The sequence below is a fragment of the Phoenix dactylifera genome, chromosome 17, assembly GCF_051530095.1.
Source record: "Phoenix dactylifera cultivar Ajwa chromosome 17, Ajwa_hap1_PhDact_Kaust_v1.1, whole genome shotgun sequence".
Lineage (NCBI taxonomy): Eukaryota > Viridiplantae > Streptophyta > Magnoliopsida > Arecales > Arecaceae > Phoenix > Phoenix dactylifera.
The window spans coordinates 11,069,909-11,197,008 of NC_143206.1; the positions used below are offsets into that span (position 1 = coordinate 11,069,909).

Genomic DNA, 127,100 nt, shown 5'->3' on the forward strand with positions numbered 1-127,100 from the left:
TTAAAAGATGCATTCTTTTTTAATTATTCTTATCTTTTGTTGAATTTCAGATTTTAATGATAAACGTGAATAAAACTGAAACTTTATGATATCAAGAATGTAGAGTGATCTAGAATTATTCAAAATTTATAGCAATCACTCTTTTTAATCTTTTAAGAACAAGTTATGCTTCCTCTTAATCTTTGAGAAAATGTACTGAAATATTAATCAAAAAATAATTCATTTGAAGCTCAAATTCTTTCAAAAGCATTTACATTTTCTTTCTTTTAAGAATCATTTGAGTGAGCTGAAATATTTCTAAACTTAAGATCATTCACTCTTTTAATAATATATATATACATATATATTTTGATAGAAGTCTTTAATAATGTAGGAGAGGAAAAAAAAAAACATATAGATGATCATTGAAGTATATATATTTATAGAACTCAATTTCTTAATCAAAGTTTTTCAGCAATGTATATATGAAGCACAATAAATCTTTTCAATATCAAAATAAAATCACATATTTAAAAATATTTGTTTGCAATCAAGATCATCGAAAGACACATCATTCAGACCAATATTAGTACACTTTGAAGATAAGAAATGATATGTTTCAGATGCGTATCGGGGCAAGCAATCAAGGCATCAGAATTAATTCTATTTTTCTTAGACCGTAGTTTTCATCTAGGAATCATATTGAGTTATTCCTCAAAATGATGCAATCATTGAAGCATATAATGAAAGTTACAAAAATGCAATGATAGAAGCATTTTTTTAAATTAAGTTTAAGCTTTTATACAAAATCAGATTCTGAATTTCATAAAAATTTTCAAGGAGGCTTTCAGGATTATAATTTGAGATATGCATCTTCTACATTGTAGCTCATCTTAAACTATTAAGATTGAAAACACATATTTCAAGAACATTAGAGCACATCCAGAATCTTTGTAATTCATATTGAATTTTGGTACAAATTGGAGGACATTATGTACTAATGTTAGACAAGATAAAAGATAAATCAGAATCAATTCATTTTGCCTAATTTGCAAATTCAAATTATTCTTTTCTTTTATTTTTCAAAATATATTCATTAAAACAAAATGATGTTGTTGTTGGTAATAACATGTTTCAATCAAATTTTATAGGCATGAAGCATTACAAGTTATATTTAGGAAAGATCTTTGTTATTTGAATATTGAAAACACATAATTCATAACATCATGTTACATGCAAAACATAATATGCATTAAGTCATAACATCATGTATTAAAACATTAAGAGCAAGCATGTCAAGGATCAAAATTTATTCTTTTTAAATAAACTCTCCCTATTTATATATAATTCTACACTGATTTTATCCTAAAGGTGTGTTTTCAAGTGATCGAAACTTCATTTGGCTTTTCACAAGCTTTTTATATACTTTCATTTATCTTGTCATTCATTTCCTCATTTTTGAATTTCTTCCTTTAACCACTTAGTGAACATTCTAATCTTCATTTCTTTTGGTCTTACTTTTCTATGCTCTATACTCTATTTGCTCCCTATCCGGTGGAGTTGGAAGGGGCACGAGGTACTACCACTAGCCTCCCTCTTGTGCCGTCCCTAATATGCCCTACACCGAATAGTTGGGTCAAATAGTGTCGGGTACTACCACTAGCCTCTCCATTGACACCATCCCTATGATGAGCAATATAGAAGGGTTAAAATGTTCACTTCAAACTTTTCTTGTAATTAATTACGGATTTTATCTCTTCCAAAGGAATGTTCATATTAGTCTTACAAATGTGCCAAATATATCATGCTTGTTTTGCTTTTCCTAAAGATTGGAGCATTTGCCTTTACTTAGATTTTACTTTCCTTGAATAATTGTTCATTTTCTTTTCTTTATCTCTCCCTCTTTTTGTTATTCTCAAGTAATTTACATGAAAGAGCAGAATAAAGAATTAATCTAATATGCTGCATATAAATGTATATTATGCAAACAGCATTTTCATTATGCCCAATGATTCATAGCTTATCACAGGTTATTTTGAATTAGAGATTTGAGGCATAAACTTGTGTATTTCATGGTTATGCATTATATAGGAAAAAGTAAACTTCAATTTAATCACACCATTAAACAATTATCACTAGCATGAGAATGAAGCATGATATTAAGATGATTAGCAATTAAAGGTTTAATCATGCTACCATATAATTTCAGACTATTAATTTTGCTCAACTAACTCACAAGAGAAGAGTTTAGATTACCAGTACATTTAGCATTCTTCAAGCCAAATACCTTTTAGATCCTTTACACCCTTAGCTGAAGAAAATCTTCCTCTTTTTTGTTTCCAAGGGAATGTTTATTGTATCTTTCATCGAGGTGTCCTTCAAGTTGAAATTTCTTGCTCACAAATCCTGTATCATTAGCAAAATCTTTTTCTTTTCTTGAAGGCAATTCATTAGGTTCTCTAGGATACAAAAACATTCATACAACATATCTCTTAACTAGATGACTCAACATGAGACATGACAATAATTGAATTTGAGTCACTTTACTCAAGAGATTGCCTAAATATAAGCAAGCACAAGTCACTTGAACTGAAGAGATAACTTTATTAAATAATATGGTTCAAGGACACCCATGTGAGGCAATAAGAAGATTTATCAAAGTCAAACCAATTTCTTATTTTCAAAGGCAATTTAGCTTAGATTCTATTTGCTTAAGATAATTATCAATAAGATATACCAGTTAAGTTTTAATCAAATTATCTTAAATAGTTGTTTCTATCAAAATTCAGATTGTTACATAGAATCAAAGTGATAAACTATATTCTCAATAAAAGATCTAGTTTATTTTTCTAGATGACATATATAGCAAACTTTGACCTTGCGAAAATTAATCTAAGTGAACCAATGACAAGAACTTTTGAGATTAAGTCCATACTAGTATGAGTTGATTTTATATGCCAAAAGTGGTTTCTTTAATCTTGGTATTCATAGTGCATATATTTAAAGGCATACCAAGTATACATTCTCATGTCTATGATCAATAAGATAATACCATTGATAAAAACTCTCAATCAAGCATATAGAGAATTCATAGAGTTATTCTTAATAAATTGATTAATCATTTAGCAACTTATCCAGCAGTAAGTAAGGCATACTATAAAATGAAGTGATTTGATTATATTTTTAAAAATATTACCTATATCACAAAATTGATTAATACCTCTAATTTATGTTTTAATTAGATACTAAGGCAAAGAGAATGATGAGATGCAAGGATTACTAATTTCATTATTCTTTTCATTTCAATTATTTTTCTAAAGTATATTTTAAGTTTCATTCTTTAATATATGTCTAGAGCACCCAATTTCTAAATTAGCATCTTTTGTTGGAGCCTTGAGTGCTAGACACACCTACAGAAAATATTCAGATTTTCAACTTAGGAACCCAAGCTCTTTTGGGTCTTTGTAGGTTAGCTATTATTGTTCCTTTTGGAACCCATATTTTCTTAATGGCTATTTTGTCCATAGGCTTGCAGAATTTAGGATTATAAGGAATGTATTTCTGCATACTCTAATTAAATTTAACAAACATTGATTTAATATAAGTGGATGATGGATTTTTAATTTTCTGTTTTTGTTCATTAGGTTCATCAGATAAATTAGAATCCGTTTTAGGATAGATAGTGGAGGATTTAACACATATATCATTAAGGAATTTTTGTGTGTACCAAGATTGATATCCTAATCCAGCCTTTTCAAATTCAGCTCTTTGATTATTTATCATTAAGTTCAGTTTTTCAGAGCTGATAGTAAATTTTTCAACTATAGGCTTAAATTTGTTAACTTCTTTAGTTAGCCTTTCATTGTCTTCTGAAAGTAATTTATTATTTTTCTGAGTTATATTATAGCTTTCAACAAGAGATAGATTTTTCTGATTTAGCTTTTTATTCTTTAAACTAAGCTTCTTATATTCTAAGTATAAATCAGAAAAAGCATCATGAAGTTCATCAAATGTAAAATCAGATTAAGCTTCAGTATGTACTTGATTTTTGAATGAGAAATCACTTTGTGTTCGAGTACATACCTCATCTTCATGTGCTCCAAAGCATAGATTTTCAGTTTCAGTTTGATGCTCTTCTTCTTCGGAACTAGTTTCAAATTCACTAGAAACGTTAGTGCATTCATTTAACTTCAAGCATATTCCATATTTTCTTAGCAGTTATGCAAAAAGATATGCTATTAAGTTCACTATCATCCAATGCACAATATAGAATATTCATGGCTTTTGCATTTTGCTGAGCCCTTTCTTTATCATGATTAGTGTTTGTGTGTAGCCCATTGACTATGATACTCCATAAATCGTAGTCATGTGCTTGAATGAAAATGCGCATGCGTGCTTTCCAATATGTGTAGTTTATACCATCAAATAGTGGAGGTCTATCAATTAATTGTCCCTCACTCATAGAATATCCCACTTGGGTTGTCATGATCTTTAACTCTTGATTGTGAGATCAATGAGCACTATTAGAGCACCTTGCTCTGATACCACTTGTTGCCCAAGGTGACAAGCCAAGAGGGGGGGGTGAATTGGTTTCTTCTAAATTTTGGTGCTTTAAACGTTTTCTTAATTAAGTGCGGTGGATGCTTCCTTAAACTATTTGAATGATTTAAACTAGTGCAAAGATAGAAGATGATGCAAGAATAAACGTAAGCACAAGCACAACACAAACACAACAATATATAGTGGTTCGGTGCTTTTCTTAGCACCTACGTCCACTCCCCAAGCGTCCCCTTGGGAATTCACTATAATCCCGCGGATTACAGTTGGATTGTTTTCCGGGCTCACAATCCAAAAATCTTTGTTGGTTTTACGGGCTCACCAACGAACCTATACACTTTGGTTTTCCGGGTTCACCAAAAACCTTTGTTGGTTTTGCGGGCTAACCAACGAACCTTTACAAAGTGTTTGACAAACAAAAAGAAAAGATTCAAACTCCTAAATGAGCATATGAAACAATATAAACTACAAAGAAGAGTTAGAAAGTATTTATCGCTTTGAAGTGGCTTTGCTCTTCTTTGTCAAGGATGCTTCACTCTTCAAGGGAGGATGGAGCTCTTGATGCCTCTTTGAAACTGCTCAATCCCTTTCTTTGATTGTTGAATGAAGCTCTTGATGAAGGAGATTAGGGCTTTTTTGTTTTCTTGTGTATTCTTTGATATCCCTTTCAAAAATTCTTCTCTCTGATGAATAGTGCCCCTTTAAATAGTTTTCAACCTTCCTTGGACAAGCCCCAATGGTCAGATTTGAAAAACTAGCCGTTACTCACCTTGGGAAGGACAAAAAGTACATCTGCAGAACTAGCCGTTACTGTTCAGCCCGTGTTTGGGTCGGCTCAACCTGTCCTTGGGTCGACCCAACTTTGCCTTGGATCGACTCAAACATTCCTTGGGTCGACCCTCTCAGAAACCACAGAAACCTCAATTTCAGCCTTCCTTCCCATGGGTCGACCCAACCATTCTTTGGGTCGACTCAAAGTTCACTTGGGTCGACTCAACTTCTTCTTGGGTCGACCCTCTCAGTAATTCCAGAGAACCATTTTCTGTCTGTCTTTCTGTCTTGCCTTTGGGTCGACCCTCTCAGGGTTTGGGTCGACTCAAGCTTGGGTCGACTCAACCACTGTGTGGGTCGACCCTCTCAGTAAATCCAGAGAGCATTCTTCTGTTGTGTTTTGAGGTTCTTTGGAGGTTGGGTCGACTCATGCTTACCTTGGGTCGACCCAACTCACTGTTCATTTGTGCCATTTTTGCAGGAGTGTGCCAGATGACTTCTTGATGTACCGGGGTCGACCCAATCAACCTGTGGGTCGACTCAAACCACACTTTGCTGCATTCTCAAGGTTAGATTCATCCAAATGAACAAGGCCATTTATCCATTTTCAATTAAACAAATATACTGAGAGTAATGAACTTATAAATGAAGTATCAATTTAACTTATAGCATGCTCTAGATAATTGCTTGTTAATCATCAAAATAACACTATCATCCTCAGGGGGGGGATCGTGATCCGCTTGCGGCGCCCGGGGCCTGAGCCGAGTAGAGGCCCCGAAGTCAGAGGCCCCGAGGTCCCTAGCTCGGACGAGCCGAGCTCTTCAAGGGTCCAGAGGGAAGAGTCGGCCGAGCCAGGGTCCCCACTCCTCGAGGGGAGCTCGGCCATCCACGATGCCGATGTCGCACGTGCTGTGTTCCGGCGTGCGATGCTTCCAGCGGACCGGGCCGAGTTCCGGAACTTGCTGCTGGAAGAAATTGTCGACGGTACCTACCGCAATACCGCTCGGGTAAGCTACTTTTCCAATTTTTCTTAGGCTACTGGCGAACATGTTATATGTTTTTCAACTCGTAATCGCTTTACTCTTTTTCTCTTACAGCACATCCACGAAGTCGACACCCTGGTATTCATTGCCCAAGGATGTCAAGAAGAGACTCGGCAGCTCAGCCGGCAATTAGAGCCGGCTAAGAAGAGAATTGCCGAGTTGGAGTCGGCGCTGGCCGAGGCCGAGGCGCGGAGGGAGGCGATGGAGGCCGGGCGACTAGCAATGGTCGAGGTGCTCGAGGAAGAAAGGGTTGCCCATTCCCTGGCCAAGTCAGCCCTGCGCGCTTCGGAGGCGCGCCTGGGGGAGGTTCAGTCCGAGGTCGCGGGCCTCAAGTACGAGAGCAGGGTCTTGCGCCTCAAGGTTGAGCAACTGGAGGCCTGGGAAAGGAGGGCGCTTGAGCGAGCCGAACATGCCGTGGACTCCTTCAAGAAATCGGAGGAGTTTCGCGACATGCTGGAGGAGGAAACCATTGATGGGTTCCTCCGGGGCTTCGAGAACTTCCGGAGGCAGATGGCCCGGTTCTGCCCCCAGCTCGATCTTTCAACGGTTCGTCCGAGGTTGAGGCTGGGCTATAACTCCGACTCCGACGATGTTCCCGCCACCCTGGTGTTCGAGGGGGATTCGGCCGAGCTAGATGCAGCCGAGCCGGCGGTGGCGGAGCCCCTCCCTCGTGAAATCAACGAGGGCGTTTCCATGGCGCCCGCCGAGGCCCCTGCCGCAGACCCCGAGCCCGTGTCCGCTGAAGACCCTCCAGTCATCGCCATAGATGACTCCGAGGGTGACGCCGACGCGACCGCCGCCCCTTAGGACTTAGATTTATTTCTTCTTTTTATTGTAATCGAGGTCGACCTTCAAATTTTTGAATGGTCGACCTCCCACTCTGTACTTAGCCTCTTGGCATTTCATTAATGAAAAAATTCTTTTTGCCTTCCTGCGTTTACCTTTCTCTTTATCTTCCTTTGTTGTAAACGAGGCCGGGACTTTAACTTATTGTTTTACCGACCTTCAACTTTGTATCCTAGCTTTCAAGCCGCTTAATAGAGGCATGTTTTTTGGCTATGTTTTGCTTTCCTGAGTTCTGATTATGCTAACTAGAGGGAGCTCCGAGCTTAGATTCTAGGAAACTTTTCTAAGTCCTGTAGCTCGGGCTTGAAGATCACGGAGGTCGCCGTGTTTGGCTTTTAGATTTTTGAGGCACCGGGCTTGGGCCTCAGACCTCCGAGCGGGGCCGTGTTAGACTTGCATAGGCCGCTATCTGGGGGTTTAGCCGAGCTTTCGAGCTCGGCTTTCGGACCGTAGGTCTATAAAAAGGTTAGTGCTGTCCTCCGAAGGGGAGCATGAGCCAATAATCAAATCGTCGCCAGGGCTTTTATAGTTATCGCCCTCGGACCCTGCCGAGGTTTCGGCGAGCGGGGTCGGAATCTGTAGAGAATACCTCGGCCTTCTTGAGCTCGATCAGTACGCCCGCGGTCGAGGTCATCTTCATAGGTCGACGTTGGAGTCTCTGTATATGGGGGCCGAATTGGGCCCTTATGCATGAGGGTTTACATGAGTTGTCGTGGAGGTTATTGGTGGACGGAGCATGCATGAGGTCGGTGGGAGATTAGTCTTAAATTGACTTGTAGGAGCAATCCGACTTCGGCCGGAATAAGGTCCCAATTTCAATCGGAATTTCGCTGGCAATACGTAGATAAATATAACAAGGCGAGCATCAAGTGGGATGTACCTTTTTGCATTTCCGAAATTGCGCACCTCGTAGCGGAGTGGGTTGCCTTATTTCCTCGCCGGCTTTCGAAGTCATTTTTTGACTTTTGGAGAGCTTGGGCTTCTTATGAACCCGATGGCGCCCGCCGAGGTTGAGGGGGTTTGGGGATGCTCCATCAATCTGCGACACTTCCCGGGGTTGAGGGAGTTTGAGACTCTACGGTCGACCCTCGGGGCATCCCGACCTTAGTCGAGGAATCGTGTGCCAGGTTGACGGGTCTGGGAACGCTTTATCGACCCGCAATGCTTCCCGAGGTCGAGGAAGTTTGGAACTCTACAGTCGAACCTCGGGGCATCCCGACCTCAGCCGAGGAATCTTGCGTCAGGTCGATGGGTCTGGGAACGCTCTATCGACCTGCGATGCTTCCCGAGGTCGAGGGAGTTTGGGACTCGACGGTCGAACCTCGGGGCATCCCGACCTTAGTCGAGGAATCGTGCGCCAGGTCGATGGGTCTGGGAACGCTCTATGGACCTGCGACGCTTTCCGAGGTCGAGGGAGTTTGGGACTCTACGGTCGAACCTCGAGGCATTCCGACCTTAGTCGAGGAATCGTGCGCCAGGTTGATGGGTCTGAGAACGCTCTATCGACCTGCGACGCTTCCCGAGGTCGAGGGAGTTTGGGACTCTACGGTCGAACCTCGGGGCATCCCGACCTTAGTCGAGAAATCGTGCGCCAGGTCGATGGGTCTGGGAACGCTCTATCGACCTGCGACGCTTCCCGAGGTCGAGGGAGTTTGGGACTCTACGGTCGAACCTCGGGGCATCCCGACCTTAGTCGAGGAATCTTGCGTCAAGTCGATGCTCTATCGTCCTGCGACACTTTCCGAGGTCGAGGAAGTTTGGGACTCTACGGTCGAGCCTCGAGGCATCCCGACCTTAGTCGAGGAATCTGAGGATCACAAACGACCCGACATTAGAAGAGATAATCATAATCATTGAAAATGGACGAATCATTATAAAGAGGAGACTGAGTCCATGTTCCTGATTGCCTAGGACCCCTAGGGGTTTCATTAATAATACATCTGTAGATTCTCAGAGTTCCAGCTTCGCGGAATTGGAGTCCCTTCGAGAGATTTCAACTTGTATGCTCCGGGTCGTTGTACTCGGGCGATTTGATATGGCCCTTCCCAGTTTGGGGCGAGCTTTTCCTGCTCCGTTGGCTGAGAAGCCTCAGCTCTCCTGAGGACGAGGTCCCCCACTTTGAAGAGCTTGGGCTTGACTCTGGAGTTGTAGTATTGGGCCGTTTTCTGTTGGTACCTTGCCATGCGGACCCGGGCGACCTCTCGTGTCTCTTCAACGAGATCCAGATTATTTCTGAGTCGGAAAGAGTTGGAGTCGGGGTCGTAGTGCTCCACCCTTGAAGAAGGAAGACCAATTTCCAGCGGGATGACAGTCTCTGTGCCATATGCTAGGTAGAAGGGGGTCTCTCTTGTGGGTAATCGGAACGTAGTCCGGTATGCCCAAAGGACGTTGTACAAGTTCTCGACCCACTGTCCTTTGGATCGATCAAGCTTAGCCTTGAGTCCCTGCAAAATGGTACGATTAGTTATCTCAGTTTCCCCGTTTGTCTGGGGATGGGCGACCGAGGTGAAGCGGTGGTCGATGCCGAGCTCGGAGCAAAATTCTCTGAAGTGGACGTTGTCGAACTGCCGGCCATTGTCAGATATAAGGATACGGGGGAGTCTGAATCTGCAGATTATGGACTTCCACACAAAGTCCCGCATCTTTTGCTCGGTAATTCGGGCTACAGGTTCAGCTTCAACCCATTTGGTGAAGTAGTCGATGGAGACGACCAAAAATTTTCTTTGACCGGTGGCCAGAGGAAAGGGCTCCAGAATGTCGATCCCCCACTCGGCAAACGGCCAGGGGGCGATGATTGAAGTTAGCAGGGCCGAAGGTCGGCGTTGGATGTTGGCGTTCCGTTGGCACCGGTCACACTTCCGAACAAAGTCCGTCGCATCCTTCTGGAGCGTGGGCCAGAAATATCCTTGCCGCAGGATTTTATGGGCTAGCGCCCGACCTCCCAGGTGATTTCTGCAAATTCCTTCATGGACCTCTCGGAGGGCATAGTCCGCCTCCGAGGGGCGGAGACATCTGAGGAGAGGAAAAGTGAATGATCGACGATAGAGCCTGTTTTCATATAGGACATACCGAGAAGCTTGGCGCCTGATCCGGCGAGCCTCTATCTCATCATGAGGGAGGGTTCCGTCCTGGAGACAGCGAACGAACCCGTCGATCCAGCTCGGCTCGAAGTCGATACACATGGTTGGTTCGGGTTCCTCCGTGCTGCGTGTCCGAAGATACTCGAGCGTTGTCTCCTTGAAAAGCTCGCTCATACGGGAGGTCGCCAGTTTAGACAATTGGTCCGCCCTGAGATTTTTCGCTCTGGGAATGTGCTGGATGCTGAAAGAGCCTAAGGCAGACGTGAGTTCCCGCACTTTTTGGAGATATTTCCACATCGATGGTTCTTTTGCTTCAAAGTCTCCCTGGACCTGGCTCACTATCAGCTGAGAGTCGCTGAAGGCCTTCAGATCTTCCACTTTCAGTTCCTTCGCCAATTTGAGCCCAGCAATGAGCGCCTCATATTCTGCCTCGTTGTTTGAGGCCGGGAACTCGAGGCGTAAGGCTTGCTCGGCCACCACTCCATCCGTGCTGGTGAGGATGAGTCCAGCTCCGCTACCCCCCGAAGTTGAGGACCCGTCCGAATATAGGGCCCATGGTAGCCTCGGGGTTCCCTCCATAGATGCAGACGGTAGCTCGGGGTCGTCTGGCAAAGTACATTCCACGAGAAAGTCGGCGAGTATTTGAGCTTTAATGGCCGGCCTGGGCCGATATTCGAGGTCGAACTTTCTGAGCTCGACCGCCCACTTGGCGATCCTCCCCGCACGATCTGATCTTTGCAATATTTACTTCATAGGCTGGTCGGTCAGTACGACTATTGTATGTGCTTGAAAATAAGGCCGGAGTCTCCGAACTGAGATGATAAGGGCAAAAATTGTCTTCTCAAGTTTAGAATATCGGGTCTCAGCATCCCTGAGAACCCGGCTGATGTAGTAGACCGGCTTTTGGAGCTTGTCCTCTTCCCGGACCAGGACTGAGCTTACTGCGACCGGAAAGACGGCCAGGTATAAGTAAGGAACTTCGTCCCGCTGAGGCTTGGTGAGTAGCGGGGGAGAGGCCAGAAGGCGCCTGAGCTCTTCAAAGGCCTGCTGGCATTCTTCTGACCATAGGAAGTCCTTTGGCCGCTTAAGGATCTTGAAGAATGGGAGGCAGCGCTCAGCCGATCGGGAGACAAATCTCCCCAAGGCGGCAACCCGTCCGGTAAGCCGCTGCACTTCTTTGACTGTCTTTGGAGGCGTCATCTCTTGCAGCGCTCGGATTTTCTCGAGGTTGGCTTCAACTCCGCGCTGGGTCACTATGAAACTCAGGAATTTGCCTGAGGTAACTCCGAACACGCACTTTGCTGGGTTGAGCTTCATTCGATACCTCCTGAGCTTGGAGAATGTTTCGTTGAGGTCAGCTACATGGTGCTCCGCGGCTCGGCTCTTTACCAGCATGTCATCCACATAGACTTCCATATTTCGCCGATCTGGTCCTCAAAAATTTGGCTGACCAGCCTCTGATATGTGGCTCCAGCATTCTTCAGACCGAAAGGCATCACCTTGTAGCAATAGGTGCCCTTGTTGGTGATGAAGGCCGTCTTTTCTCGTCTTCTGACGCCATTCGGATTTGATTGTATCCTGAGAAGGCGTCCATGAAGGTCAGCAATTGATGTCCTGAGGTAGAATCGACAAGCTGGTCAATGCTCGGAAGGGGAAAACTATCCTTCGGGCAGGCCTTGTTCAGGTCAGTGTAGTCCACGCACATGCGCCATTTCCCATTAGCCTTCTTCACGAGGACTATGTTGGCGAGCCAGTCTGGGTAGGAGACCTCCCGGATGAAGCCAGCTTCAAGGAGTTTATCCACTTCCTCGGCTGCAGCTCGTTGTCGTTCCAGGGCAGAACCCCTTTTTTTCTGCTTTACAGGTCTGCTGGTCGGCTTCACCTGGAGTCGATGGACTATGACCTCAGGGACAATTCCTGGTACGTCGGCGGGCGACCAGGCGAAGACATCAGCGTTGTCCCGCAGGAAGCTGATGAGGTGATTCCTCTCGCGGATGCCAAGGCCGGAGCCGACCTGCACAGTTAGCTCGGAAAAATTTTCTCGTAGAGAAACTTGAACGAGAAGCTCACCGGGCTCTACTTGCTTTTTCCAGAGGTCGTCCCTTGCGTCCAGGGTTTCTATGGGTAGCGAGGGGCCCGTTGCCTGAATCGGCGCCTCGGTTGGTTGCTTCACTTTGCGAGTCGCCATGTAGCATTGCTTGGCAACCAGCTGATCCCCGCGGACCTCGCCTACTCCTTAGGCGGTGGGAAATCGCATGAGTAGGTGGCGGGTTGAGACCACGGCTCGGAGGGCATTTAGCCCTGGCCGCCCAAGGATAGCATTGTGGGCTGAGGGTAAACGGACCACAAGAAAGTCCATCCTCACAGTGCTTTCCTGGGGAGCGAGGCCGACCGTAACAAGAAGACTGACCTCGCCCTCGACTGGGACCGAGTCTCCGGTAAACCCGACCAGTGGGGTATTAATTTTCCGGAGCTGTCCTTCTGGTAACCCCATTTTTTGGTAGGCATAGTAGTACAAAACGTTGGCTGAACTTCCATTGTCAACTAGGACACGTTTTACATCAAATTTGTTTACGATCATGGAGATGACCACAGCGTCATCGTGGGGGATCTCAACCCCTTCCAAGTCCTCGTCCGAGAACGAAATGACTTCAGCAGTACGCGGGCGCTTCGGAGAGATTCCTTCTCGGGCTGATCCTTCTACCGAGGCTTCTCCGATTACATTGATGGTGCCGGCGATAGGCCTGTTGTCATCCGGATTTTCGGACGGTGTGGCGTTTTTCGCTGGCCTCCTTTCCTCACGTCGGTTCCTTACGAACCGATTGAATACTCCGCGGCGAATAAGCGTCTCTATCTCGTCCCGGAGCTGAAAGCAATCCTCTGTGTCGTGCCGGCCGCGCTCCTCGCGGCGTTTCTTCTGCTTCCTTGAGGCAGGTTCAATCGCACCCCGCCTGGAGGCGATAGCCTCCTCGGCCTTAGCGTACTTCCGAGCTCGGGCCAGCATCTCGGTGAAGTCGGCCGGGAAGCTCTTCTCGATAGAGAAGAGGAATCGATAAGAGCCAGCCCCAGTCTTTAGAGCCGACATGGCTATTGACTGGTCCAGCTCGCGGACTTCCCACGTGGCGGCGGTAAAGCGGTCTAGATACTCCTTGAGGGATTCCCCCTCCTTCTGCTTGATATCCAGGAGGGAGTCCGACGTCCGTCGTTGGCGTCGGCTGGCAGCAAAATTGGTAGCAAACTGCCTGCCGAGTTGCCCGAAGGAAGATACCGTGCTCGGCTTTAGCCTAGAAAACCAAAGCCGAGCTGTCCCTCGAAAAGTCGCCGGAAAGGCCTTACAAAGTACGGCCTCCGAGGATCCTTGCAGGGCCATGAGAGCCCGGTAGCTCTCCAAATGGTCGAGGGGGTCGGTGACTCCGCTGTAGGGCTTCACTTGAGGCATCTTGAACCTCGCGGGGACCGGCTCATCCTCGATCTGGCGGGAGAAGGGGGACTTGATGGTAAAATCAAAATCCCCCTCTTGTCTTGCCTTCTTGCTGTGGAGCGCTTCGATCTGGCGCTCCAAGTGCTCGACTTTCCTGTCGAGCTCCCCAACCCGAGGAATCGTCACCGTGGTTTGCTCCGGCTCACGGTGGTCTGGGGCTGACTCGGCTTCAGAGGGTTGGGGTCTTTTGTTGAGACCTTCCCCCGGCAGCTCTCTCTAGGAGGAGGCCCGCCCTTCGTTGTTGGCCCTGGAGGAGCCATGAAAATTCTGGCCTTGGAGAATCGGGCCGTTGGGAGGAAACTCCGGCAAGATCTGGGCCTGCGGGGGGAGCGTTGGTAAGGCCTCCTCGCGCCGCAGGCCTTGGACGGCAGCGGCCAGGGCCTGTACTTGCTGCACCAGGGCATTGAATTGCTCCGGTTGGACCTGAGGAACCGGGTCAGCCGGAGTAGGCGAATTCTGGACGGAGTGTCCAAGACTCTGCGGGGGACGCCGAGAGATGTTGGAGACTCCCTTACTTCTCAACTTCATGATCGCGACTCGGGCCCTTCCTCTAGCGCCAACTGTTGCTGGAAATTGGACCCGGGGGCGGTCGTCGGTTGAGGAGGGAGAGCGGTCGGTGGACACAGGAGAGTGGCGGTCCGTCGGCGAGCGGCGTCCTCCATCGGGGTGCCTACAGAAAAGCCGGTGGCCGGGTTTTCCGGCATCGGCCCTCCGATGCTTAAGTCAGAGGGGGGAAAGTGTGTTTAAAGGAGAAAGGAGAGAAGTTTTTCAGAGTTTCCTGTGTTCAACCCCCCTTGAGAAACAAGGGTCCCCTTTTTATAGGGGGGTTGGATTATCTGTGATGTGATTGGGCGAGACCGTCGTACGGCTCGGCACGTTGCTTGGACTGGCACACGATCAGGTGAATCATTGCATTGATGTCGGAGGTGAGGCCGTCGTACGACTCGAGCTGGCGCGCGATCGGGTGAATCATTGCATTGATATCGGAGGTGAGGCCGGGGTCAGAGACTTATCACGGCTGACAGGACCCTGCTGAGCTAATTTGCCGTGGAGAGCTGAGGATCCGTAGATAATTGGAGCCATGCGCATTAATTGTGGAGTAAGCCGGAGATGCGCATTAATTGTTGAGTGAACCGTGGATTTGCGGAGATCATGCATAATAAATGCTGGGGCAGTGGCAGGATATGGCCCTCGGCCGGACCTCGAAAGGGTACGGCTGTGGTAGGTGGGCGACAAGGATGGACCTCCGAGGTCGGGAATCTCTAGGTCGGACGTTCTGAGGTCGGACGTTCCGAGGTCGGGCGCCGACCTTGGTCGTCCAAGGTCGGCAGACATGCAGTCTTCTAGCAGCGAGGTTATTATGTTCTGGGGGAAAACCGCATTCCCCCAACAAGAACAAATTAAAGAAAACAATCTCCTGATGATAGCTTGATAGAGGCAAACATTTTTGCTTTCTTTTCCCTTGTGTCATAAGCAGATCACTAGGAATCTTTTGAAGTCTGCCCGGAGCCAAATATGGGCTTTCTTCCGACTGATTTCAGTCTGCATCACTTTTGGGCACGACCGATAAGCATTAGGCAAGCAACTCTGTGCTATCATCTGCAAATATATACAAATGAAAGAAGTATGGTACACCATTAGTTGGCATAACCTTTGCCCGCCAAACAGCTTCAAGCTTTCTCTACATTGTATTTAGATGATTCCACAGAATATCAAAACTGAACCCTCTCAGAAGTAGCTCGATTGCATCAGCAAGAGCTGGAGGTGTGCCAATATCTTAGCAATCATTGGTTTCAGAGTTGGATCACCCTTTTGTGCAAGATCAATAAGCATATTCTGAGCAGTTTCGCCATATTGCTCTCTGTAAGTTGGAAGCCTAAATATCCTCTCTAGCATCCAAATTGCTTTTTCTTGAGATTTTAAACTACCCACTCCAAGAATTCTTATGAGAGCCTGAATTCCTCCTGCTTTATCTAGAGTGTTGCTTCCATTTTCCCATAGCTCGTCCTGCATAAGAGTTGCCAGAGCACTGAGAACTGCTTCATCAGCTTCACGCTCTTTGCCTTCCAGAATTTGTACCAAAGGTGATAGAGCACCTGCCTTCACTAGGCAGAATGTGTTTTTGACAATGCAATTACCTCTATGAACCTCACAGAGTGTTTCAGAGGAAGGAGGAATGCAGAACCATCTTGATGATTTAACCTTGCATAAAGCAAGTGAATTCTGTGATAGTTGAGCCAATGATGTTGCTGCTCTAGACTTGGCAATCACTGATCCACTTGAAAGTAGCTTCACAAGGCAAGGAATTACTCCATGGGCTGCTGACACTTTTTGGAGTTTCTTATCCCAAGGAACAGTAAACCGAATCATTACACCAGCAATGCTCTCGAGTAACCATCTCCTTGTAGGAGTTGAAGAGGCTGAGATGCTTACTCCGAGTAAAGAGATCAAAACAGGGAGTAATTTCAGCCTTGTTAGAATCTCTGTTGCCTTTTTGTCATTCACAGGTAGGCTACTTAGTATGCCAACAGCACCAGCCTTTTCACTATCTGATGCTGATGCGGAAATGATGTTTACTAAGATGTTGAGCTGGGTTTCTCCTAGCTGCTCGGTTAACTCTCCTGCAAAATCTTTAGAAAGATTGAAGAGCAGTTTCAGGGCAATGTTTCTGATTTCAACATTGCTCTCAGTCAGAAATGGTAAGAGAAGCTGCACTGCACCATTTTCTTTCATTTTAGCTCTGGCTCTTTTAGCTTTTGAATGGCTAGCTATGCTATTAAGAGCATGTAAAAGGTGAGACTGGATTGTTGGGCTGGATAAATTAAGAAGTGAGAGCATTTGCTGAGCCACATCTTTATTTGTAAGAATTAGTTCAGATTGAGCTAGGCTTGCAAGTATAGCTGAGGCAGGTTCTCGAAGAGTCATGAGGACAGATGTAACAGAGAACAGAAGTTGAAGCAGAGGTGCTACAATGCCAGAACTAATCAAGAGTGGAATATTTTCTGCCAAGCTAGAAAGGTTACGCAAGGCTCCCAGTGCAGACAACTTAGCTTCAAGATTCCCTGAAATGAACATTTTCACAAGTGGTTCAATTGAGCCCTCTTCCCCAAGCACAGCTTTCATTTGGTCTGTAAGTTCCATCCTTGAAATTGCTGTTGCCATGAGAATCTTGTGCATATCAGAACCTGCAGAGGAACATCAATTAGACTACGAAATGAGAGAGCAGATTATGTTATACTACAACAAAGAGAAAGAAAAAGGCATCAAATTCTAGGTCAAACCACAGAAATATTTCATGAGATCTATTAAACAGTATAGGGGATGCAAAGCCTCTTTATGCCCAAAATTACCACATGTGACATGCAAGACAAGTTGCTCACTATGTAGAAAGATGGCCTTCTGTACATTCTTAATATGCATATATCTAAAGAATTGCATAGATTAAGTCATGAAGCATGTAAGAATTTTCAATCAAGAACACCAACTATGTTATAGATATCCAAGTTCTTTGATTCCACATAAAGTTAAACTGTAGTGTTGGAAGTGTCTTCATAACAAAGCCATCTCTGTTAACTATAGGATGCTTTATGAGGAATTAAGGAGATGACTTTTTTCCCATGCATATTGGTTGTGAGGCAACACTAGAAAGAACCTATGTTGTATGAGGTCTTTTTTTTTGGTACATTTGTTGTATTACGCCTTTAAAATCCATAAAGACATTGTCAGAAACTCAGTCAATTTCTTCAAGCATCTGGGGAGAAATAAGAGTCCTGTTCGTTGTTCCTCGAATCAATCACAGCGAGGGTTAGGTGCGGGTGACTCATTCATGTGTTGTCAACTGTACATGGTGACTGTAAAACGATGGCAACATTTGTTGGTTTCTAAAGTGGTGATTGTACATCAACACATGGATGCAGGGTTACCTGAAAACAAGTTCGGTTAAACCTGCTTTCAAGAGATATCATGTTATTATTTGATAATCTTTGCATATCCCTGAGTTGAGGGATCCATGTGCCCTAGTATTAACCCCTAAATATTTAACTATTAGGCTGTGTAGACGTGTAGACCAAGCCATGAAATAACATTACAGTGTGATGTAGATGATTGTTACTATAGACATGGGATGCCTATCATGGAATGATTCATGACCAATTTTACACATTGAAGAGGCCACTTTTTCACAGATATATAAAAGGATAAGATTTGCAGATAGCAGTACACATCATAGTTGAAAACTTGCAGAAGGAAAGAGATGATAGCATCTTTGAAAGGTAGAATACATGAGCAATGGAGATAATTAACTTAGCAGTTGTTGGTAATAATGGATATTTCTCATGCAAAGATAGAGTAAAGACACCTGCAAAACAATTGGTTTAAAGAGACTGATGACAGAGCTCACCTTTTCTTTTCTGTTTTATTTTCTCTTGTTATGCTAGAACTAAGCAAAAAGGTGATTATGGCTCGGAGAGTATTTCCTGTGATTTTTTAGCCATTTTTTGGTTAAGAATTCTGAAATTCAATTGCTCCAAAATGCCAGCTTGATGTTTAGGCTGGTGACATAACCAGTTTGTGATTGTTAAGTGCAAAGGTCTATACATGATCTTACAGCATTAGGGTCTTTTGATATGTATGATGGGATGTCCCCTTCCCTTGGTTATAACCCTGATTTTTGGGTAGCAAATATAACTTGTCAATATACTCATGTTTCTTAAAAAAACAGTTTGGAGAATTACCTGGATAATATATACTATCTGGAACTTCATACCGACTAGGGGCTTGTTCGAAATAAATTCGGTCTCACTCCAATGAAAAAAGCCTTTAGAATGTAATCAAACCATCGGAAACAAAATAAAATTTGCAATCACTCACAAGGTAGTGCTTTCCAACAATATCCAAACATAAGGTCTAAGGTCCCATATGAGCAATAGCTAACCTTAATCTTATTGATACATCATGTACACTAATGAATAACAAATTCAAACATGAACACCTATTAGGGTATACAAGCAAAGCTGCCCGGTATAAGATAGAATCACAACCTATTGGTCTGAAAAAGAATTTCTCAACACATCTATGGTCAGTATGATAATCAAAATATCATAATATATTCAGATGGTAAACCAAGATATCATAGCCTCAAAGACAAAATCACTAATAACGTGAAGTTTTGATGCCAAAGTGAGGTGAAAGAATACAGATCACAATAGCCATCCTCGTACTAAAATCTCTAAGAGCATCTTGGGAGTACCTTCTTTTAAATAGCGTAGTAATGGCATGAAGTAACCAGCCTCAGCCATGAGAAGCACATTCTGCAAGTTGCTCGACAAAGCACACAACAACTTCCTAGCATCACATGAAGCAGAAGGATCATCTCCATTAAGCAATGCAACCAGCATCACGATACAACCCTGGATTCTACCAAGCCTTTGCCGAACTTTAACAACATCTGAAAGATCCAAAAGCAGTCCTACTGCTTGCCTGCTCTCATCGACATCCCTCGACAAAGACTTCACAACACTCGAAAGAGCCTCGATACCTGCCATCCTCTCCTGCAAAAACCAGTAACAACATAAACAGAGAAAGCCAAAAAGAAACAGAATTCAATAAAAATTCTGAAAGATCGCATTAGCTAAATCCCAACTATCCTAACAAGCCAATTAAATAACAAAAGCAGCAGAGATTTAGGACAATTTATCTGACTGTGGTGTAGTGCACATTAAATTGGTAAATGGGGAAAGAAGATGAATACTAGCAGATGAGGACACACTGCCATCCAAGATATCTTTTTTTTCATATGTGTTAATCTAGCTGAAACATAATTGAATGAAGAATAACAGCACAAGATCTTAAATTGATTCTAAAATTTTACCTTATTCTCATCACTGTGAAAGGCGAGGCTCCTCAGCAAGAGGATTATCTTCAACCTATTGTCACTCTTGGCCGAAGCCAACCGAATCAACAAAACTGGAATCAAACACACTCCTTCCTCTGTCACCAATCCATCGGTAATCAAAATCCCCAGCTCCAGAAGCACAACCCCAAGCTCATCCTCATCGCCGCTCTTTACCCGCACCACCAAATCTTCGACATCCACCACTTCGCGACCCTTCGACCCCCCAAATCGCACACCCATCATCTCCCTCTGCAGCCCCCCAATCTCCTCCTTCTTAACCTCATCCAAAGCATCCCCCCAGGCATCAAGAAAAAGGCCGAGGCATCTCCCGAGGTCCCGAGCGCAGCCCTCCATCAGCCGCACGGCCACCGGCGAGCCGGCGGAGCTCCGGACCAGTGCCCGGGCACGCCGGAGCTCGGTGCCGAGGGCCTCCACGGCCTTCCGGATCGCCGGCGTCGCCGAATCCTCGGTCTGTGGAAGGCCATGGAGAATTGGTGCCAACCGTTCGACAAAAGCGGCGAAGACGGGGAGGGCGGAGGTCAAGTTGAGAGTCTCGGCTTCGGGGTCCGTCGCGAGGCAGACCGTCTCTTCGACTGAGTCCAGAAGGTTGGAAAGGAGCTCAGCGGCGTCGGAATTGGGCTGCTGCATGGTTTTCTTGGGTTGGAATTTTACGAGGAAGGTTTGGAGGGGAGAGAAGAGAGATAACGATACAGAGGAGGAGCGAGTGGTGGGGTGGAGAGATGAGGAGAAGACGGAGTCAAGAAGGCATGCTTGCGCGAGGAGAGGAGGGAGAGAAGACTTCCGACTGCGACATGGAGCGTTGCATGATGACGACGTTATTGTCTTCTTTTCTTCCCTTCTCTCTCGCCTCTCTCTCTCTCTCTCTCTCTCTCTCTCTCTCTCTCACGCTTGTCTCTTTCTTTTGGGCGGGGGAAGGCTCGGCGGAGCGGCTCGGACTCATGAAAACGACGATGATACCGCGTGTCAACCGCAAACAAATCGGACTGCTTCAACGCGTCAAGATGGAAGGTTGGAGAGGACGAGAACGGAAGGCTCGAGGACCAGAGCAGGTCGTGTCATGGGGTTTGAGTCGGGCAGGACGGACTGTAAGCCTGATACGTTGCATTTATATTTTAGCATCATTACGTATGGATCTCAGTTGGTATTTGATCCGCTGCCAAATCAGCCACAATTCATAAAAAAGTTTAATTTGGCTAACATGTAGACAAGCTCGGCAACGTATCGATGAGTTTATATATCAGAAGCTTTTTATAGTTGGCTGCATTCTAACAAAAAAAACTCAACGACGTTCGAATAACAGACAGAATATCATCCGCATGCAAAGCATTCATATAGACCACGTCTGATGTTCAAGCTATACTCAAGTCAGTTATTTCTAGTCGACGTACATATCTTAATTTTTTGATGGCAGATAGGCTCCTTCAATAGGCATGCACAAAAAAGAGGGATAGAAGAGATAAAAAAAAAAACACACTGAAAGACAATCTTCTTCTATTTTTTGATTACCACACTGACTTAGGCATCAGAGAGTTTTCTGCCGAATACATTCCGACCAGAAGACTTCTTTGCTCTGTTCTGTTTTAGGTCGAAAAACTGTCATTCGACCAGAATTTCGGCTGCAGCAACCGAGTGCACCTTGCCTCCCCCAATTTCAACTAGAGAAACTGGCCACCGAGTGTCGTCGTGCTTGGGCCTAGTCCATTCTCAGCTGCAACAGTATTAATGGCATGTTGTTTTAGAAATAATGACGCATCAGCTACTCCATTTAAAACTCTTATAAGTTGGCTCATCAAGTATCTTGTGAAAAATTAAGAATGCAAGTGGAGTTGGGGTCATCAAAAGGAGACAAGATGAGGAAAGGGTCCATTATGATACTTAATTCAATCACCATGTCAATTTCAAGTTGCCTTCATAATTAATTAACACTTTCTAGAGAACATCTTTTATCCCTCCAATGCAGAATGCTGATTGATGTGGTGATGATGCTTGAATAGGTTGTAAAGCTGTGGCTGGGCAAATAAACGCATCCAAAGGCAATTTGTAGAGGTTGCTTTGTCCATTCTAAAGTCACAAGGCTCTCCATTCATACGGTCATGTCATAAAGCCTCTAATATCCCTCGTCTTGCATCAAGTACAACTTTTGAGCATCTAAGCAAGATGCAGACCTATGGTTTCTCCAACAAAAAGAGGGTGCCCTGCTGCAGGGCCAGATCCTTCTAATTTGAGCCAGAGCCTCGTTCTTGGCTAGGTTGGTATAGCAAATAAGGACTATTTAGGCTCGTTTCAGGTTGGATCTTAATTCTTCCAAATGTTTTTTCAGCCCTTAATATGGTCACTTCCAAGATGTTTCTAGATGGAAAAAAAAAAAAAAGCCTCTTTGCTATTGAGTTTTTTTGCACGAATTTCCTCCTAAATATCAAATTTTGCATAAATATTCTTTCAAAATTAATATTTGCATATATATTATCGTAAAATACTTATTTTACTATTTTATCCTTTTTTATTTTTGTTTTTGCATATGTACCAATGTCCGTTAAAAAAATTAACGATTTCAAATTAAAATGACTAAAAGACTCTTAATGGGTAGATATGCAAAAAAAAAAAAAAATATTTATAAGGCGATCGCGATAGGAGACAAAAAAGTAATTTCAAAATTTTATTTTATTTTTAATTAAAATAAATATAATTTTTATTAATGGTGTTAGAAAAATCGTTATATTAAAGGCATTTGTGAAAAAAATAGTATTTTATGGAGGTACAGAAATAAATATAAATTTTAAAAAAATATTTATATAAATTTAAAATTTTAAAAGAACATTCATATAAAACATTCTTTGCTATTTCTAGCACCAAAGGTATAAGCCATTGTTGTGGTTCAAATTTGGCCTGAGGGTGACCACGCCGGAAGAGTCGAGGGAGCCATCGGTGATGGGAGGAAGAAGATGGGGGCCATCTCCTGCACAGCGGCGGCGGAAAACCTGCACAAAATCTCACCTGTGTTTCCGGTGAGGGCCCTCCGACGATCAAGTTAGAGTGGGGTAAATTTGGTCCAGCCAAAAAGTCTCTTAGAAATTACCTGACCGGGTTATTTATAGTCCCGGTGGAAAGGCCCAAGTGGCAGAGGCACTGTTCGCCCTCATCATGAGATGGGGAATGGCTCTGAGCCGAATGGCGTGCAGCTAAGGTTGGTTGGTGGCATGTGGTGCTGTCCATTCTTGAGAACGGTAAGGTGTTGACAGTCACAGCAGGGTATGGCCGGAGTAGTCATGGTGTCGTCTTTTGACTGTCGAGGGCTAGCTATCGAAACGTGGTGCGGTGGTGTTGTAATGTACGGGCATATAGGAAGGCGTGAGCACGCACATTGGGGCGGTTGTTGGCGAGACCGAGCCCGTTGAGAGGTCGCATCATGCGTTTGGGGAGGTTGGCTAGACGAGTGTTGAGGATAGCTCGGCTTTCCAGGTTTCGAAGTGTGCTCGGTGGAGCGCCCCAAGCTCGAGGGTCAGGGCGTACTACTGAAGTAGGCACTCCGAGCTTGGTTGGGAGAGTCGGCGAATATCCAAGCCGATGGAGCTTTTGGCGGAGTCCGAGGCCGAGCTAATTCTGGGCCGAACCAAGGATTCAACCGATCGGGGTTGGCGTTTTTTGGGCCAAAACTGGGCGGCCTTTTAGCTGTAGGCTGGACGATCCATTTCGCCCCCCATCAGCCATTAACTAAAGTTGATGCTGGAGTACCATGTGAGCTAGAAAATCTGGATCTAGATCGATGGATTGCTTGTAAAAAATGCCCGAAAGAAAATTTCATAACTTCTAGCATTCTGCAAGCAGATTTGAGGAGCACATTTCAAAACTGCCTTTTTTTTTTTTTGCTTAAAAAAAAGGGGAAGGGGGAGGAAGGGATAAGTCCACCCCCGGATAGCAGCCTCCACCATGCCAGGAGAATGTTCGATACAGGCAGAAATGACCGTGTGTTGTGCACCTCGGCCGATTTTACTCATATCCTCCTCATCCGTGGGCCCGGCTAGGTGACCCCTCTAAGCTCTGATACGAATTCTCCGTGTGAGTACGTCACATCTGGTGCCACCGAGACTACCAGCGGACTAGTAATCCTTCCAAACCTCGCGTCCGAGTAGGAAGCAACCGGTCTTCATAATTTAATCGATGCCTGCGTGTTTCGAATTTGGAACTAATTGAAAGTAACGTTCCGTTCCACTGGGCTGCCACCCCAGTGACAAGACGAAGTTAGCCCAAGCAATGCACGAATATTAACGTCAGCCTGCTGGGTTCCAGCACGCTGGGTCCTTCTCTGAATTGTTCTATTAAATATTGGCTAGCTGCCAAGCATTTATATTTTAACTAATATAATATGCATTCGATGAACGATAATACTGAGGAAACAAAATTTTTTTGTCGTTCACAGTATCAATCATGTTGTGAAAAATTAAGAATGCAAGTGGAGTAGGGGTCATCAAAAGGAGACAAGATGAGGAAAGGGTCCATTATGATACTTAAATCAATCACTATGTCAATTTCAAGTTGCCTTCATAATTAATTAACACTTTCTAGAGAACAATTTTTATCCCTCCAATACAGAATGCTGCTTGATGTGGTGATGATGCTTGTATAGGTAGTAAAGCTGTGGCTGGGCAGATAACTGCATCCAAAGGCAATTTGTAGACGTTGCTTAGTCTATTCTAAAGTCACAAGGCTCTCCATTCATATGGTCATGTCATAAATGCCTCTAATATCCCTCTTCTTGCATCAAGTACAACTTTTGAGCATCCAAGCAAGATGCAAACCTATGGTTTCTCCAACAAAAAGAGGGTGCCCTGCTGCAGGGCCAGATCCTTCTAATTTGAGCCACAGTCTTGTTCTTGGCTAGGTTAGTACAACATAGAGCCATATAGGTATAAATTTAAAAAAAAGCCTTCTTTGTTATTGTGTGTTTTGGGTATGAATACCCTCCTCAATATCAAATTTTGCATGAATACCCTTTCCAAATTGATATTTATATATATATACTTATAAAACACTTATTTTATTATTCTACTCTTTTTTTCCTTATTTTTGCATATGTACTAATGCCCGTTAAAAAAATTAACGATTTCAAATTAAAATGACTAAAATATCCTCAATGGGTAGATATGCAAAAAGAAATATTTATAAGGCGATCGCGATAGAAAACAAAAAAGTAATTTCAAAATTCTATTTTATTTTTAATTAAAATAAATATGATTTTTATTAATGGTGTTAGAAAAATCATTATATTAAGAGCATTTGTGAAAAACAGTATTTTATGTGAGTACAAAAATAAATATAAATTTTAAGAGAATATCTACATAGATTTGAGTTTTTAGAAGAGTATTTATGTACAAAACTCTTTGCTATTTCTAGCACCAAAGGTATAAGTCATTAACTAAAGTTGATGCTGGGGTACCATGTGAGCTAGACAATCTAGACCTAGATCGATGGATTGCTTGTAAGCAATGCCTGAAAGAAAATTTCATAACTTTGAGCATTCTGCAAGCAGATTTGAGGAGCAGATTTGAGGAGCACGCTTCTCTTTGGTTAGCTCAAGCAATGCACGAATATTAACATCAGCCTGCTGGGTTCCAGCACGCTGGGTCCTTCTCTGAATTATTCTACCATCTATTTTCTACACCATTTGTATTAATATTGACTAGTTGCTAAGCACTTATATTTTAACTAATATAATATGCATTCGATGAACGATAATACCGAGGAAACAAAAGTTTTTTGTCGTTCAAAGTATCAATCAGTTGATGGGACAGGTGACTTGACTAGAGTTTCTTGGCCTTTCTTCTTGGGTACCTTCCACAATCGAGCCAAAGGAGATGGTTCACAAAGTAGCGCATAAGATGCCACAACACTATCATTTTGTCGGGACTCAAAATTTATTAAAAATATTTTATCTGAAAATTATTATATTTTTATTTTATATAAGTACTATAAAATAATAATTTATTAAAATAAAATCAGAAAATTAAAAAGAACTTTTAATGGCAGTACATATGATATGTACTGTCCTAAAAATATGATTCACCCCTACATATAGGTCTATAACGATATCATCCTCAAGATACAATAGTCTGGCTCGATCCGATCCTTCTCTAACAAGCACGATCGATGTGAAGACTTGACCCAATCGGCTCTTTCAGATGGCCCCCTCCCAAAAAAAGTAGAAAGTTGAAGGGTAGAAAAACTCTCTATATATAGAAGAAACTCTCGAAAGATAAAATACCAGCGAGAAAAAGAGAAATCAAATTATTTTTGAATTAATCTCAGATGAGTCTATTTATAGACTCTACCTGGAAGACCGAACAGACGCGATGGTTCTGAAGATATGTCATATTTCGGAAATACCTTATCTTTTTGAAAACCAATGTTTTCTTTAGAAGCGTTACAACTTTTATAAAAGAAGTGTCTCATAAAAAAATTTTCTAAAATATTTAAAATAACTAAACTTCAGAAAGATAGAAAAATTTATTTATTTTTAATTAAAACTCCAACAAAAATGACAACAATGTCTTTCCTACCATGTAAGTGCAAGTTATGCATAATATGCTGCTTATAATGGAAACACAAATATGGAAGTTCTAAATAAATAATCAACTACAGAGCAATACGTATGGAGAACAAGCCTCACAAGAGTGCATGATATGTAGTCATATTTACAGAAAGTCTGAGAAAAGAAGCTATGTTGATTGAATATTATATCCTCGAAGGGATCATTGGGATGGTGTTCTGAAGATAAGCAGCTGCTGCTCCCACTCTACTTCCCAGCTTGGCCAGGCAGCCTAAATCCTCGAGTGCCATCTCCACCCCACTAAGACAGCCCAACAGTTGCAGCTGCAGAGCTTAAACAAAGTTAGCCATATTGCACAAAATCTAGTCATCAAATCTCATTGATGAAACAAAAATCTTTTGTCCAACAAGTCCATCTCAGGATCAAAATTGATGAACGACTTCTTATTGCAATAAAGAATTATTAATGATGCTTAGAATTGAAGACCAACAATTCATACTTTTAACAGATCAAATCTGAAGTTAAAATGACATTTTTCATTTTTCAAGTCCAACAGTATCATTTGAGAAACTCAAGCTTCAGGTCTGATCAGTTCATGAGCAGCTTCCAATTCGACAGAACTTTCTGATATATTATATCAAACGCCAAAGGAGTTGCAAGACATGAGTTCAAAATGCCTTTTCCTTTGGTGGTATGCATATCTTCCTCAGAATTGTTCATTTGAGAAAATTCAAGCTCCTAACTTAAGCTTTAGATGACGGGATCAAGGAGAAAAGCTTCTGTTCAGGCAGAGAATTGATAAAGTTAAATTACTTCTTTAGGGTCAATTAGACTTGGTGGAAAGAATGCAATGTATCTGATTCAGTTACACTTCATCAATGCTTAGCAGGCTCAGGCCTTACCTGATTGATGAATTGAAGTCTTGCCTATTTATCGACCTAAGGAGCAACTGTATGACTTAACTTGCCTATCTGGATATGGCACTTTAGGTCTCATGATCAGTCATAAAAGAGAGAATGCTTAGCAAGGAAGTACAGCTGCACTAATATCAGCAAATGATATGGCAGATTACTTACAGCAAGATCCGCAACACGAAAAGATCACTCGAAAAATATGGGAATGAATAAATTCAAGTGTCATTTATAGGCATTCAAGCTATGATCTCTTCTGCAGCAGCAGAAGTGTTAGAAGTAATGATTCATGTGGAACATCAATGATCATGAATAATTTGTCTCAAGTTTTCCACCATATATGGGTGGGTCTGTTCCCACAAACCAACACTTGTATTTACAGTGAATCAGACACAACCATGACAACCTTTGGTTATGACAGCTATATACATGAACCAGCAATAATGTGGAGTTCCGAGTAGGAGTCATAGACATACATGAAAAAAGATCACTTGATTTCTGTGTTTTCAAACTCATATTGGAAAGCGAAAGGCATAGAAGCATTCTTCATGTTTAGCAGAAATTACTTTAGGATAGCTATGCATTTGTTAGCATATACTAATCCACAAGAAATCAATTTATGCCTTCTATCTCAACAAAAGAACAAAACTAAAGAATAACTCTAAATTGGATAGAGATGCTAACTTACAAAAGGAAATTGATATCTCAATCCATTTCAAATTCTACCTTCATAAAAAAACAATTGTATTTATTTATGGGTCCTCCAAATATTGGACTTGGAAGAATGAAGAAAGAAGATTAGGAGGTCCAATCTACTCCACAACCTTCTCCTTCCCCTATAAGTCATTGAACCCACCAGGCACACCCTAAAAATTGATATAAATCACTTTCACCTGATTTTTTTGGAAATAGACACTAAAATTGGCTATCTAAGATGGGCAAAAGTAAGTTACTTCGAAGCAAACCAAGAAGCACATGCAAGAAAGATTTCCACTGCTGAATTAGGAGACCACTAATTTTTCACAGATTTAGCATTCAAGGATGGGATTGAGATTGATAAGTTTGTGGGTTAGAATGGGGACTATTTCTTAAGACAGTACGACAAATTGGAACATCATGAAGCCAAAGACAACCCTTCTCAATTCTAGCACTAGCTTCAAATATTATCCTCTATTTAATCAAGAACCTTCTATCGATAATGATAGTTTGTAGGGGCCAAATTTAGATTGATTGCAACGGTATATTTCATCGGTAATTTTCTAGACATATCAAATTAGATCATTATTCTTATACAATCACAATATGTGGGTTTGACATATTTCAGATCATTTCCTTTGGAAGTTTTCTAGGCATTTTTAGTTCACAAGCTCCTTGCAAGAAAATATCTTGAGCCTAGACTTTGAACCAACCCAAGATATTCTTCCTTTGCTCTGTAGATTGGTGAAGGATTTTATGATATTCTAGAGATGATTTCATATGTTTGCTTTATAATTTAGACACAATTGTTCAAACCTCAAAGCAAAATTGTATCAAATGATACAATTCTATCACCAGGTGATAATGTGTTTGCTAATGCACTTTCCCAAGCTCCACTACCAGGACAAAGACACCGCATTGTTATAGATGGATTATGCACAGTTATGATAAAAAAAAAAAGATATTCCACTGAATAAGATGGAACAAAGGATATGATATCAATACAGCCTTGTAAGAAAGTGAAAGGTATCACAGGATTATCTAAATAAATATATTCAACAGCGTTTACAGTTTACTGGATGCTATTTTTAGGAATTCTACAATGCTAAGAATTTCATATAACTAAACACAACATGACAGCACAGTGCTCCTTGAGTACTCAAAAATGGTGTGCCCTAACAATGCGAGCCAAAGCTGTCAATATTGGACAACCTTTTGGTGTCTCTGATTAAAAGTTATTTTAGAACAGGATACATCATGTTGACTACAAGCATTAAGTAGTACCAAGTTAAAAATATCAGACATTTCTAGTGAAGGCAGAGCATTAAACAAGGCTGATAGTTCTCATTTCAGATGTCTGCCATTTCACTAATGAGTGCCACATCAAATATTGACTATTGGTGGAGAGGACAATGGCCCTTTTAATGCGGCATCGTACAATTTCATTCAGACAAAAGACAATCATCATTTAGTAGATTATATTGCAGACTTTCAAGGAGAAGATGTTCAGAAGCGTAGATCTGTATGAGAAACAAAAAAAAAAAAAAATCCTCTTTCAATTTTCTGTCTAGCACAGCATGAATGACTACTTAACAATGCCCATGGATGAGTCTTTTCAGAGCTTTCTGCAATTTTCTCAAACAGACAGGAGGGATGGTAGAGAATACCCAGGAAGGTTTTGTACACTAAAATTTGGAGCTCTGGGATTTCAGACATGAATACTGCAATGAGTGTGCACTTTTTAAATGGCTCCTATCTACAAAGGCCTAAGTTGACATTATAGGTTTTTAGAACTTACTCTTGTCTATCCAATTGTCAAGTTATGTATCATTTGTGAATTTCAGACCACCTTTGATGGAAACTCTAACAATTTACAAGGTAATATAAAGAAGGAAAGGTGACACTGATGAACCAAAAGATACTCTACAGAAATATGAAATGTCACATCAAATATGAAGGTGCGGACTGTGCAAAAAGTTTGAACTAAGGTACACTGTCTCAGTACCGGCCTCCATATCAGTGCCACCCTAGTACTGTATTAGTACACTCAGTACGAAAGCTCCTGCTATGTACCGGTATCGAACTGGTATAGTATAGTGCGCCCCATACGTCTGGTTTAATATGATATGGCGTACCTTGGTCTGAACATTGATTGATATTATCTTTAACATATGTAATAAACATGGAAAAAATTACCTATTGTGGGAATTAGAAAATGTCTCACTTGTTGTCTTGAAGATCTTCTTGACATCCTCGAAAAGAGTCTCTGTCAGTGCAAGCACAGCTAGGGACCTATAATCTTCATTGTTCCTGTTCATAGCCCGTATCACAGACTCTGGGATATTCACAGGCCCTAGAACAAAGAGATGGTTTCTCCTAGGACCATATGCATAAGCCATCTTTACTTGTATACTTGAGATGACAAAAGGCTAGTTATTCTTTAATGTTTGTGAAGCTCAACGAAGCTCTCCTACAAAAAACCACAAAATCAAGCTCGTTAGTAATGCTTCTTTCTGCTCAGAGTTATGATTATCATAATACTAAACGAAGAACATCTAAGGGTATAAAAGTGAGTCAGGCCTCAATTTAAGAGTTTAATAATCTAAAACTCTCCAAGAACCAAGTGATAAGAAAATCAAACTCAATTATTTTCATCTATGTGAAAAAACAATCATACAATCACTGTATAAGAGGGTGTCTAAAATTGCCACCCACATCATAATAGAGGAAGGAGATAGAAGGGCAAAAGGATGCTTGATCCCAAAGTCCCCTTAGAGATAATTAAGAATCGTTCCATTCTGCAACAATTGTAGCCATGATTAGATAGCATTATATGATTTTAATGTTTCAACAAGAATTACACCAGTGACCAAAAGGTTCAATATCACAAAATTAGTAGGTTAAAAACCATTTGGCATAACCACTTGATGAAGTAAGGCAAAATATTAACAAAATTCACATTAATTGGGGAGAAAAATATCAGGTCACTAGTAATAAACAAACATTATACTTTTGTAACTTATATCCTGTCCCATGTGTTGCCCAATGTGACAACTCAAGAGGAGAGGGTGAATTGGGTTTTCTAAATTCTTTCGATCTTAACTTTTCTTAATGGATGTGTGTGTGATTTAGTTAGTGTCAAATGCATATGTGAAATTGAAAACACAAACAAGGCAATACAAACACACAAGAAGTATAGTGGTTCGGTGCACCCCACAGCACCTACGTCTACTCCCCAAGTGTTCCATTGAGAATTCACTATAATTCCTCGAATTACAGTTGGATTGTTTTCCGAGCTCACAATCCAAAAACCTTTATAATTGGTTTTCCGGGTTCACCAAAACCTATGTTGGTTTTTCAGGATCACCAACAACCTATTCCGTTGATTTTACAGGCTCACCAACAAACCTTACAACAGGATTAAGAATACAAGAAACAAAGCTCCTAAATGAGCATATAAATCAAATATGCACAAAGGAGAAGAAAAGAAAAGATGTTATCTCTTTGAAGGCGCTTTTTTTTTCTTCGCTGAGATTGCTTCCCTCTTCAAGGGTTGGTGGAGCTCTTGATTTTTCTTTGAATGTGCTCAACCACCTTCTCTTTTGTTATTGGAATGAAGCAAAATTAATCAAACACTTTAAGGCTAGGGTTTTTCACTTGAATGCTCTTCTTAATTGCAAAAGATACTTTTCACTGATAAATAGTACCCGTTAAATACTTTCCCAACATCTAATAGTAACTTTCTAGCCGTTGGAATGGAGAAACTAGCCGTTTCTAGCCGTTTCTAGCCGTTGGAGACTCAAAATATACTTCTGCAGAACTAGCCATTATGCTGTCAGTCGTGCTGGTGTCGACTCAAGCAAATCGGGAGTCAACTCAAGTTACTGTTCCTCAGACTAGGGTCGACTCATGTATTCCTGGGGTCGGCTTCGGCTGCAGTGGGGTCGACTCATGTATTCCTGGGGTCGACCCTCTCAGAATTTTCAGAGAGTTGTCTTTCCGTCATTCTGGGCTGGGGTCGACTCAGCTTCTCTTGGGGTTGACTCGAGCTTCAGTGGGGTCGACTCGAGCTTCAGTGGGGTCGACCCTCTCAGGGATTTCAGATATCCAATTTTCTGATTCTTCGGGCAGGGGTTAACTCATGCCTTCCTGGGGTCGACTCAAGATTTAGTGGGGTTGACTCAAGGTCATCTGGGGTCGACCCTCTTAGGATTTCCAGAGAGTTGCTTTTCTGGCTCTTTTCACTACGGTCGGCTCATCATATCTTGGGGTCGACACAACCTGGGGTCGGCCTCGGCTCAAGGTTTTCTAGGGCCGACCCAAGGTCTGTGCCAACTTGTGTCATCTTGTGCCAGAGTGTGCCAAAAAGTGCCAGGGTCGACTCCATTACTTCTGGGGTCGACTCCAATTCTGTGCCAAGTGTTCCAAGGTTATGCCACATCATGCCAGGACGTGTCAAATGTATCAGGGTCGACTCCAAACTACTTGGGGTCGACTCTAATCCTGTTTTTCTGCACTTGAAGATTAGTTTAGCACAATGAAGTAATAAAAAGATATTCCCATAAAATTGATAAAGTATGGCACATTCAAGTTTCATTCTTTAATTAACAGAATTACAGAAATGCCCCTTATCAAGAGAAACTTCACTCTTAGTTTGATCAAACTGAAAATTAGATTTTCTTTCAAGTTCTTTTAGTAGAATTATCCTTGAATGAGTTTTTGAGGATCTTATTAAGCATTATAGATGAGTGTACCATGAGTGTATCAAGTTTGTTAGATGTATCGAAAGTGTATCACTTCTCTCTTACTTGATTAACTTTGTTAATTGCATTGGTACTTCCCTATGGCCTTCATGGTTTTGTAAACATCAAAATAACATTATGATTCTCACCATGTAACATAGAAAGAGCACCATAGCTTTGATGGATTGCAATAGTTAACTACATCAAGCTAATGAAAAATAGTATTTTTTAAAGAAAGCATTGTTATTCGTGGACAACTGAACAAAATTGGAGATATTCTAAAATGAAATTAGGGAGAAAACATGAAGCGAGATTAGAAGTAGAATACCATTCTCTCTCTCTTGCTCATTTAGCTTAGTGTTCTCCAAGGCAAATGGGAAACATGTGAGTGAGGGCAGCCGATGGTCCGCATCATATCCGATGTGGCAGATAAGAGGACACCGAATTGTGCGGCAGAGAGAGGATCGCACCAAACTACGCCTTATATGATGCGATTAATTTAATTTGACTTACTCTTAATTATATATAATATTCTGTGAGGGGATGAGGATGAGAAAACTGGGGAGAGAAAACTCTGGTGTGGACAAGTTGTCACACCTATGACTTTTTTTATTTTTTCTTGTCATATTAAATATGGGAAGAATGAAAATAGACCAGACTGACAATGACCTAACCGATCCGATAATAATCTGAATCGGACTGACTAGCAAGCTGATCAGGATCTGGATTGATCGACTTAAATAGTAGCACACCAACCCTAGCATCACGCAACTCCATCACCGAGCATGTGCTATCCATGTACTAGAAGGAAAGATGGACAGCTTCGATGAGGACTGTAAATCAATTGGATTGACCTGCTTATGATCTAGAACTAAGATGAAAGGGTCCAAGCATGCTTCACATCTAATTCATTTTGAATGAGACTTGGTTAGAAAATATGACACTTTTCAATATAGATTGAGTTTACATCACCAAGAGATCTGATCAGAACCCAAACCGCTTCGAAACTAAAGCATTGTATTGTGTTTGACACTTGTTGAGCTAAAGATACATTGTTTCTTTGGTAATAAATTTTCTATAGTTAGTCATGGATTATTTGTATCACTGGAAATGCTTGTTTGACATTGTTAATAAACTTTTGTGGAATGGATTGCCAATTATGTTCGCATGTTGTTTAATCAGTCCTTTCTTGTTTAATATATTCAATATTTAACTATGTAACCGATTTATACATGTTAATGATAGTTTGTATTTGGATTGTTCTTGATTTGATTTGATTTGGAAAATCTAATAAGATAAATCTGGAACAACCCAGTCCATATGGAACCAGACTGTTAGGCTTGCAACCGTAAATGATCTAAAGAAAGATATATATTTTGAGGAGACTCGAGATTAAGATGTTTCAAAATATATCTCAAATGATAATACACTATCACAATCAAGATATTTCAAAATTTAGATATACACTCTATGTTTGTCAAATAAAGAATGAAGAGAGAGCTAAGCCAAGATGGGCATATTTAAATAAGTATATTTCCAAAATTATCATTAAATGATTGATGTCTAGTTAATCAAATGTCCATGACTATTTTCTCTGGTAATATTTGGCAAGACTGATGGACTTAATTATTAAAGAGAAGGAAGTGTTCAGATAGGATAGTTAAAGATTCAGAGACCAGTAGTTTACATTATATAGTAGCAAGAATTTTCACATAAGGTCAATTCGGCCAGAATTTCTATTTAGACATCAAACCAAAGAACATTTTAATAAATATATATTCTAATGTGGACTATGAAAGGATTTTCCATGTTAAAATGGAAGATTCTAAAGAATAGCATAAGTCAATTGTTATAGTTTTGAATTTCTTATATGTTTTTACATGCAAGTAGAAGGCATATACAAAGGTAAAAAGAGAACTGGATAAAAAAAGGTGGTAAAATAAATGACATAGATCAAGATCAAAGAAGGAAATAAAAATCTACATGTTCTCTCTATGATTTTTCACATATGTTAGCAAGCAACATGTCGAGGAAAGAAATGAAGCTTGTTGGTTTTCATATCTTTGTTGGCCTTAAGGTCCATACTACTGTACTGAGGAGCTATGGTAGCAACTGTCATTCTTACTCTAGGATCAATGCCCAGATGTCTTGAGACTAATTCTTCTCATCATAACTGCCTCAACTCCTCTTCCTGTATTGAATCATTGCTCGTTGCATGGAGTAAGAATCATTGTTGAAAGGTTTAAAGTTGTATCTTCTAGTCTTTGTTTTTGTTTGAATAGATTTCTCTACATGCCTCCAAGATCTTGTTCAGATGGTCGTGCTAGGATATAACTGTCTAGAGATTTAGTAAAGTTGTTTCCTTACAAAAAAAGGGAACGTTTTATTGAGAAGTTTTTGTTCTTTAAATATTCTTTATGTTCTGGGTGGTTTGTTGAATGAAAAATGGAAACAAGCTTATACTTCTTCCACCTATCCTGTCCTTTATAATTGCTTGTATGGAAATTTGCTTAATAATGCTGCAGATACATCTCCTTTTTCGCTTTGAACTATATTAAGTTGCACAAAAATTAGTCATTTATGCTCTGTTTTATTTAAATTGTTATATTAGTGATCTCTTTTTTTCCATTTTTGTATCATTTGTTGCACTTCTATTTAGAAAATTCTTTTTTATATAAAGAGACGGGGGGGGGGGGGGGGGGGGGAATAGAAGATCCACCCAACAAAGATAGTAGGGAAAAGATACACAGATAGTTTTGAGTGTTTGATAGTATACTAGAAATAAGGGTTACAAACCAAACTCTCAAATGGAGCAAATATATGCAAGCCTCTTGATCATTACATTAACATAAGACTACAATACATCGAAGAACACGACGTGACACTCCTAATATGCGCTTGTAATGCTCTTATGGTTCATGGCTCTTCTGATAAGTCTCCACTCTTCATCAAAAGCAGGTTTCACATAACCAACAACAACAAAGTGCAGCCAGACTGCAGAGAGAGAGAGAGAGAGAGAGAATATTAAAAAGGATGTCACTAAAAATTGTGAAGACATATCCTATAAATTGATACTAAGGAGTTTCTTATATATTGCCGGTATGAAACAAGTAGCATACCAAAACATTATTCCCTGAAAAGATAGTTAAAACATTTTTGAGGTAGAATTAGAAGGAGACATGATGTGTAATGTAAGAAATGAGCAATATTATGGATATAAAACCCATCTATCCAACATGTAATTGCACAATTTGTTTCATGCTTATAGGACTTGGCAGCCAATAATGCTTTTACCAGAAGACCTTCTCTAGCTAGTCATCAAATTCGATGATACAACAAACTGCAGTCAAAATAGACAGCATGATGGTTTTATCTAAATGAAAATGTAGATTTAAGAGTGAGAAAATGACAACTTCCATCCTTTCCTTGAAAGATTAGGAGATATTCTGCAAAGCATGTAGGTATGGACCCAAGCAAATCAGCATATAAGCATTTCTTTTTAGGGAAAAGGAGGCTAAATCCATGTAATGTCTAAGCTAATTATGTTGAAGCAAATCTCTCTCTCTCTATACAACTACTACCATCCAACAGAAAAGCAAAATCAAAACCTTAATTTGCCAAATATACATGTCGCCTTACTGTTTAAATTTGTTTGTCTAGTCATTAGACATGGTGTATGTAGGCACTGAATCTAGTAATGTTATACATAGAAAGCTGACCTATCATATATAGATAATATTTGGTTCTCCTATGACCCTCTTTCCTTTAGGCCAACCTTGTTCTGTTCTAGGGATTGAATATCCTTACATAGGATGTTAGAAGTAACAAATCTTGCTTCGTTGGGTTTTTATCAACCTATGAAAATCTTCTATCTCAAAAAAAAAAAAAATCAGCAAAAGGAAAATCTCAACTTTAATTCTTTATTAGGTTTATACAGGAAAAAGTATTATATAAACTAACTATTAAGCTAATGAGCAAAGAGAGTAAAATTTCAGATCAACAACATGTTTTCTTTAATAAAAAAAAGAGCATTATAATTCATTAGGCTTCCACTATTTTAGGGTCCGAGAAGAGCGAGATTTTACCCGCGCATGCAGAGAAGCTATTTACATATTTCGAGTCACAATAGAGCAAACTTACCATTGCGCTATGACTCGCCAATATATTTTATACAGTAGCATCATAAAATTATTAAAATAACATATTGTTCTTCACATAGTCATGCGTTATAGTTAAGATTAAAATAATTTACATGTACAAAAATTCTCATGCTTTAAAAATTTTTTCCTCGAAAAATATAATATCGAGAGATTTCAGAGAAAATCTGTGTATAAGCTTAATTACCATCCTTCAATGAACCCTCTGTCGCCTCTCTTCTTGGTTCGGAGATTGCATGGCTTGTTCTTTGGTGCCCCCGAATCATTCGGGTACCCTTTCGCAGTCATAAAACAAAGCTCAAGATCAGTAGTAGAAGAAAAAGGTTTCTAAGTCTCCTTTCCTTGAACTTGAGTGTGTGTGTGTGCGCGCGCGCGCGCTACACACACACACACACACACAGAGAGAGAGAGAGAGAGAGAGAGAGACCTGGTGGAGGTTGGGTTCCTTTAGCTCCTGAGGAGTCCATTAAGGAAGTGGCAGAGAAGCAGCAGGCAGTTAAGTGGTTTTTTCTGCCTCAATTCTGGCGTGAGCTAAGTTTGTATGTATAGATATAAATGAACTTAACCTAATGCATACATATATACAACTAGGATTTCTCAAAGGGATAGTGTGAAAGGGAGTTATTCAGAGATGCTTCCTTCCTCCTGGTGTCAAAATCTATATACGTTGAATGGCCACCCACTCTGCAAGCCTAAAGCTTTCTTAGTGGTGAAGAAAGCTTCTTTCTTTAGTTGGTCGGCACCTGTTTTTCCTAAAGTCATATCTCAAGATCATGAATCCGATTCCTCTTAGACAATAAAAGGTGATAGATTAGATGCCTGCCTTCATTCTTTTACGAGTGAAAGAAGGGGGGTTTGCTAATATATTATACGTAACCCTTCTATAAGATTCCTTGATCTCATGTCTATGGGCTCTCAATTAATTTCTTCGAGAACTATCTACCTTTATGCTTCATGTACATGAGTGCGCAACGCAGTCCACTCTCTTGGAGTACATGCTGTCTGGATAGCAAAGAATAGTCTAGATTTATGCTTTTGGAGGAGCTAGTTTAATTATTTTGGCTGCAAGGTAAGAGGAGGGTCGAATAAAACCAGGGCTCTTTAATCCATTTAACGTCACAAAACCAGCCAAATTTACTTCAATGGCAAGACAAACGCATCAAAAAACTTCTAAACCCACCTTTTCCAATCTAAACTAAGCAGAGGGTGGGAATAGTTTATTCTAGAACAGAGAGGATTCAGAATAAGCAAACCCATTTAGCGTAGATTAACTTACTCTGCAACCAGAGTCTTTATGAATGCAAAATGAGATTAGTTAGAATGTCAGCTCAGCGTAATCATGCTGGTAGGGATGATGATCCTTCCAAAGTAGATTCCACACTCTCATAATACAAACAGTTCAGTTTGAGCTTACTCTCATGATGCAAAAGACTAAGTCTTGGTCTTCCCAAAGCATACTCTTAACTAGTGTGCTCAAATTGAAAATAGACTAGCCGTTATCCAGGTGCAACATGAAATACTATAGAATAAGAGTTCAATATAAGGATTTCCATGGATGTCTAAGCCATGTCATTATCTCTCATACCATTCTCTAAGCCCAAAGATTCAGAGAATCAGTGTCTGATCTCTCTCCTGAATTTTCAGGCAATGTAGACTGCTGCAGGGACAGCTGGTTGCGATTCGTGGAGATGCAGGATCCTGCCGCCTTAGTTGCTCGACGCCCGTTTGCCTGATCTGACACCTTTGAAGCATAGGATAACTGTCAGAGAATATACTTTAAAAATAAGGGTGGAGGTGAGCAGAATAATATCCGTCCAAATGTATTCTTATATCTCAAAATATCCGAGCATCCGGCTAATATCCGCATTCGTTTATATCCATTAACGAAATTTATGAATATGGATATAGATAGACAACTTATTCAGATGAGATTCTATTTATAATTCTATTTAATTTTATATAGCATTCGTGCATGAATTTTTAAGAACAATAAATAATCGCATTAACATGCTATTAACTTATTTTATCTTTCACTTAGTAATATTTTGGATTCCGTGGTCATAAAGTTCAATTATCTATATTTATATTCATATTTCTACCATTCAATTTCTATCCATCCCTATTTAAAATAAGCATGAATACAAATTTTTGCATCCGATTAACATCCATATTTATATCTATATTCATTAAACAAAAAATAATAAGAATATGGATTATATTGGTATCCGATCTAGTGTCAGCCCTATCCAGCAATGACACCGCTTAGTTTGAACTCATTCAATGAGATGGGAATGGTATAACCAGAATTCTAGAGTGCAATTTTCTAAACTAAAAGAAAAAAAAAACATAGAAGAAGAAATTCTAGAGCAGAAGCAGAAGAAATGAAAATAAGACAGATATTAATGCGCACTACTACAAGGAGAAATCAATCTGAAACAAAGGGATAACTAGTGAATTACCTACAAGAAGTCAGCACTCTTGGGCTCTTGTTACAAAATTCAATTACCAGTTGGAATAGGGGGGTAATTCACAACAACAAAGCCCCTACTTGGTCATGCTTGTGTAATTCTAGAGTAAACCAATGCAGATGATCTCAACACTAGCTATTTGCTCAAATGGATCCAATGTCCGGCAAGAATCGAATGCAGAATCCATGGTAGGTAGTCTCCTTTAAGAACTCATCTTTATATGTTTTGGGTAGTAAAAATGGCTGAGTACTTTGCATCGAGGGTCAGAATTGGACCAGGCCCGGTTGGGTTCCTATGCAGCCCAGGCCCAGGCCAAGGCCAAGCCCCGAAATTAATTTCAAAAGTCCAGCCTGAGCCTAAACCTGATATCGGCTCGAAGCCTGATTGGGCCACTTGGATGTAAGCCCAAGCTTGTTCTTTGGGCTCTAGCACAAAACGAGGGGGGGGAAGGGGGAGAAGGGAAAAGGAGGTTGTGAGTAGACTTGTTCAGAGATCGAACAGCCTGCTTGGTTCGCTCAAGTCCAAACCTTTTGGGTCCAAGGTTTTAGGACCAAGGAGCAGGACCAAGCCTTCAAAATAAGCTCGTTTATTAAAAGGGTTAGACTCGGGCTTGGGAATTAAAACCTGACTCGGCCAAAATTTTTAACCCTAGGTTTTACTTACTGAACAATGAAATTGCTGCTGGAAATATTTAGTTACCATATGTAGCGTTTTTAAAGTATTTTTAAAATATTTTAAATATTTTTTAAAATTAGAAAAAATGGGTCGGCCTTGCGCTGGAAAGTAAAGCCGAACCTCCGTTCTGCAGAACCTGTTGCAGACGCTAAAACCCTAGAAACCCCAAAATCAAAAGACTAGGGTTTCTCACTTCAGTTTGGGAAAAGAAGTCATATTCAAGGAGGGAGAACAAATTGGAATTTTTTTTTTCCCGCTTCTGATCATTAGGGATTTTGTTTCGCTTCTTCGCCTCAGATTTTGTTGGCATGAATTTGTCTTTGGCTTCATGTTTGTCAGGCATTAAACAGGACAACATTCGGACCCCCTCCATCACTCAGAAACAATAGATCGGGTGTCCTCGATCTCAACAAATGTCTGGGTTGGGTCAGGTTCAAGGCTAGGATAGACCAGGCCGTAACAACACGGCCCAACCCAAAATTGCTCATATCAGTCCAAGCCCATTTCCAGCCTAGGTTTCCCCACACCATCGGCCAAAAGCTCCTGGTACACTTAACCTTTATTTTATTTCAGCAAAATTAAGACCCTTGTCTTAACACTGAGAGTTCGCAGAGCGAGAAGAAAACTGCTCACTTTCTTTTCCTTTTTCTAACGGAAAGTAAGGCTGCTTCTTATAAGAATTTTATACGTCTTCAAGGCATAGGTTATGAGCCAAAAAGATAACAGCACATTTATATTGTTAACCAGACATTATTAGATAAATAGTTTAAATCAACCTGTGTTCAGTCTTCAACCGAATCTGGATTAGATACAAAATTTCTGCCTTCAAAGTGATCTTTTAGGCTTGCAATTTGCTACTTCAACATTATCGACTCTTTTTTCTTTTCTTTTTCTTTTTTTTTTTTTGCTGAAAAAATAGAGAAGGGGGAGGAAGGGACCAGCCCACCCCGCGTCACAGCCCCCACCCCGCCAGGAGAGTTATCGACTCTCTTTCCCCCCACCAAAAAAATAAAAACAAAAATCACCAAATTTTCCAAATCCAAACATTATCCCATTCACTGGAAAATGCAAAATTGCAATACGATGGCATACGTGCCCTTGGAAACCCAGCATAAGATTGTGTCCCCTAAAATACACGGCATGGTATCATATCTTTCCTGGACCAACTCAGCACCACACCTGAAATAAAAGAACATGATAGACCTCGAATCCAGCCAAGTGCAAGGCATGGTATCAGTCTCCTTAGCATCGCCTGTGATTCAAATGACTGACATCCACAATATAGAAAGAAAAATAAAACGCGAATGACAACTCTTCCAAGCTGGAATAAATGATGACAATACTTCATTTCTTGAGCGGAGGGAGCATATTAGTTCTACCGACAGATTGTATCATTCTCCAAAATGACATCCTTGGAGACCAAGGGCACCCAGCTATACAACTTTATCACAATATATGGTTGCAGCGCTAACATTGGCATGAACCAAAAATCAACTAAATTTTTAACTTATAGGATATGTTCAGTATATATTCCATTGTACATGTATGGATACAATTTTGTTGATGTGAAGCAACATTCTTGAATATTGACCAGCGACTAAAACATACATGCTGGTGTACGGATTACCGAACTCACCCCATCAAAGTTTTTGAAGAATCTTCCTCTTTACCTCTCCAAAGAAGCTGGCTTTAGTCAGAAGAATCCAAGCATGAATCTCTCTCACATGGTCACCATTTTGTGACAAGATTTTCTCCACAAGGAACAGCAGCTTCAGGCCGGTCGATAAGGTCATAAAATGGGATCGGCAAACCTTTATTTTCTCGAGAAAAAAATTTGAGTAAATTTAACTTCATGGTGGCAACCACCTGGTGAAAGCAGCTCCGCCTTCCCATAGACGGACCGTTGTAGTTCTGAAATATGACCCCGTCATGGGAGAAAACGGCCAGGATGTGCTCTACTGGGTTTTTCATTGCCAAATCGCCTGATCTCTACTGGGCCGCAACCAAGAATCCCTGCAGAATTGCTTGGTTCAGGTATCCGGTTCCCATTGCTCATGATGAGCTGTTGATAAGAGGCCTGAGTTTGGAGCTGGTTATCCATGTCTGTTCTTCTCCGACGTTTCCATGCTTCTGACTTTCCTGAGGTGTGATTCCTATGAAATGCTCCTGAAGGTTGGGATGGAAACTGGTAAGGTCTTGGCCTTTTACGCAAATCATTGTTCAACGGGGGGCACTGATTTGGATCACTGTCTCTGTCAGCGGCGCCTGAGGCAGAACTATTGAGATGGGGGGGTCCTACACCCATCACAGCTTGCTCCTCTTTAAGTTTTGAATAGATCTCAAATAGCTTTTCACCACTCAGATTGGAATAGGTGGAAACATAATTCCACAACCTCATTGTCATTCCTGTAAAGTATATGAACAAATTTTTCTATATGGCTTAAAATATTAAATAATGAAAGATAGCTTAGTAATTCCTAAATAGATGTGAGAGAGAGAGAGAGAGAGAGAGAGAGCTATCTGCTAATTGAATTCCACGTCATTACAAGGACACTGGAGCAGCCATCTAAAGAGCAAATGAACATAGTATGCAGAAAATCTACTAAAGCAGGTGGCATACGAATCACTGGGTAACAGCCAAGAATAACCATCTCGAAGAAAAATCATGCTGCCATCCTGGTTAAAGCATGAAGCAAGGCATATTTTTCTGCTTTCAATAAAAACACCAAAGAAGAAGAATCCTATGCTGCAATAGGTAAACCTCTACAGACTTCATAAGGAAACAACTTAGTACGCATTTTATGACATTGATATAACAATTTTACGAGATTGATAAGAAAAAAAACTTACGGGATTGCTTATATGATACTTCATGCTGTTGAACAATCTTGTCAATCTTTCTTCCAATAAGTTGGAGGTATTTTCTAATTCTAGCAAGAACCTGAAGATAAGTACATGAAAATAATGAATTAAAACAGCAAGATAGAAGATCTTATTCCAAAAAATGACAAAAGAAGCAAAAATTAAAAATAATAGGACCAACCTTTTCCTTTGGAAGATCTAAACTGGTAGTCTGCAACCTTTTTAGACGTTTCAATGTTTGTTCTTCCTCCTCCATGACATCTGCACACCATTCCATCCACTTTTCCTCCTTAAACTGCTGATACCTTTCTTGCTCAGACTCTGATATTTCACCTTCTTCTTTGACCTGGGGTTCTACTTTCTGGCATCTCTGAAGATGGTCTTTGTTTGCTCCAAGATTCAGTTTAGGCAACTTAGAGGTTGCATTTCTTGATCGATTATTTGATGTTCTTGATACATTTTCTAATTCAGTCTTGGCAATCTTACGAGATCCTTTAGAGCCCTTTCTGTTAGCACTAGCAAATTCCTAGAAAGAGAGGACATGTTTAGTGAAAGTATAACTGCAGAGGAATCAAATAACTCCAGATACAATCTATGAAAAATGGGCACAAATACATATCAGTATAAGATACATAAAGTTGACTCTGCAGAAGGTTTAAATTTATTAAAGAATGTACATGCAATGCTAACTGGACACATCATTGTCCCACAATAACAGCATATACATTTGATAGTCTCGTTTTCATATGTAGGCATAGGTATTTCTATCATGCATTTATGTTTAATGTATCAAACAAGAAGAGCTGATAGGTCTTCTGGACCACTAAAATAAAGAAAGATCAGTATCACAACAGCTCAACAACCGAGCATGGTAAGATTCATGTCCATGAATGAAATGGCCTAATATATTTTTACTAGTGCACTCATTTGTACACCTTAAGTTACAATCAGAGGTGCCTGAAACCACTGTGGCCATCACTGGCAGATATAGAATGGTGAAAGTGAGAGAATCTAAAATCCTCCAAATTTTCAATAACCTACCATTGGCTTTTAAAGGGTTTCATTAGAAATGTACAATTCATACAAATGTGAACATAAATAACCAATATTAGAGCTAGACTAAAGCAAACAGGTTATCAAGATCAAGTTCCTAGGTTGGACAATTCAAGAAAGCTTCCAATCCAGAATAGAACCAGAATTCCACTTATTTTTGATCTTTTAGTCACAACTATGAGCTTGGTTCTATAAATTATTTGCCAAGCATTCTGTTCTCAACTATTTCCAACTATGTCACCACTGGTTCCCCTCCTACATTCTTGAAGTATTCCTTTCTTGCTACAGGCCACTCAGATCTTCACCTATATATGCCCATACCATCTCAATCAATTCTCCACAATTTGTCCTTAATGTGCACAATGCCTACAACTCTAATAAAATGATTTCTTACTCCATGCTTCATAGCTTTACCGTCTATTCATCCCAATATTCTTATTTTCTACTATGTTCAACTTGTGTAGTCGGAACTTTATTATTGCCCACCAATCTAAGCCATACAACATTACAAACCTTATTGTCATTCTATAAATATCACCATTAAGTTAGCAAGATATGTGTCAAATAACCAGCTCTAATTCTATTACATGTCTTCTATTGTTTTGTATAATAGATTCGAAATATCAAGACTGGTCAATTTACAGTTTACAGCATGCCGTGATCATCAATCTAGACTGATATCTCAAGTTCTTTTCCTATATTCACTGTAATTGCAATCTGTATACTCTCTTTTAACATAATCCCTTATGAAACTAAAGAATGATCCAATGTTATAGATTGCAGCAATAACCAAAATGTTTTGGTTTTGGCCAAAGCCCAAGCAAAACTAAATATTGACAAAGCAATTTCAGTCATTTGGATTAATCAATCAAGGGCTGCTATCGGCAAATTCCCAGGTTCTAGATTATTTTACCTGCAACGGAAACTGACCAAGGGGTCAAATTTGATGGATAATTTATTTTCAGTAAAATTTCTGGGTCCATTTTTCTTTCTTCTAAATAACTATGCGTGATAAATATGGTTGCTACAATGCATTTTCTCAAAACTGAAATAGCACTTTTATATTGTTCTTAAGAATATATGTAAACATTTTGGTTTGGGGTTCCAAATTTTCAGGAGCAAATTATTTGATCATTTATATATCTTGTTTATATGATTTGAAAAAACAAATTGGAATGATCATCCTTTTCATGAAAATAGAATTGAATAATATGAGTTTCTTGCGTTTTATCATGTATAAAGCAAATATCATGTTGTGCTTCATATCCAAAATTGACAAACAAATCAACACATAAAATTGAAAACATCTTGAATGTTTATTCTAGAAAAAAAAATAATAAAAATATTATGATCTCTTAAATTTTACAAAGGGTACATGGACATTACATATTTACGCACCCAAGATTCTCACCTTCTAATATATTGTACCTTTCCATAAGTATAACTTAATTCTTTTTACTTCTGGGGGTTCCATGGAAGCAAGCCTCGGGAAACGGTAAGGTTGCTCCCGTATAACGGAGGAATCACATGTTAAAACATGGAAACTGACTCTTCACATGTAGGGGCAAGGATGCATAAATCTGTCCCTCCCCATACCCTGCAGTGTTGGGAGCCTCGTGTACAAGGACACCCCCTTTTTTTCATTTCTGGATGTTTTATCTAAAATTATTTTTTTGAATGTTCCAAGGCCCAAACAATACAAAAAATCATGTCCAAAAAGTACTCTCTGATTTTTTTTAAAAAATCTTTTTTTTCTTGGTGGATGGAAAAGCTATTGAAATGGAGCCAAAACAAATAAAATTGCCAAGTTTGAAACTTGTTCAGCATTGTTGAGCCATGACCGAAACCAAAATTTCAAACCATGAAATATTTAATTCTATACCTTCTTGGCAGTGACTTAAAATCCATGGTTTGGCAAATGACGGAATGTTGACATAACATATCATGGATACAAAAGTACAAGCATGACACAAATGGTGAAGTGGTGAAAGACATGTCTGGTGTTGCTTAATAAAGTACTTTTGCAACTTTTAAAGTAGAAAAAAGCATTTCCTGAAAAGGTTAGCTGTTTGGTAAGTTAAAGGTGGTTCTATGAGAAGTAGAAGTCAAAAAAAAGTGCTTTCTGGAGAAGCTAGAAAAACTAACTCCTTGGTTCTTCCTCCTTGAGCTTGTTCCTTATCCTATAAATATGGTAAGCAGATGCATAAAAGGTAGTTTTACAAAATGTAATTACCAATAAAAATTATATCAAAATTGATTTTTTTTTAAAGAAACTTGAATTGATTTCTTGAGAGTGCCTTTTTAAACGGTAGAAGCAATACCAACCAAAGTCTTGGACACTTATCTAACCCTGAAACTAGTACAAAGTCCATGAGACATGATATATGAATGATGAGTTTCCAAATGACCATTTCACTGTCATTTTAGACTCCAACTTTCAACCTACTTGGATATGTTCATAGCCATGTTACAAGCAATTATCAGCCATCCACAATAAATGCTTAGAATAGTTACTAACCACTGCTGACAGATGAATCATGGGCATAATGGTCCCATCCAAGAAAATTTGAGATTAAGCAAACAAAATGACTTGTAATGGATCTGTCTACGATTCTCTGCAGTTTATTGGTTCATATGTAATATTACAGGACAATAGCTATAAGGACTTGAAACAAGCTGGAAGAAATTCAAATATTCAATAGTTCATCAGTGTAAATGTAGTAAATTATGTCATAACAAATTAATCTTGGAGGTTTCAGAATTATAGATAGCTATCCAGCTTTAGATAGGCCATACAATCACATTAGCAAATACATACACCGCCTACAAGTAACATGCATGACATAACTGAAACATCATGATGTGGAGAAGAAAGTTGTGAAGAAACACCTCTACTAATGAAACTCAGTAACACAAGTAGTCAAGCAAACAACTAGCACAATTATCTAAAGATGCAAAAAGTGAAGAATAAACTGCACCGTTGCTAAAAATGCGGGTCATTTCCATACGAGAAAAATTATAGTCATGTTAGATTTAAGAATGGCATACCTTTCCTAGAAGAGCACCAGCACGATTATCTAAGTTAGGTGCACGAGGTAAGAAAGTTTCCCGTTCCCCAAGAGTTGCTGGAGCAATTTTCCTAGTAAGACCCAGCCTAGGATCTAATCTTATCTTTTCCCAATTTCCATATCCATGATAGTGTATTCCAAGAAGCAACCTTGCATCATCAACTGATGAAATTTTGAACAGAAACAATAATGTTCATCAGTATAAGTGAATAACAATCAGGATTTACCTGAATAACAAGCATTTAATTTGGAGTCAAGATTTGCCTGAATTCCAACCACAGCTTTTGGACCACTGTGGACTTTTATGCTGCATTATCAAACGAAATTGAGAAACTGGATCTTTGTAATGTGCAATGCGTTTTGCTAGAAGCTGAAGCGCTTCTACACGATCTAATACTTCATATGCCTTTACAGGTACACCAAAAAAATCCAATAGAGTTCCCTGCAGATAAGACCAGAATAGCAAACTAAATAAACTGGCAGTGCAACCAGCTGTCCATCTCATATATAAGAAAAAAATAATGCATCACATCATTGATACATCATGGGACAAACCTTAACATCCATATTTCCTCCTCTAACAGCTTCTTGACAACCATCAATCAACAACTCAAATAGCTCAATCTGGACCTCAGGAGGAATTGTTTCAATAATACCACCAACCTCAGCCACAATTAAGTCAATCTGGCTTGAGTTTCCAAACCTCTTGACCTAAAAAAAAGAATCTTAAAGATAAGGAAGATGAAAAAAAGAAAATATTTATATTCATAAAAATAAAGAAGACAGTAATTGTGAATTCTCTAATCACCAAAACAATTAGATGCTGCAAGAAACATTATTCGTTGGTGTTTCAATGCCAAATCAGATGAGAACTCTGGTGAAGAAGCTCCACTCAGGAGTTCTCTGAAGCATCAATGATAACCTTAAATTCTAGCTTGTTTTCCCCATGACTAAATCACAAAAAGTAAACTAATAAAAAAAAGCTGAACTTCTGACATAAATATACTACAAAAGCAGAAAGAGAAAAATCAGTTGAAAAAAATGCATCCAAGAACGTAGAAAAATGATTTGAGAGGATGATCAACCAAATAACATCTAGGATATGTAAGACCATACTCATACTGTACTTGGCATAAACACATATAGAAGATGGATATAATCAGATATTCAGGTCTTATAGTAATAGCAACAGGGTAAATTTCAAGGATAAATGAATCACAGAGAATCAAGGGACAACATATTTAGTATAATAAGGTAAATGAAGCATCCACGAGACTCGGTTGTCCAACCATCGACACTAACAGTGAGCATCCATCAATGTTAAGAAAGGAGGCGTGTCAAGCAACACATTTTGACTCTAGGTTTGACGCATTCAGCCAGAACTTCTCGACTTCTACTAACAATGTAATTATGTAAGAAATAGTTATGAAGATCATCAGATCTGGGACAACTGTAGAAAAGAAATATATAACATAAAGACATGATTGTTGCATCTAGACTCAATATCTGCATCAGAATTCCATAAGCATTAAAGTTTGCATATGTGCTTAGATTAAAGGATCTAACATTGTACAAACATTCATTATTGAATCTAAAGCAAAAACTTGCAACCAAGTGGCCAGCATTCAAAGTTACTACCACTTAATGTTCACCTAAAAGCATAGCATATTCTGTTTTTGAGAATACCTAGAACATAGTATATACAAACACATATTCAACACATAAGTTTGAAATTTTACTGCACAAAGAACCACTATTTGAAGGAAAAAAATCACTGAATATGAGGTTCATCCAGAGTCCTCCATTGTCAGAGAAGGAAAAAAAAGAGACTAAGGTGCATCTCTCAGAAGGCATAAGGTGAAAATCATACACATCAACCAAGCTTCTTTATGAAGTGTATGCTGCATGCTACACAAAGCCTTGCCCATGTTTCCAGCTATGACTCAAAGAAAAAGTCTTCAGTATGTTTTCTTAGATACCCATGCTCCTCTTACTCAACAGGCACCATGAAAACACGCTAACCTCGCATAATGCAGAAACTTTATAAACTTTGTGCAGAAGTGAAGCAGACATTAACCATGAAGCTGGATAAATTGGATTAAAAGAAAAAGATTAAAGAATCTCTCTCTCCCATACTCTGAGATGGGTTAGAACCATTAACAACAAAAACATTTTTCTCTCATCCAAGTTTAAAAAACCAACCTGTACTGGCTGTCGCGGGGCATACCATACCAACTGGCAATGGCATAGTACCAGAATGATACAGGGGCTTGGTGCGCTCTGGCACTAACACATGGAACAACTGATGTGCCAACTCCAGCAGTATTTCATGTGTTGATACAGGGGCATACCATACCAATCTGCCCTGTATTATTATGCTATCAGTACAGGATCGGTACCAATATTTTAAAGATTGCTCTCATCTATCATCAACATAGACTGCACATAGATTCCAAGACTCTCCCTCTCTCTCAAGTCATACTTGTCAGGTTCTTTTTCGTTCCTTAATGTAACCCCCTCCCTACTCTTATGAGTTATCACAAATGTGCAACCCTCTGCAAGAGACCTCCATTATTCCCTGATCTACTTTCTAGTCCCATCTATCAAATCACATCTGAAACATGCCCAACAGCTTGTTATAACTTGAACTATTGACAAAGAGATAAAGAAGATAACAGGACAAGTTGCACTCATCTCAGACACAAGGATGTAGCACGAGTTAATGTCTGATTAGTGTTTTAAAAGGCAGCTGTGTATGCAGATGGCTAAGTGACCTTTGTATGGAAATGCATATGTGAGTGAATAGGTTGCAGGTACCTTTAAATATTTTAAAAAGATAAATACATAAATAATAATAGAAAAAATAATATTAGCAGCAATAAAAACTAGCAATAACTACTTGCAACACAGTACCTGATACCTAACAGCAATAATTATAACATTCTCAACAAATGAACATGATCAATAATACTTGAATCTGACCTCGCCATAACCCAAATCCAGCCACCAACTGAACCTGTGCCACACCTACACGGCCGGATAATGCTAAGCGGGCACTCTATTCAGCCCATATAAAACCTGGCCAAATAGAGTAACCACATATAGAAAGTGGTGTGGTCGAGGGACCACACCCACATATATGGCTGCATCCACCGCTGTTCTTGGATGCTAATCATTACTAACATGAATTCACAGAAAAAAAATGATTTCCTAGTAAAACAGCATATAGAATAAACCATGTGAACAAATTCATGCCAACAACAAATGAATGGAAACAAGATATTGGTTATGGGTGGTTTATGACAAGAACATCGGAAAAGGAGCTCAGTTGTCCAAAAGTACTAAAATGTAATTCCATAACTAGACATTTATAAGTTTTCTCCCCTGCATGTATCATCCAAAATCTGGCATTGTGTATTTGTCTCTCTAAATGTACAAATTGCATACATGCATCTGGAATGAAATTCATATATCTATGTCTCTCAAAGTTCACCTGTCATATCTGAACATCACAACATCATTACTAAGACCTAAACATTGAACCTACCAATTAATTTATACCCATCAAAAAAATCTCAAACATCCTGCTGCGCCACACAGGAATACATGCAAACTAGTAGCTCAGTTGAGGGGTTATTTGGCACTTTATCCTTTCCCAAATTTTGTTAAATAAGCAGCAATGAACAAGATTTGATAGTAGGGCAGTGTGACATGCACAAAAGAAAAAAAAGGTATGCATGTCAATTTCTAACTTTAGAGGGGCAAATATGCAATAAGCCCGATATTCAAGACCTACTACCAGCATCTCTCCTGGTCTAGTCCCGGTTGTGTATAGTACCAGTATGCTCCCATTCCGACACTTAGTACAGATCAGCATCCCAAAACCCTTTTCATTTTTTTTATTTTTTTTTATTGTTTTTTCATGAATTTTAAGATCTTTTTAGCCTCTTAAGTGGGCTTTTTTGAGCTTCTTCAATAAATAGAGTATCGAGGCAACCTTTCTTGCAGGTCTTTTTTGTAATTTTATTATTTTTAATGAACTTTTAATTTTTTTGTAAGTAATAGCGAAAACATGCAATAAAACAAAATTATTTTTATAATATTTCAACAATTAATTCATTTCAAAAATAACATAATTTATAAAATTAAAATACACATTCAAGAAATCTATGATATTGGAGGTTGATCCGTGCCTGCAACATCCATAAATTTCATGCTGAACAAAATTTTGGCATAATTTTCTATTATTTTCTCAATTTTTGGCCAAATAAATGGCATAAAAAGGAAGTGTAATGACCTTACTAGATACCATGACCTAATGTAGAGAAGGCTAGATATATGACCTCCTCCCCTTTCTCTCTCCCTTCCTCTCCTTTCTCTCTCTCCCCCCTTTTGACCTTTTCCTTCTCTAAGCTCTCCCCAGTGACTAGTCCACAAAAGAAGAAGCCAACAAAGGCTCTATTCTCTACGCATAGGGCTAGGATGTCCGAACATGAACCATGTTATTCGACTAGCAAACCAGCAGATCCCATCCGATACCAACCAGGACGTCCCGACTCTTTAGCAAACAAGTGCCTCTGTGTTCTCCCATATAATGTATTCTAATGTGAAATGGTATGGTATTAGCGGAATACCCCCATATTTTTAGACAAGAATCCTTGAATAAGCCTAATATTGGTAAGTGGGCATCATTAAAGTGTGAAGTGGGGGAAGCGAGTGTTGGGAGGGAAGGAGGGAGCGCACAAAAAAGGACCAATATCAAGACAAAAAAGGATCACCAAGCAGATGAGACGATCGAGCAAAGCTCATAGGCCAGCAGAATCAAGAAGGGACATGAGGATTGTGGAGTGGTGGAAGATAAGGGGGTTGGGGACAGTGAATGATGGATAGATGCAAAAAGTCCAATATCTTAACGTTTATGTTAATATACATACATGTAAAGACATGGACATTATGAGTTACGATATGCGTATGCAATCCACATTATCGTGTATAGAACATGCACATCAAAATTGCCGCATATATTCAAAGTGGCATTAATTGAACTGATCTAACAAGTTCATAACTGAGTATAATAGATGTCTGGAGAAAAATTAAGGATTTCTAAAAGAAAACGCAACACGTTACCGCTCGAACAAAATGCGAAGCATCTTTCTTTGATAGATTTCCAAAAGACCACTCTCTTACTTGAGCAGCTGCTCCCTCAATCATCGGCAAAGAACAGACTGAAGCATCAGCAGCTTTGCTCGAACGCTTCTGAGCTTTTTCTCGAGGCTCTAAGGCCCTCTTTTTTCGCTTCATACTTTTCTCAGCTTGGTTATTTTCAGCATAACTCTTGGTACTTCTTGCAGCACGTGGTGCTAATGCTTCCTGCAACATGCACAAGATGAAAATGATATGAATAAGTTAAATTCCTCCTGGAACACAAAGAATAGCAGAAACAGTTCAACAAAGATCGCCGCATGATCGATTTACCAATTAAAAAATTTAAGGTCAAACACTACATATCAGTTAAGGCAAAAGTTCATACATCAGCTTGTTCCACAGCTTCTGGTTGTATCAACCGACTCCAAAATGTCCCATCATCTTCAGCATTGCAGAAATTGGCAACCTGTAAAGCAATAAAAGAAGGCGAAAGTAGCATATAAGTACAATGATAGTGTGATGTTCCATAATAGGCCTGACAAAGAAATCAGATACTCTGGTTATTCAAATTAACTTCTTGCCTTGAAAGCACTTAGCAATTCATTTCCTGGCTCCCCATCAGCCACCTTAGATTCAACTTTCTCAGCTCTCTCCAGAATTTCATCGATGTCCATACTTTCAAGTCGTTTTTTGCTCTCTTCATCATTCTTATCTTCCTTAAACAATTCCTCTGCTCCAAACCTCAATATTGCAGAAAGTTCATTCTGCAGCAAGAGAAGTGCATGGATGAAAATTTTGAGTAATTGACTCTTGTGTGTATGAGAGATATATCCGTCTCTTAAATGGACAGGCATGATTTTTATTAACCTTGTCAAACATAGAACTTCCTTTCTTTGTTTCTTTCTTCTCAAGCCTGCCCTCTGCATTCAGCTTCTGAATAACCAGGTGATCTAAAACCTGTAACGAAAAATAGTCAATTAAGAAGCTTACATGCACATTTAATTTTGTACAAACTTGATACTAAAAAAACGGTAAGAAGACAGTATTACCATCTTTTTCTTAGCACGCTCCAAGATATCCTCCTCCACACTTTTGCTAGTAACAAATCGGTAGATGTTGACAACTTCTTGTTGTCCTATCCGATGTGCTCTACTCATTGCCTATAAGCAATAAAATAACCATCAATTAAAAGGGTTACAGAATGTCACCATGCTGCATATATATCTCAAGCACGTCATACAAATTGTAGTTAATTGACTGGCAAAAAAATCTACCTATGTGAAATAAATGAAAATTTTAATAACAAGGAACAAAATATTCAACTAAAAAAAAAGTGACACTATCACACTTCAAACCTGCAAGTCATTTTGAGGATTCCAGTCTGAGTCAAATATTATAACAGTATCTGCAGTAGCAAGATTAATGCCCAGCCCACCAGCACGTGTTGAAAGAAGGAAACAGAAATCATCACTCCCAGGTGCATTGAAATGTTCCATGGCCTGCTGGCGCAGATCAGCCCTTGTACTACCATCAAGCCTCTGAAATTGGAATCCTCTAAGTGATAAATACTCCGCAAGTATGTCCAACATCCTAACCATCTGCATGTCAGGCAGGACAAAAAAACATAATACATCTTTTTTTTGTATTTTTACTCTTCAACAAAAAGAAATACAGTTACTGTAATTAAAATAGATAGAAATTATAGTTGACTCCAAGAAAATGCACTCAGTCTAAATAGTGGCCATTTGGCTATGCTAGGAAAAGTGTCACCTAAATTAGCAAAGAACACACTTAGGCATATTTTCCAATTTGTTTTCATAAGGTCAGTGCTATGACATAATGTTGTGATAACTTTGTAAGTTCATTTGTCATACTTCTATAAACCCACAAAATGCTCCAACTACCTTAAAAGGTTCTGCCAACCTCTTTCTCCAGATTCTAGACTTGGCACCATTAAGAGCATTGTTTTGTATTGATCTCTCTGCATGTCGAAACTTGCCATGACTGAAGGATGAAGATCAAACTATACAACTTCATCTCTCTTTCCTCAAGACTCTCAACATCAACAATAATATCTAACACATTTTACTCCCAAAAAAAATTAGTATTAAAAATCGCAGTACATCTTTGAAGCATCCATTGAATGCCAGAACTAACACCAGAGTTACTAATGAAATTACATGTCATTTATTTTATTGCCACATATTTAATAATGGGCAATATTTACAATTATGCAAAACTCTGCACAATACCCAATTCAATCCTCAGACAATGCCGAACCACCAGGGCATCACTAATTCAGTGTCCAAAGTCCAAACGATAATGAACATGAACTCTTCTAAAAAAACTGCTTGTCATTAGACATTTGCAAAAGATAACCAAAGCGATGAGATAAAACAAGGGTGCAATTATTGCACAATTTTTTGCGATTAAACTTTTTGTAAGTAGTGATTGTCATCAGAATCCAAGCAGCCAATAGTAATTATAGGCTGCTGTGGATTCCTTGAGTAGATAATAATTAGTAAAATCAGCATTCAAGCACAAAGGTCACAGAAAATACTCACCACCAGTTCATATGTAATGCAAATTTGACTCAACAGGCAAATTAGAACAAAAAAGAAGCATCACAATTCCTCAAGTTGTAGCACATTTACAAACAAATTGCAAAGCTTAGAGCTCTTGTTTGCAAAGTACAGACAACAAACCAACCTGAGAGAATATTAAAACACGGTGATTTGTCTCCCGCAGCCTAACAAGTAGTTTGTCAAGGATTACTAACTTCCCACTGCTCAAAACTATGCGTTCAACTTTATTTCTATCACTAGTGCTGTTATCTCCACCATATCCATGATCAGCACTTTCAAACAAGAAAGGATGATTGCAGCATTTCTTCAACTCAACAACAATATTCAAGAGTGAAACCTGCATGATTTTTGAAAAATAAAAGTATCAATTCAACATTTTAATTATTACAACATTTAATACAAGTGACATGTCACAGTTATACATGGCACATGGATACAAATATATGTATGTGGGATAATATCTTTATATGCCTACTGAGAGGTGTGGAATGAAAGAAATACTTTATTCATTTATATGCACTTTTCATTGGTTTTTGCTCTATTACCGAGAAAGTTGTCCATGGCTATCAGTGCCAAACATGTGCCTGCACCCAATAAAGAAACTTCTATTTGCGGGGCTCTCGTAATCTTGATTTTAAAGCAAAAGATAATTGAATTCTAGCAAACAATAATCAAAGTACCTGATTCTCTTTTATATGTTTAGCAATCAAAAACCCACTGGTTCAGTTATAAAAAGTTTAAGAAACATAAAACATGCTAAGGAAACAATAGGACTAAGTCATAAAACATACAAGACCTTAACAGATGATGCAACCATTGTGTTGACAAGACATACTTGAAACCATGGTCTGCCGTACCGGTCCATAACGGCCGGTACGGGCCGGTACGGGCCGGTACGTACCAATCCGGCCTGGGACCGGTACCGGATCAGCATGGAATCCGGTACCGGTAGTTTATTGTTGAAGAACCGGTACGGAACCGGTACGTGACCGGTACGGGACTGATTCGTACCGGTCTGGGCCGCCACCGGTACGCCGACCGGTACCAGTATGGCAGACCTTGCTTGAAACTGTAACCTTAATCATGAAAGGTATCACTTAATATATATGTGTATGATTCATCTTAGGACACTTATCTGTCAATAGATCTTAGCACTCATACAAACCAAGAAAACATGAAGTACACTTGTTACCATAATAATCAATTCGGGATTCAAAATTATTTAAGGAGAATTTGAGCATATGATGGATTAAAAGGTGAACAAACAATTAAACAGGTGGAAAAGTCAAAAAAAGGCTAAAAACTAATCTGAAGTATTCATGAAAAACCATGTCTTGTTTGTAAGAGCACGAGGAATTCATAGATATGTGGCATTTTTGTTAGTAAAAACTTGAAAAACTATTTGATAGAAATATTTCAGAATATTTAAATAACTTTATAGTAAGTGATTTTTTACTACAAATATGGCATATTAAAATAACAATAGCATTCACAAAACAACCTCTCGGCATGTAGGGGTATTGGATACAAGCAAAAGTTATTTATTGGTTGTTGAGAAAATATCCATCCTGCTTCTAAGTTGAAGAAAATAATCAATCATATAATACAACAGAAATTTGGCTTCAGTACTATGTATAGAAGTAAACATATCAAGATATGAAAGTATAAGTACACACCTGATTCCCGCGAACCCCTTTATTCAAATTGTGGAAATTGCGCTCCAAAATCCACTTGTAATACCTGTAGAAATGTGAATACCAACATAAATTTACACAGCGATGAAAACCAAAAAAATCCAACCAATGAATCATAATATGATGAAAGGACTTACTGTTTCTGAAGAGGAGACATTTCTACCCTAAGAATGCGCTCGATTTTTGGAGGCAAAGACTTCTCAACATCCTTTATGACTCTTCGGAGAATGTGTGGCCTCAATTCCTTATGAAGATTAGCAAGCTAAAAACACAACCAAGTGAGACTTTGGCATGTGGAGAGAATATTGGTCCATTCAACAAATATAAAGGAAATGAGGAATGCAAGCCAAATAATCAAATGATGTACCTCAATTTCATCGAAAGAATTTAGATTCTTGTATTTCTCAACAAAATCATCCTTGTTATTAAACTTTACAGGATCAAGGAAATGTAGAAGGGCCCTGTCACCAATAAGAACAAAGACAAACCAAATTAACAATTTTGAGATGCGAATGTGATCATGAAAAATAATGCTCTGACCAACAAAAAGACATACTGCATCACAAGAAGAACAAACTAATATTATATGACAGTCAATTCTAAGAAAATAATCAAGCAATAATTCCTCCGATCATCATTACCATGTACTCAAAATGTCAGAAATATAATCTCTGTTTCTTTGTCAAATCCATAGAAGTTTTTCTATCAGGTGACTATCAAAGCATTTATAAATTCTATTTGCAATGAACCTTGACAAACATGCCATGGAATTTTTGAGCAAGGTTTTCTGCAGTTTTGCACAAAATGTCCCTATTTTTGGCATTTGTGGTTCTTACACTCCAGGTAAACAGTACATGATGGAACATCTTGGTCTTTCATGCCTTCTATAGGATATTTCTTTTGCAACTACAAAGTTTGAGTGTTCATTATGGGTGAAAAAGTTTAAATGATCTGCCTCCAACCAAACTCAAGAATTTTTAACTCACATAGCAGGCCATAACCAAGGTTAAAGAATATACTAAAATTGGTTCTCAACTTAAGATTAGCCCTCGATGAAGTCATGTCACTTTCCTATTCTAGGCAACTTTTTGATGGATGCAAAAAAATGCCAAGGATAAATACAGGAAGAGACATTCATCTTGAGGTCCAAATCATAAGACAGAGCCAGCAGCAACACTCAAGACAAATCAGCAAAATGGTTCATTTGAAACAAAGCATTACATGGTGTGCATCAACATCATCATACATGACATTGTTACAAATCAACATCAAAAATTGTTTTCATAGAAAATATCTCGCACAACAAAATCAAGATGTTGAATCTTCATATTGGTGCAGCTAAATTAAAGCATCCTAGTGCACCGCCCACCACTATAGGGTTTTGGGAGAGTCGGATATGCATAGCCTTACCAAAAAGTTATTTCCATTTTTCGAACCTATGACACCCAGATCATAATGGAGCAACCTTACCATTGCGCCAAGGCCAAACTAGTATATAATTATGGTTACATTTATTTGCAATTACAGATACTAACATCAGGTACCATAGTATGATGTGAAATATATTGGTCATTCTTTTATTACTGTGCACATATAGTATAAATATGGCTACATATACTTGAACCTCTACTGCACCTTGAATCTTCAATCAACAGTTTGCATGTAATAAAAAATGATGCAATGAGAATTTTCAAGGACTTTTACCAAAGTAGCTTTCTCCAACGATTGAAGTTCCACCCTTGCTGCTACTGTATCTTAACAATAATTTGGAACTATATATTCATTCAGGGTCCTCAGGTTGTTGATCAAAATTTATAAATATATGGAGCAAGAGGAGCAAGATGTCCACCAAGCTCTTCAAGCCAAAACTTGGAGGTCTTATGATGGGAATTTAAAGAAACTCTATGAAAAAGGGCACGTAACTCACAATTAACCTACAATCTGAATGCATCAACACTCAATGCAAAAAAGAAAAATATAGATCAGGCAATAGTGGATCTAGAAAACATCTATGAAATATCAACAACCGATAGTAACATAAAGGATATGGGATTTGAACACTAACATGAAAGACAACTACATAATGATGCCTCAAATTTTTACATCTACCATCACTCTTTGCAAGCACGGTTCGCCTCAGTTCGAGTCATACCGAGCTGTACCGATGGCGGACCAACGCAGTTCCACCCCTCCACTCGAGATATCGACGAAGGCACGCGGGGCGGGGGGAATGGGAGAGAGGAAACAAGAGGGAAGCGCATCGCTGACAGAGGGCTGGGGAGGGGTGGAGGAAGGGCTCCTCCCTCCGGTTTCCTTATTTTGTTCGAAATATGAATCTCGGCACCTTTTTTATTTTGAAAAAATTAATTGAAGTCGGCAACCCCCTTGCCGACTTCACTTAATTTTTTCAAAATAAAAAAGAGCCCTCTCTGGGACCTCTGTTTCAAATGAATAGGGGAACCGGAAGGAGGAGCCCTTCCTCCACCCTCCCTTCGCGGCCCTCTGCTGGCCTTCTCAGGCCATCCGCCTCCATCTCCCTTCCTCCCTCCCCTCTCTCTTTTCCTCTCTCCCATTCTCGCTCTCCCCTGCCCCCTCTACTGTGATGGTATGGGCCCGAGATGGAATGACAAGGGACCATACCAAACCGTGCTGTCGGGCAACCGATAAAGCGATCCTAGATTGTAGGTCTAGCAAAATATTTTTCCAACTTCTCTCCACCCAAATAGATACTTGAAGCATAAAAAAGAAGGCTCTCTACTAGATGTGTGTGCACAAATTTCTAGGTGAGTGCAATATCTATCATCTGCAATGCCCTAATGAAAAACCATCCAGTCCATACGCATGTATAGTGCCAAGACCAACAAAGAGCGGCCCATGGTATGTTTTACCGGTCGGTATCTGTACGCCTGGCGTACCGCGTACCATACCATACCGACACTCGGTACGTCTATACTAGCGCGGCACTGGTACGGGGTTCGGTATCAGTACGGTGAACCTCAGCGGCCCAAGCACAAAATCATAAATGGGATAAGGGTAAGGCAAATAACTATTGGCAACTTGTACATACATTCATACATGCACATAGAGAAAAAAAAACTTATTCCAAAGTATGGATTTTTTTCACATAGGAAAATGACTCAAAAATTGGTCAAATGGTAACTAAAAGTTTTTTTAACATTTTTAAAAATTTACTAGTGTGCAAAAAGATCAAAGATGTACTGGAGGTCCAAAATATATTGTCTTTGTTGTCTAGTTAGCACAATGGAAGTTGCAATAAAAAAATAACAGAAATTATTTCAATCTTACATAAGTACAGAACAAATTTCAGAAACTATTATACAAATAGAAACTTGCATTCAAAAACTTTTTTAGATTCTTGTAATAGATATATACTTTTTCCTTTCAATGCAGGATTACACATGCAAAAAATGTTGTCACTCATATGGAAATTTTCACAGACCTCCTGTATATTTATGCTGTATTATGAAAACACTTCAATTTTGCCAACCCTCAAAATGACCCAATAATTTTGCTGGTTATTTTATAGTGTGTGTGTATATATATATTCACACATTCATGTAGACATCCACTCATACGTCAAGAGATAGTATGAACAGTCAGGCTTATAGAAGTGGATAACTGAATGACACATACAGGGTTATTCGAGAGAGCAGAAAGGCTGGAGTCATTATGCAGTAATAGAATCTTGTTGGATCAAGCTATAGCTGAAATGGGTTGATAGAAATGTGTCGCAACAAAGAAGGGGAGAGAGAGATTCTTGATCCTTTGTTCTACATACTAGGAGTGAGGATTCAGTGGAGGTTGAAATGAAGCATCACTCAAAGTCTTTCAAACACTCCACATCAAGGAAACCCACTTGTTATCATTTGCATGGTATACAATACTACATTAGACAGATTTACACCCGACAACAAGGGCACGAGTAAGGCTGCAAATGGGTTGGGTCGACATGTGATCCGACCCGATTTTGACTCAATTATACCAAGCCCGACTCATATTTGGACCCAGTCTAAATTCAAGGTTGGGTCTTGGTCTTGTATTTTTCAACCCACTCTAACCTGACCTCTTGTATATCATCCAGGTTTAAACTAGGTCAACAAAAAATAAGACCGGCCTAACCCGTAACCAATCTGGCGGGACACAATCCTGAATCATATAGATCTCCTTCTCTTCCACTCTAAATATCTTTTCCAAATCATTGGATGAACTCTCATTTAAACTAATTCCTCTTTTTTCATCGAACAATTACATCTCCTCTTATCTATTTTCACTTAAATTACATTTAAACGTTCATATTTCATTGTATGGTTTGGTGGATTCTAATTTATAATGCTCTCAAGTATATCAATATATATTTTAAAAATCATTATTTGTAAATTTAAGAATGAACAATTACTTGGATGAAATTAAAAGCTTTTGATTGAAAATTCAAGTTTAAGTCGGGTCTTTTAGTTTTATTAAAAATTTTAGTGATTTTATATTTAACTATAAATTATTATATTTTTAACTACAAAAGAATAGCCAGATATTTGACTTGGACTACGAAACTGATCCAACCCAGTCTCAACCCGAACCTGATCTAGGTCATACTTGACCCCAACCCAAATGACCTGCTAGGTCTAAAAATCCTATTGATGGACTCAACCCGACCAACCCAACTTGAACAACTAATGGGTTAGCTCCAGGTCCAAATCATGACTAGAATACGAAATTAGGTCGGGTTGGGTTCAAATATGCCAAGGTCCAATCTGACCCGTTTGCAGCCCTAGGCATGAGAGACAGAGCTCAAGAAAACTGAAAGGGCTTATAATTCTTCATCCCCGCCACATCTTCCACAAGATTCCCATTCCACACCTTCACTAAAAGTACTTATAAAATTTTTGAACCAAAATAAAAATAGAAGAAACAAACAAATTCAAAATAGAGGTGAAACCTACCACATCATCCATCTACAACCATACCCCATCTGCCCTCCAGCCCTTGTTGGATCAACAACCTTCTTCTAGGTCAATACAGAGAGAGGAGGAGGAAATGGCCTTGATCAAGGCCATGTTTCTTCTCAACAACCATGGAATGGAGACCTAAATGAGAAGAGTAGTACGAGTCTGCTGCCAATATGAATTGGTGGAGGTAGAGGACAATCGAAGTACAGCCACCGTCATTCACTTTTCCACATTTTTCAATTACATGTACAAAGTAGGAAAAAAAGGACATGCTTGTCATTCTAAGAGAACTAGCCATGGTAAAAAATAAAAAAACAACTAGCATGTCATGGTGCGACAATGGAGAAATAGACCCACCAAACTAAAGGGGTGTTTGGTGGCCTGGAAAACTGAGAAGCTCTCATAATACCATCCAAAAAGTAGAGGAGTTCACAGAAAACGGAAATCAAAAAGAAAATCCTTAAAAATAAGGAGCATAGAGAATCAATAGATAAATAATGAGTGAATCCTGAATTATATGGACAGCATGGTAGAACATGAAAAGAACACAAAAATTGCCTCACATTAAAAAACCACTAGTCTCATCCTAGTAATAACAAACTAGAACAGTAAATTCCATTTGGCAACCATGTTTTGTAAGCAGTAAAAAAACCTTGAGAAAAGCATATATCATCATTGGCAACTAATCTATATCACAAATAAGAACTTCAAGAGAGGACAATCACCATAGCTCCTCAACACTGTTCTGCAGTGGGGTACCAGTGATAAGAAGCTTGTTTTTGGTGCTGAATTCCTGTGCCAAAATAAAACAAATACAATTTATATAAAAGCAACTCTGGAACTAGAGTTCTAACATCAAAGTAGCATGTAAAGCAAAATCAAGATAGTTCAGCAAGCATGAGGGATCTGTGACGCACCAAAAGAGTTGTATATAGTGATGCTTCACTATTCTTCAATCTATGAGCCTCATCAACCATAAGGTAGTTCCACCTAATCTTAGATAGCACAGCTTTATCCTTCAATATCACTTCATATGTAGTTAACAATGTATTGAATTTTATTTGTCTGCCACCCTTCTTGTTTGTGTAGAATTCATGCCGTTGACAGACCTGCTTTCAGAAAAGAATATAAATATGCAACAAGTCAAAGGTAATCCAATGATTAAAAGATAAGAGACAATGATGCCATGAGAATTTATAGAATGAAACTTTGAGAGAGAGATGGAATTTTGATGGTACAAAATCTACATGTCCCAATGCTCTTACAGAACATAGGTTGCAGTCTATCATTAATAAATTGACATAAAAAGCATATAAGAACAGCGTCGGCGGAACCAGTACCGGGCACTGTACGGTTGCCCAGCGGAACCAGTACCGGGCACTGTACTGGTTGCCCGGCGGAACAAGCTAGTACAGGCCCGCGCCGAGCCGTGCCAGGCCCGTACCGGCACAGTGGAAGAGACAGGGGAGAGGGTGAACGAGAGAGGAAAAGAGAGAGAGAGAGAAGGCGGAGAGAGGGAGGCGGAGATAGGGAGGGAGACCGGCGGAGGGTAGCGGAGGGCCGTCGAAGGCCATCAACGGGGCAACAGGCGAAGGTCGCGGCCATTCCCCTATTTCAAACTCGAAATAGGAGTCCAGCCGCTAAAAAATTTCAGAATTTTTAAGTGAAGTCGGCAACGACCGCAATAAAAATTGCCTTCTTAAAAATCACATTTTTTTTAGTGGTCGGACCCCTATTTCGAACAAAATAGGGAAACGACCACAACCTCCACCGACTGCCCCGGTGACGGCCTCCACCGGCCTCCTTCCCTCTCTCTCTCTCCCTCTCCCTCCCCCGCTCGCTCTCTCTTTGCCTCATTTTCCTTCTTGTCAACCTTCGACAACAGTTCCCATTTCCGGTGAGCTGCCAGGACGGCTTGGAACGGCTGGAACCGCCCAGTTCAAAATGGTTCCGTCGAACCTGTGAACCCTTCTTTTAACATGTAATAAAACTAAACATATCTTTTACATGTGACAATGTCACAGCTACGACATCCCCATGCACCCAAATGACCATGGGTTGCTTGCTCAGTGTAATGCCTTGGCCAACAGCAAACATCCAAGGGTTCAGGGAAAAGCCCAAAAAGCCAAAAGTTAGCCGCCAACTTACAAACAGCTTAGGCCAACATGCCAGGAATATATACACAGTAAGAGATGGTACTCTTATGTGGCTCATTAGATATTACCGCTGGTAAACAAGCATAACAAGCATGAATAAGATCTACTTATAGATGGTGCTCTTTTCTCCCATCAGAATTCCTTAGATATACATTTCATTGAATATTCACTGCACAAAAGTGCAAACAGAAATGCCCACAGATAAACATGCGCGTGTGCATACATACACAGAGAGAGAGAGAGGGGGGGGGGAGGGAGGGGGAGAGATAGAAAGTTGCAAAATATCCAAAAACTGCCAATGAACATGGTTTAAAGTACTTTTGCTTGTGAAAAAGAATAGCAAGTTCCCTTTCTCTGGTGCAGCAGTGCAAGAATAACAGTAGCATACAGTCAGATGTATTTGAAACCTCAATAAACAGTTAAAATTCTGAATCTCAGCCTATAGGCAAAACACCATTTGTTTAGTTACAGTAGCCAAGCACGACAAGACAAATAAATCACAGCTACACTTCACAATTGGAGTTGTAGCAATAGGTGTTCGTCATTGTTCCAAATCCATGCAACTTTATTTACTTGATATTCTTCAATACAAGCAACCAAAGAAGCCCTTCATAACACTCCTCCAGTAAATATCAATTACATTTATGTAAAATTTAATTTGTAAAATCTTCATCAAACCCTACATCCATTTGTAACCCAATTCGTTAACTACATTACAGTAAGCTCCTTTTTTCATTTAAAAGAAATAGTTGGCCAAGTAGGAGCAGGTACTAGATTTTGTGAAGTCTTTGTTGCCTTGCAGTGAAGGACAAAAAAATCGAGGCAGATTGAACGAAAATTAGGTTTACGGAGAAAAGAGGAGAATAGTTGAATTCTCCAAGGGCTTCCAAGTTTAGGATCCAATCTCAGGACCTTTAAACTGGGGATCACATGCAGCAGAGATGATTTTTAAAGGCTTTTTGGTGCTCATGCAAAGATTCTAGGACTTTCGATCCAGGGGTATTTACCCAAGGGAAGAGATTGAGGAGGGGGGGTGGGGGGGGGGGGTCAATTTTAGGTTTTTCATGTCTTGGGAGAAAGAGGGGTCTCTGCTAGGATTTACTTGTTCTTTTGGGAAAAATACATGTCAGGCATGGTCTGTCGTACCGGTCCGTACCAGCCGGTACGGGCCGGTATGTACCGGTCCGGCCTGGGACCAGTACCGGATCAGCATGGTATCCGGTACCGGATCAGCATGGAATCCGGTACCGATAACTTATCGTTAGAGAACCAGTATGGGACCTGGACGGGCCGATACAGAGCCGGTATGAGACCGATACGTACTGGTCCGGGCCACCACCGGTACGCCGACCGGTATCAGTACGATGGACCTTGATGTCAGGTTTAAAATAAGAAATCTTATCAAACTTGTTAACATTTGATTTGCAGAGAAAAGAAACCATGGACAGAAGAAAATAGAACATGAGAGGGAATCGGAGATTTGAAAAAGGAAAAAAAGAAGACTGGTAAAACACATACCATCAGATCAAAAACTTTAATCAATGAACAAAGAAATAAAAGAAATTACAAAGTATGGGTGACTTTATCCATAAGATCCTACAACCTGTCACTGTCTTTAAAGATACACACCGAGACAAAACAAAAGGCTATTATTAACCTTTAGAAGAGTACTTAGGCCTGATTTCAGCCTAATCGTGCTTCCATGGCCCAGGTGAGGACTAGAATTGCTATGCTGATCTTTGAGATGCCCTAAATCATTTTCTAAAACAAAAAATCATACTAGGTTTTCTTTTGCTTGATTCAGACTTCAATAGAAAATCACAACATACAATGAACATCAAAGTTTCTCCAAACCACATCCTGAAAATACAGATCGAGGTACTATATTATAATGTATACCTTGCCAGAAAGGTGCACGGTACATAGTCACACACCCAGTATTTTGTCTACCATTCTGTGTCAGCCCAAAAAGGTCCATGTTTGTGGACAGGGATGCAAATGGGTTGAGCTGGCCCATTGGCCCAGCAGGCCAGCCCAAAAAAGGGCCAGGACAGGCCATAGTTGTAGGCTTTTTGGCTCAGGCCAAATCAAGATTTTAATCCTGAACCAATTTTAGGATGGGTAAAGGCTCAACTTCGATGCATTCCAAGCCCAAACCATGTATTTACATATATTATACAAGCAAGGTCCGTCGTACCGGTACCGATCAGCGTACCGATGGCAGCCTGCACCGGTCTATACTGGTCCCGTACCGCTACGGCGGTCGTACCAGCCAATTTTCCAATGAAAAGCTCCCAATACCGGATCCCACACTAATCCGGTACCGGTCCCAGCCCGGACCTGTTCGTACCGGCCGGTACGGCATACCCTTCTATATATAATATACATATACAAAATAAAATATGTGCAGTATTTGTTATATCAAGTATTTGTTTGAATTTGAATTAGATCAAAAGTCAACTAACTCCTCTAAGAGAAAATCATATGGGTCAAGATAAATTGGTTCGGGTTTGGATCAGCATGTCTCCGACTAAAATTGAGGCAAGCAGGATTTGGGCCCAGTCCAATTCATCACCAGTGCCGGGTTGGGTTGACCTTGACCCAACCCATTTGCATCCCTAGGTGGATTACATACAACAGGCATGCCAATACAGCCCAGCACAGACCAATATGATAAGTTGTGATTCGCAAAATACAATATCATACATATTGTTCCAACCAAGGTCCGCCGTACCGGTACCGATCGGCATACCAGTGGTGGCCCGGACCGGTACGTACTGGTCCCGTACCGGTTCTCCAACAATAAATTACCGGTACCGGATTCCACGTTGATCCGGTACCGATCCCCGGCCGGACCGGTACGTACCAACCGTACGGATCGGTACGGCAGATCATGGTTCCAACCAATGACCACATACACAACGAGTAGTGTTTTAAGCCTTGCCTGAAATCCATCGAAGGTGAATGAGTAACTGACCATGTGACAATCCTCATCCGATTGGATAGTCTTCACATACTATACATACGTTTGTGCCTAAAGGAGCAAATCCTTAGTAATAGTTGGCTTTGCTTTGCCTCACATATTCCTAACCAACTTTGTTGAGACCTCGCCTCATCCTTTACAAACCTTAAGCTTGTAGCGCATCTAGAAGCAAACATTGACCCGAGCCTATTTGGTTGGTTTTGGGTCAAGGATATTTTTTAACTAGGGTTAGGTATGAGTCAAATTTTAACAATCCGAACTTTAAATGGCACAAATATGTGTCAAAGCTTTGACCTGACTTGGGTCATTGAGGGTATGGTCTATTTAGGTCACAACAATTTAAGTCGAGTCAAAATTTTGGATAAGAATTTTTTCAATGCTTGGTCTTTTTTTTTTGAGAATTAGTTGCAAGAATTATAAGAATTGGATTTGATAGGTTAGGCTAGGTCAATTAGGTAACACAAAAATTGATTAGATTACAGTCAAATGGGTGCCTCAAAACAACCCATAGGTGGGTATGGGTCAAGGGGTCAACCCGATCTCGGGTCAGGTCAGGCATGGGTCAAGGTTTGTACGTTGTCCTTACTTGACTCGACTCAAACCCGACCAAACTTGACCAATTGACCCACTTCCACCCCTGAATGCATCTATATTCCTCCTTTGTTCTTCACAAGGTTTCATTGTCAACCAATATGGATAATGTCGGTCAGATACGCACTACCATATCATTCCCAATACAGGAAATTTGGTGCAACATGACTGTGTTGGCACAACATGGCACGATATAGCATATGCCTCACCAACCATTAACTAGCATGCCTAGAGCAAGCAGCATTGAGGTCCTTGGTTCTACATACCATAAAACCAAGATCTACCGAACCATCCCTAACCAAACCGGCCAAGTACCAACATGGCTCCAGCCAAGGTCGGCGGAACCATCCCGAACCGGACAATTCCAAGCCGTACGGGTGCCTCACCGTATGGTTCCGACAACGGAAACGAGACCCATTGCCGAAGCTGGAGAGGAAGAAAAGAGAGCGAGCGGGGGAGGGAGAGGGAAGGGTGGTGGACACCGGCGGAGGGCCGGCAGAGGCTGCAGAGGGCCGATGAAGCCGTGGCAGGCAAGGCCGCGGCCAGTTCCCCTATTTCGAACGAAATAGAGGCCCCTGTGGCCTCCGTCGGCCCTCCGCGGCCTTTGCCGGCCCTCCACCACTCTCTGCTAGCCTCCCTCTCCTCTCTCTCTCTCTCCCACGGTACAATTGACTCTGTCGGTACAGGCCCAGCACGGCCTGTACGGACTCGTTCCGTCGAAGAACCGGTATAGTGCCCAGTATCAGTTCCTCCGATCTTAGTTCTAGCTGTTAAAAAATGGTTCAACTCTCCATCGCGCTAGCAAAACTCCCCCACCATCCTCCCCTGCTATTAAAATAGTTCTGACTCGCTTGAAAATTGATTCCCCGCCCTCCCCCGACCCCCACTCGCAAAAACCGCCTCGACTCCTTGGTCATGGAAGAATCACCACTCAATTCCAATAAGCTCCTCCCTCCCACCCTCTCTCTCTCTCTCTCTCGGGGTCGGGTAAGGTTAGGGTTTTACGCACCCTCCCCCTTCCTCCCTCCCTCTCTCTTCATCTCTCCTTTTCTCCCTCTCCCCTTCCACTCCCTATCCCCCTCCCACTCTGAGTCAACATGTGTTGGTGCACCCCGAAACAGCATAATACGGACCAGTACGATGCCAAACTAGTCGTTGGCCGATATGTCCTCTAGTACCGGTTCGGCAAAATAAAATCATGACCATCAAACTCGCACAAGTATTTGGTGTCAACCATAGATCCTCATTCCCAACTTTTTTATGTTAAGGCTATCTATAGTGTTATTGCAAGCTCTTCCAAATCCTTTCTCAACTCCTATCTATTATACAAAAAGTACACCATCCTCCAATATCCTTCAACACAAATCATCCTCAATAATGCATGCTCATGAAATCTAAAAAAGGTTATTCATGCTACCTCCTTTTATGTTATATACTTCACGCTTTTACCATAAAACCACCTCAACTCATTATGTAGAAATGAAACTATGTTGTAATCCAACATTTCAAACCATACAATTACTTGCACCTCGTAACCATACAATATCTTAATCTACTAAAAGTTGCTCTAAGTGGGAAAACACCACATACATAAGCATTAATTGCATGGATTGTATTCTAATTTCACTTAATTAATATTCTAGACATTTATCTTGGAAAATTTATCCATGGTTCAAATTAGCACTTACCCTTTTCTTGCTCTACACAAATAATAGCTCAAGGACAACCCTTAATTAAACCAACCACAATTAGGAATATAACAGCCACTTCGTAATTGTCTCATATGATTGTCATAATGAGGATTGAAGCTCCTGGAAAAATTACAAATTAGTTCTCAAATATCATTTTTTATTTATTAATCTCTTCCATTATTCTCCATTACAATGATGCACCATCTGATGCAATAATTCAAAATTACAAATTAGTGCTCGTATATCATTGTTTATTTACTAATCTCTTCTCCATTACCTTCTCTAACTATGATATATTATCTGATGCATTAATTCCAGATATTTGGCATAGCAGGTAAATCACTATAATCAACACAAGTAGCACCAAACCACATCTCCCACAATCTTCAGAATCTGACACTTCCTCAAATTTCAGATAATTCTAAGATTACTGTGTTATGTAAGACAATACAGTTTTTCTCCCTCCTTTAGTCAGTATTCTATCTAAATGTATGTTATCTAATCTAAACAATATAATTTTTCTCCCTACTTTAATTTTGATCATGGATTAGTTTTGCTTAAAGTAGATAAAAAAATGACGAATTGCTGACATAAAAAATTTGTTGAATTGATAACTTCTATTAAAGAGTAATATCAAGGTCGGCGGAACCATTTCGTATTGGGCGCGGACCGGGACGGTTCCGGTAACTAAAACGAGACCGGCGCCGGAGGGAGAGAAGACGAAGGAAAAAAGAGAAAAAGAGAGAGAGAGCGGGAAAGGGAGGGAGGGAGGGAGGGAGAAAGAGAGAGGAAGGTTGAGGCCGACAAGCGAAGGCCGGCTGGCGGAGGCCTGGGAGCCGCCGCGCGGAGGAGGGAGCCACGGAAGAGAGGCTCGCTCCAGTCCCCTGTTTCGAAATAGGGTACCGGAGGGAGCCCCTCTTCCGCGTAGAAAGCCCCTCTTCCGCGGCTCTCCGGCCTTCACCTCCTCGCGGCGGCTCCCCGACCCTCCGCTAGCTCTCCGACGACCTCCCTAGGCCTCCTCTTCTCATTCTCTCTCATTCTCCTTTTTCCCCGCCTCTTTTACTGTGTCAGTACAAACCCGATACGGCACGACGTGGGTCCGTACCGAATCGTCCCGCCAGGCAACTGGTATGGTGCCCAGTACCAATTCCACCAACCCTGACTAATATATCTCCAGCAAGGGTATAAAGTATAAACTAACAAACTAATCATCGGTTTCATTAGACTAAACAAGTTCAGGCAGAAGCATTTTACAGCTGAAATTATTATTTAATTTTATTTATTACAAAACTTCTACTCTTCCATGAATAACCTTATCTACTGTACATAGACCTTAAATAATAGTGAAACACAAATAGGACTTACCTCTCTGCTAGCACGATTTCCAACATATACAACAATATTCATTTCAGGAAGCCACTTTCTGAATTCTTTAGCCCAGTTTGATAATGTCGAAAGTGGTACAACAACAAGAAAAGGCCCATGAATTTGTTGAGCATTCTGCAATAAAAATGGACAGACTACATTGAAGACAACAATAAATAGGATTACAGAAGATAACATATTCGAAGGATAACAAACAACAAACCTGCAGAAAGCCTAACATCGAAACCGACTGAACAGTTTTCCCAAGACCCATTTCATCAGCTAAAATTACATTTGTATCATTCCTCCAGCTGTGCTACAAAATGGCCATGTCTAAGCACTCTAGAAAAATGCTAACTAATATAACATGGGAAGTAACTGGTATGAAAGAGAATATTCTAACAAAAAGAAGTGATAACAAACCTGTTAACCAGAAAATTCAAGCCCTCCAGTTGATAATCACGAAGTGTACCTCCTTTCAGCCATCCAGGTTGCTCATCAAGCTTTCGCAAACTAGCTGAAAATGACAAAAGGAATCCAAGTAATATCTCTTCATACAATTATATATAAAATGAGGTAGGAGCTGAGAAATAGCAAAAAAGGAAAAGAACATGCTACAAGAAAAACACAAAATTTATGTTAAAGTATTTCATCATAGACAACAAAAAAGAGGACATAATGACAGAGAGAATGAAAAACTGCAATGAACTTTATGTGATCCTATAAGGAATTAGATAGGACTTCTATAACCGGAAATTTCGTTGATGCAATGGAGATTCATGACTAAAGGACGATCCATTAAGACTATTTTTCGCTCAACAAAATAATGAAACAACTTGCAATGATAAGGAAGAACCTACAAATGAACACTGCTGATATGAAGAAGCAGTTATATAGAATATCAAAAGGTTATTTAGTGTGCAATGACAATTTGATGCATACTGAATGTAAATATTGCTGGCATTAGAAACACACTTCGGAAAAAGGAGCTAACAGAACAGTAATACAGAGAATCATAACTTAACCTATACTTGTTATAAATTTATTAACTAATAACATGCACGAATATATCCCTTAAACTATGCTGTTTATAAATGTTATAATGCCAGTTCATGGAACTACAGAAGGAAAACTGAAAAGGACTCGGGTATGGAAAGCATATGGTTGAGGAATAATAACTCCCCAAACAAACTATTTCTGCCATTTTAGTACCATTCTACAAAAAACAGGAGCAATAAAAATGAGCCAAGTAGGATAGAGCAAGCAAGAGAAAAACTAAAAACTATGTGGACCAAGGTCCGCCGTACCGGTCCGGATCGGCGTACCGGTGGCCGGCCGGACCGGTACGGTACCGGTCCGTACCGGTACCGGACCACTTTCTTTCCCATCAAAAAAAAAAAAAAAACTACAGCGAGGCGCTGTGGTTCCCCCCCCCCCCAAAAAAAACACCGTACCGGTGCGAACCGGCCGGTACCAAGCGGTACCGGCCGGTTCACAGAAGAAAACCGGAAATACCGGTTTTCATCTGTGTCCGGTACCGGTCAGGGACCGGACCGGTACGGCATTCCTTGATGTGGACATTGTAAACAATCAAGTCTTCACCAAAAAGTAATGAAAGCACCTTTGTTGTGGAGACCAGTTGAACGGTTAAGAATTACAAAATATACGACAAGCTTAGCCAATAAAGGTAGCAAAAGAGATTGCAAAGGAATTTAAAAATTCAAACTTTTTTAGAACTTGTCTATGGATGAACCATAGTTCACAGTACCAATTTTGGTACCCATGAAAATGCCATGCTTGTACAGTTTCAGTATGGGTCAATTTGTAGTAACCATACTCAAAACGCCCCCCATATCAAGTACCAGTTCGCCACTTGTATGATACAGTATGCTCAAAACAGGATGATATGATTCAGTATAACAACCATGATGGACAATGACAGTTACATAAAATCAAACAAATAAGAATATAAGAGTGTAGTGTTTGTTGGAAAGCAAATATGAAAAGGCACAAAGAAAGATGAAAGAAGCTAATCTTGTCAGGCAACTTGCCAGAAATTAGCTAAGGAACCTCTTTACAAAGGTTCCAAGATATATGTTGGACTCTGGTACAAAGGCCAATTTTAAGTCAGTGGCCTTCTCAATCTTCTCCTTGTTGTATCATAGAACAACAATCACCAGAACGACACACATGTGCACACACAAGAAAAGAAACATCAACTACAAGGTTATGTTGAAAAATCCTGTGACAAATGATAGACCATTCTTATGATGACCATGATACACTATCAAGCATGGTACACCATACCATACCGAACCGGGCGGTACGGGGTATACCGTACCATAACGGTTCAGTACTGATATACAATATAGGGGGCGTACCGACACTCGGTACGTTGAACCGGCCCTTGTACCAGACATATCAACACAAAGATAGGGTGGCACCGGTATAAGGACCGATACCAAGACGATGTACCTTGCTATCAAGTTTATATAGCTAAGATGATATAAACGACCTTTGGTAAATGAAAGATGCATAATTTCATAATTGTTAAAAAAATAAAAATTATATGCTTATCGCAGTCATACATATCATTAAGTTCCAATTTTGTAGATTTTCCTTTCTTGACGGTGGTTGCAGTAGCATGAAATCAAGAAATAGCACATGCAGTTACATTCCATGTTCAGCTTATATAGGACTAAGAACAAAACAAAATGAATATATGTAGATTAATCAAGACCTTTGCTCTTCTTCCGCTGGAAGTCAACCATCTTTCCTTGCACAGTCATGGCAGCCTCACGAGCCTGTTAAGAAATAGATTAGAAGTTACATATGCATAGCAATCACAATCCACAATGCACAGACACTAAATGAAAAAGGTGACATTTCTAAAACCTCAAATAACCATATGCTGATATGTTAGACTATATTAAAAAATCATAATAACTAAATATAAGACTGGAAATGGTCTTCAGCAAGCCGACTTCAGGACTTGCTTCAGGCCACATTTTTATAGATTCAGGTTACGCCAGACTCTAAAACACAAGGTCCAGATGGACTTTATGCTGGGTGTGAGCAGCCTTTTGCCCAGCCCAACCCTAGCCAGAAGCCCAACAAATAATATGATATAATAAAAAATAATTATATATTAGATATACTGGTATACTTATTAATCCTAGCCATCCACTAAATGGATCGCTAGGATTTAACCTTGACCACTTCTTTTCTCTCCCCAAAACATTACCATCACCATTGTCCCCCACCTTTGATCTCTATTATCCTGCTTCCAACTGCCTCCTACGCCCAGTCTCTAGCTCCATTATCTTTCCATGCCTGCTACCTTCCCTCCCACACCCTCAACAACCCTCATGACTGATAGCATCCTACCTACCATTCTCCTTCCTCCAAAAAAATGGAACAAGGTAGGGTTGCAGCATCCTTGGCTATGTAATAGAGTAGAAGTAGAGGAAATGCCCATATATAGTAGTACTTGACGAGGGATGCCTTCCCACAAGAATGTGACAAGATGCCAATGGCCTAACTCCTCCATCCCCCATATCATCCAAACCAAGAACCACAATTGTGCATCTTCACTAATAGAGGTCCATGGCTCCACCACTTAATCTCCCATATTCCTAAAAGAAGCCTTGAGTTTGAAAGGTTTGGACAATGGTTAGTGGTAGAGATTAAGAGGAGGAAGGGGTTGGTGAAAGAAGAGATGGGATGGCTGAGCTTCAGGCCTCTTCGGGCCTTGAGCTGGGCTCGAACTCGGGCTCAAGCTAGCCTTGGGCACAACCTTCTAAAAAATGATCAGGCTTAGTTTTGGCTAAAGGCTCAAATAATTACTTCTGGCTGTGCTCAGGCAATGGGTGGCCCAACTGAAGTCCAGACCATTTCCAGCCCCATCCATTTATGGCTCTATAACACAAAGCCCCAAGTCATGTCCTTGTTGTTCATTATCCATCTTTACTCAAGTTGCTAAAGAAAACTTATAGTTGAACTTCCTTTTATAGAGATGCATTCTATTTGTTTAACTGTCCAAAAATTTTCCAACCAGAAAACTACAAAATGTAGGTATATAATATAAAAAGTTTTTTTACAAACTCCCTAAGAATATCATTTAGCCATCACCTGTATATCTACTTTTAACTATTCATATCACAAGCATTTCCATATTCTTATTATTCTTGAGAAATTCATGTTCGGTCAGCAACTATTCAGTCAACAGTCCGACATAAGATATAATCCACTCATCCTTCAAGAATAACAACATTCATTTATCTAGTCTTAATCAAATCTTTACCCAAAAAAAATTAAAATTAAAATCCACTGCAAAAAGCCACCATTACCTAACACATAAATATCCACATGAACTTCAAGAACACAGATACAACTAGGTAAAGCACGATAGATGGATATATAATATATACACATTACAACTCCCAATAGTTTTAACCAAGCTCGAATAACATTCAGGAAACACTAGAAAAAACAATAACTGCAAAAGGACTTTTGCATATATGCACTTGCGATTCAAAATGGTCATCTCTATCTTAAAGTAACTAATGCCAAACACGAACTCCATAATTGACAGGTCAGAATTATCTGCAAGAAGACCTCCACTAAAGGCATATCAAAAGGAATTGTTTGCCAAGAAACTAATGGTACAAAATACATGAAGTGATGAATGTATAAATGTGGTCCTTGAACTAAATAGAAAAGGTCAAACCCAAAAAAATATTAGTACAAGAACATAGCAGGATGGCATTACATAAGAAATATTATAAAGGTACATAACACGAAAAGAGAAAATATATCAACAAAAAGAAAACATAAGAAAAAAAAACATTTACAAATCTAAATTAAATTTATATAGTAGCTCAACAAAGTCCTCCAGACATTCAAGGTTATACTCATCCACTAAATACTAATAATATTGTTCAATTGGAGAAGCCCATAACAACTGAAAATTTGAAAACTCAAACATTCAATATAGAAGAAAAGCAAAGGGGATATCTATGGGTTCTTTAGAGTTAGACTGACAAAATAGTTGATCAAGGATTGGATTCTATAAATAGAAATCGGAACCAAAAGTAAAATAGGTAACAAATGACTTTTACAGCCGCCGAGATTATATTTCTTACATAATGTGATAAATAAATTGTTTTTTTTTTTTGCCACAAACTGATACAAGGCGATATCCTCAGCTACCATTATAAGACGAGGCTGAATTGTTAAACCTGGGTACCTATTGTATAGACAGCCAGCAAATATATTCATGCCATGCATATACACAAAATATCCATGCCATAGCTTGGAAGCATGTCTCGACCTAAACTATCTAAAAGAAACCATATAATAGACAAACATTGTACAGGAGCAAACTCTAGTTCTACAATTTTCTATATAACTTTAATATGTTCATCCAATAAAATGTTAATACGATCATGATTTCCAGTTTCAACGCATGCAGTACACTCTGCTCGCGAGATGCATTAAACTTTGTATCCTTTTATGAACAGGAAAGTAGAAAGAAAGAGAAACTACATTTGGGACACACAGTTCACATTTAAGAACTATATTACCTTGTATTCATCAATTGCATCCTGAGCAAATGCAATATCAGTGTCCTTTTCCCTGCAACAAAATAGAGAAACTTCAGTTGATTATCGATAAATTACAACCTCAAAGAAGGATGATATGAACTTGAATGTACTATTATTGGTTAAAACTAAAGACTAGGCTTATCATCGACCAAATCTGCATCTAAAAAACATTGAGAGGTCTTTTCTCAACAGTGCACAACGTTAATTTACCAATTGATTGCATCGAATAACAATACCTCAACATATTAAACTCTCAGAAGATAAAGCAAGCACCCAATGCTTTTCTAAAAATTTCTAAAATTTTCTGCTGATGACTCAATTGAATATCCCAACAAGCAAGGTTTAAAATACTTGCATCGAGCCCTGTCCTAGTATTTTCTTGTAATGGTACAGGACAGTCCTGCATCCCAATACCATGCCTGGATGCATTTTTTCCTTTTTATATTTTTTCCTCTTTCTCTATTTTTGTCCAAATGCCCCATCCTCATGATTTGACGAATGAGAAAAGAGAGCATGGCCACCCCACCCCCACAGCTCTCTCTCTCTCTCTCTCTCTCTCTCTCTCTCTCTACCCCTCTCCCCAAAACCAGGCAATCCAGTCAGGTCGTGCCTTGGTACTAGCCAAACTGGCCTTCGTACCAGGACAGTCCTGCATCCCAATACCATGCCTGGATGCATTTTTTCCTTTTTATATTTTTTCCTCTTTCTCTATTTTTGTCCAAATGCCCCATCCTCATGATTTGACGAATGAGAAAAGAGAGCATGGCCACCCCACCCCCACAGCTCTCTCTCTCTCTCTCTCTCTCTCTCTCTCTACCCCTCTCCCCAAATCCAGGCAATCCAGTCAGGTCGTGCCTTGGTACTAGCCAAACTGGCCTTCGTACCAGCCAGTCCAAAGTTCAACCCGTTTCCACTGGCATGGGTCGGACATCCTGTCCCATGAAGGAACCAGGTGTCCCGCATCCATCCTAGATACTGATTTTTGGTTAAAATGGTATGATACTGGTGGTACTGACCCAACCCAATGGAACCTGATCCTTGCCAACAATGATTCTACGCTGCAATACAATCTCTTGAATCATTTTCCATGAAAGTTACACTGGTGGAACGGTGGTGAGCAGATAAATCTTTTACCTGTAGTCAATATTCAACAAAATATATAGTTAAATAAGCTATTCAGAATAGAATATCACACACTGCCTTCCGTAGATGTTAATATAGCAATTGCTTCCAACAACTTCAATGTAATACCACTCAGAATATAGCTTATCTGACACCTTGTTCCCAATTTTATGATAAGAAAAGTGTAATCAAATCCCACATTCATGATCTCATGATTGATGGTAGCTCATCAGAACATTACATTCTAAGCATCTGCCGTGAAACATTCTTTGTATGACCTCAATGAATTTCTTTCTTGGTGGGCAGAAGATAGTTGATAAGGTATAGAATGTTCGACCTCCATGGTTTTGTTCCTAATGACCATCAAATATTTGCACACTCCCCTTGAATCACATTAAACTCTGTGCACACTACAAGTTTACATGCTTTTAACTTAGATATTAAAGCACCTCTTTCTAGGCAGAGCTAGATTGTTGAATGAATACCATACATTTAGGATATGTATGGATGCAAGGGAATCTTTGGAAAAGGAAATGAAAAAGAAGAATTTTTCAAGGAAAAGCTTTTCAGAGATTAAGAAAGAAGGATATGTAGTTGTCAATTTTCCATCAAAACAAAAAAAATCAAAAACTAGATTTTCCAAGAAAAGCAAGTTTTCCAGGTTTTCTTTGCAATGGACAAGCCCTAAAAGCACACCCTTAGAGTAATGTGAAGAAATTTTGAGCATGCAGGACTTAAATAACCAGATCCAAAGCCATATTCCTCAGCTGTTGAACAACTTGTTCATTAGTTTCAATCTTACAACATTCTCTCATTAATATGAACTTACATCTAGGCACTGCAGAGAGGTCTCCAATAATGCAAATTCCTTTAAAACCATAAAGTTATCACTCCCTGCAGAACAAAGATACGTATTTCAGTACTTTGAGTTCTTTGATTCTTTTCCTTTTTACATTCAGCCAACTCATCAATTGTGCTAATGCTAATAATGTATTCACCGTTACAACAAGGGATACACTACACCTGTTAGTTTGTATGAGTTTTATGCCTCCAATCTGCTACTTGAAACAAAATGCAAATTTATTCCTTTGACATAACAGTAACTTCTTTACCATCTTATACCTCTAAAACTCTTCATGACTAAGTCTGCCTAGTGCCTACTCTCCTGCCCAATTCTCTATAATATTCATTTTTCAATTCATCATCAACATAATTTTTCCCTGCAAACAAATATTTCCAGATAGAAGCCAAATAGATTATAGATAGATCAAGTGGTGCATTAATATATTCAATTCAAAGCATTGCCCTGCAAGCACAAGGTCTGTCGAGTGACATTCAAAGAAGTTGATTGCAATTTCCCTATTAAAATACTGGCATGCGCTCACAGATGTTAGCATCTCTTGTTCATGGGTACTATAGAAGACATTTTTACCACTCCAGAGTACATGATAATTCAATCCACTTTTAGTCCCTCTAACTCCAAAATTTTCCATGTATTAACAATCAATAAATCATGCCATGGCATTCATAGAAGCTACCGCCAAGCTAACTTACTGATATCTTATTAGATAATATGTATCTTCCTCCATGCAAGTTCATTTCATGCCATGATCTATCCAACAAGACCAATATTCTTCCCCTACTTTGTCATGCAACTCACTAACCTTCTAAATCACAACTCCTTAATAAATAGCATATCCAATGTTTAAAAAGGCAGAAGTGTTCAGAGTCTTAAGTCTTAACAATACAAGGCTTAAACCTTCAGGAGTTTAGCAATCGGCATAAGCCTCATGGATTCTTCTGAGAGGCAGAGAAACATAAGTAATAATTTGATAACAAGAAAAGTAAATGTTGTGGGAATTCTGTTTGAACTTCATTGGAAATGTTGATATTTATCATGCATCCCATACATCAACTGAGCACAAATATCAATTGTTAATGTACAATAACATGACATTCCATACGTACACTAGAAACTTGAGTCCAGACAACTCATTATGAAAAAAAATGATAAAAATAGACAACAAAAACTTGTTCCCTTCTATTTGGTTGTGGAAATTATCAAGAACTAAATTGTATGCCTCCAATCGGCATAGTTTAAGAGTACAACATGTGCAACTCACATGAACCACCTAGTGTGGTACCTAACCTTACATGTTATAATGCCTCAACAGTTAGCAGATTAATACAAGCAGCATAGCCAAAAAGATTCGTCAATACTACGAGATAAAAGTAGCAAAAAGAGTACTGACATGCTGAATGATTATTTAGCATAAAGTATTGTGAATCTACCTTAAGGTTTTGCTTGAGAATACTTGACAGTATCTAAATACAAAGAAATTAGGATACAAAATATACCAGGTTGCTTCAGCATAAGAAAGCCCTTGCCACTTGACTAAATACTCAGGTACCACATCATCACCAACTTTACTGATTCTATCCGCAAATATTCTTTCTACCTGATTATTGTACAAACGAAGACCAGTTAAAGTGCCACCAGAAGGAGAGAAATAGGAATTCTAAATAATGCAAAACAGATGAAACAAAACCTGGCTGTACTGTTTAAGTAGGTCTAAGTCCATTTCCTTGCTTACATCATGAACCTCAGCCTGTTACAGGAAATCCCAATTTACTTTAAATTGGTAATTTGTTAAAAAATAGGGTCTTACGACAAAGAAAGACTTTCCATATAAAACAAAACTATAACATCTATTTGAGGAGTATCAAATGAGATGCCTGCTTTTCCTTCCAAGATGCAAGATGAAAGGAAAACAATAGAAAAACAATAAAAGGAAAACAAGGAAGACCATCCGACATAAAAATTCCGTAAAAATAACCTTAAAAGACCTAGTAAAAAAAATATATACTCTCATATCGCAACTTTCAGCACCCAAAATACATGAATATCTGAATTGGCAAGAGTGGAAATGCGAGCACTAAACTGAAATTTGACAGAAACTAAACTCTCAGCGTAAGCAATCAAATTCTAATTCTCTTTGCAAATAAGTTCAAACATATTTCCTACCCCATTCCACAAGCATGCTTTCATGACATTTTCTTCAAACCTACTGAAACAATCCTTCCACATTTTGTTGCTCTATCATGCATATAAATATATCCACCAACAGAAATTTAATAAGAAAAGGCAATTACTTTAGCATGCCAAAACAAGCAATTTCTTTAGCTTAAACTTTATGAAGAATACCAAACTCTATAAAGCAATGTATGTTGTCTCGGTACCGGGCCCCGTGCTGGTGCCAACCTGTTACTGTGTCAGTACATCAGTACGAAGGCCGATTTGGCATATCGAGTGTTGGTATGGCCCCCATACCGCGTACTGTTACCGACAGGTATGGTACGATATACCCCGTACCATCCAGTTTGGTACGGTATGGTATACCTTGCCATAAAGCATTTGAAGGTCCAATTTCTCAATTCATTATATCATGCTCTTTAACAGATAAAGACACGATTAGGTTGGAAAACTACATTTTATTAAACTAATTTGCCCCCTTTGCTCTCTTTTCCGATATTCATATTTTGACTTCCCAGCTCCTGATGTTGATGTTCTATCAAATTTTCTAAGAAGTTTATAATTTTCTGAATGTTAAAAAAATTAACCAAAACAAACTTCCACCAACAACTCAAGGTCTTTACACTTGCACCCGATTCCTGGTGGAGAATTTCTAAATATTTTCCTAAAAACACATATCTAGGTCTCTAGTCTAGAAGGATCAATTACATTCCAAAGAAAGCTATGTCTCGGATGAAGGAAGTTTATTCAGCATAAAATGTAGCAGACTCTTATCCTTTCTATCAAAAATACCGACAATAATCTCCACCCAAGAGGAGCACAGCATATCAATCCTTACCAACAAATTAGCTAAAATTATAATCCTTCATAAATAGGTTTGTTTCATATAATTTATGAAAAAATTAACTTTCTTAAAAATCACTATATTTCTTGAACTTGTCAACACAATATCCAATTTCAGTATCTCACTAGACAAAGTATCAAGTGGCCATTCAGCATGAAAGAAATCTCAGTAAACTAACTGATCTCAGGGCAGATGGCCTACTATAGCTTTAGCTCTTAAGGAGGGTACTGCCACTTTAATTATTATTTTAGTTTATTTTGGCTAGTTAGAGACGGCTAGCGTAAATGGACTTATACTTAAATGTCATCAAACAGGGGTAGTGTAGTTCCTCTGCAAATATTCTGCAAATTAAGACTTCATTGATTGCAATGTGAAAGGCAAATTGACACTGCATCAGTTTTTTTCAAATAAATCGATTAGCCTGTAGTTGAAAGATATCTCACCATTTTGAGCAACCAAGTTATGAAGAAGAAGAAGAAGAAGAAAACAAAATTTATGCATTAAAACAAAGGGAAACATATCAAGTCCAACACCATGTCACTCATCAAACAAAAAAGCAGAATATAGCCAGGTATGATAGTACCTCCTCACGTGACAAGGCCCTTTTGTATTTTCTTTCTTCAGACACTCTTTTCATGTAGTTTAAGACCTTTTTAAATCCACTAAGCTGCCATTCACCATGTAGAGTTAAAAAAGAAAACTTAAACCTCAGAAAGCAAGACATATGGATAACAGTAAAAATAAAATTAAAGAAAAAAGAAGGAACTGTTTGCACATTTACTTAAAATAATCACTATTTGTGACCCACGCTGTGATCTGAAGGCTCACATTATGAAGATCAGAGATCGATTTCCATTGGCAGTGTAAATATGACTGTCCTTTCCATTTTATATAAAACTCCACTTCATCCCAATCAGGTTCCAAGTCCGACATGGTGTTCAATACAACAGGGAGAATTGATTGGTTGTTCCTTGTAGCTTCTTCAGCCATACCTTTTGGCTGGTACCAGACTACCCTTTCGATTGTATCGCCATCATCTTCTTCAGCATCCTCCTGCAAAACCTAGACACAAAAGATGAACAAGAATTTTAAAGGTGTAGCATGATTAACCACAATCATGGCATACCACATTAACTCTGATCCGGAAGTCATTTGTGAAAAATATTGGGTCTCAATACAACACTGAGTCTACAAGATAAGAGCATTATTCATCAAATTAGAATGTACTAACCACCAAAGGACAACTTTATAAGGTTTGTGTCTATCAGAATAGATCATTGATGGACCAATAACCTCATTATTGCCAAGCATGTCCTCGTTAAAAGAAATAAATGATCAAGTCCATCAAACCAAGCTCCTAATGTATTGACAGCTGAAGGGGCAGCATCAGTTTCAATTTTCAAACCCTCAGCATAGCATTTACAAATCAAAGCACATTACCACTGAGACAGGTTGAAACCAATAACCCAGCTTGTGATGTCATTCTCTCGAAACACCTTAATGATATCATTCCATGTTGGTTGCACAAAAAGAAAAAATACACAACATTACATCTAGATTTCCAGAAAACCAAGGAAACAAATAAAATTATCCTCAACTAATCTAAACATGTATCTGACATACATATAGGAACTTGAATGGACCAAGTAAAAGAACTGCAAAGGATATATAGCCCAAAAGCTACAAGGAAACAAAGTTTCTGGATATAGAACCACACCTTCTGGGACTTGTTTGCTCTTCCTTCATCATTATCTTCACTTTCTTCACTTTCAGCATACGAAATTTTTTTCACTGACCTACCAGATGTACGAAGCTCACTACTATGAGAATTCACATTCGCAAACATGGTTGATCGACCTCCAACTTTTTCACGTAACTTGAATGATCTCCTTGTTCTATGATCAAAGTCTTCATCAGTATCATCTTCTGAAACTTTTCCTGATGAATATTCCTCATCTGAGAAAGTTTTCCCTCTTTTTCGTCGACTATGTACAGAAGATTTCATTTCTTTGGACTTCAGATTGTATCCAGCTTTACGATGCACCTTTCGCCGGCGATCAATAAAATCATCTTCATCAGAAAGATCGAGATCCTCATCATCGTCGTCGTCGTTGTCATCATCATCATCATCAAAATCATCGCTCTCTAACAATCTTGCCTGTTATAGAGTAAGGCATAAGTGCACATCAAAACAATGAATATATTCAATTTAGCTACCAACATGACTACCTGGTTAAAATATATGAGGAACGAAATGAATATTATTGTCTTAATGTAAAAATGTAAAAGATGAAATAGAAGCTCGTGAAAGTGTGAAACACTTTCTTTAAATGCAGAAAGAAATAACCATATCCTCAGAAAGATGCAGCATGCAATATTTAATAAATTAGTAGCTATATTTTGCAGTTTCTCAGAGTCCAGCAAACAAAAAATTTAACTTCCAAGCAAATAATGACATTATCAAAGATCTGTTCTAACTACAATATGACACCTAAGTATTTTGAAGGTAAAAACTCAACCTAGGCATGGTCTCCATTCCAATCACAGGTTTGTCCTAAATATAATATTGCAAGCAAGAAGAAATAATCATCCGCTAACTCAGCAAACATGAGTGAGGAAAGAACATGACTGTCTGAAATCAAATCAATGCACTAAACCAATACGTGGAAAGAAAACTTTTTATTTAAACAATAACAATAACCAAGCAATGATAGCACAGTTGCAAAACAATCAACCTGCAAACAATAAATATAAAATGAAAAACAAAGTTAAAAGAAAAGAGATAATTGAAATTATAGATACCCTTCTTCAAGCACGTTTTGTCCATAAGCCATATTATCAAGAAAACACTGATTACCTGATTCAAAAGTAGTAAAAATATCTGCATAAAATTTGAGAAGGAAAAGAAAGAAGGTACAGAAAAGTGAAAGAGAGGGAGGGGGTACAGCACACTGCACCATTTCATCAACATTGTGATAAAAGGATTCAATGACAGCATATAAGAAGAAAAACAGCATTAAAAGAAGTCCCAGAAATGTTTCAAAAAATTGGTTTCGGTAGGGCGAAATGTCTTTTCTATTTTTGGCAGTGTCAACAGTTTTGCCTAGTTTTGGAATATTTTTGGTTGAAAGTAAAAAAAAAGAAACTTAAAAATGTAGATTGAAATTAAAAAATAAAAAACATAGATTAAAAATAGTCAAGAACAATAAATGTAACAATTTAAAAATGTGTTTATTGTTTAGGACCTTTCGTTGTATCTTTTTGGTGCTTTCCCGTTAAAACAATCAATAAACTATTTTTTGAGAATAAATTGGGCAAAAAGATAATGTTTAGTGACTATGATATCACCAGAAATGAAACTTCTGGTAATAGAAATGTTTACAAAATTGGAGCTTTAGGATGGCCAGGACCCATGTCAAAAAATGAAATTAAAAAAAGAAAAAAAAGTGAGTTCCCCCGAATCTCTTTGGAATGTCATAGTGCCAAGTAAAAAGACAGACTAGTGCACAAGGCTGCCAACACTGCAGAATCTAGAGAGGATTAGATGTATGCAGTCTTACCCCTCTGGGCAGAGAGGTTGTTTCCATGAAAGCTAGAATGCCAAGTGCTTTTAAATATTCTGAATACTTGCAATATTCAAGTTTAGTCTTGACAAAATGCTTCCCGACATTTAAAGAATAAACAAAGGCAACTAGAAAAAAAAAACTCCATATATATTAAATTTGGCCCCATAAATTAGCATTGGCTGAAACTCAGAAACTGACACTAATATTAGATTTATTTTAAACCGAAATCAAATCTTTTGGTTTCCATATCTTCCGAACAAAATTTAAGACCATAGTCCCTGAATATGCCACCATCACAACAAACATTTCACCTCTTTAAGGTTTTATATTAATAGAAGACAGAAAGTTGATTTTCTCCATACTCCTTCAAGGTACATGACTTTCATCTAGGAAATACTCCAATCCCTTCATAGCTTCCACCATAGGGCAAATGGCACAATTAAACCTGCCCTTGATATATACACACACACACACACACACACACAAACACACATATGACTCTTCAGCAGACTCCAATCTAACAGCCAAGATTCCATAGCTCTGCTCAATGCTTTTCGTCTCCTGGCAGCCTGAAAAAAACCGAAACCATAGCTGATGAAGGGAAGTCATACGGAGTAGATGTTCAAGCGTCTGAGCTCCCGAGCACATAGCGCATGTGTTGTCAGCCTTCATTTCCTTCTTGGCATGATTCTAAATTACAAAAAAAAAAGAAGGTATCTTCTGCCAAAATGATGCTCCACACAAAATCTATATCTGAAGTTCTGAACCAGAACTTACAAATTTCACCCCTTATACTTCAAACTAGAACGTTTTTACTAAGAAAACAGTACTGGTAACAATAACAATAATAATAGTAACAACAATAATGACAACAACAAAAACAATAATGATTCACCACTTCTCCCCTTAAAATTTACAAAATCCTTTTCACTAACGACAGAAAGTGGCTGACTTCAGAATTTCCACATTATTGGTAATGTGCTCTGAAACGTGCACCCACACTTCCCAACTATCTCTCACTTCGATACTCCCAAATGATTATACTAATTAGGGAGATCTGGTGGAGCTTGGAAGCATTGAGACCTAGACACTCTTCCCACGCCAAAGGTCATGATAGAATCTAATTATTCTGCCACTCCTGTTCTGAAATTTTCCCTTGTTTAGCAATCAAATGGATTCTCATATCCTTTCACAGCACCACCACAGATTAATAGCTCCCCCCACCCCCACCCCCACCCCACCCCCCTGCCCGTTCTCCCTTTAATAGATTTTCCTATAATCAGCCCTTCCAACCAACCCCTTTCGGCATTTCCCTAACTATAATTTTTTCGCCCGAGAGTGCTACATTCATGCCCAAAAATCCCCCTCTTCGAATTCCTCAGGCTTTTCTTTCAATTCAAGCCTTTTCCCACCCTAGAAGATGAATTTGCTTGCCGGGATCCCAACCTCTCTAGTCCATCCACAATAAATCATTTGGCATTCTTTCAAGTTTACGTGCAAAGAAAAGCAGGTGCTTTGAAGACAGACTTCTAATTTATAGCAAGTTGATTTCTCCCTCCTATGGCAAGGAGTCTATTCTTCAACTCAAAGCTCTTATATACAATTTCCCCACCAAACAAACCCAAATATGAGCATTCAATCTACCTGCTTCAAAGAGAGCTTCAAAAGTTATGGGAATGAGATCCCAAAAGACTTACTCAAACTCTTAACTAAGTGTGTTTCTACTCAAAAATTCAGTCAAGTTGAGCAAAAATTCACTCAAGTTTAAACTCTTAACTAAGTGTGTTTCTACTCAAAAATTCAGTCAAGTTGAGCAAAAATTCACTCAAGTTGAGAAAAAATAGAACTTAAAATTAACAGGTCAAAAAAAAACTCAGAAAAAAAAAAGCATTGTCATCATATGGGAGATGACTAAGTCAACCAACCCCCTTTACACACCTTGACATGTTTACTATTTCTTGGTCATCGCTATTATCAAACAGGCAACTAAAATATCTAACAGAAGTTAGAAGATTGTCTTACAAACTTCATAAAAAATAAAATTGGAAAATAAAAAGGAATTGCCTATGGACCTGCAAATAAGTAGCTCATGACGAAACCTAGTTACACTCAATCTGATCTGATTTTTAAGAATGTGAGATGAGTCCAGGTCTAAAAGTTTAGTCAAGGTCATGTAATTATATTCCCAACCAGAATAATATCATCCAACGATTCCCATCAGTTTTACCCATGCACGCCCCCCCCCCACCCCGCACCTTCGGACATGCGCGCACGCCAAAAAAAAAAAAAAGAAAGAAGGACCCCATTCACCTCCTACCCAGGCCTCTGCCACATGATTTCTGATTGTGAGGACACTAACAAGCTAGCAAAACACAGACCTATGAACAAGGTCCGCCGAACCGATACCGAGATCCGTATCGGTCGACGGACAGTTCGGTACCGTACTGACACAGGGTATGCTTGAGCATGCCGGTTCAGAACCAGCACGTCCTTTTTTTTGAGTTTTTCAAGTTGATTTAATTAATAAGAGATCTGCTTGAACTTTTTCAGTGATTTTAAATCTAATTTGATATTTTTTTATATTTCTATGATTCTGGTTTAACCTAAATAATGCATCTTAATATTTTAAAACGATACAAAATATAAAATAAATAGTGAGATGCCGCATGCTACAAGAAGCAAAATAAATATCCTCAAATCAAGTAGTAAGATAAAAAATTTAAAATAATACAATCAATTGCATATATTTAAAATACAACATACATATTGTATCTAAAATCTTGTCGACTAGCGATGCCTCTCGTAGATATCTGAATCATTAGTATAGTTAGGAGGCATATCAGCCCACCCTCTAACCAAGCGGTGTTATAGTCTTGTATGTTCATCCTATAAAGAACATGCTCCAAGTTATAAGCACTCTCGAATTTCTTGTTGAAGCTCTAGCTCTGAGAAGTGTTCTCTGACTAATAAACTAGCTAATAAAACGACTGTGAAGGAGCTCATCCAAATAAGCCGACAGCAAAATCCGACCCGTAAGATGCTCCGGGCTAAGTAAGATAGTAGCTACCGGAAGATGCCTCAGACGCATCATATCCATATCCGTATTCGTATAGATCATAGACTGTCTGTGGCTGTGAGCAATAGGATCCAATATACGACTCAAAACCTGATACGTCTATAAATCCTACTCCACATGAAAAATCATTTGTAGTTGTGTGTCCTCCTTCGGCCTTTCCAACACTTGTTTTTAACAAAAGAAGCAAAGAGGGAGAGGGCCTGGTTTCGAACCGGGTCGACTCGGTGCAAACCAGACAGTTCGCACCGAATTCGAACGGAACCGGCCGGTTCGAAATTCGTTCCGGCAAGTTCGAGAGCGAAACCAATTCCAATAGGCGAATCGACCCAGTTTTCCACCAGGTCGGCTTGGTACCGGCCGAACTTGGTGGTTCGGTCCGGTTCGGCCTACCCTGCCTATGAAAGTTTCGATTAAAAAAACTGAAAAAGGACAAAAGTGCCACCTAATCTTAAATAAAACGAAAGAACCATGAGTTTTGGCAGATTGGTTGCTAAAATTACTAGAATTAAGTATTCTAATCCACAAAGATTCATACAGAATAACAACACAAACTAGAAAAACCTTGTACTTTTGGTTTGAAAAGTCATGTGTGGATCAAAACTTTAATCACTGAGTATTATAACATGAATATTTTATCTTTAATAAAAAAAATGAATAACACGAAGAATCCGTCAATATTTAAAAAACCTACAAGCATGTGACTGAAAAGGTAACTCAAGAGAGGACACTCTGACCACCAATGTTCCCATGAAAGGTTTAATAATATGGTGACATGAACATTGGCATTGCAATTTAATATTATTTTTACAATAAAGGTTGAGTGGTGTTCAAAGTGATAATGGAAAATCATGGTTGGCAGCCAGAACGAGATAAGCATTGACATATATAATTCAGTAATAATCTTCCTGCTTGCACAAATGTCATGACCATTCAAAATGGTGTAAAAATAAAAGCATTTTCTAAAGCATACTATTCATTGATCGAAAAACTACAAATATCACAAAAGGCATAGATAAGCAACATAAACTTGTTGGACTGAATAAAACCAAAGAATTTTAAATATAAATATAGTAAAGGTTGTCAGATAAGCTACCAAGATACAAACAAAAAAAATGCATAATTTAGCCAAAGGCCTACAAGACAATTAAGTCCAAAATTTTTAATCACCAGAGGTCTTTGGAGCCATATAACAAAATAACCACATCTGAACATGCCCCTAAAAAAGGTTATGACTAAATGCCACAACTGGGTAGCTCTATGAGCAAATTCAAAATATACATAAATTCAATATATATATACATAAAGAGAGAGAAAATAAAACTCCAAAATAATGATAAATTATGAAAATGTCCAAGAGCAACCTTGTTTTTTGTGCCCTTTTCTGTTTCACTAAAATCTGGCTCGAAATCAGCATCATCTGGATCATCTTCTGAAAGCAAATAACCAGGAGTCTACTTTATTAATACTGTCTTTAGTTAAAAAATAAAGCATGTAGGTTGCATTCTAGTCCAAGGACACAAAAACTGCATGTAAAAAAATGTCTTAAAAAAAATTCACCTTCTTCCTCATCTTCTTCCTCATAATCCTCATCATCATCATATTCATCATACTTTGCAGACTTTAAACTCTTTGACTTGTTCTTGTTCGTTGAGGATGGCTTTGGTGACAATCTTGAACCAGAGTTGCCAGGACGGCTTAGTGGTCTGCAATGCAATGAGTCACTCTGCTCCTCGCCATCCTGCTCGTAATAATCATCTGATAGCATTTCTTCTGCAGGTACATCAACCTGCCCTCTACGAGATCTTCCACCATCTCCCTGTCCATCTAATTCTTCTAAAGGATTACCATCAGAATATTCCTCACCTCTATTATCATCATACTCTGCATCTTTAGAGTCCCACATTGGTTGGCAGTCCCTCCAGAAATTTGATCCCCATGGACCAGGAGCTGTTCTCCTTCCAGGCTTACCAGTGGCATTCCCACCAGAAGTATCACTCTGCTGTCTACCAGCATCAAATGGCTCTTCTTCGCTCTGGTGAGTGTCTTCTGCCTTTATATCAACATCCTTATCGCTAATATTCACATCTGCATCTGTATTGCCTACAGAGCCATATGCATCCTCAGCCCCACTGCCCGTTGCCTTCTCATTCAAGTCATGCGCAGATTCCATCTTGCTCCCGTAGCTCCTGAAGAATGCCATTGCACTCTCACATAGAAGTGTCCAACGTGCACCTAACACTCTCGCTGCCAACAAATAAATAAATAAATAAAATCTTTTAATTCCATTCTATCTTAATTGGCATTCGCTAGTCCGTAAACCAATAACCCTGTTTAATCTAAAAGCTGTAAAGTTACAAAGATGGTAATAAAAAAACTTAGACTCCAACATAATTCCAGAAATTAGCCTCACTCTATGAAAATAAAATTTCCAAACCCCTATTGCATTCATAAACCCTAAAATCCAATTCCGGAAACAAAACTCACAATTTTTTTAAAACAAAAAAAAGCATGTTATTAAAACAAACTCACAACCATATCCATATCCACAATCAGCGTACCAAACGATCAATTTATAAAGGAAAAAAACGCAATATAACATATTAGAAGCACTATCTAAACAACACCTTTAAAGAACATGAAATCTCACCCAAAAGAGGGGGGGGGGGGGGGGGGGCGACCAACTACTATCAAACAAGCAAGCAGCAGCAAATACTCCACCTAATTGGATAACAGAGCAATCCGAAGTCAAACAGAATCCAATCAGAAAAAGACCCAACAAGATCAGCCCACGGGATTCCACCCCGATCGACCCCGAAAACGTCGAATCCAAGCAAAAACCAGACGGATCGGCAAACAGAGACCCTGAAAACGATCAAACCAATCGCCACAACCCTCAACAAATCCTAGAATCGAAGCGATAGATTAGAAGCAAAGCCGGAACCGATGCGAGACGGCTCGAAGCCACAAGAAAGCGGGACGGACAGAGGATGGAAACAAGACCAGATTCAGCGGAGAAGAGACGTACCTCGGAGAACAGATGAGAATCGAGGGGAAAGGGGGGTTTATAAAGTGGCAGCGGCGCGCAGGTTAGCAGCCGTGCGCCGGGGGAGGGGCGGCGGTGGAGAGTGGGAACGGGGAGGGAGAGAAAATATTCGAATTTTTTTGAGATTTTTATCGTTTTTTCCAAATTTTTTCGGTCTCGGGGGCGAATCGGCGGAGGCAGAGGGGAGGGGGTCAATCGGTAGCGGGTTTCGGCGATTTATCGGCCAATTTCGGGCCGCGGGCGAGGGGGATTTCGGATTCGCGGGTCGACGCCTCCACGCGAGAGAGAAAGGGAAGAGAGAGAGAGAGAGAGAGAGGTGAAGAAAGATGATGGGAAGAGAAAGGGTGAGATCACAGATAGAAGGCTTTTTTTTCTCCTACGGTGATGCGTTCTATATAGCGAGGGCGATCTCTCTCTTGCTCTCGATTCTCTCTCTAACGCTCGTTTAGGTCACCCTAATTCCCGAGACATGAAGAGAGAGCGGCCAGTGGAAACATGACACGTAGGAGAAACTCTAGTGAAAATGTGCACCTCGGAGGTGGATACGCGCTTGTGAGTTGCGAGAGGGGGCGTCTCCCGTGTCCGTTCGGACACCCCAACTCTGGGCCTGGGGGTGAGGGGGCGTCGGTGGTCCGCGGGGAGCGTTTAGGGATAATGTGGCCTGGCTATGTGGCGATGGATGGGGCAGAGGGAGGCCGGGAGTCGCCACGATGGGGCGGCCAGCGATTGGCCGCAACTCGAGTCCGGGGTATGGTGTTCTGCAGGGGTACGATAGGGAGGGATGCGTGTCTTGCGTGGCAACGAGACGTGGCCATGAGGAATTGGGCTGTGTTTCGTCCCTATCTTTGTGGTGTACGTCTGCGAGACAAAGCCACCCGGCCTGGTTCTCAGCTGAGACTTTGTTTGACTCCGCCATTGGATCAACGATTAAAACCATCGTATTGTACATCTATGCACTTCAAATTCACAATTGGAAGGATCAAGTAGATTTCATCTATGCTTAAAGGCTATAACTAGGATTTGTGTTCGTTTACTGTTGTTTTTTTAGCAAACTTTTCCTTTGCTTCTTTAAACAAGAAAGAGAAAATTAACAAGTATGCAAGAGATCATATGGTTATGCAACTAGGAATTCACTTGGAACTCTTCTCTCTCTCTCTCTCTCTCTCTCTCTCTCTCTCTCTCATTTTTTTAATTCTTGATCAAATACTTTTAATAAGTTAAGTCAAGCTCCTAAATTTTGATATCTCACTCTTGTTTTTACTAGTTAAATTACCTATTATTTTGACTACTTGACTACTTGTTAAGCTTCTCGTGGCTGGATGTCAGTGGAGGGAGCCGAGGGCGAAGTCGGAGGTGATCAAGGACAAGTGCGACGTCGCAGCCGCTGCCTCGCCTGTGAGAAGTCGAGTACTAGAGAATGCTGATAAGACGGACCAAATGGAGAGAGAGGTTCCTTCCGGCAAGAGAGAGAGATGGGAGGGTGGGGTTCCTTCTGGCGATTGGCGAGAGGAAGAGAGAGAGGTGGGGGGTTGGGGTTCTAGCAAGAGAGAAAGGTGGGGGTTGGGATTTCTTTCGACAAGATAGAGAGGTGGAAGGGTAAAGAAAAAAAAAAAGATTACCTGCTCATCTTCCCTGATCGGCCAACCTCGTCACGGCTGCGCCCGAGTGGCCACCCCGCACCACCCGCGGCCTCTGCCTGTTGGGATCCCATACACGCCGCAGAAAATTTTAGAAAAATTCAATGCGCAGCGGAAAGGCATGCACGAGATTCCGTTCATCGCATGAACGTATTTTAAAACCGTCGTTTGTAGATAGATTAGGATTAAATGCTTTTAAACCTTTTACATCATTAGAAAGATCAGATCTTCACCTTGTGTGGGTAGATGAACACCGCAAACTGATGATCGTGATATTTGATGAAGGTTTGTTTAAAGCCGCACACGCATCCGACCTCTACGGATATCCACACGAGGCAGAGCACCGATCGAAGCTTTCGTATCTCCCTGGGGTGCTAGCTTCCTTGTAGAGATGGCTATTGATGGCTAAAATCTTCTTCTTTGAATCAACTCTTGATTGCCTTGAGAGGAGAAAGAAGAAGGAAGAGCCAAGGAAGAAGATCTAAAGGCCCTTTTGCAGCATTTTTTCCTTGATTTGGAACTAAAAGGAGGAAAGAGGAGAGCTACCAAGACTCTTCTTTTTCTCTTATTGCTTGCGGCTCAAAGGAGGAAGAGGGGAGGAGGTCTTCAAGGCTGAAAGGAGAAGGGAATTCTCATAATTCGGCAGCCCCTTGAACCCATCCTTTTTATGGCTTGTGGATAGAGATGAGCTCCTAAACTCATCTTTATCTCTTTGAAATCAAAAGAGGAGGGGCGTACGCCCCTCCTTTTTCCCTCACGCAATCAGCCAAGGGAGCGGCGTACCCCCTCCCTCTTATCCCCTTTAGTCAGCCCCCACTTAATCAAATTAAGTGGGGAGGGTTGGGTCTAATGCATGGGTCAATCCTATTCAAAATAAGATTAAGTGCACCCATTTCAATTTCCTCCACATCCTAATCCAATTAGGATTCTATTGAACCATGACTCAATTGAATTCTTCAATCCTAATCCAATTATGAGTCATTGGTTTAATTAGATTAAAATTAATTAGGACTTAAGAACTCCTAACCTAATTAGGACTACACAAATTTCAGTCCTAATTCAATTAGAACTTCAGAAATCCTACTCCATGTAGGACTCTAATTTAATTTGAAATTCTAATCTAATTAGGACTCCAAGAATCCTACTCCAAGTAGGACTCGTGATCAAGTCCAATTAATTAAATTAAATTGCAATTCAATTATAATTATTCCTTCTTCAACTCACTAACTCTTAGCGAGTTAACTAATTATCAATCAAATTGATTATTTGTGATTCCTAATCACAATTCAACCATCGGATCGGTCAATACCTCTAATGTGTGTGACCCTATAGGTTCTATTTTGTCTGGTAGTGAGATATATTGCGATCTCTATCACAATATTATTAAAAACTCCTTTCAATGGGTTGAAACAATTTCAACTCAACTCACTAGGGATCATCGACCATCAAGATGGTCCCCGTGACTTTCACCATCCACCAGTGATACCTAGCAGCATGTAGTGGCTACCCAGCAGAATACAATGATGAACCTCCAGGTGCAGTTATCGTATGATACAGTATCGTGGATCCCTACAGAACGGAGGTCACGGATAACTCGTCAAACCCCGTCGTCTGTCATATGTCTAGATCTATTCGACTTAAGTTCGAGAGTGAAAAACTCTTTCTCCATTGTACATACTGCCCCGGTCGAGGTCTTGCGAACTCGATCTTATAAATCACATAGGATCACTCCTCATCTATCAAGGTACATAGATTCCATGTAGGTGCATACCCTACTCCTACAGTGAACCTACTGCAGCCAATCTACACTACAAGGACCCATATGACTAGAGACCATGTATATGTGCCATCAAACTATAATAATCTCACTGTGAGTAGCCGAAGTACAGCAGGTCAAAGGACCAGTCACACTACTGCAACATCAAGCAAGTCACTGACGAGTGGATAGACATCCAAGTGACTTCTTGTCTTGGTCACGCTCAGTACCCTTGTTCTCTAACAAGCACCTGCACTATCACTTCAGTGTCCCTACACTGTAGACTCGAGTCTCGTCCATCCATAAGGAAAGCAGTCTGTACACTGATCTCATCAGATCGATCACCGTCCTCGTGATGATCCATTGATCAGGAGCATTTAAAAATTAATTACCAATGATACATGGCTCAAATTCTCAACTTTTAAGAATATGTATCATCATCTTATTGATTTTCTGGACGATTCATACACACATAAACAATACGAATGAAAACATGCCCATTTATTATTCAATAATAATAAAGTCAAGTACAAAATTATGTTTCAGAATTAATAATGCGTCAGCCAGATTGGCTTTTAGGGCATACATCTAACACTGCTTTGTCGTGTCGTCGTCGGAGCTTCACCGGTCGAACCACCGCCTCAAGATATGTTGCTACCGCCGCTGTGCCGCTGTTGCAATGCCACACCGAGCCGCCACTTTTGAGCGGTGCTTGATGAACCAACACCACACCGAGCCGCCACTTTTGAGCGCTGCTGCCTTCGTCAAGCACCGCCGCTTCTGCCGCTCCACCGCTCGGATCCAACGCCCCCTCGTCTTTCTGATCGGACACTCCACCGCCTTATCCAAGCCGCTCGCTGCCCTCACTCCTCCACTCGCCCGTTCGGTCACCACCCACAATGTCGTCCACAGCAAGAGAGAGGTGGGGGGCTGAGGTTCTAGCAAGAGAGAGAGGTGGGGGTTGGGTCTCGAGATTTCTTTCGACAAGAGAGAGAGAGGTTGTAGGCCAGGAGGGTTCGACGGAGAGAGAGAGAGCCATGAAGGCCTAGAGGGTTCGACGAAGAGAAACATGAGGAGGGTTCCCGTCCCATCTCATTAAATTAGCATAGGTACTAGGTAGCCTACGTGGAGCAGCTAAGCAGCTATCGCTTTCCTTTGGGCCGAGGCTTGGGTCGGCCCTGTCTGATCCAACCCGACCCATATATTAAACTGGTTAAACGGTTAAACAGTTAAACAGGTCAGACATCTAAAATATGTATCTGACCCAATTAATAAATAGGTTAAATGGGTCAACCTGTTTACGATCCGAATCTGTTTAGGCTATATCCGAACCTGTTTATGGCAGATCGAACATGGGTCGGATTGGCGGGTCAGATCATATTTTGCCACCCCTATATCAAAGAAAACGTTAATTTATTATAACGTATGGGCCTATATTTAATGAAATATTTTACTTGAGATAATTTTTTAGTTTTATAATAACATGACAAATATAAAAGTGCTAGAGTTTTAACATACACAAAATATCTACTCCATTGATAGACATAAAATCGCTTATATTTTTTATTTTTTGGATAACATTATGTAAGTAAAAAATAGTTCATGGAACCTGTGAAATAAGAAAAATGCTCTAAAACTATTTTAAATTCAGCTCTTCATCTTATTGTTAGAGTATATAAATTGAAATTTTAAAGTTATGCATTTAGCAAGGTTTAAGCCTAAGCCTAAACTAGAACAAGAAGATGGAAGTTAAATGCTACTATTTTTTTAAACATGACTCAATTCACTTTTTTTTCACTTTACCTGTTGATAAATGTACTATTGTCTTTAGATCAATAAATATAATAACTCTTGACTACTTCTTGAGTATGCAAACTAAAGTCTCCTACTCATCTTCCTTTATCAAATCATTTGAAAGAAATAACGGATGAAACTCAAGCAAAATTTTTGATTCATTTTTTATATGTTCTCCGTAGTAACCTCATACAAAATAGTGTATTAAAAAGTTGTTAAGCACTACAATAAATTCAATAACTTACCATCGTAAGTTTTACCTCATTACCAGCAAATATAATTGATAAGCTTTTAAAAACTTTGAACGAATCAATAATGATAAAGCAAATCATTATAATCATGAAAATCCCAAAAAGAGACAATGGTCCTTTGGAACTTTTAGTATAACCCACCAAAACAAATATTTCGTACTAATTTTAAACTAATGACACTACTATGCTTATAAGAAGTATTGCATGTAATATAATTTTAATTGTGAATATGGAGAAAACCATAAAGATCTTTGATTAGAGCAATTATGGTATTAGAGTTAGAATAAGCTTTTTTTTTTTTATAGGTTACTAGTGCCATTTTCATCTGAGCTCAAGAGTATGTGAAATTAAAATGCAAGAAAGAATGTAAATTAAAGTTGAAAATTAAGTTAAAATTAAAAATTAAGTAAAAGTCAACATATAAGGTAAAGTTAGCTAACAAGTTGAAAGTAGCAAGTAAGTGAAAGAAAAAGGAAGGATAAGCAATAAAAGTGAAAAAAAAGGAGATGGAGGCTGAAAAAGAAGCCTAAGCCTTAAAATAAAAGGGCCTCCCTCCAAGCTCTGATAGGTAGACCTTATTTTTACTTCTTAAATATAATCTTTTTTCTATTGAATGGAATAGGGACTTTTGATTATGAGAGATAATGAAGATAATAGGTATCTTAATGCTTTACGATTGACGTGTATAGTACAATTTTGAGAGGTGGAAACTTTAGTGTTATGAATGAAGAGGACGGATAGGAGAAGAGAAGATTTTTAAAACTAGCACTTAGTGAGAATTACATGACTAGGGTTTTGCTTTCTTTAAATAAAGGGATTTATGCTGATATGTTCATGGTTAAGCTTACCACTTGCGAAATAGATTTACTAAACAAAAAGGCATAAAGTATATGGGTATAATTTGGTCGTGTAAGATGAGATGAATATAGTGTCACGATTGGCTTAGGTTGATCTAAAACATGATGTTGGAGAATTTTCTAAAAGGATCGATGCATTTTCTCGAGGATAAAAGGTTGGAGTGGTGAGTACTTAGGCCCTGTTTGGGGGAGCTGTTGGCAGTAGAGCTGTTGGAAGTAGAGCTGTCTGAAGTAGAGCTGTTATAAAAAGCTGTTTGCTGTTTGGTAACTACATTCATAAAGTGCTGTGGTACTTTGTTTTGTGTTTGGTAAACAAATTGAGAAAGTACTTTTGTATGACAAAATTACCATAAAGGACATTGCATAGTATTATACAACAGAGCATAATAAAACATAACATAAATTAATACATAAATATACGATATAGTATAATATTATTGTAATATAAAATAATATTATGTTAATATAGCATAATAGTAATATAATTATTAGAGTAAATTAATATTTGGTAATATAACATAATCTTAAATTATTTAACATAACATATTAATGTATTATGATATAATGTAATATATATTATATTTATAGTATAATACAATAATAAAAGTATAAAATATTATAATTATTAGTATAAATTAATTTCTCATAATATAACATAATATTAAATTATTTAAAATAACATATTAATGTATTATAATGTAATGTAATATAATACAATATTTATAGTATAATACAATAATAAAGATATAAAATATTATAATTATTATTATAAATTAATTTTCCATAATATAATATAATATTAAATTATTTAAAATAACATATTAATGTATTATAATGTAATGTAATATAATATAATATTTATAGTATAATACAATAATAAAAGTATAAAATATTATAATTATTAGTATAAATTAATTTTTCATAATATAACATGATATTAAATTATTTAACATAACATATTAATGTATTATGATATAATATAATATGATATTATATTTATAGTATAATACAAAAATAAAGATATAAAATATTATAATTATTAGTATAAATTAATTTTTCATAATATAACATAATATTAAATTATTTAACATAACATATTAATGTATTATGATATAATATAATATTATATTATATTTATAGTATAATACAAAAATAAAGGTATAAAATATTATAATTATTAGTATAAAATAATTTCCCATAAAATAATTTTTTGCGGTTCAGGGGCTCTTCTTCGTGGTCCATGCTCGAGGAGGACCTCAGCGTGGGCCGCGAGGTTGATGATAAAAAAAAAAAACAATAGATTGATTTTGGAAGGTATGAAAAAGGATTAAAAATTTTTTCTTCTAAAATGTGGTTCAAAAGATGCATACAAAAATTGAAAAGAAAAATACCTTTTCTTACGGAAGGAAGTCTGACGGCTAGGATTCTTGGCTCCAGCAGATTTTTAGGTTTATAAAGAGACAAACTATGTAATTATGTTATTTTAATATGGGTATTTTTGTCAAAAATACAGCTTTCCGAATAAGCTGAAACAGCTTCCTCCCAAAAGCTCCAAATTGGAGCTTCCTCCCAAAAGCTGTTTTCAGCTTCCCGCAAAAGCTGAAACAGCTTTTTGAAAAATTTACCAAATACAGTTTTTCATCTAAAAGTACTTTTGGAGAGCCAGAAAGCTCCAATTTGGAAGGAAGCTCCAATTTGGAGCTTTTGGGAGGAAGCTGTTTCAGCTTTTTCGGAAAGCTGTATTTTTGACAAAAATGCCCATATTAAAAAAACATAATTACATAGTTTGTCCCTTTATAAACCTAAAACTCTGCTGGAGCTAAGAACCCTAGCCGTCAGACTCCTTTCCGTAAGAAAAGGTATTTTTCTTTTCAATTTTGTATGCATATCTTGAACCACATTTTAGAAGAAAAAAATTTTAATCCTTCTCCATACCTTCCAAAATCAATCTATTGTTTTTTTTTTATCATCAACCTCGCGGCCCACACTGAGGTCCTCCTTAAGCGTAGACCACGAAGAAGAGCCCCTGGACCGTGGAAAATTATGGGAAATTATTATGGGAAATTATTTTATACTAATAATTATAATATTTTATACCTTTATTTTTGTATTATACTATAAATATAATATCATATTATATTATATCATAATACATTAATATGTTATGTTAAATAATTTAATATTAAGTTATATTATGAAAAATTAATTTATACTAATAATTATAATATTTTATACCTTTATTTTTGTATTATACTATAAATATAATATCATATTATATTATATCATAATACATTAATATGTTATGTTAAATAATTTAATATTATGTTATATTATGGAAAATTAATTTATACTAATAATTATAATATTTTATACCTATATTATTGTATTATACTATAAATATTATATTATATTACATTACATTATAATACATTAATATGTTATTTTAAATAATTTAATATTATGTTATATTATGAAAAATTAATTTATAATAATAATTATAATATTTTATACCTTTATTATTGTATTATACTATAAATATTGTATTATATTACATTACATTATAATACATTAATATGTTATTTTAAATAATTTAATATTATGTTATATTATGAGAAATTAATCTATACTAATAATTATAATATTTTATACTTTTATTATTGTATTATACTATAAATATAATATATATTACATTATATCATAATACATTAATATGTGATGTTAAATAATTTAATATTATGTTATATTACCAAATATTAATTTACTCTAATAATTATATTACTATTATGCTATATTAACATAATATTATTTTATATTACAATAATATTATACTATATCGTATATTTATGTATTAATTTATGTTATGTTTTATTATGTTTCGTTGTATAATACTATGCAATGTCCTTTATGGTAATTTTGTCATACAAAAGTACTTTCTCAGTTTGTTTACTAAACACAAAATAAAGTACCACAGCACTTTACGAATTACCAAACAGCAAACAGCTTTTTATAACAGCTCTACTGCAGACAGCTCTACTTCCAACAGTTCTACTTCCAATAGCTCTACTGCCAACAGCTCCCCCAAACAGGGCCTTAGACAAAGAGATATATGAAGAATAAAAGAGCATGGATGACTACGATGATTATGTTAACTAGGACAATGTTTAATTAGAATTTAGTTGTCATAAAAAGTTTGGCTAAAAGGAAAGGACCGAAGTACATGTTTATAATTGGTCTGGTAAGACAAGATGGATACTATATCGAGATCGGCTAAATCTAAGAAGTGATATTAGAGGATCTTTAAAATGAAAAATACATTTCCTTGAGGATTAAAACTTGGAGAGGTGAGAGTGCTTAGACACAGAGATATATGAAGGATAACAGAGCATAGATGATTAAGTTAACTAGAACAGTTTGAATTTAAATATTTGAAATAAAATATTTATAAGTATTAATAATTAGTTAGGTTTACTTAAGAGACAAGATTAGAAGGCTTCTAGAAATCTCTTATGCGAATTGTTAGCCCAAATAGAACAACCGAAGCTGGCCTTACTTCTGCCAGTGCGGAGTTTGGGCATGAGAGCACGTCCTTGGAACTCATACAGGCCATCGTGTGGGAACATGGGCCAGGCCTTGATCTTGGCCCACCATGGGACAGACTAGGCCTCCTTTTTGTATATCCTTATCCTTTTTTGTTGATCTGTTTGGTTGAGCTAGAAAATCGTAGAATACTAAATAATAAAATATTTAGTTGGTTTGGTTAAGCTTGGCATTGATGTGTATGGTTTTTTGATTGTTAAGGCAAACAATTTTAGCTGCAATCAAGAACTTTATTTTGGCCAGGCTCTGCTGACAAACATGATTCATCATGGATCTTGTAGTAATTTGTAGTCTCTGTGAAACTATTCTGACTTTGCCCTGCCTTATAATTTTACCTGGGCTTATTAAGGTAGAAACAATCTATGTGCAATGGCCCATCATTGACCATGACCAACCTATGTGGATTGGACCAAACTCATTATGTAGAAACCAATATGATTAGAACCTACATGAATGCTTGCAACATTGACTAATGTTAAACTAACTTGATTTTTTTTTTTTATACAAATTAAACCTACCTGAATTTGGATAAATTGGGTCCGGTTGGATAGATTAGTAATTGTATTTGTACTGTGAATAAGTACAATAGATGTGCTCGTCCCTTTAGGATGCGTCACACTACCCAGTCATCCTCAGTTCAGCTCAACTGTTTCGGCGTTAGAACATAGCATGTCTTGTTTTCAGCAAAGTGGTTTGCGTTTGATTTGGATCCAATTCACATGAGGGTACAAAATTGACTCAACTTAGTGAGGGCAATAGATTCGATAAGGTTGGAACATAATTTTCGAAAGGATCAAATCTTGGTGTTGGTCTATCTGTACCTCACTTTGCGCCTCAGCAGCGAGCATGGAATTAGGCCACGACCAGTCCACAGCGTAGCTCGAGCCAGAGCTTTAAAGTTTTCCAACTAAGTTCTAGCACGTCAAGGAGTGTGAATCTTGAATGGAAGCATTGAAAGCCAGACCATGAAGGTGCAGCACCACCTATGTAATGATGCTCTCTCTTCCTTCTTCAATCTTATGTCCTTCTAATAGCTTAGGTCCCGTTTGACAGAGCTTTTGGTGGGCCAGAAAGAACTTTTTGACCCTCCAAAAGTATTGTTGAATGGAATAGTGTTTAGTAAAAAAAATCAGAAAGCTATTTTAATTTTGCCAGAAAGCTAAAATAGCTTCTTGGAAAAAGCTCTAAAATGGAGTTTCTTCGAAAAAGCACTTTTAGCATGCATTATAAAGCTGCTTTGATTTATTTTTTTTCTTTTTGGACCAAAATATCCATGATAAAATATTATAATTATAAAAATTCGTTCCTAAACATATTATATTAATAAAATATTAATATATAGTAATAATTATAATATTTTATACCTTTATTATTGTATTATACTATAAATATAATATTGTATTACATTATATCATAATGCATTAATATGTTATGTTATATAATAATATATTATATTATATTATTATGGTATAGCATACAATATTATATTACTATGCTATAATAATATTATATTACATCACAATAATATTATACTATATTATTTTATCATACTAAAAGTACTTTCTCAATTTGTTTACCAAAATACATATTAAAGTTCCACAGCACTTTTATAAGTATAGTTATCAAACAACAAATAACTTTTTATAAAAACTCTATTTCAAAAAGCTCTACTTTAAAAAGCTATACTTCTGAAAGCTCTACTGAAGCTGTCTACATTTAGCCTGCCTACATTTAGATGAGGGAGCATGAACTGTAGCTGGGTCTAGTTTATGGTCCAATATTAGAAGCCTGTTATTTGGCAGTCCTCCCATTACGGGTGCAAGTGTGTGATTTGGTAAGTGATAGAAGCTTATATGGGCCAACCCAACAGAAATTTAAACCGAACACAATATGCATTAGGTTTAGATGGATTAGATTGGATCAAATTAGTCTGGTTGATTCATGTTAATCCAATGTGAAACTATATATTATATGAAGAAATCATATCAGTCATATCATATAGTATATGATTATAGTCGGACTAAGGTTAAGCTATAGGTGGGCTCTATAAATACAGCTTTGGATGAATTTGGATTGGGTTGGATTAATTGACTTGACGGCTACTGTTTTTTTCTCTAAAATATCTCCTCATTGGAGAGAACATCCAGATACATGAATTGTTCATTATTGAATATACAAGTACTGCGCTAATGATTGCTACCCTATGACTAAAGCATTGCCAGCAAAATAATATAATGATCATGTGGGGAATATTGGACTCGTTAGCTCATTTCATGTTTAGTTCTCTACGTACACTACAACAAAATAGGGTTTTGCCGACTATTTTCCGCCGACGCTAACATAAAGCACCGGCAAATTTCGAAACAATGCTGACATGCTACGACGCTTTTGTATAGCGTTGGGTGAAATTAAAATAAGACGACGCTTCAAAACGTCGTCGGAGGAAAAAGGCCACCAAACCCACGGATCGCCTGCCTTTTTCCCGATCCCCTGCCTTTTTCCCTCTCTCTCTCTCTCTCGTGCAGAGGAAAAAAGGGTTAGGGCAAGAAACCTTAACCCTTTCATCCCCAGCCGCCATCATTCCCCCCCTCCTTCCTCCCCGATCATCTCCCCCCAAACCCCCACCGAGCTTCGGATCCCCCTCCCCCTTCGAGCTTCGAGGACGACCCCGTGCCGTCGAGAAAGGTGTTCTACCCCTCCGAGCTGAGGATACGGCGGTGGTGGCGAGCGAGATGTGGTTTGACGACAACATACCCTTAAAGGAGGTGTTTGATAATTTGAGATGCACGCGGGAGGGGATGTGTTCTTTCCCTCACCACTTCAACTGATATAGATTTGTGAGACAACCCTCTTGTATGTGCTTTTTGTTTTTTAATCTAGTTGTTGATTTATTTATTTATTTTTTAAATTTGTTTGTGGTTGCAGGAGAGCAAGTTTCTGAAATTCTTAGGGTTCATGTGGAATCCGCTGTCGTGGGTGATGGAGGCGGCGGCCATCATGGCCAACGCCCTCGCGAACGGAGGGGTGAGTCCTAGAAACACCATAATCTGATTGTTTTCTCTGGTGCATTTCTTCTTCTTTTTTTTTTCTGTGACAAACCCATATGGGTTCTTGATTCCGTTCAACATGGGAAGCCCCCAGACTGGCAGGATTTCGTGGGGATTATTACCCTGCTTCTGATCAACTCGATGATCAGCTTCATCGAGGAGAACAACAATGGATTTGTTTAGATTTATTGTAGATTTTGTTGCAAGTTATTTCAAATCTTATGCCTAATTTAAAATGAATTTGCCGAATTTTCAATAACACAATTTGAGATGAGAAGTTACCTTTTCTCTCTAGCTCTTTTCTGTCCGGATGTTGGATGTTAAGTTGCTCTGATCATCAGAGGGACACTTTAAGATTTAAATGAATGAATATTTTGTGCCCACACTCCCCTTTAATTTCCTCTTATTTTGAATATAGAGCCCACATTTTTTTTTTGCTCATAGCAAAGGAGTCTTGCACATAATTAATTTTTGTTATGTGATTTCCAAGTTAATAAATCAAGAGGTTTGATATCAAAGCTTCAAACATACAACTTGAAAAAATAACGTATTAGTCATTCTTATTCCTAATTTTTTTAGGAAAAAATATATGGCCTGTATAGGCTTCCAACTACAACTAATACCTGCAATATGTTCTTTTTTTGATTTTGATCGTTAGTATCTAGTTTGATGTTTTTTCCCAGATTAGGTACTTATGCCATTTATTATTTTCTCTTTGTGTATTTGTTCAATTCTAACTTTCAAATTCAGAAATTTTCTTTGATATCTATTGGGCCTTTTCTTACCATTCTATTTAGTTGCTAATGTACTTTGGTAACTCATGATGTATGGTTTAATATGTTTATTTCAGCCTTCCAATGATACTGCCCTCTTGTTTGTAAAAATTCATTCAATTGTGCTGGAATATGTATATCAAGTTCTTTGTGACAGTGGTTTAGGATGATTTAAATTCTGGATTGCAGTTTTCTTATGTTCCTTTCAGTGCATGATTATTTAAATAGCTTGGTTTTTTATTATAACGATATTGCAGTAAAAGCAAGAAGCGTGCAACATCTCTTAGGACTTGCAATATCTGTGGAACTGAGAGATGCCTCTTAATAATGTAAAGGCTTATGACAGGCAACCCTTTAGCAACAAATATTCAGAGAGTAGTTTAGTCCGTTCAGCATCAAATTGTGTAGATAATTGTGTAGCCAATTCTTTTACCATTTTTTACTTTTTCCTCTTGTTATGTACTTACTTTAGAAGAACATTACTTGACAAAATTTGATGAGGTTTATCTCTGGGGACTCCAGAAGCTGCCTTTGTACCTCCAAGACCCGATTATAGCCGGCCTTTTGTAACTTGATGCCAAATTCTTGAAATTTTAAGTGGTCTTGACTGCTTTAGACCGTTTGTAACCACATATTTCTGTGTTCATGTGTATGCTTCTGCATATGCTTGATTATTGTGGTGTTTCTGTAACAGGCTTGCGTTCCTTACCCTTATGCTGATCCAAGCTTCGTTGGCATGCTGGCTGCATATGGGTCACATGCAATTGTATGTATTATTGAGCATGTTCTTCCTTTTAGTTGTCTAATTTTTTTTGTATTAGTTGCAGCTCAATCAGTATTTTAATAGGATGGACAAAAGTTGGATAAATAAGTCGAGATCCAGTGCCGAACCAAGAAAATTTGCAGTTTCAGCTTACGAATATTTCATCTTTGTTACAACGATTTCTCCCTTCTCAGGTAACTAACTATATATATTTGAATACTTTACATATTATCAATTATGATGTATAAGTTAATGTATCCCATTTTTTACAAATATCTAAGGTTTCTTTTTTTTTTTATAGATTCCTGATACTTCAAATGCTCGCAGAGATGATGATGATGGAGCTGAATCCCGTCCCTGATACTTTGTAGATTGTTTTTTTATGGAGTTTGATATGTATATATTTTTTATATTTTCAAAGTACATTGTAATTCATAACTTTTTATGTAAATTTAATCAGATATGACAATATAAATATTTCGAATGATCTGAATGTTTGTGTCAATATCAATGTAATTTGAATATTTGGTTCATATTGTATAATGTGTGTTTTATGATATATGTAAATTTATGGAGTTTGATATTTTTAATTTTTTTTAAAATAATTACATTTTCCGACGCTTTAAAGCGTCGGTAAAAACCGTCGGCCTCGCTCGCGTGCCACGACGGTAAGCGTCGGAAAACAATATTTTAAAGCGTCGGCAAAAAGCGTCGGCAAATCCCGATTTTTGCCGACGCTTTTATTTAGCGTCCGCAAAAAGTTTTCCCACTCCGGTATCGCCGACGCTTCTGCGACGCTTTGATTAGCGTCGCCGGATCTTTAGCCGACGCTTATAAGCGTCGCTAAAGGCCATAAATAGCGTCGGGAAAGGTAAGTTCTCCTGTAGTGGTAATTGTCGTGTGTTCCTGGGCATGTCTATTTGGTCATTCTTGGAGAATAAAGTTTTGATATTTATTCGTGTGCACATGAATAAAATATATTAATATCCATTGGGATATTTATGAAGTTGGACTCGGATGGCTTATTAGAAGTCCATTCATAAAGAAATTAAAGTTTATAAAGTGCTTAATGTATTGTAATACATGGAAGGAAGTACTTGTCATTTCGAGTATAACCTCTATAGTTCATGTAATCGAATTCTTTATTTGAGCAGGAGCAATTCCTAAGCTCTTTAGTATGGGTAATATTTTAGCCATATAAAGGTTACTATCACCTATCAAGAAATGATATCTCTTGTGGGCCAATGGAAGGATGTTAGACAAGTCTCCCCAAAAAACTTATGTGGCCCATATACCTAGTCATCACTCAATTTTTAAATAAATTTATTAAGGTGGTAAATATAATAAAGGACCTACTTAAAGTTGTGGAATATAGTACAAAAGGTTTCTATGGAATATATATTAAGAGATCGGAAACAAGCAACGACTCTTAGCTTTTTTGTTGGAAGAGATGTAAAATGGTTGCCTAACATTAAAGATGGTCCCTAGCTTGGCCTTTATAAAATAAGGCATGTATTTTCCATCAATAGAGGTAAATTCAGCAAGGCATAGGTGAGAAGAATCTTCTTAATATTAAAAATGGGCGAGTTGTGGATGGTTAATGTAACAGCCTAGGACCTTATCTTGTAAAGGTTCTCACATATCTTTTCCATTTAAGTTCTGATGTCCTCGTCATGCTAAGAGTTCAAATCTATTCAAATATAGTCACAAGCACCATGATCGGCCTATATATGGTTAGCTAGAATGGATTCATGCTGCAGTGTTTCCTACTCCATAGATTATAGACGGTACTATTTGTAATAACCTAAGACCTTATCCAAAATATCCAGTTGGAAAAGCATTATTTAGATTCTTTGATCCTATATAAGTACTTGTTGCGGGGACGGCGCTTTGGCCGGAGCCTCGCGCAACAGCATAGCCCACATTAAGCTAGCAGAGAAAGAGGACCACGTTCCTCCCAGGGTATTGTCCGCTTTGGGCGCTCCGGCCCGCGCGTCCAGCGCTGACGGGGGGAGACTGGTGCCCTCACGGGTTTGCCCTTCAAAAGGCGCCTCGAGAGGAAAGGATTTCCACCCCCCATTTAAGGCATGGAACCTTTCCGCTACTAGCCGATGTGGGACTAAATTCAAGGCCCCCTCCCCTCCCCACAACATAGCCCCCCCAGCGGGAAGGTTCCTTGCCGGTTTTTAACGCCGGGGGCCCCCACAGTCCTGAAGGATAGTCAATGGAGGGAGGAGGCGCCCCTACCTGGCGCGCCATCTGTTGCGGGGACGGCGCTTTGGCCGGAGCCTCGCGCAACAGCATAGCCCACATTAAACTAGCAGAGAAAGAGGACCACGTTCCTCCCAAGGTATTGTCCGCTTTGGGCGCTCCGGCCCGCGCGTCCAGCGCTGACGGGGGGAGACTGGTGCCCTCACGGGTTTGCCCTTCAAAAGGCGCCTCGAGAGGAAAGGATTTCCACCCCCCATTTAAAGCATGGAACCTTTCCGCTACTAGCCGATGTGGGACTAAATTCAAGGCCCCCTCCCCTCCCCACAACAGTACTCAAGATCTATCCAATGAATAACTGTTGTGAGATCAAACACACTTCTGTATATATCTAACAGCACTTTGAAATCTCAAAAGAGAGGACACTTCATCCTCACCTAAAGAGTTTGTCTGATATCTTTGGTCTTGTTCTTGTGGTGGCACTATCGCCACAGCCTTGGAAACTATTAGATGCCTCTCTCTTTCTCATGCGCATACACCCCTTCTATTTCTCCTACTTTTCATCTGCCTATTTATCTGCTGTTTTCAAACATTTTAACTTGTATAGCCTTCTTCTCAAGTTTAACTTCTTTCCGTATGTCGTTCCTTCTAAAGATTGTGTATAATATATGATTTGTGCTGAAAGGGTTGTTTTGTTTTTCTTTCCCCGCTCAGAGAGTCAGAGAGAGAGCGAGAGAGCGAGCGAGAGAGAGAGAGAGAGTGGGATGGGGAGGGAGTTGTTTGCAAGAGCACGTACAGGTTTGGTCTTTAATCTTTATTGTGTACATGAAGCTAATGATCAAAGTTTCATAGCAAAGACAAAAGATGTTTGCCCCTCTTTTCACCGAAACCCAAAGCACCATGATTCAGCAACCATCTCTCAAGATCTATACACATTCTTCTTCTTCTTCTACCAATAACTTTCAGAAATTAGGGAAATTATCCATATCAGTTACCTTAATAACTAGCTAGTTTCATAAAATGTCACAATCTTCCAGCGGAGACTTCATTGTGGCTTCATAAAAATTCCGAGTGCACCTCCCATCTCTTGACAAAGACTTATACAGACAATATAGAACTAAAAGCTTTCAATTTTTTTTTTTATTTTTTTTTATTTTATAACTTGGGTATGTATTATATGTTATTACCCAAACCACCAGAACTGATAAAATTATATAGAAGTAACATAAAACAAAAATGTGTAATACCAAGGATCATTAAATTTGTATACAAAAATTGCAATTGTTCACCTTAAGCAAGGTAGCTCATGTCTCAGGAAGACAATCCATTTATATGCAAGTATAAAGTAGAAATTTAGCATGAAATATAACATCAATTTAGCCAAAATCATGAAGTTTCACATGAAATACAACCTCTGTTTAGCCAAAATCATGAGACTATATTACCTTCTGCATTGCCAAAATGTGCAGTTTCAGCACATAGTTCCTCCAACTTTCAAATCCAGCGACATGTACTTGTATTAGTGTGCTCGCCAATGATCTTAAAGTACAACTACCATGTCATTCATTTTCACTGTGCACACTTCGCTGGAAATGTATATTGTTGCACGATGGTTTTGTTGAAGATAAACACCACAAGAAACTAATCAAAAAAGGTGTATTCTTGATGAAGGATAATGGAGAAATGAGGCTAGGGTGTTACTAGGGATTGATATGAAGTTACGAAGCTGAAAATTTTATAGGCAAATTTTTATACGAATTTAGACTAGATTCACACATTAATTAATGACATAACTTTCTAAGAGACAAGAACCAAGTTTTCGGAACATATTCAAAGTAAGAAATGAATTCTTTCCAACCAACGAAGTTCATGAACTAGAAAGTTCATGAACCACAAAAGCTAAAGAGACAACATTAACTACAGAAGCTAAAGAGACAAACATTAATTATAGAAGCTAAAGAGACAAACATGTGTCTAGCTTACAAATTCTAAGAGGTTTCCACTTCTCACTCTTCAACTGTACGGTGTAAATATAACATAATTCTCAAGCTATAGAAATGTCCCTAGTGCTTCAAGATTTCTGTATTTTGTCCAATCAAAAGAAAAAAAGAAAAGATTTCTGTGTTTTGTTGATTTTGAGATTGGAAGTAGATATTTTTTGGACCCAACATCTTTGTGTCTATGATTGGCCTAAAATTATCCAACTACTTGAAAAATCAAGATTTACCTAATACATCTTAAGGTTTCAAGCTATTTATAGGACTTGTGAGTGAGAAAGGTGGAATAAAGGTGTTTTAAGGAAGAATTGCATCATCATATGACTCTAAATCAAATCGGCATACAACATCCTTCTCATTTTGGTGTTCCGAAATTCACGTAATGCTCCATTGAGTTGTCTTGCTTATTATTATGTAAAAACTATCATCAGAAGATAACTAATAGTCTTCATTTAAATGTTTTAAAATGTTAATTTCTTCATAGCTTTCGACTATTTCAGACAATCCAAAAGCCATCATCCAACCCTTGCAAAACCCTCCAGTATCAATGCATGCCCCCACCCTTTCTCACACACACGCATGTATTCTGGGCTTAATGAGGATATGGTAACTCTTTAGGTTTTGCAGACCTAACAAATTGTTCTACATATTGTCCAAACTCGGAATGATCACAATATATTTGTCCTCATCAACGCCAAATTCGACCTCCCAACATGAAAAAATTATCAATTCTCTCCATGAGCTCTGTATAGTTAATCTTGGGCTTATAACATAATAACATTGTTTGCTCATTTTACAAGCTAAGCTTACATATATGCAATTTGCTAGCTAGCAGTACACGAGCTGAAAATATTGAGAAAGATCGCCTTGTAGCCTTCCATATATTTTTCACTAGAAAGCAAAACTTCTTATTTGTGAGTACTATTCTGATGGAAATGATTGAGAGTAATATGACATTTATGATGTTATTCCACGCGTTTTCTCACTCAGAACTCAAAACTATTTTTGTCCTGCAATGCAGTTTCTTTTTGCTTGCATTAAATGTAAAAAAATTAAAAATAGGGTGCTTAATTTGCCTTGTTGCATATGGCTCATGGAAATGTCCAACTTGGTCAAGAATTTCTCATGTTGCCAAATGGTTTTATCACAAACATCTGGGACCATGTTTTTCCTTGGTGGTGTATTGAACGTCACAAGACAGCAGAAATTATCATAAAGCTTCTTCAGAATCATTCTCTATCGAAACCTTGGGTGTTCGATTTGGATCATGATTTCTTCGAAAGATACTGCATGCTCACAGCTAATGCTTTGTTAAGATTGGACACAGTATGCAAATATCATCCTTTCATATTTTTCACTTTCTTGTTTTTCTCCCTGGCAACGTTGGAAACACGGAGAATGGATTTGTAAACACTTCGGAGTACAACGCATGGAACTGATGCGAACTTATTTGATACTAAACATTTATATTTAACGACAAAAATGCCCAATTAAACTTGCTATAAACTTTCCTTAAAAATACCCTTTTTATGCACGTCAGTGTTCATAGCCACCAATAGATGAGCAATGGCCGAGAGAAAATGGAAAAAATCATCATCCATGGGTACCCATACTAGAACAACTAGTTGCGAGCTTTTCGATTGGCTAGACAGCACTTCTACTCCGATATTCTAGGTTTCATCCAGACTGCACTTAAAAACAGGCACTTCCTGCTTCTCGATTGGCCTAGACAATACTTCTAACCTGATATTTTAGGTTTCATCCAGATTGCACCTGAAGAACAAGTAGTTGTTGCTCTTTGAATAAAAATGGAAATTTGAATTTCAGGTGATCTTATAATAGTTGGAAGAGAGAATGTAACTAGGAGTCTCAAGATGATGGGTCTGATGTGTCTGGCTTTGAATGCAGGGGGAAGAGGCTCTTTGGAATGTCCTGCAGGCCAGAATAAATGCTGGCATAAATAATTGGCTTGCTTTGGAATCAATACAGTTTCTTGCTTGCACATCAGAGATCAATGTCTGTTTTCTATAGAGGGGCCTCAGGAATGGTGCTACATGAGTACATAATGAAAGAAGACATTGGAGAACTCAGAACAATCCAGTATTAATTCTAGCCAGCATGAACAAAATTTTCTTTTTTCTATTCAGTACTTGAGGAAAAAGTGATTAGCCATATATATATGAAGGGGCTTAATAGAGTCCAGCATTATATAAAGAATGAAGCGAACTTCCTAGCAAAACCAAATTGTCTGTCAGATGAGAGTGACCAGCTAAGAAATAATACAGTTCTTTGCTGATGAATATTTTCCCTAGGTTATCAGGTCATATGACTGGAAAACTAGTTCCATTTGGTTTGCTGCTAACTTTTCCAGCATTTTTATTTGGAATGCCAAATTGAAATTTTGGAGCTTGCATACAAATGTAGAACCATATGATTAAGTGCTTTGCTACTATAAAGAGTCAGTTACATTAATAAATGCTAATATTATCTGTGTCTAAAATAAATCCATTTGTTCTTGACTTCTAGAATTTCCTTACAAGTTATGTGTAGAAATGAGAACTTGGAGAGAGGACCAACTGTTCTTGTTTCTTTGAACCACGTTTCTGCATGTCTGGATTTGCACCATGCAGAATATAATGAAAGAAAATTTGCAGTTAAGCTAAATACAACAAAATTTATTGGCAGAATCTCGCAACCAGATAATGATCTAAATATATACCACATAAAGGATGATGTTATAATACAAATAACCTAATCATCCTGCTAGTTTCAGCAAGTAATCACACGAAACAGTAGCATGTTATATATGCATTTTCCCTATTGGATGTAAAGGAGCCATATAAGGAGATATCATCAAAAGTCTGTAGAATTTTGCCGTGAGAAGATAATTAGATAGAACAGTTATTATGACTTTTATCCAGAAATCTGACTATAAAACATCTACAGAGAGCTTCAAATTAGTAATTGATCCTTGCATGACATGCAAGCAGAAAGTGTTAAAAAGCTATATCAGAAAATTGAATTACTTCATAACCACTAGTTACATGCGCGGCCATAAATAAAATTTTGAAAAAACAGAAGCACCTTTTGTTTATTAGCATGATAAACAATAGAGTATTAACTATTACTATTGCTATTGCTTCCCAGGATCTAATCAACCTTTTCCCTGCAACATGCAACGGCCGGCCATAAGGGGCTAGGTATCTCTGAGGCTCTAAATAGTGACAGCTTGCACAAGAAAAAAAATGAAAAGGAAAAGAGAAAAGCTAGTGACAACTTAGTAGACGAACCAAAGCATCATTCTTAGAAAAGCGTTAACCTTTCCTAATTTCTTAATTTCAGGCAAAAACATGATGCAGATATATATGCCATGAAATGTTAAAAAGTATATAGAGAAACAATGGTACTAATTACATGCACGTTGTAATTTCCAGAAAATAATCACATGTACATGGCTTGTTTCTGATAAAAAAAAAATCGAAGAGTATATGATTGATTGCGTAGACAAAGAATACAGTTCACATCTCTCAACAGTAGCGAAAAATCATCTTCTTCATCTGGTTCTTATTCCGTTCTTTCAAACGGAGTGATAAAACAACGTACCTCAAAGTGGAAGAGAAGAAACGGAGACTGAGAGAGGGAGAGAGAGGAGAAGGTGTGTCAAATATATTCAAGCAGACGTTATGAAGCTTGAAGACCGATACAGAAACACACTATTGGGGGTAAGAAGAACGCAGTTTTCATAAAGGCTTCTTTCTCAAAGAGGATGCGGATATGAGCCTCAAAAGCGGCTACAAAAGGAAAAGGAGGAGAGCAAAAGCAGCTCGCTCACAGAGAAGGAATCCTGATTTAGGTAAGATAACAATCCATAGGGGTGTCGTGTAGTCACACTCAGTGTTGCATTCATGCAAGACAAGAGATATATTTGTCTACAGTTGGGTGATCTCTTTTCCTCTTTGGCCTTTATATATAATAATAAAAACTATAGGCCGTAAAGATGGCCATGATGCATGCAAAGCCGATGTAAGAAAGCAAGAGAAATATACATGCACTATAGAAGCTGTTGCGGACGGAGACAACTCATTACCTTCACTTGGATATGATGCCCATATACATATATATACCCAAACAAGCCTCAACAGGGAGGCTCAAGGAGCCACTTAAGAGCCATGGACAAAGGGGAACCCACCTCACCTTGTGGAGATGATCCCTCCTGCCATTAGGAGTAGTAATAGTTGCTACTATTCCAAGTAATCCACCCACCATGATAGCAAGCTGCACTCAATACAAGAGAAAAGGTAGGGAGAGAGGGAGAGAGGGGGGGGGGGGGACGATCATGAGTTGGTAGGGAGGAACAAAACAAAAAGGTCATAAATAAATAAATAGGCTCTGATATTGTATATAGCAATAAAAACAAAAGGGGTGACAGGCCAGAGGGAGTGAAAAGATTGACCTGCATCTCCTCCATCATTCAAAGCTCACTTAGATTCTCGTTGTCTCCCTCTACAAATCCCCCACATGCTGCTGCCCATCCATGAGAGCCAATACTCCAAAAAAAAAATACCGAAATCCCAAAACGCAAACAAAAATATATATTAAAAAAATCAAAATAAAATAACCAGCAAACCCCTCTTCTCTTGTGTCTAGATGCAGTTGCCCATGACCTGCCCCCATTCCTACAACATCCCCAAACAACTTTTGTAGAAGGAAAGATAGAAATACAAGAAGAAAAAAAGGAGAGAAAACCTCGAAATATTCCAATTCAATTCTCTATATATATATCTTGCTTCCTGGCCTAGCTTTAGCCTGCTTTTCCCATTCATGAGCATTAGAATAGATAGAGTATGACATAATGCGATATATAGACCAGTAGGAGGTTCCTTGCTTAGCTTACAAGGTAGTTACGGGAATCCATGAGAAGAATACATGGAGGATGATGGACCAATGCCACCACCACCCCCTTGAGACCTACTGCAGCTGTTGTCATCCTCACCCCCATCATTGATCTTGCACCCCAATTGCGCCGCCATGCCAAGATCGAGGTATACCATTCTCGAATCGAGACTGAGGTTAACCATGCTGCTGCTGCTGCTGCTGCTGAGGCTGTTGGCATTGCAATTGCTGGGCTCGGGATTCATTGGAGGATGGTACATGGCCGTGCTGGGATTGCGACCTCCGCCGCCGCCGCCGCCGCCACTATTCGCTGCCTCCTCCCTCGACATGACCATCGCCGCAGACTGGACCAGCTCGAGGCAGAGCCGGAGCTTGTTGGGCTCGATGTGCGAGAGCCCCGGGACAGCGCCCTTGAAGAGGAAGTCCGAGGTGAGGGTACGGAGGATGTCGAGTGGAGTAACCCCGTCAACTGTCCGGATGTTGGGGTCCGCGTGGTGGTCGAGGAGGACGGCGACCATGTCGGGGCAGACCATCTCGGCGGCGATGTGGAGGGGGGTCTTCCCTGCCGGCCCTGCAGGACAGTTGACGTCGGCCGCGCCGAGCTCCAGGAGCGCCTTGACGACCTCGCGGCTGCAGTTCTCGACAGCGTAGTGAAGGGCGAGCGCGTCGTCGAGGTTGAGCCCCTCGCCCATGACCATGAGCTTGACGAGCTCGACGTCGGAGGAGTCGAGCGCGCGGCGCATGCGCCGGATCTTGTGGTGCTGGTCCTCGAGCTCGGCGGCGGCAGCAGCAGCAGAGGATGGGCCGACGCCGGCCACGGCGATGTCGAGTGGGTGGTGGGACATGAAGGAGGAGCGGCGGGCGAGGGAGGTCTTGAGGCGGAGCTCCTCGATCTTGGCCACGACGTCGATGGGCAGGTGCTTGGCGAGGACCTCAGGCGGGAGGCCCGACTTGGCGACGAGGTGGGAGCAGGTGGTCCAGAGCTGGTGCATGTCCTGCTTGCGCGACGCCATCAGCACCTTCATCACGTCCTCGATCGACGCCTTCTCGACCATGCTCGCCAGTTGCTTCTGCGAATCAGAAAGTTGAATGAACGAGAGCAAAAAAAATTTGGAGGCGAACGATTCTGCAAACAGTGATAAACAAAGGCATCTTCTGCTTGAGATGGTAGTTGGGGAGATGGCCTGGGCCGGTGGAGAAGGGAATTCTAGGCTTATTCCCTGCATAAAATATAGAGAGAGATGCGGCGAGAGAGGAGGGGCGTTGGGGACTCAGTGAGGCGATGATTGGCCTAGAACAGCAAAGCACCCAATTCTAGAAATAAATTGGGATGCTGCATGAAATGGGCAAAGATCTTCTCGGAAAAAGGGGAAACCCCTAGTTTACAGATGCTTATGATGGAAGAAGGATGAAAGATGGCGTGCAATCTGAAAGAGCCCCACTCATGTCACCTGTTCACTGTAGCAAGGCAGCCGCCGTTGACACAGTTAACAAGAAGAAACAAGAAGAACAAGATGAACACAAAAGGGAAGGAGGAGGAGAAGGCGGCTATAAATAGGATTATAGGAGATAGAAAGATAAAGCCGCAAGCAGCACGCTGCAAGGAATGAGCAAAGATAAAGGAAACGAAGGGAAAGGAGACAGACCAACCCTAGAATCGAAAGGCACTTCATTAATGGGGCAGATGCATGATGGGAAGGATGGCTCAATTGCTCACACGCACCTCAAGATCCAGCAATCCCAAAAATGGCAACAGTAGGACCTAATGAACAACTGTACAATTAAGGCATCAGCGAAAGAGTTTGATCTGATGCGAGGAGGTCAGATCTTGGGGGAGGAGTTTTGGCAGGGGGTACCTGGGTGAGCAGCGCCAGCTGCTCGACGCCGAAGGAGCGGGCGGCGGCGAGGGTGTCGAGGGCAAGGTCGACGGCGGCAGTGCAAGAGGTGTGCCAGCAGCCGCGCTCGCTGCAATTGGGGCGCGGCTCGTGCTTCTGCGGGACGATGGAGACCTGGCCGCTGTACAGGAACTGCAGCAGCAGCAGGAAGACCTCGTAGCCGACGGAGTTCACCGGGATCACGACGGGGCCGGCGGCGGAGGCCCCGCGGGGGGACGAGGCGGATGCGCCGGAGGGGGAGCGGGGGCCGTGGTGGTGGTGGGGGTGGAGGTCCTGGTGGAGGAGGAGGAGACCCGGGGAAGGGGGGTCGGGGCCGCAGAAGAACTTGCGGAAGAAGAGGCTGCGGGCGGCGAGGATGCAGCGGTGGGCGTGGACGAGACGGCCCTCGACGCTGAAGGTGACGTCGCTGAAGGCCTGGCCATTGATCAGCAGGTTCAAGTAGTCCAAGGAGAGGGATTTCAGTGAATCCTCCATTGCTGAACTGAACTGCTGCTGCTGCGACGCTGCTCAGCCCTTTTTACTCTCCCGTGTCCTTCTTAGCAGGTCTATCTATCTATCTATCTATCTATCTATCTCTATATCTATCTCTATATCTATCTCTCTCTCTCTCTCAGCTGACTGATGACTTGAAGACGTTTCAGAAGGAAAGAGTGGGGAGAGGTCTAGAAGAGGGGGAGTTGTGTGTCAGGGAGAGGAGTGGGAATGGGAGAGCGGAGGAATGGGGGAAGAGGTGGCGAGGGGGGCCTCTTCTCATGACCTCTTCGCCGCACTGTTGCTGCTTCTCGTTTCTTGTTCCTTTCCTTTTGGGGTGTGCGGTGGGATGGGATTTTTTTTATATATATTTTTTTCTTTATTTCAGAGGGGGATAGATCGAGAGAGAGACAGGGGGAAAGCAAGAAAGAGGAGTCGAGCAACTTGGGTGGCTGTGCTGGGCGGCTGGGGTATTTAAATAATTGAGGTGTAGAAAAGCGGAAAATGGGTGCGGAAATGCTGGAATGATGGAAAATGAACCTCGTTTGGGAAGTTAAATAACAAGCTTGACATGGTTCGGTGTTGTTTTTTAGTTCATTTTCTTCTCTCTTTTCAAATAGGGTACCAACGTGCAAGCAAGACAAGAATAAGGGCTTCAATTATTTAAACAGAGAAAGCAAGGGAACTCGACTATGTTTATTTTTGTTATTACAAGAAAGGCATGATTTCATATCTTTCTTCCTCACAAATTAATTCCCTCATTAGCTTTTATTTAATTAAACTTTTGATATTGAGAACACCGCATGAAGTATGATTTTTTGAGATACAAATATCGAAATATTCTACATATGCCATTTGATTTTTGCTGTGGTAAATTTTATTGGCGTTGCTTGTGCTTGCCTCTTTTGTTTTAACTAGTACTCTATATATATCTTCACCTTCTTTAATTACATCACTTTGTGTAATTTAAGTTAGCCGGAGAGAGACAAAAGGCAGAGAAAATACCAACATAGCGACAAATCGAAATCACATTAAACAAAGGACTTGGGAGCATAGAAAGGATATAAATCTAGAATCTTCTCCCAGATGGAGGAAGGATCGATGCAACCACCCCGTTTAAAGCCTAGTTTGTTGTTGACTAATGCTATACGATATTTAAGTATCCCACTGATTGATAGGATCACAATTATCCATAAGCAGCTTTCTACCTTCTCTTCTTATTTCTTTTTTCTTATTAGGATGTTCTTTTCATTTACATTCCCCATCAAGATATTGATAGATCTTACTTATGTAGTATTTTCTTTCAATTTAATTACTAATACAAACTTGATTTTCTTTTAAAGAAATAGAGGATGCCATCACTAGGGTTTGAATCTCGAACTCTCCTAAATAAAGGGGGATTCCAACAAGCTAAGCTTAGACTAATTGGCATATGTTGACCGATAATTATTGTTAAGAAAATCGTGATGTCGAAAAGTTATCTCCAAAAAATCATATCTATCTTCATATGATGGGGATTTTTTCAAGTTGCTTGCTATCATAGGCTCTAAAGAGGAAAAAAAAGAAGAAGAAGACAGACTGCGATTGATTTGCCTCACAAAAAAAATTATGCATTTTATATTACAAGATTATTTCTAATGGGAGGTCGAAATCATGTAAACACAAGTATCTTCCAGCCTCATAGCTGGCAATTAGACATACTGGACCGTGACATCTGCCCATTTTCGGTGCTAGATTCATGACATTTTAATCGAACGGTCTACATCATATAGACCCAAAGCCTAAGAACTCGCATATAAAGAAATATATTTGTATGCACTCAGAACAGTATGATTGGTGAACCGCTTTGACCCCACGCTGAAATGGACTCATATAAATACTCCCATCATATATTATTATATATCTTGGACCTTTCTGGAGCTCCCATATCCTCCACTGTCCAACTCTCTAAATCCTTGGAAATTTCTCCCCTCGTGTGCACATATATTTTTTTTTTACTTTTCTCTCCCAAGGATAGCAACAGATTGGGTATAAATTTCTCCCCTCGTGCGCACTTTTTTTTTTTTTTACCTTTCTTTTTTAAGAATCAGGTAGACTATTATCGGTACGTACTTATTTCAGAATAAAATAAAGTAGAGTTAGACGAAATAGATTAGATAGATCGAATTAGACAAAACTGCAAAATTTAATTTTATTTTTACATACAAATAAAATAATTTTTAATATTTTATATAATATTAAATAAAATAAGAGTCGAAGATATAGAATATAAAAAATAAAAATTTTAATATAAAAATATTATTTTAAAGAAGTTTAATATTTTTAAATTAAAGAATAATTAATTAAAAAATGAACAACTAAGTACCAATTTAGGATGGAAGGAAGATTTATGAAAAATTATATATATCTATATTGAGTTTAGGATGGATTTTATCGTTACTTGCAAATTTTTATTTGTTGGTCGGTAAAATGAACTTTTTTGAGATTGTGGTGATCTGCACCTGGGAGAATGGAGTCGAAGATATAGAATATAAAAAATCAAAATTTTTAATTATAAAAAAATATTTTTAAAGAAGTTTAATATTTTTAATTAAAGAATAATTAATTAAAAAATGAACAACTAAGTATCAATTTAGGATGGAGGGAAGATTTATAAAAAATTATATATATCTATATTGAGTTTAGGATGGGTTTTATCGTTACGTGCAAATTTTTAATTTTTTGGTTGGTAAAATAAACTTTCTTGAGATTGTGGTGATCTGCACATGGCAGAATGGAGTCGAAGATATAGAATATAAAAAATCAAAATTTTTGTTAATAAAAAAATATTTTTAAAGAAGTTTAATATTTTAAATTAAAGAATAATTAATTAAAAAATGGACAACTAAGTATCAATTTAGGATGGAGGGAAGATTTATAAATATATATATATATATATTTAGGATAGAGGGAAGATTTATAAATATATATATATATATATATATATATATATATATATATATATATATATATATATATATATATATATATATATATATATATATATATATATATTGACTTTAGGATGGGTTTTATCATTATTTGCATTTTTTTTTGGTTGGTAAAATGATCTTTCTTGAGATTGCGGTGCACTTGGCAGAATCAAGTCGAAGACATAGAATATAAAAAAAATCAAATTTTTAATAATAATAATATTATTATTTTTTTTAAAGAAGTCTAATATTTTTAAATTAAAAAATAATTAATTAAAAAAATGAACAGCAAAGTATCAATTTAGGATGGAGGGAAGATTTATATATATATATATATATATATATATATAGAGAGAGAGAGAGAGAGAGAGAGAGAGAGAGAGTTTAGGATGGGTTTTATCATTATTTGCATTTTTTTTTTGGTTGGTAAAATGATCTTTCTTGAGATTGCGGTGCACTTGGCAGAATCGAGTCGAAGACATAGAATATAAAAAAAATCAAATTTTTAATATTATTATTATTATTATTATTTTTAAAGAAGTCTAATATTTTTAAATTAAAAATAATAATTAATTAAAAAATGAACAGCAAAGTATCAATTTAGGATGGAGGGAAGATTTATGAAAAATTATATATATTTATATTGAGTTTAGGATGGATTTTATCGTTTCTTGTGATTTTCTTTTTTTTTTTGGTAGGTAAACTGAGCTTTCTTAAGATTGGGTTGCTGTGCGCCTGGCAGAATGGAGCAAACTTTGCTCTCCTTATTCTCTCTTTCTTTGCTGCTGATAACTTGTTTTGGTTTGCACCACTCGCTCACTCTTGCTTTAATTGCGACTGCGAACTGAAAGCAATGGCAGCGTCGTATTTACGTTGAGGTGGGGGAGTCTATTACCATTCCAGTTTCTTTCCATTCCAAAAGGCTGATATAGTACATGATGGTAGAGAGGGGAAAAGGCTGGGGCTTCCGGGCATCGTGCTTCCCGTCCGGGCCGATGTCTTTTAATTTCTGCTACTTTTTTCTCGAGTTACGGGGACTCGCGCCAGGGGGAGCGAGGCCAAAGGCCATGCACGCCCGGCCCCCGCGTGCCAGTCGCTCGTGCCAACTTGGACCCAGAGGCCTTGTAAATAAAGTCCTTCTTCTTGCATCCGAAACAGCAGCAACCCAGCAAAAAATCACTGCTTCCATTGCTGCTCCCAAGCATGTCCAGAGACCGAGCAGAAGCCCACCTCATGCCCGCTTGCCACCTCTCTTCCTCTTTCTCTTTTTTTCTTTGTAATTTTCTCTGCTCTTCTTGCAGTCTGAGTCTGAGAAGGGGGCGGGGGGGGGGGGGGGGGGGGGGGGGATCCAAGTGATTGACGCATCACTGACGGTCTTATGATTTGAGGCGTTTGAAGTGACGTTTGACTAGTCGTTTTTCTCACTTCTTCTCTCTCTTTTCCATCCCATCTCGTCTAATCTCGTCCCATACTTTGGTGGCGATCTCTTCCTTTCTTTTTATCCGTATGGGGTCGTGGGCGTATCCCCCACTAGTCCTCTCCTTTGCCTACGTCGTACGCCCTCTGTGGGTGGTGTCGCCTCTATCTGTATACATATATATATATATATATATATATATATATATATATATATATATATATATCTTATATACCGCGAGAGAGAGAGAGAGAGAGAGAGAGAGGAAGTTATAGGGATATAAAGAACAAAGAAGGATATAAATATATACGGTGCATGGTGGGGAGAGTTAAATGTGCCGTACACGGGGCAGAGGATGCAACTACACGTGTGACGGCAGACTTTTCGTGCTGGCGTTGCTTCCTTTTTCTTATTTTGTTTGCTCTTGGTTCTCTACTGTCCTTTAGTCCTTGGGTGTTATGGTTAAAGCCTAAGAACGCGGATCTTATCACACGTATAGAAGGCGTATGGGCGGGTCATTTTGAGTCGTACTCCTCTCTGGCATTAGGGCCTTGGTAGATGGGGAATTACTCACGGAATTTAAGTTTCTCATGATGAATGTTTTTTTTTTTTTTGATAAAAATAAATTTTCATACAATACATATATAAATACATCCAACAAAGTCAAAAAATACTAACCCGCAGAGTGCCAATGGCAGCTCACCCTCTTTCGCTCAAAGGATGTACCCTGAATGATTAGCCGCAAAGGCAGCCACCCAGTCGGCCGCTCCATTGGCTTCTCTAAATACATGTTTGGCCTGGACGGCCAGCCCATCCCTGCACATCATCCCTATATCCCGAACCAAGGGGTGGTCTGTGCCCTCACCCCTTTGCCCCTCCTGGATCCATCCGATAACTGTGGCCGAGTCGCTCTACAGGATAATCGAGCCATCCTGCAATACCTGCCTCGCATGTCTGATGAATGTTTTAGTTAACAAAAAAATTTGCTAGCTCCGGCTCCTGTTGGCAATACAAATTGTTTCATCTTTTTCTCTTTTTTTTTTATTTTTTTTTATTTTAATGTCGGATGGGCGATTCATATTTGACAAGTAAGAATACATCCAATAAAATCAGAAAACAGAATATCTCGAATTATCGAGACAACTCACAATTTCCAGCCCATATGGTATTACTCGTATGGCTGACCAAATAGACGGTTATCCAATCCACAGCTCCATTAGCTTCATGGAAGACATGCTTGGCTTCTTTAGACTACAATAGCTTTTGTGAATCTCATCAATCTTTTCCTGTAGAATTACCCATTAAACATCTTGTTTCTATAGGGTGGCTTATAAAATTTGACGACTATGTTGTGATCAAATCAGTTTTCAATCAAATTTAAACTAAATTATTATGTTTAATTTTGTTTTACCCATATTCAAATGGCCGAGAAATTCACTCTCTAGCACATTGTGAATTTGTGAGAAAATGAGAGGAAAGCAAAGCAAAAGATTTAAATAGGAACTACCATATCAAATTATGTTAAACGAGTAAACAAGTACATAATTTTACTCTTTCCGCTCTGATTATTCTTTCTACAGATACTACTCATAAGCTTTTCTGTTCTTTTGCAGCTGTATGCAGTACTAGCTAGTCTATAATAATTGAAAAGTAGACAAACTCACATGATACTGTATATATGTTACAATTAGAAATTTTGTTTATTTTCTCCAACTATTAGGACAACTTATTAAATAGTTACAGCATTCATGTCCGCTGAAGCTTCAGTACTAGCAAAAAGGAATCCTAGAAGGCTTCTTTAGAAGGGAGAAATCATCATGTAGTTTCAACAGCTTCAATACTTGCCCAATTCATTCTAGAAACTAATTTAAAACATTTTGCATCATAACGCCAGTTAACTGGAAAATTTGTGCTTCTTTTAGGAGTGCTACACAAGTTGCAAACAAACCATGAATGTCGTATTAGGCATGGCCTTGATGTTCACACCTATGCATCAAGCAACAATTATTGAGTCAAAACTATGATAGGTACAGAAAAAAATCATAAAATAAAGATTACGGTACAATAAATAGCAGTTTAAAAGTTTCTTAAAGACTTTTTTCTCGAAATTGAAGGACAAAGATAACACATGGCACTTGACAAGAAACAAGGGCACATTCACCACTCTCCGTGAGGTTCCATGCAGGCATGTGTTTAATCCCTCATTAGCCAAACAAGATCTTTTAGCTAGTTTTTTTTTTTTTTTTTGAATGAAGTCGTGGGTTGTAACAAAATCCATGTGGACTAGAACACTATAGCACAAGCCCATTTAGGCTGGCCACAATTTGATCATTATATTTGTCATTAGTTTTGCAGTATTTGTAGTTGGATTTAAATGGATTTAGATCCCTAGTAGCGAGGATACTACAACTTAAATAAGGTGAGCATATAAGAACTCATGCGAGTATGTATTGAAAACCACATTAGCTATGTATTGAATAGATCTTGGTTGCTTATATAGAATCAAGGAATCCGAATAAGACCATTCGGGTAGCCTTTTTGGATGAGATCTTTGGTTGTTATACTCTTACTTAGCACACTACAAGAAAATATACTTTCAGTGACCACTTTCGGTAACTAAATGAATAGTGGTCGCTGCAAATAAGGCTATTTGCGACCAACATCCTTGTTAGTTACTGACCTACACCGACTAAATGCATATTTGGTCGCAGAAAATCAAAACTAAGTTGGCGGGGTGGAGGTAAAACGTTTAGCGACTAAATTTTGGTCGCTGAAAATAAGACTATCTGCGACCAACATTCTTATTAGTTACTGAATAATTATCCTACACTGACTAAATGCATATTTGGTCGCGGAAAACAATACCAAGTTGGCACGAGTCCAATATTTCGCGTGGGCTGGAGGTAAAACTTTTGGCGACTAAATTTTGGTCCTTAAAGGTTCACCTCTAGCGACTAAAAAAAATTTAGTCCAGGAAAACTTTTACGAATGGCGCCTTTTTTCAATGAAAAAATTGGGTAGAAAGTTTGAGTTTTTTTGTGACTAAACTTTTGGTAGTGGAACGTTCTCGTAAAACCGAACGATGTTGTACTAGCCCCTGTAAGATGCTAATTTCTAAGTTCAAAAAAAAAATTACTTATTTTCAAACGGTGCCGTTTAACACCTTAATTCACTTAGGCATATCCTCGTCTCTTCGGCTGAATCACAAATCCCACAACTTTTCTTCATACTTAAATTCTTTTTTATTTTTATTATTGTAATATAATTTTAAAAGCTCGAGCTCGGTGCTTGACTTCTTGTCAAATAAATATACGGATCGACAGGATACGCGGCATGCGGACGTGGAAACGGGAATCCGCTTAGAAATATATAGAATTCTTGGACATCCTACCGGCATGATCGAAAATCCGCTTAGAAATAAATTTGCACGCATCCTTGTTAGTTACTGAATGATTGTCCTACACCAACTAAATGCATATTTGATTGCGGAAAATCAAAACTAAGTTGGCGCGAGTCCAGTATTTCATGCGGGCTGGAGGTAAAATTTTTGGCGACTAAATTTTGGTCCCTAAAGGTTCACCTCCAGCGATTAAAAAAAATTTAGTCGAGAAAAGTATGCAGGTAGGGGACATGTGAGAAACCAAACAAACCATAATTCCCTATTCCTCTATTCGGCTTTAACTCCTTGCCTTCATTCGTCGCCGTAGTTAATTCCTTCGCCTGTTCGCCCGTGTTGCCCAGTAGATACAACCCAAGAGGGGGGGTGAATTGGGTCTTTTAAAACTTTTATGCTACTTCTAAAACTTTTTGATTAACTATGCTAAGTTGTATAGATGCACAGTGAAAGTTAAACTTAGCAAGGGTTTGATGTATAGACTTCGACTTGATTAAATATGCTTGCAACTAAAGGATGTGCGGATAAGAATTAAGCAAGCAATTTATCTAAGTAAGTAAGTGTGTTAGTTAGACAATAACTAGAGGCATTACAAACACAAAGGACATATAGTGGTTCGGTGCACCCCAGCACCTACATCCACTCCCCAAGACCTCTTGGGAATTTCACTATAATCCTACCGATTACAGCCGGTTGTTTTACAAGCTCACAACCCAACTTGTTGTTTTACGAGCGCACAACGAACTCGGTCGGTTTTCCCAGGCTCACCGACTAGAACCTCCCCGATTGTTTTTCCGGGATCACAATCAAACCCTTACACGTTGGTTTTACCCTCGGCTCACCAACAAACCTATCACCGTTGGTTTTTCCTTTGGCTCACCAACAAACCTTTCACCGTTGGTTTTCCCTTTGGCTCACCAACAAACCTTAACCCCTTGATTCAATCCCTTGATTGAATCAAGTTACAAGATATTAAAACAAAGTATAAAACAAAACAAAGCTTCTTAAACAAGCAAATATGACAATATAAACAAATAGAGTAAAGAGAAGCCCTCAAACGAGTTTTGAAGATGGAGGAGCTCGGCTTCTTCTTTACTTGATCCTCCTCTGATTTGGCATGAAGTAGAGGATCCCTGAGGCAGCACATGGATGGAGAGGAAGCTTTCGGATTCACTTGGATGCTCTTCTTCTCTCTATTTCGTTTTGGATGGCCCTTTTGTGCTTATGGGAGATTTTCTTTGTAATCTCTTTGAGATCTCTTTCCTAGATGATCTCTCCCACTTCCATAATTTCTCCCCTAGCTCTCTTCTTGTTTTTATAGCTTTAGATGGCGTGGAAACAAGAATATAGCCGTTAGAGACAAGAAAAAGAGCCGTTGGACACAGTCTGCATTTTCTGACAATGTTACCGTTGGGATCGGAGTCGACTCGCGCGATCAGGAGTCGGCTCGCCTGTTGCAGGAGTCGGCTCGTGTTTTACCGGAGACGACTCGGCCACTGTTCCAAATTTGAGTTAATGTGCTTGCCTCGACTGGGAGTCGACAAGTCTTAACCTGGAGTCGACTCGCCAACTTCTGGAGCTGACTTGGCAATTTCGGAGTCGGCTCATCCACTGAAGTCCGTGGATCTAATTTTGAATTTTGTCCTCTCGAGTCGACTCGACTGTCCTGGGAGTCGACTCGAATCTCAGAGCCCGAACTCCCGATCCTCTGTCTTTTGGCTCGTCCAGTCTTAGAGTCGACTCGAACTTCCTTGGAGTCGACTCGGCTCTCAGTTTGCGAAACACAGCCTTCTGCTATCTTGGTGTAGCGCTGCCTTGGAGTCGACTCGAGCTGTCTGGGAGTCGACTCGAATCTCAGAGGCAGTAACTTAGTTTTCTGTCTGTTGATGGTCGCGGAGTCTCGGAGTCGACTCGTGCAATGCGGGAGTCGACTCGAATCTCAGAGTCCCAAAAATGCTCTCTGACTTTTTCCTTGTGTTCCGCTGAGAGTCGACTCTTGCTTTTTTTGGAGTCGACCTACCAACCATCGGAGTCGACTCGCATTCCACTGGAGTCGACTCGAATCTCAGACCCGAAAACTGCTCTCTGACTTTTCTGCCTGTGACTCCTAGGAGTCGACTCATACTTCTCCGGAGTCGACTCGAATTCCACTGGAGTCGACTCGAAGACTGTTCTTTTGAATTTTTCTTTTGATTTTACTCCTCCAATTTGAATCCTTTGAACTTTAAACTTGGGCCAATAAATTGTAGCTTTCTTCCAACTTGAGAGCTTTGGAGGCCTTCTTGTGTTCTTCCAACTTGCTATGTTCCTTGCAAAATAAATATCTTTCTCCTTGCAACATAAACATTAGTATCTATACTTCAAGGTTTTGTGATCATCAAAATCAATCTATGAATCAATCTTTGGGTCATCAATCTCCCCCTTTTTGATGATGACAAAACTTGGAGTATATGCAATATAAAAGATATTGATTTCTAGAAGTAATACACAGCTAAGTTGCATGAAGTGGAAAACATATATATTTAAAAACATACTTCATGATAATGCTTTAGATTTAATCAGCTTAACACACTCAACATATTTAAATTTTAAGCTGATTTGTATTTAATTCAAAGTAATAAAGCATTCTGAGTATATAGCATATACTTAGATATTTCTCCCCCTTTTTGACAACATCAAAAAGATAGTGAAACATTAAGTACAAAGATCAGAGCAGAACACATCGAGTGTGAATTCAAGAGGTTTTTTAATTTGATACCACAGATAGTTTTCTAATCAAGTGTAGGTGGAATCTTGCTTAGGTTAATTCAAGAAGTACCACAAATGATATTAAAGGAAAAATATGAGTGGAAATCTAACCTCTCTTCACTAAGTATGAAAGCTTGTTCATTTAAGACCTTTTGCCTAATCTATTAAGTATTTTATCAATAGGAGAGCAATTCAATTGATTTTCAGAGTAAAAGATCAAAACTTATATATTTGAAAGACATATCATCCTGTTGGATCATTAATTCTTAATGACTTCAAGGTTCTTTTATGATAATAAGAGCATTGGGGCACAAATAC

The 127,100-nt window shown here is 39.0% G+C and overlaps 3 protein-coding genes and 1 long non-coding RNA gene across 4 annotated transcripts; all 4 read right to left on the reverse strand.

Moving 5' to 3' along the window:
• Nucleotides 1-15,330: 15,330 nt before the first annotated feature.
• LOC103714653 (U-box domain-containing protein 44-like) lies at nt 15,331-20,751 on the reverse strand. The gene is made up of 3 exons (XM_008801979.6): nt 19,627-20,751; nt 19,006-19,306; nt 15,331-16,942 (listed from the first exon to the last, which is right to left on the reverse strand). Exons 1-3 carry the CDS (start codon nt 20,296-20,298, stop codon nt 15,486-15,488), a joined length of 2,430 nt encoding a protein of 809 aa, XP_008800201.2. The 5' UTR covers nt 20,299-20,751; the 3' UTR covers nt 15,331-15,485.
• Nucleotides 20,752-35,296: 14,545 nt separating this feature from the next.
• On the reverse strand, nt 35,297-37,290 carry LOC148699634 (uncharacterized). The gene is made up of 3 exons (XR_015974310.2): nt 37,149-37,290; nt 36,909-36,996; nt 35,297-35,558 (listed from the first exon to the last, which is right to left on the reverse strand). It is a non-coding gene; the product is annotated as an uncharacterized LOC148699634 (long non-coding RNA).
• Nucleotides 37,291-41,343: 4,053 nt separating this feature from the next.
• On the reverse strand, nt 41,344-90,743 carry LOC103714655 (protein CHROMATIN REMODELING 5-like). The gene is made up of 31 exons (XM_008801981.5): nt 90,295-90,743; nt 88,827-89,513; nt 88,631-88,698; nt 82,345-82,785; nt 81,456-81,689; nt 81,211-81,294; nt 79,299-79,358; nt 79,108-79,208; nt 75,607-75,658; nt 72,762-72,825; nt 70,445-70,538; nt 70,245-70,332; nt 70,022-70,156; nt 62,153-62,344; nt 61,961-62,028; nt 56,639-56,732; nt 56,409-56,533; nt 56,254-56,317; nt 54,702-54,914; nt 53,348-53,590; nt 53,042-53,152; nt 52,860-52,949; nt 52,574-52,756; nt 52,378-52,458; nt 51,975-52,217; nt 47,403-47,558; nt 47,112-47,289; nt 46,828-47,009; nt 42,908-43,252; nt 42,715-42,805; nt 41,344-42,270 (listed from the first exon to the last, which is right to left on the reverse strand). The coding sequence occupies exons 2-31, from the start codon at nt 89,467-89,469 to the stop codon at nt 41,792-41,794; spliced, it is 5,202 nt and encodes a 1,733-aa protein (XP_008800203.3). The 5' UTR covers nt 89,470-89,513; nt 90,295-90,743; the 3' UTR covers nt 41,344-41,791.
• A 23,002-nt stretch (nt 90,744-113,745) lies between these two features.
• Nucleotides 113,746-116,592, reverse strand: LOC103714656 (BTB/POZ domain and ankyrin repeat-containing protein NPR5-like). The gene is made up of 2 exons (XM_008801983.5): nt 115,742-116,592; nt 113,746-114,955 (listed from the first exon to the last, which is right to left on the reverse strand). Exons 1-2 carry the CDS (start codon nt 116,252-116,254, stop codon nt 113,894-113,896), a joined length of 1,575 nt encoding a protein of 524 aa, XP_008800205.1. The 5' UTR covers nt 116,255-116,592; the 3' UTR covers nt 113,746-113,893.
• Between the last annotated feature and the right edge of the window lie 10,508 nt (nt 116,593-127,100).

Bases quoted from the DNA above. Each gene is read 5' to 3' on its own strand.
- LOC103714653 (XM_008801979.6), bottom strand. From the start codon at position 20,298: ATGCAGCAGCCCAATTCCGACGCCGCTGAGCTCCTTTCCAACCTTCTG. The intron at 19,307-19,626 runs GTAAAATTTTAG...TGGTTTTTGCAG, and splicing joins TTCACAGTGATGAGAATAAG to GAGAGGATGGCAGGTATCGA. The intron at 16,943-19,005 runs GTACTCCCAAGA...GTTCCTCTGCAG, and splicing joins ACTACGCTATTTAAAAGAAG to GTTCTGATATGCACAAGATT.
- LOC103714655 (XM_008801981.5), bottom strand. From the start codon at position 89,469: ATGGCATTCTTCAGGAGCTACGGGAGCAAGATGGAATCTGCGCATGAC. The intron at 81,690-82,344 runs GTGTGGTTCTAT...TTTTGTGTCTAG, and splicing joins GAGCAAACAAGTCCCAGAAG to GTTTTGCAGGAGGATGCTGA. The intron at 47,010-47,111 runs GCAAATCTTGAC...AAATTTCATCAG, and splicing joins AAGCTGTGGTTGGAATTCAG to TTGATGATGCAAGGTTGCTT.
- LOC103714656 (XM_008801983.5), bottom strand. From the start codon at position 116,254: ATGGAGGATTCACTGAAATCCCTCTCCTTGGACTACTTGAACCTGCTG. The intron at 114,956-115,741 runs GTACCCCCTGCC...TCTGATTCGCAG, and splicing joins AGCTGGCGCTGCTCACCCAG to AAGCAACTGGCGAGCATGGT.